Source organism: Microcebus murinus, chromosome 1, assembly GCF_040939455.1.
Source record: "Microcebus murinus isolate Inina chromosome 1, M.murinus_Inina_mat1.0, whole genome shotgun sequence".
NCBI lineage: Eukaryota > Metazoa > Chordata > Mammalia > Primates > Cheirogaleidae > Microcebus > Microcebus murinus.
Genome location: NC_134104.1, coordinates 76,808,752 through 76,952,930, shown reverse-complemented (window position 1 = coordinate 76,952,930; position 144,179 = coordinate 76,808,752). Strand labels below are relative to the sequence as shown.

At 39.7% G+C, this 144,179-nt stretch overlaps 7 protein-coding genes across 12 annotated transcripts in view; all 7 read left to right on the top strand.

Annotated features, from left to right (window-relative positions):
- The window catches only part of FETUB (fetuin B), an 11,797-nt gene extending 5,974 nt beyond the window's left edge, over positions 1-5,823 (top strand). The window contains exons 6-7 of the mRNA XM_012789652.3: positions 4,312-4,392; positions 5,283-5,823. Coding sequence (XP_012645106.2) covers positions 4,312-4,392; positions 5,283-5,660 — 459 coding nt within the window. The 3' untranslated portion in view covers positions 5,661-5,823. The remainder of the gene's footprint in view (positions 1-4,311; positions 4,393-5,282) is intronic.
- A 13,509-nt stretch (positions 5,824-19,332) lies between these two features.
- On the top strand, positions 19,333-29,914 carry HRG (histidine rich glycoprotein). Its single transcript, XM_012789650.2, has 7 exons — positions 19,333-19,588; positions 21,796-21,912; positions 22,848-22,938; positions 24,069-24,235; positions 25,942-26,022; positions 27,774-27,875; positions 29,048-29,914. Exons 1-7 carry the CDS (start codon positions 19,406-19,408, stop codon positions 29,831-29,833), a joined length of 1,527 nt encoding a protein of 508 aa, XP_012645104.2. The 5' UTR covers positions 19,333-19,405; the 3' UTR covers positions 29,834-29,914.
- Positions 29,915-40,381: 10,467 nt separating this feature from the next.
- Positions 40,382-66,196, top strand: LOC142870961 (kininogen-1-like). The gene is made up of 11 exons (XM_076003191.1): positions 40,382-40,776; positions 43,064-43,174; positions 45,122-45,206; positions 50,073-50,245; positions 51,361-51,468; positions 55,468-55,552; positions 56,431-56,603; positions 62,064-62,171; positions 62,296-62,382; positions 63,776-63,853; positions 65,953-66,196. The coding sequence occupies exons 1-11, from the start codon at positions 40,579-40,581 to the stop codon at positions 66,064-66,066; spliced, it is 1,320 nt and encodes a 439-aa protein (XP_075859306.1). The 5' UTR covers positions 40,382-40,578; the 3' UTR covers positions 66,067-66,196.
- A 4,871-nt stretch (positions 66,197-71,067) lies between these two features.
- Positions 71,068-92,645, top strand: LOC105885036 (kininogen-1). Of its 2 annotated transcripts, XM_076003172.1 has the most exons (11): positions 71,070-71,480; positions 73,755-73,865; positions 76,113-76,197; positions 81,078-81,250; positions 82,373-82,480; positions 86,670-86,754; positions 87,974-88,146; positions 88,544-88,648; positions 88,772-88,858; positions 90,245-90,322; positions 92,401-92,645. In XM_076003172.1, exons 1-11 carry the CDS (start codon positions 71,283-71,285, stop codon positions 92,545-92,547), a joined length of 1,350 nt encoding a protein of 449 aa, XP_075859287.1. In that variant the 5' UTR covers positions 71,070-71,282; the 3' UTR covers positions 92,548-92,645. The 2 variants fall into 2 exon arrangements, with proteins under 2 accessions (XP_075859288.1, XP_075859287.1); XM_076003173.1 differs by lacking the exon at positions 90,245-90,322 and having other exon boundaries at positions 71,068-71,480.
- LOC142874338 (kininogen-1-like) lies at positions 90,359-92,305 on the top strand (the record flags this gene model as incomplete). The annotated part of the gene is made up of 1 exon (XM_076009207.1): positions 90,359-92,305. A coding segment is annotated over one exon (786 nt), but the record flags the coding sequence as incomplete, so codon positions are not given.
- Positions 92,646-98,482: 5,837 nt separating the features above from the next.
- LOC142870957 (kininogen-1-like) lies at positions 98,483-117,988 on the top strand. 3 transcript variants are annotated; one of them, XM_076003185.1, is made up of 11 exons: positions 98,483-98,920; positions 101,273-101,383; positions 103,630-103,714; positions 106,430-106,602; positions 107,723-107,830; positions 112,022-112,106; positions 113,326-113,498; positions 113,896-114,000; positions 114,124-114,210; positions 115,596-115,875; positions 115,966-117,656. In XM_076003185.1, exons 1-11 carry the CDS (start codon positions 98,723-98,725, stop codon positions 116,493-116,495), a joined length of 1,935 nt encoding a protein of 644 aa, XP_075859300.1. In that variant the 5' UTR covers positions 98,483-98,722; the 3' UTR covers positions 116,496-117,656. The 3 variants fall into 3 exon arrangements, with proteins under 3 accessions (XP_075859300.1, XP_075859296.1, XP_075859292.1); XM_076003177.1 differs by lacking the exon at positions 115,966-117,656 and adding an exon at positions 117,744-117,988 and having other exon boundaries at positions 98,493-98,920; positions 115,596-115,673; XM_076003181.1 differs by lacking the exons at positions 115,596-115,875; positions 115,966-117,656 and adding an exon at positions 117,744-117,988 and having other exon boundaries at positions 98,490-98,920.
- Positions 117,989-123,927: 5,939 nt separating this feature from the next.
- LOC142870952 (kininogen-1-like) lies at positions 123,928-143,374 on the top strand. 3 transcript variants are annotated; one of them, XM_076003131.1, is made up of 11 exons: positions 123,928-124,326; positions 126,668-126,778; positions 129,024-129,108; positions 131,825-131,997; positions 133,118-133,225; positions 137,412-137,496; positions 138,716-138,888; positions 139,286-139,390; positions 139,514-139,600; positions 140,981-141,260; positions 141,351-143,041. In XM_076003131.1, exons 1-11 carry the CDS (start codon positions 124,129-124,131, stop codon positions 141,878-141,880), a joined length of 1,935 nt encoding a protein of 644 aa, XP_075859246.1. In that variant the 5' UTR covers positions 123,928-124,128; the 3' UTR covers positions 141,881-143,041. The 3 variants fall into 3 exon arrangements, with proteins under 3 accessions (XP_075859246.1, XP_075859242.1, XP_075859241.1); XM_076003126.1 differs by lacking the exon at positions 141,351-143,041 and adding an exon at positions 143,130-143,374 and having other exon boundaries at positions 123,937-124,326; positions 140,981-141,058; XM_076003127.1 differs by lacking the exons at positions 140,981-141,260; positions 141,351-143,041 and adding an exon at positions 143,130-143,374 and having other exon boundaries at positions 123,934-124,326.
- Positions 143,375-144,179: the final 805 nt, after the last annotated feature.

Genomic DNA, 144,179 nt, shown 5'->3' with positions numbered 1-144,179 from the left:
CTATTAGGTGTGCCCAGATACAATAATAAGGGGTTTTGGTTGATTTCAGTGTAATTTTCATTAGCAATTACAAAAAGTGATTATAGGGACTATAAAATATAGACAAATCCTCAAAGGGTGGTGATAGTCCTACTTTGGTCTGAAAAAACTTGGTTATATTTGGAATACAGCATGGTGTTCTATTCCTTGGACCACTCTTTAAGAAGGACAAAGTCAAATAGACCATTGAAAGAATGCATCAAAGATGGGGAAGGTGACTTGAAATCATCTGAAACACACCTGGTGGGAATTTAACTTGGTACAATGTATCACAGCACAGTTGGGCAAAATGCACCAAAAATCTTTTTCATGATATTTATGTATTTATAGTAATAGCTTCATTAAGATATAATTCACACACCATAAAAATCATCCTTGTAAGGGATAAAATACAGTGGTTTTTAATAGTATATTCACAGAGTTGTGCCATCATCACCATTTTCTTATTTTAGAATATTTTCACCAACCCCAAAAGAAACTGCATACCCATTAACAGTCATTCCCCATTGTCACCTCACCCAAGCCCCTGGAATTCACTAATCTACCTTCTGTCTCTATAGCTTTGCCTATTCTGGACATTTCATATAAATGGAATGATACACTGTGTGGCCTTTTGTGTCTGGCTTCTTTCACTTGGCGTGTTTCCAAGGCTTCTCTGTCTTCAAATAGAGATAGGTTTACCTCTTCCTTACCAAATAATATTTTATTGTATGGATATTGTTTATTGTTGGATTGTTTATTGTATGGATATTGTTTATCATCCATCAGTTGATAGACATTTGGGTTGTTTCCAGCTGTGAACAAGTGCACAAGTTTTTGCGTACACATGTTTTCATTCTCTTTAGTCTATACCTCTGAGTGGAATTGGTGGGTCATATGAAAACTCTGTTTAACCCTTTGCACTCGGATGTCAAGTGTGACTCGACACAGTTAGCATCGGTAGTAGCTCGGATGTGGAGCCACACTCCACACGAAGTTTCACCGCAGGGGAAAGGGGGATTTTTGTCTATTTTTCCAGTATCTTTTCTTGTTTTCATTAGCATGAAAGGACAAGTAAAATGTAATTGCAGAGATGGTACACTAACTTCCAGGGGTAGATTATTATCCACTAACTTAAAGCAACGTTTAGATGGAAAGCTCCATATAATCACACCTCACCCTAACAAAAAACACAAAGATTGTGTTGTTTGTTCTAACAGAAAAATCAAAGGAGGAAGAAGAGAGACGATTTATATTTGCAAAACATGTGAATGTAAACCAGGTCTTCATGCGGGTGAATGTTTTAAAAAATATCACACCATGAAAAATTATAGAGATTAAAATTATTCTTTGAATGTATCAATAATTTGAAATATTAAAAAATCCAAATAAATACGTTTGTATGAAAAGAAACTCCAGTTTTTTATTCTACTGCCGAGATTTGTAAAATCTGGGGTATTTAAAAAATTAAATCCCGAGTAGAATAAAGGAATCGAGAAAAAAGCAAGCGAGTGCAAAGGGTTAATCCTTTGAATAACTGCCTTATTATTTTACAAAGTGACTATCAATTTCACAATCCCATCAGCAACGTATGAGGTTTTCAGTTTCTCCACATCTTTGCCACCACCTATTATTATGGAGTATTTTCTTTGGAGAAATGTCTTTGCCCATCCTAAAATTGGGTTACTTATCTTTTTATCGATTAATTTTAAGAGTTATTTACATATTCTTGATATAATGCTGTTATCACATATGTAATTTAAAAATATTTTCCCCCATTCTCTGGGTTGTGTGTTCACTTTCTTGATGATTTTCTTTGATGTATAATAGTTTTAAATTTTGATGGCATTCTATTTATATATTTTTTTCTTATTTTGAATGTGCTTTTGGTGTCATATCTTAGAAACAATTACCTAATCTAAGGTCACTAAGATTTACATGTATGAAAATACAAGGTAGTCAGAATGACAAAACAATCTTGAATAAGAAGAGCAAAATAGGAAGACTCACTCTTTCCAATCTCAAAATTTACTATAGCTACAATATTCAAGAAAGTATAGTACTAATATAAGGATAAATATATAGATCAATAGAATAAAATTGAGAATGAAGAAATAAATCCTTACATATAGGTCTTTGATCCTTTTGAGTTAATTTTTATATGTGGTGTGAAATAGAGATTTGACTTCATTTTTTTGTATGTGAATATCCAATTATCCCAGCACTATTTGTTTAAAAGACTATTCTTTCCCCCATTTAATTTTCTTAGCACACATCTCAAAGATCAATATACCATAGATGTAAGTGTTTATCTTTTTACTCCCAATTTCATTCCATTGATCTATATTTTTAACCTTATACCAGCACCACACTGCCTTGAATGTTGTAGCTTTGTGGTAAGTTTTGAGATTGGGAACTGTGAGTACTCCTATTTTGTTCTTTTTATTCAAGATTGTTTGGGGTATTCAAGATCCTTTGAATTTTCATAATGATTTTGGGACCAGGTTGTCAATTTCTAGTTTTAAGAAAGCAGTTGGAAATTGGATATATTTGATTGCATTGAATCTATAGATCATTATGGGAAGTTCTGTCATCTTAAAAACATTAAGTCTTCAAATCCATGAATATGATGTCTTTCCACTTGTTTAGAACTTAATTTCTGTTAACGTTTTGTAGTTTTCAGTGTACAAGCCTTTCAGTTATTTTGATAAATTTATTTCTTGAATATCTTATTCTCTTTGATGCTAATGCAATGAAATTATCTTTTTAACTTCATCTTTGGATTATTTATTGCAAGTGTATAGAAATCCATTTTTTTATATTAACCAAAAACTATATTTTTTTATCTTGTAACCCTGATGAACTCATCTATTAGTTCTAATAGTTTGCTCATGGATTCCTTAGGATTTTCTATATACAACATCATGTCATCTGAAATAGAGATAGTTTTACTTCTTCCTTTCCAATCTGGATGCCACATATGTCTCCAGACTCTAGGGTTCACATGTTAGGCAACACCAACAAACTCCCTCTTTGTGTTCCCTTCTAGTGTCACCACCAGGTAGGCCTGTGAATTTTGGTGTCTACATAAATACTAGCCAGGGTGGGAGTGGCCAGGTTCTATTTGGTGCTGGTACCAGCAGTCTTTCCAGAAGGTCCTCTTAGAGCCCCTCCCTTTTGTGACTTGGTGATGAAAGGAGAAGGAAAAGGTTGAAGCACCATTCCCCAAACACTTCCCACTTGAGTAGATTTTCCCACTTTAAGGAATTTCTAGCCTTCTCTTCATATGGTCTGGAGATAGTGAATAGAGTCACATTTAGGCAACCTGTTTAAATACATTTCAGTAAATTTTATGTGGATATACTTAAAAGTTCTTCTTTAGAAATTGAGGCAACATTTTATTATAATATTCTATTTATATTTGAAAACTTGTATACTGTATGACATTAAAGTTCCTCTTCTAGGAATTTACCCTAAGGAAGTAATTAGGGAGACATGAAAAGATATAGCTTTAATATTCAAACTAAAAAATTAGAAGTCAATCTGGTTGTCCAACGAAAGAGAACTTATTAAATAATGCAGATGACTATTGGGTAGCTATTGTAAAGAAAATCATATTAGCCTATAGATGTCATAAAAGGATTTTCACAATATATTGTTAAGTGACAAAACAGAGTTATAAAATAATATATGTGATATAATTCTATTTTTGTAGAATAAAAATATATATGCATAGAAAAAAATCAAATCATTGCAGGCAACAAGTACCTTTCAGGCAATTGCAGGTCTTTTTATTTTCTTTTTGTTTATCTCTGTTCTAAATAACTATATATTACATTTTCAGTAAGAAAACAAAGTTACTTTATTTTCAAATAAAGAGAAGTTGGAGGAGTTGAGAGGTTGTCTGAGAAGAGAAAACTCAGGTGAAACATACACAAAGCACTGCTACATGAAAGATGAAAACAAGTTTTCTAATTGACACCAGGGTAGAACCAAGACCAAGAGGTAGAAGTTATATAGACACAGCTTCCTGCTCAATACAAAGAATTTTCCAATAATCAGTGTTTTGTCCCTCAAGAAATACTGAGTTTCTCATGATTGGAGGCAACTTAGCCTAGTTTGGGTGATTTTTTGGTAGAGACCTAGAGAGAACTGGCTCAGAGCCCACCTACTACATGGCAGGAGCATAAAAACGTCCATTGGCTGTGTGTCTACACAAGCAGAAAGCAAGCTGATTTCCCTTTACGATCATTGATAATACTCATGTGACATTGTATTTTCTCTTTCTTTTAGCCCATTGGTCTTTGCACAGGTTCTTTGGCTCAATCAGACCGAACATTTGTCTCTGTGAATTGTGACTTCTTTGAAACACAGGTATTTTTCAATCTAATTGTAAAGAAGAGCAGATTGTCTATATTTAGCTGCCACGACCCCAGCCCCTCCTTTGATTTTCCTGAGATCCATGATCACCACTCTACTCAGGCTGCCCTAAGCCCACACCCACAGGGTACCTGGTCAAAGACCTGTCCGGCTTTGTTTTAGTCACATGTGGTCCTAGAGAACAGGGAAGACACATTCAAAAACAGGGAACCACTGGGTTGGATGGCCCAAGCCTCTGTCTGGAGCATTAAATTCAGTGTCCCGAAGAAACCTTACCCCAAACCACTGGGAGAAGTCATTTCCTAAAAACATTCACTCCCCTTCCAGAAGTACTTATTGAGCTCTTACTATGGGGCATCCTGGTATAGTTGGCAGGGCAGTTGAGACAGGCCACCTGGGGTCCAGTCAGGCTCTGCCACCTGTGAGCTGTGTGACAATAGGCAAGTAGCTACCTGAGTCTTGGTAGACTCATCTTTAAAGTGGGATTGCAATGTCTGCCTCATTCCGAGCCCTGTGAGAAGCCAGTGAAAGGACCTGAATGAAGAGCAAAACACAGGGCCTGGGGCAGAAAAACAACCAGTGAACGGCATCTGCTGCTGCCACTGCTGGGAACAGAAAGACAGCTCATTGAGGACTTTGAGCAAGTCACTTTGAGTCATTGTTCAGCTCTGAAATTGGGAGACTTACAGTCAAGTTTGCATAGGTCTTGGTTCCCCCTGGCTGCCATCTGTTTGCTTTTTAACCCTTTCACCGGAAGTCCAATCCTTCTACCCAGTCTCCCTCTGAAACATTCCAACAAAAAGGTACAGATTAGCTTAGCCTGGTTCCAGGCATGGCAGGGCTCTTCCTATGAAACTCTGCATTTGAAAATGTTCTTATTACAGGCTCCAGCCCCCGGACATGAAAACTCTGCTGTTAAAAAAGAACCTGTGAACCTCCCCAAGGTTCAGGAACCCCAGGGGAAAAACACGTCTCTCGCTGCCTCCCCCTACAAAGCTGGGCCAAAAGGATCTGTCCAATACCTTCCCGACTTGGATGATAAAAACCCCAACAATTCCCAGGAAAAGAACCCTCATGAGGCCTTTCCTGTGCAGCTGGATCTAACCACAAACCCCGGGGGAGAAACCCTGGATGTCTCCTTCCTCTTCCTGGGGCCCGAGAAGCAGACGCTGGTTGTCCTGCCTTTCCCCGGACAGGAACAACGCTCTGCCGAGTGCCCGGGAGCAGCCCAGGAGGCCAGCCCTCTTGTCCTCCCACCGTGAGAGCCACACAGGGTTCCATGGGAGTGTGGTGCTCGCACGAGATGACAGGTGGTGGGGACAGAGACAGTGAGTCCAAATGTAGAGAGTGGCTAATGAGGGACATCTTTTTCACTCTTCTTCCCGGCATGTTGGCTGAGAATGGAAATAAAGAGCCTCAACCCTCCACGTGGTCTGCACTCTGCACTGTGTGCCGCCCTGTCCCAGGGGCTGCGTCCCCTCTAAACTGACCCCGTCTCGTGTCTCATGCCATGGAGAAATGCACCTCTCGTGTCTCCAGCCACTCACTTACACACACTTTTATCCTTTCAGCAGCTCCAATCTTAGTACGAGGCATTCCCATGAAGAAAGATACTTTCTCTAATACCAAGGGCTATGAGACCCTGAGACCCAGCAGGGATCACTGTCTGCATTCCCTGCAGTTACATGCCAGGCCTTAGCTGGGGGTTGCCCACACCAGCACCAGCCCACTGCCCCTGGCATCTGTCTGAACGGCTCTGGGTCTCAGCAGTGGGCAACTCACTTAGAGGTGGGGCACAGGGGAGGGCCGTGTGCCTGTGGCCTGTGCTGGGCACTGTGGGGCACCAGACCACAGCAGTTCTCAGTGCTACATTGATCATTGTCACAATTCTCTCAGGACAGACAGTAGAGGCCCCATTATGACAGTCAATCATAGTCTTCTCTGTAGGACAAATTTCCCCTCAATTAGAAATAGACATGTGTGTGTACACACACACACACACACACACACACACACACACACACACACACACACCAGATAGTACTTTTGACATTTGGACAGAGACTTTGCAAATATAGCTGTTGCCCTCCATCCTGGCACTTGTTCCTAGAAAAGGCCTTGGCGTACTTTGCATAAGAGCAGTGGACAGAACTCACACTCCACCACTCTTACCTGCTTGCTTCCCATGGGAACGGAAAATGATTATGTTGGGGGCGTCCTGTGGGGTCTTACATGGTGTTTCAGTTGGGGTCTGGAAAGAAGCAGAATTGTACTCAGGTGGCTCCACTGAAAAGACTTTGGAGAAGGGAACTTTCCTGAAGCCTTGCGGGCCAGGCCAAGGGAAGGACAAGGGATGTGGAGGCACCTGGACAACAGCGACCGCAGGCAGCCCTCACCAGCCAGGCTGAGCAGGAGGAGGGGGTGGCCTCCCCAGCCCATAGTGAGCTGCCCCTGTGGAGGAGGAACTGCCTGAGGGGTGCTCTAGGGGAGGGGTGCCCTGAGGGAGGGAGGACCCTGCCCTCCCCTCCCCTCCTTCCCTCCTCTCCCCTCCCGCCTCCTTCCAATCTCCTCCTCCCACTGGCTCTTTGTACCCTACAGTAAAGTAGCCAACAAGGCAGCCTGGATTGTTCAACCCCTGGAGTCAGCCTGGGAGACAGGGCCTGGCAGAGAAAGCCCAAGGATGGTCCTGGGCAAAGAGAAAAACCATTGAGAGCCCCAAGTGGGATTTCCCCAAGGGAGGTCTACACTACCCTTCTGTACTGAAAAACGGTAGGGAAAGACCGTGACTTTGTGTCCCTCTCTGTGTGTCCCCTGTTGGATGGACAAGGGCACCATCTGCAGAGACAGAGCATGCAGGAGGAGAAGAGGGCTTAACTGGACAGTTGTTGAGTTGACTTTTGGGTGTGGGGAACTTGAAGTGCCTTTGGACTTCCTGGTGGAGATGGCCGTGCACATGCATGTTACTGAGAAGAGAGAAATCTGGGTTGGGACCTGGTATCTGGGACTGTGACAGCAGAAGAGTTATCAAAAGAGGGCATGGAGTGTGGGAGAGTCTGGTCACTTGCTGTGATTTAGCAAGTCAGAAACAGTCTTAGGTTACCTCTGTCCTTTCATGGCTGAATTCTTGAAAAGCGATTTGTTCCCATGCGTGTCATCTCCTCACCAGCGTTTCATTCCTCAACCCACTGTAATGGGTGTTTAGCTCTTTTCCCATAACTTACCGGTCTGGCGTTTCCTAAGGACCTTCTCATTCTAAATCCAAAGGAAGCATTCCTAACCACACTTACCCTCTTTGAAGGGTCTGACACTGCCGAGCTTCCCTTCCTTGACGCTTTTCCTCCAGTTGTCTCTGCCACTCACTACGGGTTCTCTGGCTACCTGTCAGCCCATTCCCCTTCAGATTTCTTCTCCGTTTTCTCTTCCTCAGTAGCCATCAAGAAAATGCAAATTAAAATCACAATGAGCTATCACTACTACTATTAGAATTGCTAAAATAAAAAATAGTGATAATACTGAATGCTGACAAGGATGCTGAGAAGCTAGAGCACTCATTCATCCATTGCTGGTGGCAGTGCAAAATGGCACAGCCGCTCTGGAAAATAGCTTGGCGGTTTCTTATAAAAAGACATATGCACTTACCATGTGACCCAGCAATAGTGTTCTTGGACATTTATCTCTGACAAATGAAAACTTATGTTTATACAAAAACATGTAAGCAAATGTTCATTGCAGCTTTATTCATAATAGTCTAAAACTGGGAACAACACAGATGCCCTTCAACAGGTGCGTGGTTAAACAAACTGTGGTGCATTATTGCCATACAATACGACTAAGCAATGCAAAGAAATAAATTGTGAAGACATGCAACAGCTATTGACAGAATGGCCACAGCAAGAACTCTATAAATGCTCACTCCCAGGTTCCCACCAGCCCAGGCTCATGTCTCCAGGAAGCCTCCCTCTGCCACAGACAGGCAAGTGACGGTCCCCTCTGGGGCAAGCATTTGGACACACTACAGAGACTGGCCAGGATGAGCAGGAAACTCAGAGACGCATGTTGGGAGGTGCTTTCCAAATTGGAAATCTTGCTGAGAACACTCTGCTCTCATAAAGCAGAGACTTCTTTGTGCGATTTATGGGTTTCTGCTTCCTGTGGGATGTGATGCATTTTTCTACCCCTTTCCACAGGATGGCCTGGGATCTCTGTTCTATCTCACGCTGGATGTGTTAGAGACCAACTGCCATGTGCTCAGCAAGAAGGCATGGAAGGACTGTAGGGTGCGGAGCTTGCATGAATCGGTGAGTGCTTGTTTTCATAAACTGGTAAGGGCTCTAGGGAAAGCGACCAGGCGCCCTCTTTCTGCAGGGTGAAGATTGCTCGAGGTCTGCCATCTTTTACATGTCCCTTTTTATAATGTCCTGGCAGGTGTCTTTATTCTAAGGCTTGTGGACAGAACAAAGTTTACACAACAGATGTGTTTCCAGAAGTATCAGTATGTGGTCAGGGAGACCAGAATTGCAAAGTTACCAAAAATTCTATATTGAATACATACATCTTTTATGCTTCCAAGATCCTCTGTAGGCTTACACCAGTTTTTTAATTGTAAGAAAGGAATCAAAGCTCCAGATGTGTGTTTAAGGTAGACTGTAGAAGCAATGGAGGGAGAGCTTTTTTGGTATGTTTTGTTTTATTTTAGTGAGGCTTGGGAGAATAAATTACAATACAGGAGCTCAAAAGTGTGTCATGTAAAAAGAAATACCTACCTTAAACTATGGAACCTAAAGGGCCTCAGAAATGATCCTTTCAAGATGACTGTAGAAGATGCTTGAAAATCATTTAGTCAGTTTTCATTTGATTTTTGGTTATTCTGGGAATACTTTCATAGGCTAATGTGAAATTTTATGAATCCAGCAGAGTGAACGATATAGGCCGAGTGCAGTGGCTCATACCTGTAATCCCAGCACTTTTGGACATTGAGGCAGGAGGATTGCTTAAGGCAGGAGTTGGAGGCTACAGTGAGCCATGGTTGGGCCACTGCACTCCAGCCTGGTCTACAGAGCAAGATCTGTCTCTAAAATCAATCGATAAATAAAGAAGTTGTCTTGATAGCATGTGACCTTATGACTGAAATGCAGGAGGGGAAGAGACTGACACTCCAAAGTTTGGTCTGATTGGAGGGTTCAGCAGGGGATGCAGTGTGAAGGTGCACCAGGTAAGAAGGATAAGTTCAAGTTCAGACTTAATCTATTGCCCAAGTGTGAAAACGGGAAGAGACTGGTAGAATGTGTAACACTTGACGTTATGTAACTCTAATCAATTTTGAGCCTAAATCAATTTCTGTCTGCAATGTGATACAGTTGCAAAAACGTGGTCATAGGAGGCAGTAAAATAAAGAGAGTATTTACGCAATGCCCTGCTTTGATCTGAACAGATGGGGTTATACCTGCAGTACAGCATGTTGTCCCATTCCATGAGACCCCCTTCGAAGAGGACAAAGTCAAATTGGCATTCATTCATAGGAATGTACCCCAGATGGGGAGAGGACCTGGACACTATCTGGAACATTCTTGGAGGTATAAATTGGCATAAGCTTTTGGCAGACAATTGGACAATACACATGAAAATCCTTACAAAACTGATTTATTGCATATTCTAACCTCATTCTGGGAATCATGAAAAAACAACCTTCAAACCTGTTTTATGGGATCTCCCTTCCCCACTTCATTTTTTTTTTTTTTTTAATGAGACAGGGTCTTGCTCTGTTGCTCCAAGTAGAGTGCAGTGGTGTTATCATAGCTCACTGCAACCTCAAACTTCTGGGCTCAAGCAATCCTCCTGCCTCAGCCTCCCGAATAGCTGGAACTATAGGTGCATTATTTTTAGTTGAGATAAGGTCTTGCTCTTGCTCAGGCTAGTCTTGAACTCCTGACCTCAAGCAATCCTACCACCTTGGCCTCCCACAGTACTAGGATTATAGGTGTGAGCCACCGGGCCCAGACTCTCTTCCCCACTTCTTAATAACCTCTTGGTTATATCTCATAGCTTCCCAGTCACTTTTGTCTATGAGAACAATGTTATTTAAGCAACTGAGATTCATGTTGAGGTATTAAGAAGTTTAGTCAAGTCTAAACCTGAACATCTATGTCACTCACAATTCACAAGTGCTCTCACTTCAGCATGAAGTTGGCCTTTGACTCAGGTCCCACCATGGGGAAAGTGTCAAGGTTTATTTTTTCCTTTTTTCTCCCCTTCCTGCTCTCTAACCAAAATCTCTCTTGCTGTAACTTTGGTTCCTCCAGGTTCACATGGAGGAGATGAGATTAAAAGAAAGGGTCACAAGTCTTTTTTACATAACTGGTCCTTCTGTAGTCATTCTCTCTTGGTCAACACTGGCATCTCATTGATGCCTTCTATATGACAGTCCCCAGTGCTGGCTCTTTAATAGGGCATAGGAGGTGAGTCCTTCAGGAAGTTCTTCCTTAGCCTATTGGCCCACCACCTCTCATCCCCTCAGCTCCTACCCTCAAAAGGCCCTTAAGCGCACCCTGGATTGGCAGGCTGCCCCTTGGACCCAGGACACCCGCCTCACAGAACTCTCACACATCCTTGCTATTCTCAACAGTGAGAACAGACTGCTCCTTCTGCCCTTTCTTCTCATCCTGCCATCCTGGTCACTCACCTTCAGAATTCTCTGAGAAGCAGACAATGCATCAGTTTCCATGTGTGGGGACACACTCCAAACTCACCCACAACCTGTCTCGCTGGCCTAGGTTCTGGTGTCAGTACTGGGTGGACCTGCCAGTTTCAGCAGCTAATAAGCACCATCCATGGAGGGAGTGGCCAGGCCCTACTCTTTGCCCACATCCTGAATTTCTCCAGGAGGATCTCTTAGAGTCCTCCACCCTGACTTGGTGAAGGGATAGAGAGGGGAAAATCTGTAGCACCATTCACCAAGGATTCCCTATTGCAGCGAACCTTCCCACTAGAGGGGGTTCCTAATTTTTTTATATCATCTGGGTAATGGTTGCAGGCCATCTGGCCACTTCCCCTTAAGTTCTCTGGCTAGGAGCTCTACTAAATGTAGAATACTCATCACTTGTTTTTCTCAGCTTTGACGTTTTAGCAAACATTCTAAGGCACTAGGAGCCCTGTTCAACATTCTGTTACACTTGACAATGTATATATGGTTTAATCTAACAAGCCCACTCCTAGGAATTTATTCTGTGGAAATAATCACATATGTAACGAAAGCCTGTCTATTGTAAATTCATTTATAATTATAGAAACAACCTAATGTTCAAAAAAGAAAATTAAGATTGTTTAAAAAAACAATGGTACATTTACATGATGAAATTTTAGGTAGCAGTTTAAAAGATCACAGAATATTTAAAGACATGGAAATATTTTCACAATATATTAAAGGAAACAGTTTTATAAGCCAATATGATACAATATCATTTCTGTAAAAGAAAAGCAAAGACATAGAAAAAAACAAAAAATATAAATAAAAATATTAAGGATAGCTATCATTGAATGGTACAATTTTGGATGATTTCTTTTCTTCCTTGTTGTTTATATTTCTATATTTTCTACATTAAACATTTATTACTTTTAAATTAGTTTATTTTTAAATAAATAAGAATTAAAACACCTGAAAATGGTTCTAACTGGAGAAATTTCAAACTGTCTTCAGAGATATAAAAGGCTGTTATGTAAAAAAATCAATCGATTCTTCTGCTGACACCAAATGTAGAATCAGGAACAAGAGATGAATGTTATATAAGATAGCTTTCAGTGTAATTCAATCAAATCATTTTCTAAACATCAGAGTTCTCCTAACATGGAGCGAATTCTCCATCCTGGGAAGTATTTGTGTCTAGTCTAGATGGTGACTTGGCGGGAGGGTGGGGTATTGTAGAGGGGAGAGCTACAGTGACTGTCCGATGTATTGAAGGAGTGAAAAACATGCCAAGGACAGCGTGTCTACGCACTGCAAAGCAACTTGTTCACCTATCAGGGTGATGGTGAAGCTCAACGATCATGGGAAATTACATTTATTTTAACTTCAGCTTATTGGGTTTTGCCAAGCCTCTGCAAGTACAGGAAGGATGAAGAAGTTTGTTTCAGTGTCTTGCAAAATCTTTGAACTACAGCTATTTTTCAATCATTTGGGTAGGATTCCTGGAAAGAAAAAAATTATTGTCTATCTTTTAGCTGCCCCAGTCCCACTTCCTCTTTTCTTTCCAAGTCCCAGACTCTCCTCCTACCCACACTGCTGCAAGCCAGCTCCACTTGGTGGCTGACAAAAGACCCATAAGGCTGTCATACTTTCTTTGGGCCGAGCACAGTCATGCAAAATAAAGCAAGAGTCCTTTAGGTCGACGCTATGGGCACTAAATTCAGTGTTCCAAAGAAGCTTTAACTGGAACTCTAGGGAGAACTCGTTCCCAGGGAAGCATTCAATTCCTCTCCAGGATGTCAAGCACTGAATAAGCAGCCTGGTACAGTGGAGAGGGCAAGTGGACAGGCCACCTAACTGTCTCGTTATGACATTTGTGAGACCTCCAGTCAAGTTTCCACAGGTCTTGGTTCCCCCTGGCCCTTGTCTGTTTTTTTTTTTTTTTTTTTTTTTTTCAAGAGTTCTAACAACTTCAGTCTGTTTTGTTTTTAACCCTTTCACCAGGACCCCCTCCCTCTTACCTGGTCTCCCTTTGAAACATTCCAACAAAAAGACACAGATCAACTTAGCCTGGTACCAGGGACTGTAGGGCTCTCCCTGTGAAACTCTGTATTTGAAAATATTTCAAATACCGAGGAGGGCCGTGTGCCTGCGGCCTGTGCTGGGCACTGTGGGGCACCAGACCACAGCAGTTCTCAGTGCTACATTGATCATTGTCACAATTCTCTCAGGACAGACAGTAGAGGCCCCATTATGACAGTCAATCATAGTCTTCTCTGTAGGACAAATTTCCCCTCAATTAGAAATAGACATGTGTGTATACACACACACACCCCAGATAGTACTTTTGACATTTGAACAGAGACTTTGCAAATATAGCTGTTGCCCTTTATCCTGGCACTTGTTCCTAGAAAAGGCCTTGGCGTACTTTGCATAAGAGCAGTGGACAGAACTCACACTCCACCACTCTTACCTGCTTGCTTCCCATGGGAACGGAAATTGATCATGTTGGGGGCGTCCTGTGGGGTCTTACATGGTGTTTCAGTTGGGGTCTGGAAAGAAGCAGAATTGTACTCAGCTGGCTCCACTGAAAAGACTTTGGAGAAGGGAACTTTCCTGAAGCCTTGCGGGCCAGGCCAAGGGAAGGACAAGGGATGCGGAGGCACCTGGACAACAGCGACTGCAGGCAGCCCTCACCAGCCAGGCTGAGCAGGAGGAGTGGGTGGCCTCCCCAGCCCATAGTGAGCTGCCCCTGTGGAGGAGGAGCCGCCTGAGGGGTGCTCTAGGGGAGGGGTGCCCTGAGGGAGGGAGGACCCTGCCCTCCCCTCCTTCCCGGCCTCCTTCCAATCTCCTCCTCCCATTGGCTCTTTGAAAGTAGCCAGCAGGGCAGCCTGAATTGTTCAACCCCTGGAGTCAGCCTGGGAGACAGGGCCTGGCAGAGAAGGCCCAAGGATGGACCTGGGCAAAGAGAAAAACCATTGAGAGCCCCAAGTGGGATTTCCCCAAGGGAGGTCTACACCACCCTTCTGTGCTAAAAAACGGTAGGAAAGGACCTTGACTCTGCTTCTTACTACCACCTCCTTTCTCTTATGGCTAACACATGGACTGTCCCCATGCTTGCGACTTCCTCACCACCTATCCATTCCTCCAGTCAGTGCAATGTGAGTTCATCCCTTTTTCCATAACCCACTGACTTGGTGTTCTCTAACAACCTCCTTATTCTGAATTCAAAGGAAGCATTTCTGTTCACATTTACTTACTCTTTCAAGTATCTGGCAATGCTGGCCTTTGCTCGCTCTTCAAACTTTCTCAAGTACACTTTGTTCCACATCCTCCAGGTTTTACTCCTACCATTCTGACCACTCTCCCTCAGACCCCACCTTGGGTTCCTCTGCCTCACTCCTTTGATGCTGTTTCTCTGGCCTCCAGTCCTTGATCTTCTCTTACTCTGCAAACTCCATGAAGGCAAGCTAATCCACATTTTTGTCATTCCTCTCAAAATGTTGCAGTCATTACTGGTTTAAGTCCCTTGTGTTTAAGTAATCAGTGTTAGCAAATTGCCAACACTAATCTGTGCTGAAACTTCTGGAGTTGGACATTTCTAGTTTTATGGTATTAAAGATTAGCTCTGATGAATGTTTAAAAGTGACATTTTCAATGATAGGAAAATGAGCAACCCAATTTAAAAAAATAGGCAAAAGATCTGAACTTCACCAAAAAGATATAGAGATGGCAAATAAACATATAAAAAGACACTGAACTTCTTATGTCATCAAGGTAATGCAAATTGTAACAACAATGCGATACTTCCGCATACCTATTGTTCCAAAATTTGGAACAATAACAACACCAAATGCTGGCAAGGATGTGGAGCAAAAACCCTCTCATTCCTTGTTGATGGGAATGCAAAATGCTACAGCCACTTTGAAAGGCAATTTGGCAGTTCTTACAAAACTCTTACCATATGGTAAACATACTCTTACCATATGATCCAGCGATCACACTCTTTGGAATTTACACAAATGAGTTGAAAACTATGCCTATACAAAAACTCAGGAGTGGGTGTTTACAGCAGATCTACTCATAATTGCCAAAACTTAGAAGCAACAAAGATATCCTTCAGTAGTCGAGTGGATAAACTGTGGTACATCCAGACAATGGCAAAAGAAATGAAACATTAAGCCATGAATATACATGGAGAAAACTTAAATGCATACCACTAAGTGAAAGCAGTTGATCTTTAAAAACCACATACTATATAATTCCAACTATATGACATTTTGGAAAAGGCATAACTAGGAAGGCAGTAAAAAGCTCAGTGGTTTCCAGGGGTTAACAAAGAGAGAGGGATGAATAGGTGGAGTACAGAGGATTTTTAGGGTAGTGAAACCATTCTGTGTAATACTGTAATGGTGGATACGTGTCATTATACATTTGTCAAAACCCATAGAATGTACCTTAAAAGTGAACCCTAGGCCGGGCGCTGTGGCTCACGCCTGTAATCCTAGCTCTTGGGAGGCCGAGGCGGGCGGATTGCTCAAGGTCAGGAGTTCAAAACCAGCCTGAGCAAGAGCGAGACCCCGTCTCTACTATAAATAGAAAGAAATTAATTGGCCAACTGATATATATATATAAAAAATTAGCCGGGCATGGTGGCGCATGCCTGTAGTCCCAGCTACCCGGGAGGCTGAGGCAGAAGGATCACTGGAGCCCAGGAGTTTGAGGTTGCTGTGAGCTAGGCTGACGCCACGGCACTCACTCTAGCCTGGGCAACAAAGTGAGACTCTGTCTCAAAAAAAAAAAAAAAAAAAAAAAAAAAAAGTGAACCCTAATATAAGCTATGGCCTTTGGGTAATAATGCTGTGTCATTATAAGTAGTACATCGACTGTAACAAATATACCACTCTGGTTCAAAAGTTGTAGTGGGCATTCCATGTTGACTGGTGAAGGTAAAAAAAAAAAAAAAAAAAAAAAAAAAAAAAAGTTGTAGTGGGGGATACTGTGGTGTGGGGAGCAGGGGTAGGGGGTATATAGGAACTCTCTGTACTTTCCATTCCATTTTACTGTGAACCTAAAACATAAATATAAATATAAGTGTATGAAGCTCCCAGGTTACCAGAACGGCATCGTTAGCACGGTAGCTGTGTGAAGATTCAGTAAAGCAAAAAGAAGAGGATATATGGCTTCCCCAGGTAGCCCATGGACTCCACAAAATTAATTTATATGTTAATTAATATAAATTTATATTTATATAAATATATAATTAATATAAATATAATGTATATAATATAAAATATAATTCCTATTTTTTTAAATGTAAATTAACAAAATGTATACATCAAGCCTGATAAAAATGGAAACTTCTTTAAAAAGTGACTCCTATTTAAAAAAACTGAATGTTGTAAAAAATTCTTTCAACCAATCTAGTGATTCTCAAAGAAATAATCAGAGACTTACAAGGCTCTGCCCTGCAACATTATGTATAAGAACAAATAATGGGAAGTAACAAACATGGCCAAAAATAGGGGAAAGTTAAATACATTAACACACATTTAACATACAATATCACATAATTTCAAAATAATCTTTCTGAAGACTATTTAATAATCTGAGACAGTCCTCACAGTATAGCCTTATGGGGAAATATAATATTTAAACCATATATAACAAGGAATTATTAAAAGTTCTTCCCTTGGGAAAAGGTTTGGGATGTGAGAGGTGGGAAAAAGAGACTTAATTTTATTTTAGAATATCATGTTTGCTTGTCTTTTTACTTTGTGCAGAGGTTATGTTTATGACTAAAAACCATACAATTAAAATAACCCAAAATTTTAAAATCTTATTTTAAAAACAACATTTATAAAGCTTACATGGTTTTATTAATACTTAAAAAAATGAAGGTTATAGGTACATAAATACTCAACCACAGTGGAGGGAAAAAAACACCTGTCTATGTAGAATAATTCCAATGATGCAAAAGGTATATATTACATATATTCAAATAGAAAAAAGTCTATGAAGAAATTATATTATAATATTTGATTTTTGTCATGATGGTGGAATTATGGGTGAATTTTCTTTATACATTTTATATTTTCTATATTTTTTGCAAAGAGCATATGTTCTATTATGAGTCAAAAAGCTTTAAAGAATAAAAATTCTGTTAGCTGCTTTTTTCTGATCATATGGCCAAGACACCCAGAAAGAACCTGAATGCTGGAATGAGAACGTGAAGTCCACCCACCCCAGTGTGCCCCAGATACCATTTGGGAACAGTCACTGCTCCTATCTCAATTCACATCTGAGGCCATTCACTGGTCACTTCCTAGATCATCAGACTGTTCCTCAGCATACAATATCTCTCCTATTCACCATTATCTGTCTCTTCCCAACCATCAGCATCCCAGCACCTTTAATGTGCTCCCTCAAACATCTCACCTGAAGCTCCCAGGTTACTAGAATGACATTGTTAGCACTGTAGCTGTGTGAAGATTCAGTAAAGCAAAAAGAAGAGGATATATGGCTTCCCCATTTAGCCCATGGTCTCCACAAAACAGCGCTGTAGGAAGAGGATACTCCTGTTCTTGGTGCCTCTTCCCAGCTCAACATTCCCGGCATTTGGTTCACCCAGGGCACCCCATACTGGTTCAGCCAATATAGCAATAATAGAAAGGCTTAATTAAGGAGCTCAACTCATTGAAACACAAAACAGTTTTTGTTTCAATCAATAGCTTTCCCTCTGCCTCATTGAGGCTCTAAACAACACCTTGACCTGAGTTCGTATTGTTCCTGTCATTCTAAGTTACACAGAGTTGTCCCACTTGGGTGTTTAAAAGCCAGTGGTGTTGATATTAAAAGTTCAATTTCAAACATTACTCAAAACTTGTTTCTTCCATTTTTAGCACTTATGAACCCAATCTGTGACTCTTGGAAGTGAGGACTACTTTTCATATACCTCATCCCTTTTCTCTCTGTCTTCAAATTCTTTCCCTCCCTTGAGTTCTGCATAGAGACCCACTAGTTCTCAACCTTGACTGTACACGTTAGAATTTTCTGGAGTTTTAAAACTACCAATACCTGGATCCACCCCCAAAGATTCTGATCAAATTGTGCTGGAGGGAGTCCTAGACATCAAGATTTTTTACAGCTTCTCGGGTGATTCTAATATGAAGACCTGGCCGAGAGCCATTGCTGTAGACCCTCATGGACACCACTTTAGAGAAAGAGCAGGGAGGAAGGGAGATGCTGCCTAAGAGACTGGCTGTTTGTTGGCAGTGGGGAGGGAACCTAGGATGATTCCCTCTGGTCCATTCTCATGCTGCTGGCGTGAAGGTTCCATGTAGATATATTGGTATATATACCTCTGCTCGTGTGAAGGTTCCAGGTAGGTATATTGGTTTCTTCAGAGGGCTGAGGGTAGGGGGTCAGCTGTATCCTAGCCCTGTCTCCCAGTGCTGAGCCCCCCCAGTGGGATGGGCATCCAGTTGTTTGGCTTCTGCTCTCACCACCGTTCTCTTCCACATGAACCAATTCTTTTTGCATGCTTTAAGGGCCACAGAGAACTGGGATGGCATGGCCCCCAACTTATTCCCAGGCACACTAATAATAATAATAAATAACACCATTCATTCAGCACCTATTATGTGCCAAGAATTGTATTGGTTGCTTTATATTGGTTTTGTCTTATGTAATTATCACATGAGCCTGCAAAAAGATATTAATCTCTATCTTATAAATGAGGAAACTAAGAATCAGAGAAGTTTTGTTGCTTACCCAGCATCACACAGTAAGAGAGCCAGGGTTGGAAATTAGAGTCTGATTCCAAAGCAACAGCCTCTTAATCATACTATTTTACCTCCTTTTATAATGTTAATTGTTTAACACGTCACCTCCCTTAGATAACACAGTTGTATCCCACTGAGGAGTTTTAGTGCCAAAATCCCAAGAGAGGACTGGTGGTGGGGATTTCCAGCCGAGGCACATGGGCAGATGGAGGAAAATTGCCCCCAACCGCATCCCCCACACCAACATAGGCAGTTTTTATGGTCAGAGACACACTTTGGATCTGCGACCTGCTAAACATATCCTGATATGTGCAGATCACTGTTTCACCCACTCACCAGCCGTGTTTCTCAACTTTCCGTCCCAAGGATCCACTAATCATTTACAGCCTGTTGACGGATATTTGAACCAGGGGTCAAGGTGAACATTCCCAGTTATACAACGAAAATGTACAAAGACTTTGTTTAATCAATTGTGGTGTGTGTGTTTCAGAGCGTCTATATAAAATTCTATGGAGTAGACCATAGCAAGGGACAGTTTAACAAAATGAAGGCACTCACTGCAGTGCTGCTTTTGATGTCACTGCAGTATTCATGTGCTGTGAGTCCCACGGACTGCAATGCCACTGAGCCAGAGGCTGGGAAAGCTCTAGACTTGATCAATAAATGGCGGCGGGATGGCTACCTTTTCCAGTTGCTGCGCGTTGATGATGCCCACTTGGACAGAGTGGTGAGGAATCATGGATGGCAGAGCTGAGCTGGGTGACCATGCACCAGGGGCAGACGTGACTCTACCCTCTGGGTCTACTGCTTTGCACAGTGAATGGCTTTGCTCAGGGTTTTCTGTTTAGTTTCTGTGGCTGCTCTAGATTGTTCTTTGTTACTTCAGACTAATGTTTATTATTAGTAAGACCTTAACTAAGAATCAATCTGTAAGTACTTACAAGTACTTAGCTGAGCCCAGTGAAATATTAAGTACTGATAGAAAAAAATTAGAATAAACTGTGGGCCTTGCCTTCAAGGAAATAATAGTCTGCTGACACTTAAAGGCAAACTGTGCATGATGGGATAAACTGAGGGTGGGGGGAGAAAGAGTTTTCTCAACATTCCTAGGGTTCCTGAGACTGAAATCAAACTAACAAAGACATATTAATAGGAGAAAACATAAAAACTTATTTAATAAAAGTTTTACTTGACATGAGCGCCTTCAGAAATGAAGATGCACAGATCCGCGGGAAGCTGTCATCTGTATGCTTAAATTCTTGACAAAACAACAGCTGTGTAGAAATGTGACTACACAATAGGATATGATACAATGATGACAGAAGGGAGGAAACCCAGCAAGACCTGTTTTCAGATTATTCTTGGCCTCTCTGTGTGGAATTCGTTTTTCCCAAGCATGGAACAGGACCCTTCTAGAAGGCAGGTCTTATTAACTACTTGCAGACAGGTCAGAGGATTTCTTTTAGACAGCTCCTTCACAGAAATGCCTGGGGGAAAGGGTATAGTCATTTTTCTAGGTTTTATGGCTGCTTTGAGGGAGAGGGATTCTAGTTTCTATGACCCGCTTTGGGGAAGTGGAACTGTAGTTTCTGTGGCTTGCCTTGGGGAGAAAGGGGAGCAGGAGAAAGGAAGGTGAGTGAAGGGCAGACAGATCTTGCTCCAGAGGCCCTTTCAGTTTCTTTCCCTTCACAGCACTCAGCATGCCCCGGCACCAAACTTTGGGGGATCATGTTCTGAGCCCCAATAATATTCAAGAGACCAAATGAGTAGTAAATATACCAAAGCAATGGGATCAAAGAAGATTTATTAAGATCAGATGAGAGAAAGCTTTGGTTTGGTCCTTAATAATGGGTAGGATTTGAATAGCAAGAGGGCCTGGGTAGAGGCCTTCCAGGTGAATTCCAGGCACACCACTCTAGGTGGGGAGGAGTCAGGAAGAAGGTTGTTAGGAGTGATGGAACATGGGCAGCAGAGGTTCCAGCAGTTCTATGTGGGCTCTGGGGCAGCCATCAGGTTGGAAGAGAGACTGTGAGCTTATTTTGAAGCCAAGCAAGCCTACTGTCTTCACTTAGATTATAAGCTTATCTGGACTGGATTTTGAGGTCAGAGTTAAAGACTTCCTCCCCTCCCACAAAAAGACCTACCCCTGCCCTTGGGTGGAACAGCTGAAATCAGGAAGGTCAGACCATGGAGTACTATGGAGGACAAACAGAGTGACTGACCCTCGTTCAGGTACAAGAGAGGGAGGGATTGCAGGTTGCTGAGAACAGGAGCACAGGCATTTGGGATGCAGCCAATAATTCAGTGACTGTCAGTCCCATCCCAGGCTCTTGCCACATGAGCAGGACAGGGGATGCGTCGGCACAGCCCCTCCTCTGAGTGGCAGTATACAGAGTGGGTGGGTGGCATCCTCCACGATTTACATTTTTTAAACCAGAGTCTAAAGCAATAAGTAATTGATTGTGTCACTGATAAAAACAAGCAAAGTTGAGAGAGGTAGCTGGGTTGTAAGAGAAGAAAGTGAATTATCAATTCCAGCAAATGGAAATGGAGGCAGAAATCCAAGTTCAGGAATCAAACTGGGTGCTAGGATGAAACTGCAAGTACATATTGGAGGCCGTGATGTGGCCGTCATCACTTGTAATTCTAGCCCTGTACCTTCAACACCTCCACCCAAATCAGCACTGCCATTTACCAATAGCTTTTCAAAGCTTGTGGATAGAAGAAAAGCATGGCCACTTACTAACAATATTTGGAAATAACTGTTTGAAGCTATTTATTCAAATGGGCAGATCAAATGTCATAAAGGTACATCAGCAAAGATGGGGAGATGGACAGGAACTATGTTTAGGAAATAAAGATACAGCTTTCATTAAGAAAAAACCTCTGGGTTCCCACGTGTTACTCACCTGCTGCTTTCTTGGCATTCCTCAGGGACCTGCAACTGTCTATTATCTAGTCTTGGATGTGAAGGAATCTGACTGCTCAGTCCTCTCCAGGAAGCACTGGAAAGACTGTGAGATGGATGTTTTTAAATTTCCATCTCATATAGTAAGTATGCAGGGTACTATTCTCTCCTCTTACCATTCCTCTTTCCATATACTCTGCTTACTCCAGGTAAGATTGAGCAGCTTTTGCCTTGAGACTCAGGAAGGTTATGTTGACCTTGATTCGTACTCTTGAGAGCCATTCCTAGGAATCCAGTTCAAGATATGTCAGCAGGGCTTGTGGCCCCATGGGATGATAGTGGGATCAGATGCGAGGCCTTACGCCCGTCGCCTAATAGCATCGCTAGACTTCCGTCTTTTCAACTGCAAAATGAGAGGAGGATCTTAGGATCTTTTCCAGCCCTGACAGTCTATGTATCTAAGAATCTGTGAACTTGTAATCGTGTCCTATCAAGACTGGTCCTGTGACAGGAATGCTCAAAGGGATTAGAGGCAGTGAGGAAGGGGTCTTGTTCTGCACATTGCACATGCAGTGAGGAATAGGGTCTTGTTCTGTACATTGCACATGAAGTGAGGAATAGGGTCTTGTTCTGCACATTGCACATGCAGTGAGGAATAGGGTCTTGTTCTGCACATTGTACATGAAGTGAGGAATAGGGTCTTGTTCTATACGTCGGACTGCAACACTATACTCTCTGGTACAGGAGGAGAACACAAAGACAAGTAAGCACGGATATAAGATTTCATTTCCAGAAAACAAGAGGTTTACACAGCTAGGAGTTTTGCCTTCTTTTCCCCTGAAATGTTTGGGATATGGTCATGATTCCTCAAGCAGTTTCTCCCTAGTTATCATGAGGATTTTGGGTGTCAATATTACACAGCACACAGAAACAGACTAAGGAAACTCAGGTTTGAGACAGGGTTTGATGAAGAAAAGCCCAAATACACTTTAAATGGATAGTAGAAATGTGCTGCATCACCTTTTTGTTCTCTTGTGTGCAATGACCCAGCAAGGACTCAAAACCCTCTTTCTTACAGGTGATCGGACAATGCAAGGTAATAGCTACAAGGTATTCGAGTGAATCCGAGGATCTTAGGCTGGTTGACTTTAACTGCACCACAAGTTCTGGTATGGTAATCTGTTTAATTGCTCATTAATTCTAGGTTAATATAGACTTCAATCATACCATGGTATTCCTCATGTAATACTATGATGTACGTGACAGAAAGTTTCTACCCACATGGACTGCATTATATCACTCGCTTTCCTGGAAACAGAAGGGAGAGAGTTTTTCCCAGTTACTGGTACACCTTTCTTTAAAGAACTTCAATGCATAAAAATAGAGATTTTAAAAAAGTAGTATAGCATCATTGTAGAGACATAGGCTCTGAGGTCAGATTTGTTTTAGTTTGAATCCCAGCGTCATCATTTACTAGTTGTATAGTTTTGGGAGCAGACTACTTAACCTCTTCAAGCTTTTCTCATTTGGAAAAATGAGGATAATAAGAACATTAGCTTTTAGGATTCTTGTTAGAATTGAATAAGATGTTTCGTTCATGTAGTACACTTGGCAGAGCATTCCTAGCACTCAATAAATATTGACCTCAACATTTAAAAGCTGTGTATTATTTAACAGTTTTCAAAATGCATATCATCTCATTTAATCTCACAGCAAGGCTACAAAGTAAAGATTAGGATACCACCTATATTAGAGATGAAATAATTGGGATGTTTAAGGACTTGGCCTTGGGACACAATCAGGATGTGGTGAAGATACAACTCAGTTCCGGCAGTGTTGACTCTGAACTCCATGCTCTTTTTATGTACATTTTCAAAATCAATTACACAGAATTCCTTCAAAAAATAGCAAATATTCAACAGCCAAGCAACTTCTGTAGGAGGTTGCCTTAAAGAAAGGTTGAGCTATGTATCTTCTTTCTCTCTGGGCAAACCTTTATCTTCGTGATGCCTCTTCCTCCTTGGCAAAGCCAGAAGATTCACAAAAATGCTGGCACTTTGTGAGGGGTAGTGGTGAGGACATTGTGAAGAGGGGTCACAGCAGAGACTTGGGCATCTGAAGGACCAGAAAGAAGGAGCAGCAGTCTGGCTCTGCTGCGGAGGGGCCGATTGACCGTGAACAAGTCATTTAGCTTCCCCAACACTCCATCTGCCCATCTGTAAAATGAAGTTATTCTTATTCTTGTCACCATTGCCATTTCCCACCCAGTAATCACGACACTCCCATCTTCTTCATCTAGTGTCTTCAGCATTGACCAATAAAAAAGACAGTCCTGTAATCTCAGACTTCTTTGAGGACACTGAGCTCTACAGAAATCAAGCCAACCAAGCCCTTGAGAAGTACAAAGAGGAGAATGGTGACTTCGCCTCTTTCAGAGTGGACAAAGTAGAGAGAGTTGCAAGAGCGGTGAGTCCCCACCACGTCCGCTACGGTCTGAGGGCCCAGGCTCCCACTTGGCGGGCACCAAGTGAACGGCACACCCTCTCTTCCTGCCTCGAATGACCAGCTGCTTCTAAATTGAGGACCCATTGCAGCCTTTGGGGCTGTAATAGACAGGCAGCAGGTCCCAAAGAACTGCTGTCTGCAAGTTTTTTATTTTTAGAGAGTGTATGCATGGGGGTGGGAGTAGATATGTGACAGAGAGGAGGGAACATCCAAAAAGGAAAGAGGAAAAGAAAACAGCATAGTAGGGTTATGTGAGTCATTAAAAATTATCCAGTATTGGCCAGGCGCAGTGGCCCATGCCTGTAACCCTAGCACTTAGGGAGGCTGAGGCAAGAGGATGGCTTGAGGCCAGGAGTTTGAGATCAGCCCGAGCAAGAAGGAGGCTCTGTCTTTACAGAAAATAGAAAATTTAGCCAGGCATAGTGGTGCAGTCCCGTAGTCCCAACTACTTGGGAGGCTGAGACAGGAGGAGCACTTGAGCCCAGGAGTTTGAGGTTGAAGTTAGCTATGAAAACACCACTGTACTCTACCCCAGGCAACAGAGCAAGATCCTGTCTCAAAAAAAAAAAAAAAAAAAATTATCCAATATTGGCATCCTTCTTTTGGGATGGAAAACTGAGGCTCAGAGAAACTACTTCCCCACATCCAGTGGTGTGGCTGAATCTAGAAGGTTCCCTGCCTCCCTGTCCTAAGACTCAGGAGCCTCCCACCCAGAGCTGTCTTGTAGAGCAGCTGGTTGGTGTCTCTCATGCATTTTGAAAATGCAAAGTTAAATAGATTATGGTCCATACAAGCACTGAAATGAATACAATGCAGTTACTAAAAGGAATATTTCAGATCCATGTGTATTGGAAAGAGTTTCAAGACATATTGCTAAAGGAAAAGCAGGTTACAGAACAATATTTAAGAATATGAGCCCATTTATATGAAATACTTAGATGTATGTGTATATGTGCATTGTATCTGGGAAAAGGTTAAAAAGAGAAACACATGAAGTGAATGATGGTGGTACCTCTAAGCAGGAGAAGTTGGGGTGCAGGAAGAGTGAGTTTTCACACTGTACTTGGTTGTGTCTGTATTATCTGAATCTTTTCAATGAAATGGTAGGTAGTCACCTTTTCCCTTCAGTGATCAATTTTTTTTTTTTTTTTTTTTTTTTTTTTTTTTTTTTTTTTTTGAGACAGAGTCTCGCTTTGTTGCCCAGGCTAGAGTGAGTGCCGTGGCGTCAGCCTAGCTCACAGCAACCTCAAACTCCTGGGCTCCAGCGATCCTTCTGCCTCAGCCTCCCGAGTAGCTGGGACTACAGGCATGTGCCACCATGCCCGGCTAATTTTTTTTTTATATATATATATCAGTTGGCCAATTAATTTCTTTCTATTTATAGTAGAGACGGGGTCTCGCTCTAGCTCAGGCTGGTTTTGAACTCCTGACCTTGAGCAATCCGCCCGCCTCGGCCTCCCAGAGAGCTAGGATTACAGGCGTGAGCCACCGCGCCCGGCCCAGTGATCAATTTTTAAAAGACAGAAACCAGAAGAAAAACGGCACATATTGGTGATTTTGAATCCTTATATTGCTTTATTAATACAATTTACTGGATAGTAGGTTATATATTGATTTTTCGCCCTTTTCCTTTGTTCCTGAAACCGTTTTGATCCCATCTGTTCTAGAGAGGAGGGAAAGGAACCAAGTACTTCGTGGAATTCTCTATAAGAAACTGCTCCAAGCCCCATTTCCCCAGACACCATAAGGTGAGTGTAACACACGTCTGTGAAATGCTAGTATCATCTAGAGAGTGCTTACTGCCCTCCAGGTGCTCTGCTAAGTGCTTAATGAGCCCTTACTCTACCATATGAGATAGAGACTATTTTTATCCCAAGTTTGCCGATGGGGAAACCAAGCCACTGAGAAATTACTGAATTGTGAGAATATGATTTTATAATGTGCATGATACATGTATATGCCTAAACTTAAAACTGAGGTTTTTTTTTTTAACCCATTAGAATTAAAGGCTTACCTAAAACTAACAATGAGCTTGTAATAAGACCCACACACCAAGTAGTCCATTCACTCCATCTCATTGACACCCACAGATCCCGTTTGACAAATGAGCAGGTAACTGAAGCTCAGCAAAGGAAGGGTCTTACCCAGGTTCATGTCCAAGCTGAAATTAAAATCCAGTTCTTCCCACACATAGTCCAGTGGGATTTGTCCCCTAATCATTCACAAATTGATTCCCATGTACTTGCAGGAAGATGTTGTTAATAACACCTGACATTTGCATGGTGACATGCAGTTTACAAAACACCTGCACATATATCATTGTCTAGTTGGAACCTTATGACCATCCTGCTGAGAAAGAAAGCAGGTGTCTGCGTCCATTTCTCTGCAACAAGAGGACCTAGAATTGTAACCACTTACTTAAGGGAACTTAGCTAGAAAGTGTTAGGATACAGAATTTTAATTCTAATTTCAAGTCTAGGGTTTTTCTGATTTAACAACGTATATTCCCTGGCCAGAAGGGAAGAAGTATTTGTTAGTTCCTTTTCTGGCTATTCAAATTTTCAACCCTATCTAGTTCTAGAATCCTGCCTACCCCTGTCCCCAACAAACCCTTAACTATCTTTGTGTGGGGAACACAAACAGTGCAGAACCAGGGGAGAGGGGGAGAGCAGGCTCAGTGCTAAGTGTTTTACAGCACCATCTCATTTGATTAAGCCCTCCCACAACCTGTGCGTTCACCGTATTATCCCCATTTTATAAAGACCGAGCTTCAGAAATTTTGTGTAATTTGACTAAATTCATACAACTAGCTTGTGGGGAGCCCAGGATTGACATAGGTCTATCTGATTCCCAAACTGCACTCAGAACCTTAATGCTTAACAACTTCTTCTAGGGAAGAGTCATCCTCTTGTTCTAGTGTATCTTTCACACCTAGATCCTGGCGCCTCTGGAGGAAGGCCAGCCAGCCGCTGCAGCCCTTGTACGTAGGGTGGAGCCAGCAGACACTTCCCTGACAGGGTCCATGCAAATCCATCTGTATATAGGCTCCTCCCTTCCAACACTTCCTTCCAAGGAACCAGTTAAAGTCGTAAAATCCCTCTTTTGCACCATTCCTCATTCCTCTAGGCACAGGCAAGTCAGGTCTTCTGCAGAAGGGCTTGCCTAAAGGCAAGGCAGCAATGACGTGCTGCTCCTTACCACCAGCCATGGGGAAGCCCAGCACTGGGAACTGGTCAGGGAAGAGAACCACAGCAATTTGAAATGAGATCCTTTGGAATCTGCACTGCACTTTCCCCAAAGTGTTGATTGTGAAAGATTATTGAATAACTGGTGGGAATATCTGATAATATTACCTTGATTTTTCTAAAGCTGTTCTTCCTTTCCTGAATATCTGAAAGTTCACAACTCTGGCTGGGCACCTTCCTACCACCTGTTCACATGCCCACGAGCATGCACGCATACACACATACACACCAATAAGCTTCTCTTTCTCTTGTAGGTCTTTGCATTCTGCAGAGCAGTTTCATTCTATGATGTAGAAGACTCTGACTTGGAAACCCCAAAAGAACTTGATGTGAACTGTGAAGTCTTCAACCCTGAGGTTGGTTGCCTAAGTAGACTGTCTTGCAAGCAATGGCAGATTAAGTGATATTACACACATAGCGTATTTGGTTCTTATGGCTGTGTGTGTGTGGTGTGTGGGGTCTGTGAGAGAAAGAGAGAGGGACAGAGACAGAGAGACCTGATCCTTGGGGAAAGAAGTGCAATTGCTGGCATGACACAAAAAGTGTGAAAACTGCACAGAAATTAGGAAGGCTAAAAAAAAAAAAAAGAAAAAAAAAAAAGTGTGAAAACTTTCCAAGAATTAGGGAGGGCTAAGATCTGGCAGAAAAGTAAAATCATGGCCAATTCAATTGGCCTTGAATGAATTTGAATATGGTTCTTCTAAGGACTCTGGTGCTGAGATTTAGTAATTCCTAGCTTTTACTATTAGGCATAGAGCCTAAGGGGAACAAATTAGCCTCAAATTTATTAAACAATGGTATATATAATAAAATGCAAAACAATATTTTACATCTGTTCCACAAATCTTTGTTCTATTTTGTGGGTGAGCACAAAGATTTTATTCATAGAATTTTTTATACATGGAAAAAAACTGAAAATAATCTAACCATCCATGTCTCAAGTCAAAAAAAGAAAGAAAGAAAAAGAAAGAGCAAGTTAGTCGCGATGAACATAGCTCCATAGATTTTTAAAAAATTAGTGTGAACAGGAGGAGAAGGACGAGGCCAAGTGATCACCTTTTAGAAGTAAAGCATGTGGATATCATCTCAGAACTCTTTTGAGAACATCAATTATTATAAGTCACTCATTTTCCAAATGTTGGTCTGCAGATGGGCACCATTTCAAAATATAGTTTCACCACTTTCTGTCAAAATGAGAAAAGTAAGGATAATAAAGTTTTCATATAGAACATTTATTCCACCCAAAGGACTAATCAATACTCTGAGATTATCTTTCTGACTCTTTTTTTTTTTATCAGAATGTTATTTGTGTGTGTGTGAATTGATGGTGGTAGATGATAGTCATTTGTGTTTTAAATGTCAACTTTGATAGATAAAATTTTGAGAACTTTTTTTTTGTTGTTATCCTACTTTTTCTATTGATTTGTGGAATTCAAAGGACTGGGAGCCATTGATCTACATCAAGTTAAAGATCTAACTTCTCCTTTTGTGTTACGTGATGATACTCCTTTTCTATGTCTGTGACTAGGAACACCTGGGCCACCACCCCCCCTTCGGTGGTCATGGGCATGGCAAGCCTCCATTCAAGCCTGATGGAGTCAGAGATCATCATCACCCCCACAAGCCACATGACTGGGGATGCCCACCCCCTCCAGAAGGAAAAGATCACGCAGGCAGACCTCCACTTGATGCAGGTGTACCTCCTCCAGGGTCAAGATGTCATCGCCACCCTTTTGGCATCAATGAGACCCAAAGGCACCCCCATGATCATAATTCCAGTGAACACCATGACCACGAGCACCACCCCCATGGACACGGCCCCCATGGACACGGCCCCCATGGACACGGCCCCCATGGACACGGCCCTCATGGACACGGCCCCCATGGACACGGCCCCCATGGACACGGCCCCCATGGACACGGCCCCCATGGACATGGCCCCCATGGACACGGCCCCCATGACCATGATTTCCATCACTATGGACCCTGTGACCCACCAGTCCATAACGAAGGTCCCCAAGATCACCATCGCCGTGGCCATGGCCCACCACATAGGCACTCAAAAGAAAAAGGTCCAGGTAAAGGACACTTCCCCTTTCACCGGAGACCAATTGGCTATGTTTACCGGCTGCCTCCACTAAATAGAGGTGAAATTCTTCCTCTTCCTGAAGCTAATTTTCCCATCTTCTCATTGCCAAACCACAGTGATTCCCTAAAGCCCTTCCCTCAATCAGCCTCTGAGTTGTGTCCAGGGACGTTCAACAATGAGTTTCTACAAATTTCCAAGTTTTTTGCATATACAGACCCCAAATAAAATGTGACTCCCTCGATGGGGAAAAATGAATAATAATTTGAATTAGAACCATAAATAAAATGTGATCACAAATAAATAAAATTACAGTTCTTTTCACCTTACTTTCATACACAGTATAGGGCAAAATGTGGATGGGGAGGAAATGGCATAAGAAGAGACAGACAAATGCAAAGGAGATGAAAGACCTCAGTGCTACAAATTCATCATGAATTCTGTCACTGGCCACTACAACACTTAAGGCAAATCTGTGATCCTCTGAATTTCTTTCTTTCATGGACTTAAATCCTCTAATTCTAGAGTCTCTCTGACTACTTATGATAGCTAGTCATACCTTTTATTCCTTGAAAGATTATTATTATCATAAAAGTGACCCTAATTCTCTCCTAGTGATTATTTTTAGTCATCTAAATTTCCTTTGGTAGCAAAGTAGGTGAAAACAGAGTATGCTTGAGATCTGTCAGAATAAGAGCCCCCAGCCTCACACGGCAGATGAGGAAGGTGTGGGGACTCACATGAAGAACCAGAAAGAGAACGGAGTAAGGGGAAATTCAGACTTTATGTGTTTGAGATCAAGAAAGGTTAAAATCCAGCCTAGAGTAAACACTTTGGAGAATGAATCTGAGCAGAGAGTAGCCCGGGGTGTCAAGAGATGTGCAGAAAATTCAGAGGGTAAAGACATTGTGTGCATTAGGAAAATAAGAACCAGAAGTCATTGGGTCAAGGAAAGCATTTAGCCGAGAAATTTTAAGTGGGAAAAATTTAATATAGTTTTGTGATAAGCTCTAGTGTAATTATTGCCATCAATTTAAAAGTGACTTCTGAAAGTGATGCTATCAGTCTAAGGGAGGTAAACAGACTATTGTGGGTCTCAATGGGCTCCAAAACCCCCACAGGGAGCTTGTGAAGTGGGTATCTCAGGCTCCTGAAGTGAGAAAAATTGAACACTGGGGCCGTGGGGGAGTATTTTAGGCCAAGGTTTGCCCTCAACGTTGCAAACTAAAGCCCTGCAGGGTGTCACCTCCCACAGTCATCTATCTCAGCCTTAACTACAGCCCTGGCCACCCTGTGTGCCATTGCTGATGTGTTTACCTGTGTTTTCCTTCAAACCGTGAAAGGCAGGAATCTCTATCCTTGTTCTGTCCCAACACTGAACAGGTGTTCAGCAAACATTTATGAATGGATGAGTGAATAGGTTAATGAAACTCACAAGACCTGCCTTTACAGTGGATGGGAACCGGGGGGTGGGCATTTGGTCCCTGCACAAAGGCTATCCGACACCTGCAGAGGATAGTCCAATCCTTGGTGTCCTTGTCCCTTGAGAGAATAAAATTGAGAGTTGAGGGGGAAAAAAAGTAAATTCTAAATTCGATTATGAAGCAAAAAAAGCTGTGGCTATAAATTGTAAAGAAAGTTACAAGCACGAATCATAACCATAAATTCAGGTGCACAAGAAATAGTTACAATAGTTATTTTCAGAACAAATTAAATTCTATTTCAGGTTGCCATCCTACTGGGCTAATAGGAAAATTAATCCCCTGCTTTCTTGGAGTCCTACTCCTTCCCCACACCCTGCTACTCCCCTACAAAGTCATGCCACAGTTCTAGAATCTCACACAGTGCTAAGGTGCCTGGATGGCGGGCATGAGGAGGACGTCTGACTCTTACTGGTCCCCCAGTCCCCCTGCTGAAGGATACTCACTACCCTGTTCACATCGCTCTTTGAGTGTAGTTTCTCTGCTACTTCTGTATCAAACTGAGTTTGTAGGAGTCTCTTATGAGAATACCAATGGACACAGCTGCTAAGATACACCAAGCAGATCTCTTCTGTCCGCAGGATGCTGTGGCCTTCCTGGCTGCATCCCCAGAAAACAGGGTGGAGGTCTCCACAGCTTCACAACCCCCAGACCCTGCTGTTCTTCCCATCTCTTCTCCCCTAGCCAGGGATTCTCTTTCTAGTCTCAGACAAGTTCACTTTATTTATTTTTAGTGCCAGATGACTTTCCACACTGTAATCCTCTTTCTTTTTCTCCTCTCCAATCGGGGCTCAGGCATTTAGAAACAGGCTAATAAGACTTCAGATTCTACCAGTTTGTGGTGGCTCGTCCCCGTAATCGTAGCTCTCTGAGAGGCCAAGGTGGGAGGATCGCTTGCGGCCAGCAGTTCGAGACCAGCCTAACCAAGAGTGAGACCCCATCTCTAGAAAAAATAGAAAAGTTAGCCAGGTGTGGTGCCCCAGGTGGGAGGATCGCTTGCGGCCAGCAGTTCGAGACCAGCCTAACCAAGAGTGAGACCCCATCTCTAGAAAAAATAGAAAAGTTAGCCAGGTGTGGTGCCCCATGCCTATAGTTCCAGCTACTCAGGGAGCCTGAGGCAGGAGGATCTCTTGAACCCAGGATTTGAGGTTGCAGTCGACTGATGAGACCATTGCACTCTAGCTGGGGTGACAGAGCAAGACTCTGTCTCAAAAAAAAAAAAGACTTCAGATTCTCTCTATCTTCCAACTACAGTGTTGATACTCAAAGAATTTAATAACCAATATGACACAAGCACTGACCAATCAGACCATCAGACCAGATACAACAATCAATCAGAACAGCTGCCATCTAAACAACCAGGATGGCCATCCTGGCAGGCACCAGCTAAATGTCACCCTGCAGAATCACGCTATTCCATGGGGGAATAAACACAAAGTCAGCTGTTTGAATGGGGAGTAAAGAAAGGTGAAACCCAGGGAGGCCAAAATAAATGTACAGGTTAACACCTCCAAGTGTTATGCTTCCACAGAAGCATTTTGGGTAGTGTTTTATCATTTATAAAGTACTTTTTTTAATTTTTTTATTTCGGCATATTATGGGGGTACAAATTTTAAGGTTTCAAAAAGTGCCCCTCCCCCTTCCCCCACAAGTCTGAGCTTCCAGCGTGACCATCTTCCTGATGGTGCACATCTCACTCATTATGTATGTATATACCCGCCCCCCTCCCCCCTCCCACCTGCTCGATACCCTATTACTGTAGTTCCTATGTGTCCATTTAGGTGCTGCTCAGTTAATACCAGTTTGCTGGTGAGTATATGTGGTGTTTGTTTTTCCATTCTTGGGATACTTCACTTAGTAGTATGGTTTCCAGCTCAAACCAGGAAAATATAAGATTTGCTATATCACCGTTGTTTCTTAGAGCTGAATAGTACTCCATGGTATACATATACCACATTTTATTAATCCATTCTTGGATTGATGGGCATTGGGGCTGTTTCCACAGCCTTGCAATTATGAATTGTGCTGCTATAAACATTCGGATGCAGGTGTCTTTTTTGTAGAGTGTCATTGGGTCTTTTGGGTAGATGCCCAGCAATGGGATTGCTGGATCAAATGGTAGATCCACTTGTATCACCTTAAGTTATCTCCATATTGCTTTCCACAGAGGTTGAACTAGTTTGCAGTCCCACCAGCAGTGTAGGAGTGTTCCTCTCTCTCGGCATCCACGCCAACATTTATTGTTTGGAGACTTTTTGACAAAGGCCATTCTCACTGGAGTTAAGTGATATCTCATTGTGGTTTTGATTTGCATTTCCCTGATGATTAAAGATGTTGAGCATTTTTTCATGTTTGTTGGTCATTCTTCTGTCTTCTTTAGAAAAGTTTCTGTTCAAGTCTTCTGCCCACTTTTCAATAGGGTTATTTGATTTTTTTCTTGCTGATTTTCGTGAGTTCTAAGTAGATTCTAGTTATCACCCCTTTATCAGATGTGTAGGATGCGAAAATTTTCTCCCATTCTGTAGGTTGTCTGTTTACTTTCATGACTATTTCTTTGGCTGTGCAGAAGCTTTGTAGTTTGATCATGTCCCATTTATTTATTTTTGTTGCTGCTGTGATTACCTTTGGGGACTTCTTCATAAACTCTTTGCCTAGGCCTATGTCTAGGAGAGTTTTTCCTCTAGAGTTCTAATAGTTTCATACCTTAGGTTTAAGTCTGTTATCCAGCGTGAGTTGATTTTTGTGAAAGGTGAAAGGTGTGGGTCCTGCTTCAGCCTTCTACAAGTGGCTATCCAGTTTTCCCAGCACCATTTATTGAAAAGGTATTATTTTCCCCAGCATATGTTTTTGTCTGCTTTGTCAAAGATTAGATGGCTATATGAGGATGGTTTTATATCAGGATGCTCAGATCTGTTCCATTGGTCAATATTCCTATTTTTGTGCCAATACCAGAGTGTTTTAATTACTGCAGCTTTGTAGTATAGTTTGATATCTGGCATATTAATGCCTCCCATTTTGTTTTTGTTGCATAGGATTGCTTTTGATATTCGGGGTCTTCTCTGATTCCATACGAAGCATAAAATTATTTTTTCTATATCTGTGAAGAATGATGATGGAATTTTAATAGGTATTGCATTGAATCTGTAGATCAGTTTGGGTAGTATAGACATTTTAATGATGTTGAGTCTGCCAACCCACGAGCATGGTATGGATCTCCATCTGTTTACATCCTCTGCTATTTCCTTCTTCAGTGTTTCATAGTTCTCCCTGTAGAGGTCTTTTACCTCCTTGGTCAAGTATATTCCTAGGTACTTTAATTTCTTTGTTGCTATTGTGAAGGGAATTGAGTCTTTGATTTGGTTCTCAATTTGATTGTTGTTAGCATATGTGAATGCCTCTGATTTCTGTGTATTGATTTTGTATCCTGAAACTTTACTAAATTCATTGATCAGTTCCAGGAGTTTCTTGGTTGAATCTTTGGGGTTTTCTAAATATAATATCATATCATCAGCAAACAGTGAAAGTTTGATATCTTCTACCCCTATTTGGATACCTTTAATTCCACTTTCCTGTCTGATTGCTGTAGCCAGGACTTCCAGCACTATGTTGAATAGAAGTGGAGATAGTGGGCAGCCTTGTCTGGTTCCAGTTCTAAGTGGGAATGCTTTCAATTTTTCCCCATTCAGTATGATGTTGGCTATGGGTCTGTCATATATGGCTTGAATAAAGTACTTTTACAAACATTGTCTGAGTTAATGAAAATCCTACCTGGAAAACAGAGGAGTTGAAACTCTCGATTCATTTCAATTACATGCATTCATTATATGCAAACACAGGTTGCTGCAGGTGAATAATGGGGTAAGAAACCATTCCTACCCTGAGGAGCTTATATTCTACTAGAGGTTTTAGAAAATTATCCATTAATCATTGCTGTTCTAGATTTTTTATGTCATGATGGCTAAAAAGTATGTGAATATTTGTTTGCAAATATTCCATAAATTTTCAAAGGTTATGTTAACAGAGGCAATATAATATTGCTTTCTCAAATGTCTAAAGCCCAAACTCCTCACTCTTCTGCAGAAAATTTCTTGCACTTCCTAACACGCTTTCTGTCTGTGGCGCTACCGTGCTTCAAGTCCTATATGCCAGAAATGTGTATTTATTCTTCCTCTTCTTTATCCCCAATAAACTCAGTGACAGTACAGACTTTGTCTGTTTTCATTAAAGTGCCTAGGACATACTAGGTGTTCAAGAAATGTTTGTTTAATGGTTCATATATTAAGCATTTTTTATGAGTTGGAAGATTTTTATATGTTTTATAATTTAACTTTTACCAACAACTGTCTCTTATACAGGTAATGCCATTGTGTTAGAATAGGCCAGCTGCTGCAATAAACAAACTCAGTGACTTAATGATAGAGAATTCAATTTCTGTCTCATGAAACAGTTCAAGACTAGTTATCAGCAGGTGCCCATCCACATGGTGATGCAGGGTTCCAGGTTCCTTTTATCTTGTGCCTCTGCCCTTCCCTTGAGCCTCAGTATTTTCTCCTGGCTCCTCTGCATCCAGGTCACATGCAGGAGAAGATGGAGGACCATGAAGGTGGTTTTTGTGGGCCAGGCCAGGCCTGGAAGCAGCATGCAAAATTTATGGCTACATTTCATCGGCTAGAACTCAGTCATCTAGCCACACCTAATGCAAAGAAGATTGGGAAATAAAGTCAAGCTGTACTCTAAGGAGGAAAGGGAAGTGGCTTTGGAAAATGGGCTGCATAATCACCATTTTTTAGAGAAGGAAGATGAAGCCCAAAGAGGTTTAATTAACTGCTTAGGATCTCACCGTCAGTAAATTATAGAACTGGGATTAGAACTCTGATTGGCCTCCCCCAAAGCTACATTCTTTCCACTGTATTACACTGCCTGTGTACCCTGCCAAGTCCCGTCGTTTCTGGGTCTTCGTTGGACACACCCATGATGATCAGCCCTGACTATTCCTTTCCAACTCATTTCCTCTTCCTCCCAGCTTTCGGCCTCTCCATCGCTGCTGCCTCCTCCTTCCTCTCAGCCTAAGAACTTACCAGGTCCCTTTCACCCTTCATTTTTTTCTTACATCCTCCTTTAGACTCTATCTTCTGCCAACACCACTAACGAAACTACTTCAGTAAGTCACAGAACCTTAACCACCTTTCTCTAATATGAGACATAATTTATAAGAATGTATTGCCAGGCTCTGCACATCTATTACCTCACTCCTCAAAAAAGTCATGTTAGGTTATTGTGATTTCCCATATTTTACAGGTGAAGAAACTGAGGCTCAGAAAGTTTACATGACACTGACTGACCTGCTTGGGGTCACACAGCGGCTAAGCAGCAGAGCTGGACTGGAATCCACGTGGGATTACTGCCATGCTCTTGTTCCTGCCGCACTGCTGCAAGGCCACCACACTGCCCCCAATGGCCCCTCTTTTCCAGGGCCTCTCAAGGAGATTTACTTGCCAAGTTAGAGATCCCACCAACAACAACAAAAAAATCAACCTGGTTTTTTTGGGGGGAGAGATAAGACTTGAGGACAAACATCTGCTAGGGGCTAACCCTTGTCTTTAACCTACCTTACACCTTCTCTCTGAATCATCTAACTGTGCCAAACAGGTTGTTTAGACTTGGTAAATGAAAGACACCGGGGTGACAAGGTGGCAAAAAAGGTGTGATGTTTCCCCACCCATCATAAGGGTCACAGCCAACACTCCTGTGACAAACGACAGTCCAACAAGAGCAAGCAAACAAACAAACAAAAAATGTAGCATATTTATTTAACCAAAGTTTCGATGACCTGGAAACCTTCAGAAGGAAGATCCAAAGACCCAAGGCACAACTGTCTGTCTTTCTGCATACATTCAATGAAGAGTGGACAACAATGTAGACATGTGATCAGACAAAAAGAGAATGACCTAATAGTAATAGACTAAGTGGGGAAGCCCAGCAAGACCTGTCTTCAGATTATTCTTGGCCTCTCTGTGTGGAATTCATTTTTCTAAAGCAAGAGACAGGACCCTTCTAGAAGGCAGGTCTTATTAACTACTTGCAGACAGGTCAGAGGATTTCTTTTTGACAGCTCCTTCACAGAAATGCCTGGGGGAAAGGGTACAGTCATTTTTCTAGGTTTTATGGCTGCTTTGAGGGAGAGGGATTCTATTTCTATGACCCGCTTTGGGGAAGTGGAACTGTAGTTTCTATGGCTTGCCTTGGGGAGACAGGGGAGCAGGAGAAAGGAGGGTGAGTAAAAGGCAGACAGATCTTGCTCTGGAGGTTCTTTCAGTTTCCTTCACTTCACAGCACTCAGCATGTCCAGGCCTCATACTTTGGGGGATCATGTTCTGAGCCCCAATAATATTCAAGAGACCAAATGAGTAGCAAAGACACCAAAGCAATGGAATCAAAGATTTATTAAGATCAGATAGGAGAAAGCTTTGGTTTGGTCCTTAATGATGAGTATTATTTGAATAGCAAGAGGGCCTGGGTAGAGGCCTTCCAGGTGAATTCCAGGCACACCACTCTAGGTGGGGAGGAGTCAGGAAGAAGGCTGTTAGGAGTGATGGAACATGGGCAGCAGGGGTTCCAGCAGTTCTATGTGGGCTCTGGGGCAGCCATCAGGTTGGAAGAGAGACTGTGAGCTTATTTTGAAGCCAAGCAAGCCTACTGTCTTCACTTAGATTATAAGCTTATCTGGACTGGATTTTGAGGTCAGAGTTAAAGCCTTCCTCCCCTCCCACAAAAAGACCTACCCCTGCCCTTGGGTGGAATAGCTGAAATCAGGGGGGCCAGACTATGGAGTACTATGGAGGACAAACAGAGCGACTGACCCTCATTCAGGTACAAGAGAGGGAGGCATTGCAGGTTGCAGAGAACAGGAGCACAGGCCTTTGGGATGCAGCCAATAATTCAGTGACCATCAGTCCCATCCCAGGCTCTTGCTACATTATCAGGACACAGGATATGTCAGCCCAGTGCCTCCTCTGAGTGGTAACATAGAGTGAGTAGGTGGCACATGACAAGGTATGTCTGGGGAAGTGGAGGCAGGTGACAGGAATATGAACTAGAGGCCCCTTTATGTATTCAGGATGAGTAAATGAGGACCAGACCCAGGCCACGGGAATTAATACTAGGATAATGAGGAAGAGGCGTGAGAAAGGTGTCAAAGGAAGCCCATTCAGGGCCTGTTCACTGGATAGCAAAAGCAAGGAAAAGGAAGAAACAACGCTGTTTACATATTTTAAGCCAGACTCTAAGGCAATAAGTAATTAATGGTGCCACAGCAAGAGACAAAGGAAGTGAGAGAGGTAGCTGGTTTGTGAGAGAAGAAAGTGGACCATCAGTTTTAGCAAATTGAAATGGAGGCAGAAATCCAAGTTCAGGAATCAAACTGGTGCTAGGATGAAACTGCAAGTACATATTGGAGGCTGTGATGTGGCCGTCATCACTTGTAATTCTAGCCCCGTACCTTCAACACCTCCACCAAAATCATCACTACCATTTACTGATAGCTTTTCAAAGCTTGTGGATAGAAGAAACAATATGGCCACTTACAAACATTGGAAATAACTGGAGCTATTTATTGAAATGGACAGATCAAATGTCATAAAGGTAGGACAATGGCAAAGATGTGGTGAGGAGCAGAAACTCTGTTTAAGAAATAAGGATATAGCTTTTTTTTTTTTTTTTTTGAGACAGAGACGCACTTTGTTGCACTGGCTAGAGTGCCATGGCATCAGCCTAGCTCACAGCAACCTCCAATTCCTGAGCTCAAGTAATCCTTCTCCGGAGGAATTGAGCCTCCCGAGTAGATGGGACTACAGGCATGCGCCACCATGCCCCGCTAATTTTTTCTATATATTTTTAGTTGACCACTTAATTTGTTTCTATTTTTAGTAGAGATGGGATATCACTCTTGCTCAGGCTGGTTTCAAACTCCTGACCTTGAGTGATCCTCCCTCCTTCGCCTCCCAGAGTGCTAGGATTATAGGCGTGAGCCACCTCGCCTGGCCAGGATATGGCTTTTATTAAGAAAGAAACCTCTGGGCTCCCACATGCTAATCACCTGCTGCTTTCTTGGCATTCCTCAGGGATCTGCAACTGTCTATTATTTAATCTTAGATGTGAAAGAATTTGACTGTCTGATCGCATCCAGGAAACACTGGAATGGCTGCGAGCCAGCTGTTTCTAGACTTTCATGCCATACTTTGACTATCATTTCCTGAACCCCAATGCTACCAAACCAGAAATGAGAAACAAGCATAGGGAATGCAGCGCTTCACTCAACCCATCTCTGCTTTTGCTTGTCCTCTGTCTCCTCCACGCTGGTGAGCGTTCTCCTTTGTACAACTACTGCAATTGAGCGGGAGAGGCTGGCTTGGCCAGAGGCCTGATAGGGCGTCCACCTTTTATTTTTAGCCGTGCAATGTCCTAGGTGGGATTTCCAGAACAACCATGTTTCCCCAAAAATAAGACCTACCCATAAAATAAGCCCTAGCAGGATTTCTAAGCATTTGCGCAATATAAGCCTTACCCCGAAAATAAGCCCTATTGATGGGAGTGGCTACGCAGCACATCTGCACAACTCATGCACTTCGTCTCGGAGTGGTAAAGAAGAGGAGCAGCCCTTCTCATCTGCCCCAGGAGAGCTCTATTGCTCGACATGAGAGATTGGGGCCAATGGTTCTAAAGGAAATGGAGTCGCAGGAAATTCAGGATGGAATTCAGGGTTTCGAGAATTATGATGATGTTCCAGAAGAAGACGACTTAACTATACTTGAATAAATGTAGATTGTTGTACGTACTTAAAAAAAATAACACATCCTCTGCCAGTAAGCCCTAGGGTGTCTTCTTGAGGGAAAATATATATAAGACCTTGTCTTATTGTCAGGGAAACACAGTACCTGATGCCCCTGTGCAGGAGCTTCCCAGGCATGCATTATAATTGATAGCATCCTGCTTCTATGTGGATAGACACCCCACAAAGAAATGTTATGTGAAAAGTATCTGCACATTGTACTCCTTGTTGCAATGTTTACACATGTGGTGACCTTTGTAAATGGCTTCCTGAAAGTCACAAGGGAATAATCAAATTAGGTGGTGATTTTGTTCTTCTCCTTTGTTAGATTCTGCCCTGATTCACTATACAAAGTGGTGCAATCACATGGAAATGTGCTCTGTGCTCCTGTGTGCTTTTTAAATGCAAATGAGCAGGTTAACAACCCCAGTGTTGCAATGTTCTGACTTTAAATGTGCTTGGATATCCCAGCAGCAACATTTGTCCTTTCGGAATAGGGCAAATAGTGTAGGGTAGCAGGAATCCAGCCAGGGCCTGAGCTCTAAGACAGAGAGAGAACAGGACACAGGAAACAACAGGCTGGAGATTGTTAAAACCAGCATCCAAGTTGGCTCCTGATTCCTGGTGAAGCCATCCCTCAGCTTTGAGAGGGAGTCTGTGAAATCATGAAACTAATTGCCATCCTTTTCCTCTGCTCCAGGTTGCTACCAAGTTTAACCCAAGAACAGTCCTTTGAGGAAATCGACTGCAATGACCAGGAAGTATTTAAGGCTGTGGATGCTGCTCTGAAGAAATATAACAGTAGAGGCCGAGTTAACAACAAGCAGTTTGTACTGTACCGCATAACTGAGGTCAATAAGACGGTGAGTGAGCTGTGTTTAACCTTGAAGTCACTTGGGATCTGTGCTATCACTAGGAAGCCAGGCCTCACACACATGCACACACACGCACACACACACACACACACACACACACACACACCACCAAAGAACTGATAATCAAGTGTAGAAGCTTACAGCTCTTGGAAAAGACCAACAGCACTCTCTGGCCTGTAGGTGGAAGGCAGAGTATGACTAGATCTTGGGCCTCCCTGGTTGGCTTCCTGGGTAATCAGAGGAGCACTATCCTAGGTGAAAGGAAACAAAGGTAGATGGAGAAATTGACAGAGACTAAGCACAGGGGGGAGAATCTAGGAACTCAGGCAGAATGCAGCAGAGGATTCACAGGGTCCCTGGCACTAACTGAAATATGAAGACTACCCCAATTAAGTGGGAGAAGGTACTTGGTGGGGTATGTCTAAGAAGAGTCAGGAATGAGATTAGCAGTATTCTACAGTACTGGACAAAAATATCTCCCATGAAGACTTTATGGCTGAATGCATCAAATTTAACAGAAATGTTTCCATTGGTTTTTACTGGTTTTTTATGACTGCATTGATGCACTCTGCTAGTAGACAAATCCTGGCAGGATGCATGATTCTAAGAAATACTAATCTTTTGAGAGTATGTTTAAATTCATTTCATTACAAATATCTCTATCTCTGGAACAGTTTAGCAATTGGTAACTTCACTGGAAAAAAACCCACAAAAACCTAACCATCTAATATCATAGGGCTAAAGAAACAAAAGCACGGTGGACACGTTTCTTTTCCTGAAAGTAAAACTGAGCCATTTTGTTTCACAGTCTAGCATAGTCATGTGAGAAATTCTGCTCCCTGGTGCTCTGAAGTAATGGCTTTTGGTGGTATGTTCACTGGTTAACCTGTGGAAAATGTGGCTTTTATCCTAAAATGTCCCTAGTTATCTTTTTTATCTTTACTTTGCCATGTAAAAGTAAAAGTGGAACAGCTTCTACCACCTCCTGCTTCATAGGCCCACGTTATCAAAACAGAAGGAAGCCTAGAGTCTATGTTGTTTGACTCCATCATCTCCCAGATACAAATACTGCGACCCACGCAGGCTCTGAGAGCGCACTGCCCTGGGCATCAGGGGACCAGGGATCTGGGGCTGGCTCTGCCTCCCTGAGATCCTGAGGCTGCCTAAGCCATGCCCTGCCCTCTCAGGCCTCCCTGCTCGCAGCTGCAAAGGACGGGGCTGGACAGCATCACCTCCCAGGTCCCTCTGGCTCTGACATGTCAGGATTGTGCATCGTTGAGGTGGGCTTTCAGCTCATCTAACTCAGCGCCTTTTCACGTTAAGTCTTATGATAGTGTGACATCTTAGAAAAATTAGGTCAGCCATAAAAAGGAATAAAGTACTGATACATCTTACAACATGGCTAAACCTTGAAAACTTCATGCAAAGTGAAAGAAGCTAGACACAGAGACCACAGGTATAAACCCAGTGATATGAAATGCCTAGGCAAATACAGAGAGAAAGTAGATTGCTGGTTGCCAGGGGCTGAATGCAAGGAAGAATGGGTACAAACTGGTAGTGGGCACAGGGTTTCTTTTGGGGGTAATAAAATAATCAAAATATATTGTGGGCATGATTGTAAATATACTAAGAAACATTGAACTGTACCCTTTAAGTGGGTGAATTGTATGGTGTGTGCATTATATCTCAAGAAAACTGTTTAGAACAGAGAAAAGAAATAAAAATTAGGAAAGGAAACAAAGCAAATAAAAATACTAAAATCACCCATAATGAATTCCACCATACAGAGATAACTGATAGCATTTTTTGGTTTTTGGGTTTTTTAAAATAAAATTCTCCTCTTTGCTTTTTCTAGTTATAAAAATAATACTATGTTCATTAGGGGGAAAAAGTGAGACCATTTAGAAACGTTTATTTAAAGAAGAAAGGACGAGATTATTATAATCCCACCACTGAGAGCCATTTTAACAGCTTGCTGCATAACTTTTCTGACTTTTCCAAGCAAGACATGTACATATAAATCAGTTTTTATACAAATAAGCTAATACTATTGATACTGCTTTGTAACTTTTAAAAAACACATTGTAAGTAATTATGAACGTTCTTTAAAGTAAATGTTTATAATACTTATAAAAATGTAAGTATATTTCGAATGAGTGCTTTGTTCTGATTAAATCAAATCAAGATCAGGACTCATAACTGTACCAGAACCTACTCAAATTATTTGCTGTTGGATCAGTGGATGAACTGTAATATCTCCGGTTGCTTTTTTCAGGTTAACCCAGACATATTTTATTCCTTTAAGTACCAAATCAAGGAGGGTGATTGTCCTGTTCAAAGCGGCAAAACCTGGCAGGATTGTGACTACAAAGACGCTGCAAAAGCTGTAAGTGTGTTAACAGTTTTCGAGCCTCCAGTTTTCTCTGTCAAGGCTGCCCTAGCCTTTGGCATGTGCAGGGATGAGTAATATTAGTGATCCTGTTTATGAGGGATGCCCACAAACCCTGAAATGAGTAGAAAAGTCAGATGCTTCATAGCCATGTTCTTGTGTAGACAGAAAAATGATGGAGAAGCCAGCAGTTAAATGTGGAGAAAGCCCTCCCGTGAGAAGAGGGCTCCAGTGACAACTGGGAAGCGTGGGCCAGGTCCCATAGAGACAAGAGAGCAACACCTGGGCCAGGCTGAAGGGCTGGTGAGGGCAGAGGGTGGGTGCTTCAGTTGCACAGGCCTGAGTGCAAATCTTCACCCTGCTTCCAATTACCTGTGTGATGGTGGGCATGATGCTTGACCTCTCTGAGCTGATGTTGTCCCCTATAGAAGGGAGATTGGAGAATGAAATGAGGAAAACTATGTAAATTACCTTAACAATGGCTATTTTAACCAAACTTCTAACATACATCCCTGGCATACCACAGCTGGTTGTTTTGCCTTAATTTAGGAAGATTGCAAATGGTATCTGCCTCAGAAGCAAGCCTCTCTTGTAACAGATGAGCCCTAGTCGTCTGCACTTGCTAAAGAGCACTGGACTCCGAGTCAGGAGACCAGGACTGTTAAGTGCCGGTTCTGCTTCTCAGTGGTCTCATCTGAAAGGTGGGGATGATTAGCTGCTGTGCCCCATACTGCCTGCCTCTGTAGGCCGTGGGGATGAAGAGAAATGTGCTGTATCCTGATAGAATAGTGTCTGTCACTTAGGAGAAGTCTAGTAGATAAGGTTGAAGAATGCCAAGACCAAACAAAACAAAGAAACACCTCTCTCCATCACGTGAGGCTATGGTAAGAAGGTAGTTGTCTGAAAGCCAGGCAGAGGGCCCTCACCAAGAACTGAATCTGTTGGCATTTTGATCTTGGGCCTCCTACTCTGCAGAATGGTGCTGTCACCATCCACAGAATGCTGGAACTGGAAGGAAGCTTTGAAATCATCATGAGGAGGCCCAACTTTTCTTTTCTTTCTTTTTCGTTTTTTTTTCCTTTCTTTTTTCTTTTTCTTTCTCTTCCCTTCCCTTCCCTTCCCTCCCCTCCCCTCCCCTTCCCTCCCCTCCCCTCCCCTTCCCTCCCCTCCCCTCCCCTCCCCTCCCCTTCCCCTCCCTTCCTTTCCTCTCTCCTTCCCTCCCTTCCTCCTCCACATTTTTAATTACGAAGGACATTTTTGCCTCTTCATAAAGCCCATATTTTGAAAATAGAAATCCTACTTCAGGAAGTATAATTTTAAAAAAACACTGTAGTTAAACAGCTGCCTATTAAGTGCCTACCATGCGGTGAGCCTCTATTAAGCGATTTATGTATGTTTGCACATTTACTCTTTATGACAGCCGTATGAGATAGATGTGGCATGCCTCCTGTACGATAGGTAAACTGAGACTCTGAGATGCAAAGGGACGTGATAGAGGTAGCAGCTAGCAAGTGGCAGAGCTGGAACTCGAAGACACTTTCACACCAAGATCCTTGCTCTTTCTAACAAGTTAAACTGAGTTTATGTGAATAGTATTGATCCACTGAAATTGAGAGTACATCAAGAGGAGCGTAGAGCAGGCTGATTCTGAGGCACTGCGTACATCGTGGGGAAAAAGAAGTATCTCTAGGGCTTGAATCAAAGACTCAAGCTTATAAACCACCATTAATACTAGCATTCCTCTGATGTCTCACAGATATCAGTGGCTTATAAAAAATAATCATCAGGCTACAAAAACATTCATTCTCATGTCTGAAATCTCTTTTCAATAGAATTTTCACAAGTTTTGTTACTTTTCAAAGGAAAGTCATGTTTAGCAACAGTACTAGGTGGACTCTTCCATCTGAAAGATTAGGATAAATGGTCTCTTTCTTTTCTTTTTAGGCCACAGGAAAATGCACAGCGACTGTAGGGAAGAGAAGAAATGGAAAATTTTTCGTGGCTACCCAGATTTGCCAGATTACTCCAGGTAGCTGATACAGGGGTGGCACTGCCCTGGGGAGGAATTAACAACTTCTGTGTGCCAAGAACACAACCTGGCCCAGGCTGCTGCCCTCTCCCAGAGGCTCCTAATGCCATTCTTAGGGTCAGGGGGAGTGGCAGGGGCCTGATCTTGTTCCAGGCTTGTGACAATCTCTCCCTCGGGACTATCCAACTCTTCCTCATGTGCCTCCAGGGCTCTGCAAAAGGATGTGGAGACACACACCTGCCTTCAACTGTAGGCAGCATCCTAGAGAGAGAAAAGCACAGGCTTTGAGGTCAGACCTGGCCTGGAGTCGTTCAGAGCTCCTCACCTTCTTGGCTTTCCTTTTCCTTGTCTCAAATATGGAGATAACAGTACTTCCCACTTAACAGGATTGTTGTGAGACTGAAATGAAATGATACACCTAAAGCAATGATGCCTAGCAGTGATAACAACGCATTAATGGCAATCAGGATAAAAATATTAATAATAGCTTGCATTTATTGATTGCTTATGTCCCAGCCATGGGTCTAAGTACTTTACATATACTAACTTCTTTTTTTTCTTTTATTGATACACAATATTTTAAATATTGATGGGGTACATATATAGAAGGTGTAATGATCAAGTCAGGGTATTTGAGGTATCCATCATCATTTCTATGTGTTGAAAACATTTCAAGTTCTCTCTTCTAGATACTTTGCAAGATAAATTATATTGTTGCTAACTAAAGTCACCCTAGCCTGCTATTGAACATGAGAACTTACTTCTTCTATTTAACTGTAAGTTTGCACTCCTTCACCAACCTCTCTTCATTTCCCTCTCCTGCACTCTGGGATCTATCACTCTATTCATCTTCATGTGATTAAGTTTTTTAACTCCATGCATATGAATGAAAACATACAAACTTTTTTTTCTTTGCCTGGGTTATTTTACGTAATGTAATATGACCTCCAGTTCCATCTATCTTGCTACAAATGACATAGTTTCATCTTTTTATGATTGAATAGTATCCCATTGTGTATGCATATCACTTTTTTTTTTTTTATCTATTCTTCCATCTCTGGGAACTTAGGTTGATTCCATATCTTTGCTATTGTGAATAATGCTATATGATAAACATATGAGTGCATGTATCCCTTTGATAGATTTCTTACCTAGTAGTGGGATTACTGGGTTGTAGGTAGTTCTAGTTTTAGTTTTCTGAGAACTCTCTATACTGTTTTCCATACTGGTTTTACTAATTTATATTCTCACCAATGGCACATAAGTGTTTCCTTTTCTCCACATCCTCACCAGCATCTGTCATATTTTTCTTTTTAATAATAGCCATTCTAACTGGAGTAAGATGATATCTCATTGTGATTTTTGTTTACATTTCCCTGATGCTTAGTGATGTGGAACATTTTTTCATACACCTTTGTTCATTTGTATGTTTTCTTTTGAGAAATGTCTACTTAGATCCTTTATTCATTGTTTAATGGGATTATTTGCATTTTTTTATTGTTGAGTTGTTTCAGTTCCTTGTATATTTTGGACATTGGTCCCTCATCAGATGAATAGTTTGCAGATATTTACTCTCATGAAATTGGTCATCTCTTCATGTGTTATTTTCTTTTCTGTGTAGAAGCTTTTTAGTTTTATATAGCTCTATTTATCTATTTTTGTTTTAGTTGTCTGTACTTTTAAGGTCCTAGCCATAAAATCGTTGTCTACAACCAATGTCCTGAAGTGTTTCCCCTAAGTTTTCTTCTAGTAGTTTTATAGTTTTGGATCTTAAGTCTTTAATCCCTCTTGAGTTGATTTGTGTTTATGGTAAGAGACAGGAGTGCAATTTCATTCCTTTGCATATGCATATCCAATTTTCATAGCACCATTTATTAAAGATGATGTCCTCTCCCCAGAATACGTTCTTGGCCCCTTTTGCTGAAAATCAGTTGGTTGTAAATATGTGAATTTATTTTTGGGTGCCCTATTCTGTTCCATTGGTCTATGTGTCTATTCTTACACCAATACCATGCTATTCTCATTACTATAACCCTGTAATATATTTGAAGTCAGGTAGTGTGCTGCCTCCAGCTTTGTTCTTTTTGTTCAGCATTTCTTTGGCTATTCTGGCTCTTACTGGGGGGGAGGGATGCCATGTAAACTTTTGGATTTTTTTCTATTTCTGTGGAAAATGATATTATATTTTGATGGGGATTACATTGAATCTGTATATATCTTTGGGCAGTCATTTTAGTGATATTGATTCTTCCAATCCATGAACATGGGATGCCTTTCCATTTCCATTTTGATTTGTGTCCTCTTCAATTTATTTCATCAGCATTTGTAGCTTTCACAATTCGATGAGGTAGGTATTAATATCCCCATTTTATAGACAAGGAAACTGAAGCCCACAGCAGTTAAGTACCTTGCTCAAAATGCCACAGCTGATAGAGTTGGTAGAATAGACCCTAAATAAATTAAATTCCTTAAGAATATAATTATGGAGCAACTTATCAACAGATAAAGCCTCTATTAGCTTCTTCCCTAATGTGCCAGAGATGCCAAGTACAGAGAAATGGACACATCTAGGTGATGTGACCGACAAAAGCTTTCCTGGAGTTGCCTTCTGCAAAGTGGAGCTTTAGCATATGAGGGCTATGGGACAGCATCTTCAGTTTCACTATTGTACATCACCATTGGTGGGAACTGTTCTGTATACCAACCTCAGTCATCCACATGGAACCCACAAAAATTATATCCCTGGGGTTCTGGTTCTTGTAAGAAGTTGTGTTCAAAGAAAAACAGTTCCAAATGGAAAAGAAATCACAAGTAATTAAAAATCTTTATTTTATTTTTAAAGACATCTCTGTACAAAAGGTCAGGGTTGGCTGAAAAATCATTGTCACTCAGAAAAACTGAGGGTACATCTTCTTGACTCCTTTCACCTTCAAAAAGCTGGCCTTCTCTTTCTTACCCCTAGTCAATCTTCTGAATAAAAGCTGGCCCTTGAGACTAGGCAAAACAGCCTCTGGTCCTTTCCCCATCTCCCTTTTACCTTCTGTATCCATCCTTCCTGTTCAGTCATCATCAGTAATTCTCCCACTTCCCACATGGAATTCCCCTCCAGTTTTTTAACTCCGCCCATGATGCTCATTCAACATAACTTCTGGAAAGAGAGGAAAGGGAAAAGCTAGGCATAGTCACTCAATATATGTTTTCCTGACATGCGTATTTATGGAGAGAAATCCAAGAAATGGTTGCCAGTTTTGTTGACTTGTGAAGAACAGAGCCACAGCCCTGTCCAACACTGGTGGCCTCCTGATTGTCGTTGGCACTCACAGAGGCAGGCAGCGAGAGCTCACTAGGAGAAGAAGCCAGGTGGGCTCATAGTGCACCTGCTCATAGCCCAGCTCCAAGGTGGGCTCCTCCAGGTGCACCTCTCACTCTCTTGGTGACTTTCCCTTTTTATGGCATTTGCCTCTATTGTCCAGTAGGTTAGGGCTAGCAGTTATGAACATTACCTTGGAATTTAATATTAATACAAACTCCTTTTTAAATATTTCACATTGCTTTATTAGAAACTCTTCAGTGGTTCCCCATTCTTCCACCAGACCATTCTTAATTCACTTCAGAGGGTCTATGAATACCCTGAGATTACGTGAAGAATGTTATGAGTGTGTAAAATTCCCTGAGGAGGGGGCCATAGGTCATCAGATTCACCAAGGAGCCCATGACCCTTTGAATACAGTTAGTAACCGTGGGCCTAGAGAGTGAGGTGTAGGCCCAACAGCACGAGATTCTGTCTACCGATTGTTCACACCTCAATTCTCCCCTCCCTGTGTCCCGCCACATCCCACACCACTGGGCCTTCACTCATCCTGCTTTCTCAGGAGCCCTCCACCCTTCTCCCCACGCCCTCAAACCTCCTGTTGCTGGGCTAACAGCTCTTCATCCTTCTTCACTCAGACATCTCAGCTTTTCCTTAGAAAAGTTTGCCCGGACCTCAACTCTGGGCTCCTGCCTTTCTAAGTTCTTGCTGAATCATATTGGAATGATCCATCTACAGTTCTCTCTCTCCCATGGACAGTCACTTCCTTCAGACAGTGACCATCACTAACATGTTAAAGCATCCATGTAGTCTTGCTCAGTGCCCGGCATATTACAGTAGAAGCAAAATATATATATTTGTTAGATTGAATCAACAAAAAATACATGAATCCCCAAGTTGGCCTTCATGGAGTCTGTTCATTAGGAGACGTGGACAGAGTCTCACTCTGTCACTCAAGCTGGAGTGCAGTGGCCTGATCATAATTTACAGCAGCATCAAATTCCTGGGCTTCAGTGATCCTCCTGCCTTAACTTCTCGTGTAGCTAACATGCCACCATGCCTGGCTAATGTTTTTAATCTTTTTTTTTATTTTTTGTGGAGATGGGGTTTCACTATGTTGCCCAGGCTGGTCTCCAACTCCTGGCCTCAAGCAATCTTTCCACCTTCGCCTCCCAAAGTGCTGGGATTGCAGGCTTGAGGCACCGCACCTGGCCTAGGAGTTCTCATTAGCATTGAAAAATAAATAATAACACATCTAAAATTTTTTAATTTTTTATGAAAGGATGAATTCATATATTACTTCTATAATTTAAAATTACTTTAAAATAAATTTAAAATAATTATGTAGGGTACTATGAATATAAAATATTCCTGAGTGAATGATAGGTTTTTTTCTCTCTGACTAAAAAACAGTTTTGTGTACTCTTTTTTTCTATGCCTACTAGGATTTACTAGAAAGTTTATCAGGGCCTTTCTAAATTATCTTTGCTTGGGGCAATGTATCTCAATGCTGATTTTGATCATTAATGTTGCCTTTTTTTCTGCTCTTTCTTAAGCCGAGGGCCTTCAGTTGGGAGTCCCCGATAACTGCTTTGGTTGTGTATATCCCATATCAACGGACCACCCGGACTTGGAGCCCGTCCTAAGACATGGCATTCAACATTTTAATAACAACACTGATCGTTCCTACCTCTTTACTCTTGGTGAAGTAAGATGGGCCGAAACGCAGGTTTGTTCTTTAAGTTTTCATGTCACGCAGCATTGTTAAAAATATTAGATCTTTACGTTTAGGGTTTCATTACCTAACAGAAGCCATCGGCCAAAGGAAAATGTATGATCGCATGGTGGATGGTGGGTTCTTTTGTGTGTTCACGTGACCAGCGCAGGCTGCAAAGGGCTTTCTCTTTATTGCAGTAAGTACGATAGTGCCATATGTAAAGTGGGAAAAGGTGGCTATCAGACCCCTTTGCTTTAAAGTTTGTTTTTAACAAATGAGTAGTCATCATTACATGTTCTTCCCAGAGATGCTAAAATGGAAAAGTCATACTGGCCTTATAAGGTTTTGAGAAAACTATATCATCACCTAGCTCTCATGAGTTTAACAGAGCTCCAGGACACTTGAGTCTAGAATAGTTGGCATGGCTTTCTGGGTATTCCCCTAAGTTGTAGTTTCCATATCATCAGGGCAAAAAAAGTAAATACCTATAAATCTGGTCTTTTTATTGATTCATTTTGACAAGCCTTTTCTGATAGTTGATGGGGTCCCTTGTAATTCAGCCTCAGATTATGAGTGATTCACTTTGGTCAGTAACATTCCCTGCATTTAATAGACTTTACAACTTGCCTTCATATGAGTAAGATGCATGTTTTACTCAATTGTGTCCACATACAGCAATTGGGGTAGAACCAACCCAGAATAAAGCAGGAGAAATCATACCACCTGGTTATCTGGGACCTGAGGACCCACCAGCAAAGGCCACTCCTCTCCAAAGTTTTCTTTATCCATCTAGAAGAGCATTATTATTATGAAATTCAGCAAAATGCTTTCTCTCTGCAGCCTGACAGAGGAAATATTATTAGGTCTTCAGGAAATACAGTAACTTCATCTATATATTGCTTTTTATTTTCAGATAGATGAAGGGGTGTGTGAGTGTGTGTGTGTTGTGTGAGAGTCTCAAGGTGTGCAGTATTTATTCAGTAATATTTTTGCCTACTAATAATAATAGTTTATATATCTTGGGCACTTACATGCCCTGCAGTGTTCTAAACTCCTCATAGCATTTATATATCACTGTGAAGAATGTTTAAACTGCCCTTTAAATACTCAATCCCAAATCATTGCAGGTGGTGGCTGGATCCAACTTTAAAGTTACCTACTCAATTGTGCAAACTAATTGTTCCAAGGAGAATTTTCTGTTCTTAACTCCAGAATGCAAGTCCCTTTTGAATGGTGTAAGTAGGCAAAAAATTAATTATAAACTTCTTAGCATTTTGTTTATAGTTTTTGCAGGCATAGAAACTATCAAGCTGTTTTTTAGACTGTCACTTAAATTTTAGATGATATTCAGCAATCACATTCACATTACCTGGGAAACCTAATGCTGACTTCACTGGTGAAGCTGCCTTACTTACCTAGTCAAAGAGTCTGCATCTCTAGCAGTAAGCATTTACAGAGTATAACCAGGGACTAGGAACAGCCTGGGACAAAATGGTAAAATTATCAAGTTTATTTTTGTTATATCTTCACACTTTCCTATCTCCTTTTCTTCCCCATGTGCTCAGTGCCATGCAGCATTCCCTGGCTCTACCCTGGACAATTCCTCACCTCAGACTTTACTCTGCTTGTTTTCTCACCTTCCCTCCCCTACCTTCATCTTTAATAAACACAACCTGAGTCTCTATCCCTTAGTGGTGCTTCCTCAGGTGCTATCTTGTTATTGAACCAAAATTATGCTAAGATGGCGTATATCAAGGTGGCAGTGGCTAGTGAACATAAAATGGGTAAGACAGAACACCTTCCCAGGGATATTTGCATTTGAGCAGGAGATGTTGCTTTAGCCAAGGAATTCCTGCAAGTCCTTTAATCTGGTAATTCTGCTTCTCACTCTAGTATATGAGAAGTCCAGACCACACCATGTCAATTTCAGTGTTGTTTTTTTAATAGGAAAACATTGTAAATAAATTATTTATGCAACATTAGGAAATGGTTAAATAAATTATGGTATATTCATACAGTAGAATATGATGCTATTATCAGAAATCTTTATAGAGCTTTTAGTGACATAGTAAAATAGTTACAATATGCTAAGTAAAAAAAAAAGTAGGAGACAAAACTATACATAAGATTCATTCAAATATATAAAGTAAATATGAATATAAAAAGTGATGGAAAACAAGTGTGCTAAAATATAGACTATATTTAACTTTCAGTTGAAATTACAGATGCTTTTTCCGATTCTTTATATTTTTTGGACCGTTTTAATACTTTCCAAGTTTTCTAATTGAGTATGCATAACTGTAGAAAACATAAAAAAGACACTGTCAAGAAATTGAAAACTTGGCCGGGTGTGGTGGCTCACGCTTGTAATCCTAGCCCTCTGGGAGGCCAAGGCGGGAGGATCACTTGAGCTCAGGAGTTCGAGACCAGCCTGAGCAGAGCGAGACCCCCATCTCTGCTATAAATAGAAATAAATTAATTGAACAACTAAAAATATATAGAAAAAATTAGCCGGGCATGGTGGCACATGCCTGTAGTCCCAGCTACTCGGGAGGCTGAGGCAGGAGGATTGCTTGAGCCCAGGAGTTTGAGGTTGCTGGGAGCTAGGCTGACGCCATGGCACTCACTCTAGCCTGGGCAACAAAGTGAGACTCTGTCTCAAAAAAAAATAAAAAAATAAAAAATAAAAAATAAAAGAAACAAAAAACTCTTTCAAGAGCATTTGGAATGTAAGGATGCTTCCTTAACATGCTAAAGAGTGTCTATGTGAAACCCACAGCAAATAGTAGACATAATACATAGACATAATATACACACTAGAGAGGAATGCCAAATTTTTGACTAAAAAGGCTAACTATAGTACATATATCGATTCTCCTCATACTAATTTAAAAGTATAATGTAATTCCAATCAATTTGATAATGTAAGTTTTTCGTACAAATTTATTCTAAGGTTGGTTTTGAAGATATAAATGATAGAATAATAAATCATATATTTAAACTTAATATGCAGCTACAGCTGTTAAAATATGGTAGAGTTGGTACAAAAATAAAGAACAGATCTTTCTTTTTTTTTTTTTTGAGACAGAGTCTCGCTTTGTTGCCCAGGCTAGAGTAAATGCCATGGGTGGCGTCAGCCTAGCTTCCAGCAACCTCAAACTCCTGGGCTCAAGCAATCCTGCTGCCTCCGCCTCCCGAGTAGCTGGGACTATAGGCATGTGCCACCATGCCCGGCTAATTTTTTTTCTTTTATATATTAGTTGGCCAATTAATTTCTTTCTATTTATAGTAGAGATGGGGTCTCACTCTTGCTCAGGCTGGTTTCGAGCTCCTGACCTCGAGCAATCTGCCCACCTCGGCCTCCTAGAGTGCTAGGATTGTAGGCGTGAGTCACTGTGCCCGGCCTAAGAACAGATCTTTTTAAGAAACTATTATGGGAAAAAGTTTGTCACAAATTTATGCAGAAGGGAAGAATGTTAAGATATCTGATTATTCTCTTGAAAAAAATCAAATTAGACATATCACAAGATATATCAAAATTAATTCCAGATAGGTTTAAAAGCTATATTTTAAAATATTGACCATAGACAAATTAGGAAAAAAGAAATAAAGTGACTTCTGAGCAAATACTGAAGAATTCAAAAGGAAAACACTGGTTGATTTGGTCACCTATAAACAAAAGCTATTTGTAAGTCAAACATACCATAATAAAAACTGAAAGGTAAGAACTGAGAAAACATGACAAATCGCTGATTTTTTTAATATATAAATGCTATTTTCCAAGTCATTAAAATATGTCCCAAAGACAAAGGGGCAAAGGTTGTAGAAGACAATTTATAAATTCAACCCATAAATTTCTAACAAATGTATGACAACGCAATGGTTAAATAAATGCATGTTCACTGCACTGTTGATTGAGAAAAATAAAATTAAATATATTTTTATCTATTAAATTAATTAAATTTTTAAAAAATACTAAATTTCATCAAGGGTACATATTGCTGATAGAATGTAAATAGATGCATTTTAGCAAATAAATAGCCTATATATCAAGAGTCTTGGCTTTTGTATAATTTTGTGCCATGTGTATAAAACTATTTCTAAAAGTTTTCATCACTCCAAACAGAAATATTGTACCCACTATGCAATAAATCCCCATTCTTCTTGCTCCCAGCCCCTCATAAATTCTAATGTATTTTCTCTATGAATTTGCCTATTTTAGATATTTCATATAAGTGAAACAATATAATATTTGTACTTTTGTGTCTGGCTTATTTCATTTAGCATAATATTTTCAAGGTCTATCCATATTGCAGACTGCTTCAGAATTTCATTTCTTTTTTTATTTTATTTTCTTTCGTTTTACATGGGGCACCTATGAGAACAGAATTTCTTTTTAAGGCTGAATAATATTTCATTGTATATATATATATATATATATGCCACATTTTGTTAATCAATTCACCTACTTTGGTTGTTTCCACCTTTTGGCTATTATGAATAGTGCTGCTATGAACATTCATGTATTACATTAATATAAGTATCTGTTTTAATATCTATTTTCAATTCTTTTGAGCATATACCTAGGAGTACAATTGCTGGTTCATATAGTAATTTTCCCACTATGGATATTTCCATCCATTTCTATTCATATATGCAATGTTTTCTGCTTTATGTATTTTTATTCCATGCCTTCTAGTCTATACCTTTAAAAAATAAAATTATCTTTTTTACTATTTTTATGAGGTTTTTTTGTTACTTTGAATTTTAATTTGTCTAATATTATTAGTACATAGTTCCTTTTTTGTTTATATTTATCTCATATAGCTTCGCTTATCCCTTATTTTTAAGTTTTATTTTTTATTATGATTCTTGAAATTATAATAACCTGATTTTGTTTTAACTTAATCTGAAAGTCTTTGCCTTTTTAAAAGAAAATTTTACTCATTTATACCTATATGGTTCTCATTTCTATACTAGAAATACTATACTTCTTGTCATCTTATTTCATGTTTTCTGTGTTCATGTATGTGTATGTGTTTATTGCTGTTTTGATACTATTGCCTAACTGTATCTTATTTTCTCTTTTGCAGCAAGACTAAGTTTTGTTTCATTTTTATTGCATGCATGCCATGTTTTGGAAAGTAGACATCTTATTTTTCAATTTTGCTAGTTGTTCAAAGATTCTAAAAAATGTTTTTAATGTATGCACTTATATGCTTTTTAAAAACCAGGATATCGGTGAATGTACAGATGACACATACATAGATATTCAGCAAAGAATTGCTAACTACTCACAGGAGTGTGACATTTATCCAGGTGAGGGATAACACACGTTGGCACCCAGTAGTGAAATAGTGGTTCCAGACAATTGGCTGGGTCTTTTCATATAAATTATGGTTTCGTTCCCATGAAATACCAGAAAGTCTGTGTAGCCTACTGACCTTGATGACAACATTGTACTCATTCTCAGCCCAGCTGTGCGGCAGCAGGTGCAGCTGATGCTGCTCTGCAAGTGGCCAGAAGTAGTTATGATGACAGAAGGGAAAATGTATGTTCCCTGGGCAAAGCTGCCCTTTGAGTACAATGCCAGCTGGCCTTCCTTATGTACAAGTTGTCCGTAAGTTGAGTGTTTTAAGTTGGAGAGACCTGTACTTCATTTTTAACCACTCAGAATAAAATTCTTTGAAATAAAGTTTTTTTCTGTATGGTTTAATGGGGGAGGAATGAAGATAGTGTGAGTTTATGGTCAAGTTATTATACTATTTCTTATAACAAGAGTTGACTTTTCTCATACTTGGAAAATTGTTGTATACATTCCACAATGAGAAGCATTACTGAAGCTACCTGTTCACCAGAGCCATGGGACTTAAAATTTTCCCATATGAGAGTCATTCCTTTAAATTAAGCATTGCTTTTTAAAGTTTCCATCAAAAATGCAAAAATGCAGGAAAGGTGTAGCATATTGAGTCACTAACATCTTTGAATACGTTTCCCTAAATATACTGGGCTTTGAGGAGGAATAAAGAAGAAAGGCAGGAAGTGAGGGTCAGAGAGATAACCTTCACTCACTCGCTAGTAGGCCTGGGCTACTGCGTGCCCCTCTATAAACGTGAGTGCTGGGTCTTGAGCAGGAGACGTGCTAGGCAAGGCTGTTCCTTCAGCGTACATGCTAACTTAAAATCTGCTTCTTTTAGGGGAAGATTTTGTACAACCACCTATCGAGGGTTGTTTTGGCTGCCCCGCAGATATACCTGTCGACAGCCCAGAGCTGAAGGAGGCACTGACTCATTCTGTTGCAAAGCTTAATGCAGAGAATAATGAAACTTTCTATTTCAAGATTGACACAGTGAAAAGAGCGCAAGTACAGGTCTGTAAATGATGCTACAAAAATACTGATACTAGTCTGTGTGCAAATTGCTTACTAATTTTGCCGTAGTTCTTGGATCTGGATTGAGAAACAGTATACTTGGTAACAGGATTTGGCAGACTTGAATTCCAAGTGCCAACCTTGTTGCATACTTGATGTGTGATCCTGGACAAGCCTCTTAGGACATTCTCTCTGTTTTCTATCTGTAAAGGACTGAAGTGAGGGTCAAATAAGGTAATGTGTGTCAAGTCACTCTCCAAACTCTAAAAAGCTACATAAATACTAGCAAATAGTATATAATTAATAAAATTCAGGGCTAGGGACAGGAAGACTTATTCTATGCCTTTCTAGACTCATTTCTCACTGTAGCATCGCTTAATGCCTTGGGCCCAGCCATATCAGTCAATCCATTGCCCATACTCCATATTCTCTTATCTCCATGTTGCTTCTCTCACTGTTCCCTCCAGCTGGGACACTCTTTTCTCTCACAATGTCACTCTAGGGAGTTATCTGTGCTTTCATGCCCTGTCAATAGATGATAAGGATTGACCTCACCTGGGAGTCAGGAGACTCAGTTCAACTACAGCATCCACCACTCAATCCTGGGTGACTCTGGGTGGTCATTCAAACTTTCTAAGCCTCTGTGCCCCCATCTGTAATAGCTGGATTAGAAAACCCCAAATTGCTACCAATTCCAGCCTATGACCGATGTATTGATGGGCAGATTCCTATCCTAGAGACTCAAAACTGGCTTCCCTAAATACAAGTTAAAGAAAAATAATCAAAATAGAATCAAATTGTTACAGCAAGCAACATAATCTTCAAATTCTGGTGAGAAAATTCTCACTAAAAGTTCATACTTTGAGCTCAGTAGTTGAATTTCTAGGAATCTAAAACAGGAATCTTTATATAAAATGATGCCACTGCAGTTTTATTTTTAAGAGAAAAAGATGGTGAACTGTCAAAATGATCAATAATATGGGGTCAATAATGATCTAATATGATTAGATAATGCCTGGCATATCCTTACAATGGCATGTTTAACAGCAATTTAAAAGTGTCTTTGTGAGGAGTGCTTGATGTGGAAAATGTCCTGTGTTAAAATATTCAATGTAAAAAAGGGACATAAAATTGAATATGCATTATGTTCTCAAGTATGTTATAAAAAAGTCTGTACTTTTCAGCAAAACTGAAAAGAAACAAATGCCTCAGACTACTCACCATGGTGGTTTTTAGGTGATGGCACAACGGGATATCCATTTTCATCTTTCTAATTTCCTACATTAGTTTTGTAACTGAAAAAAAAGTAAACAAAGTATATTAAAATAGATCAAAACTGATAATTTCATCTCTCTGCTACTGGGGCACTCACTCAGTTCTATCCTGGAGCCACTACCCTTTTGCCTGATTTCATTGCCACATGACCCACATTAGGCTTCCTTGAAGGGGTTTCTGATCTATGCTACTCTTGCTTCACTTTCCACTTTGCATTTTTACTTTCTTGTGAAATTCTCCTATTCTTTTTTTAAAGAGATGGTGGTCTCACTATGTTGCCCAGGCTAGACTAGAACTCCTGGGCTCAAGCAGTCCTCCCGCTTCAGCCTCCCAAGTAGCTGAGACTACAGGCACGTGCCACTGCACCCGGCTTCTTTATTCTTAATGATGTAGGGTAGTCCACCATATAGTGCATGTCAGAGGTTTTCTGTCAAGGAAAGAATCATTCATTCTTCAACATGAATATATACCTTTCTTAGTAGTTACAGTTCTCTGTGTGAATTAACTAGTCCACTAGTCCCATATGTGTGTGTGTTTATGTTAAGCATGCCAGGGGAACACCAAGAAGTATCCCTTCAGTTAGTTGCAAACTCAATCTGAATATTGTGAAAATTTCAAACTTACTTTAGAGAGATGAATCTTTATCGATGGTTGCATTTAAAATTAGCAACTCAGCTGCTTAGACATGGTCACTTAAGGAAGCCTTGGTGGCAGCAGCCAATTTACTAGAACTCAGTTAAACATATGATGTTGATAAAAGCCAACCTCCAAATGACCAATTTACCATATTGCTAAAGCTTTATTTTATTGTTTTCTTCCTCCCTTGGCTTTACATAGTTTGTTTAGTTTAGTCCTGTTTGGATGCATGTCAATTCCAAGTTGGATTCATATTTCAGATAACAAATGCTTCTTGAATCTTCCATTTTCATGTGCTACTGACTGTGATTTCTGTCATATGCGGTTGATTTTTCCCTGCCCCCATGCTGCTGTCCCCAAGGCTGACGATGTTTCTGCCTGCCTCTGCTCAGATGAATATACTTGGGAGATCTGTGTGTGCACATTCAGGAATGCTCCCTTTGACAAAGTCCTAGAAATGTCAAGGAATATGTATGTATAGCTAAGACTTTTGATGCAAATTGCCAAATTGCCAAACTATTTGCAAGTATGCTAATTTATGTTCTGGCCAACCAAGTGTAAGATATTGGTTGAGGATCTTTTTCTTATTTTTTTTTAATTGTTATAAAAATGTTTTGCAATCCTCCTGCCTTGGCCTCCCAGAGTGCTAGGATTACAGGTGTGAGCTGCCACGCCTGGCCATGGTTGAGGATCTTAATATGAGTTCTATTCCTACCGCAACAATTGAAGTTGCATGTTTCCCTTGGAAACATGGCCAATACTAGGTATTATTAATGTTTTTTATCTTTACCATCATGGAAAATTAAAAATGATGTTGCACTGCTTTTTTAATGTGCATATCTTTGGTTATTAATGAAGTTCAACTTTTTTTCAGGCCAAATAACCATTTTAAATTTTTCTCTGGAATATCTGCTCATGTCCTTTGTCCATTTTTCAGTGTTGGGATTTATATGTTTAAGAATATTGATCCTACATCATAGTTTTCCCAGTTTGTCTTTTTACTTTGCTGATTGCGAATCAGTTTTCATTTTTGTCTAGTTAAATTTAAACATCTTCCCCTTCTTTTAGATTTCCTTCCTCTGCTTTCCACCTAAGAAAGCCCATCCTCATCCTGAGTTCTGATAAATATTTATGTATACTTTTCGAGTTTTTATGTCTTTAACTTAAAATGTAAAGTGCAGGCTGGGTGTGGTAGTTCACGCCTGTAATCCTAGCACTCTTGGAGGCCGAGGCAGGAGGATCGCTCAAGGTCAGGAGTTCGAGATCAGCCTGAGCAAGACCCCATCTCTACTAAAAATAGAAAGAAATTAATTGGCCAACTAAAAATATATAGAAAAAATTAGCCAGGCATGGTGGCACATGCCTGTAGTCCCAGCTACTCGGGAGTCTGAGGCAGAAGGATTGCTTGATGAGCCCAGGAGTTTGAGGTTGCTGTGAGCTAGGCTGACTCCATGGATGGCACTCTAGCCTGGCAACAGAGTGAGACTCTTGTCTCAAAAAAAAAAAAAAAAAAAAATGTAAAGCGCATTTGAAATTTATATTGTTATATGGTATTCTCTACTTTGAAAAGAAACCTTGGGCAGGTTGAGTTTAAGCAGGGAAGACTTTAGATAAGAATGACCTGTATGATGGTGGCAACATGGATGTGATCTTGAAGCCCTTGAATGGAAGGTGTTAGTAAGTCTATTTAATTTCTCACCTCTCCAACCCTGAATAGGGTTGAGGCATCAGCTGTGGTTCGCATCACAGGTTGTCAGCTTTCTTAGACAGCACTACATTGATCAACTTTAATATAGAAAAAAAAACAAATAGTTGACTTGAGGTACATTCTGAAGTGAGCAAGAGAACTCATGAGCACAGAGTATAGACTCTAAATCATTCTGGGAACCTCCCTCAACTTCCACACACACCTGGATTTTTCAAAAATGTAACCATACTTAGCCCTCAAAACATTGACAGAAAAGGTAGTGAAGAAGTTTAGTTCTTCCTGTGAATTTTCTCTGCCCATCCATCTCCCATCCATGCTTTTAAAAAACAGAAAGCAAGAGATAGGGAAGGCTGTTGTAATTTGCTTTCACAGGCCAGGTGCGGTGGCTCACGCCTGTAATCCTAGCACTCTGGGAGGCCGAGTATGGATTGCTTGAGGACAGGAGTTGGAGACCAGCCTGGGCAAGAGTGAGACCCTGTCTCTACTTAAAAAAAAAAAAAAAAAAAAATTGCTTTCACAGAAATGGGATTACATTATCACCCTATAACTTCCTTTTTTCAGTAATGGCTGTCCCTCTAGGTCAGTAGATACAGATTTCATGCGTTCTTTTTAATAGCTACATCATATTACAAATAAACACACATACTTAAACACTGTAATTAAATACTAAATAACTGGGCCACACATGCTTAATGAAAACAGCGTTGGGTAGTGATTAAAACTGTTGCTAGAGATTAAAATCATTTCTTTTTATTTATTTATTTATTTTTATTTTGGCATATTATGGGGGTACAGATTTTAAGGTTTCAATAAATGCCCATTTCCCCCCTCCCCCCAAAAGTCTGAGTCTCCATCATGACCATCCCCCAGATGGTGCACATCTCACTCATTATGTATGTATATACCCACCCCCCTCCCCCCTCCCCCCTCCCCTCTCCCACCTGCCCAATACCCTATTACTGTAGTACCTATGTGTCCACTTAGGTGCTAGTCAGTTAATACCAGTTTTCTGGAGAATATATCTGGTGCTTGTTTTTCCATTCTTGGGATACTTCACTTAGTAGTATGGGTTCCAGCTCTAACCAGGAAAATATAAGATGTGCTATATCACCATTGTTTTATACCACATTTTATTAATCCATTCTTGGATTGATGGGCACTTGGGCTGTTTCCACAGCCTTGCAATTATGAATTGTGCTGCTATAAACATTCGAGTGCAGGTGTCTTTTTTGTAGAGAATGGCCTTTATCAAAAAATCTCCAAACAATAAATGCTGGCGTGGTTGCGGAGAGAGAGGAACACTCCTACACTGCTGGTGGGACTGAAAACTAGTTCAAAATCATTTCTTAATGTTAAAAAAAAGTAAAAGAAGTGATAGAAAATGCAAATAATTTTTCTAACTGCATAATTTAATCCACATGATTTCTATAGTGGCACAAACTCAGTATTTCACTGATTCAAGATTTGGCGGGAAAACAGGGAAGAAAATGTTTGAGTTTTTCTTCCTACTACTCTTAGATTCTGTCACAACTGGAGCCCTTGAATTACTAGTGAATTTTGCAGCTTTTCAACAATAAAACTCAGAAAAAACAAAAATAAAAATTATAGCCTACTTTTCTTTCCCCATTTAGATAAGGAAATGGGACCAACCAACAGCCAAATATTTTAAATATACATACAAAATTTTATTGTCAAATATTTGTACTTTTTCATGTGTAACTCTCTAAGTTAGTCAGCATATAATTAAAATTTCAAGATTCTCCCTTAAAATTCCTTAAGGAGATATGATTTATTATACAAATATTTGTTAAACACTTACTTTGTGCTAATTAATTTTTCAGGTGGTGGCTGGATTTATATATTTTATTGATTTCATAGCCAGAGAAACCATATGTTCCAAGGAAAGTAATGAAAAGTTGAATGAAAGCTGTGAGATCAAAACACCTGGCGTAAGTAGATTAATGCACCTGTCTACTTTTTCACTGGAAACCTATTTGATGTTTTAAGAATCACTTGTGTAAGTATCTCATGAATAACACTGGTCTCTCCTTTCGTTTGTGTTTTAATGGATAGCAAAGTCTAGACTGCACTGCTGAAGTTTATATGAGACTTTGGGAGCAAAAAATTTACCCTACTGTCAACTGTAAACCAGGAGGAATGGTATGGTTCTAACTACAGTCAGCTTGGGGTCTGTTCTGCTCATTCTGAAGAGCCATATTTGGGGGGTTGAAAATGAACCATTACTGAAATGAATTGGGGAACTATCTTTTAAAAATGGGGGGAAACCTCACATTTCTGTGCTGATCTCTCTTTTTTAATGGCTAAAAAGGAGAGCAACAATCCTCTTGATCACTTCTCATGCGTTGCCAGTGTCCCATGGAAGCTTATACAGGCTCTTCCTTAGTGAAGTGCATGCAGTCCTCGTGGTGAGGGAGCTAACCCTGGCGAGGCCAGGTGTGCCTGCGGGGAGACACAGCTCCACTGCACTCGCTCACATCCAAGGACCTTGTGAGAGATGCAGATTCCACTCCACATCTACTGACTCAGAATCTGCATTTTAACAAGATCCTCAGGAATTCATATACAGGGTTCAAGTTTAAAAAGCATTACATGACATCATCTGTTTTAAGTCTTAAAAGAAGCCAAGGAGGCAGTAATACTTTTCCCATTGTCAAGGATGAGGCACTTAAAAATAAGAAAGTCCCAGAGTGCACAGTAACATTACCAAGTGCTTCCTCTGTCCCAGACACTGTAGTGAGGACTTCACATACATTTTCCCTTAGTCCTCCTTACAGCTTTATAAGGCAAGTGCTGTTATGATTCCTATTTTACAGAAGAGAAAAGTGAAGCTAGTGGCTCTCAGATTCAAATTGAGATCAAATCAGAGCCCACACTTTTCATCATGATGCTAATTGCTAGCAGAATCTGGCTTGACTTCAAAAGCCACATTCTTTGGACCACTGAATGCAAGCTTCAGTGCAGGTTGCTTCTTCTCCCTCTTTTCTGACTTAGGTTACTGTCATGTGTGGGTGTGCATATAGTCTAACACATACATTACACAAAGTCTGCATTTCAAGCTTATGAATATGTCCTAATGTGCTTCAGCCCAACAAAGTGATCATGGATATGTGCCACCTATATATTCAGTTCATAAAGCCACTTAGGGCCTTTTAGGATAAAAGCAGTAATAGTGGTAATAGAAATAGTACATCAATAATTAAATAATGTCCTATGGACTTACATAATTGTAGGTTTAGAAGATATCCTAGAGATTATGTAGTTCAACCATTCAATTTGTCCAAATGCAGAAAAAACTCTCCAACTTATTTTATAGTATTACTAAGAACAACAATCAATGTTTACAAATTTTAAGATCAATCAAAAGAGGAAAAAGCATTATTCATCCTTTCTAGAACACTAATATAGTATTGAAAATCTTGCAAAGACCTGCCCCATTGTAAACCAAGACAGCGTGCCAGATCTCAGTCTCTTCTTTCTTCACTGATAGTGTGGTTTTTGCATTAATACATTTGTCTTAATGTTTCCTGTTTAGATGACATTGATGGAAAGACCTCCAGGTTTCTCACCTTTCCGATCAGTACAAGTAGAGGAAATAAGAGGAATAACAACTGTAAGTCCACCCCACACTTCCATGGTTCTTGTACAACATTAAGAGCAGGATCCAAGAAAATAACAAAAACCCACTCATAGGCATGGCTGGGGCCATGAAAAGCAAATAAAACATGACCTTGGCCATGGCCATAAACATGAGCATGACCAAGGGCATGGGCACCGAAGGGGCCTTGGCCTTGGCCAAGGATATCAAAAACAACATGGCCCTGGCCATGAACACTAACAGCAACATGGCCTTGGGCATGGACATCAACTCAAATTTCACTATGATCTTGAACCCCAAGGGGGCCATGGACTCGACCATGAACATAAACCTAAGCATGGTCATGGCCATGGAAAACGTAAAAATAAAGGCAAAAACAATGGAAACCTCAATAGTTGGAAAGCAGGGCATTTGGCAAGCTCTTCTGAAGATAGTACCATACCTTCTGCACAGACACAAGAGAAGACAGAAGGGCCAACACCCATCCCTTCCTTAGCCCGGCCGGATGTAGCAGTTACCGATTTTGACTTTCAGGACTCAGATCTCATCGCAACTATGATGCCTAATACATCACCAACTCCCACAGAAAATGATGATGATTGGATCCCTGACATCCAGATAGAACCAAATAGCCTTTCATTTACCCAGATATTAGATTTTCCAGAAACAACCTCCCCCAAATGTCCCGGACGCCCCTGGAAGCCAGTTAATGAAATGAATCCAAACATGGAAATGAAAGAATCCCATGATTTCAATCTATCTGATGCTCTTTATTAATTTATGCAGCCAGAGATATTCCTTGAACACTTCATCATCTCCTCTCCCCATTGTCCAAAAACATAATCCTGATATAATACACCAAAAACTATGGAGTTTCAGAACAGCCTAGAGAGAATCGGTGAAACTCCCAATGGGGACATTGTCAGTCTCTGTGGACCACATAAAATTGTGTGCCAGAATTCTAAATCCTTTCTGAGTTTTCTAAAGTAGCACAGAAAATGGACAAACTAATGTGTCTTATGGCCTATTGCAATTTGCTTCTCTGATAACAAACATGTTAGTTTGTACATTTTTATTAAAATGTATGCCATCAATTTTCATAAAAAGATCCTCAAATTTCTAGATAAACTGTGGTCCCTGGTCCCTGAATGCATATGAAAATAAGGGACGTCAGGAGACTGGATGCTGAACTTATTGAGTATCAATAATAATAACCATAATAAAAAATTCTAGATGTCAAAAAGGGATAATAAGAAGGAAAGAAAGTTGGCCAAAGGGAGGAAAGGGGAAAGTAAATTAATTGACTTTGTATTTCCAGAATGGGCTGGTTATATCAAATAGCTACTCCCACTTGACAAAGCTATTCTGATAATTCCCCTTCTGGGTGAAAGTGTTTCTTTTATGTCAATAATTTCTGTTTACTCAGTAGTCACTCTTTGCAACAAGGCTTTCAAATAGGATTTTTTTGTTTCTTTTTTGCCAAGGCTATTTTGCATAATCCTTAGTTTTCAGAATAAGCATTACTGCCTTGAGAGGAAGTAATATAGAAGCAGGCTTTCTAAAGAAACTTTTTTATTGAAAAAGGAATATTATGGGATGTGATGCAAACTTTGTTCAGATATTTTATGAGGATATTCCTCTCTAGCCTCATTTTCTGATCACATCATCTTTTTGCCATGAGATTAAACACCATTGACTTTTGCAAAAGAGAATAGATTGTCTTTCATTGCCTTATAGTGCAAGGAAGCTATATATTTTATAACCTGTGCTTTACTTTTGCCTAGAGAAACAAGATATGGCTTTAAACAGCTACACTTATCTGTGGATGCATGTGTCACTGCTACTTCAATGTATTGGATGCTTTTGAGCCTATGAGTTTTTATTTGATTTTACATATTATCTATACTTTTAAATAAAGAACCAGTGATAGGACAAAAGAGTGAGGTGGGAAAAAAAAGAAACAGATAAATTATAAAATAAGACTAATAAAAATTGTAAAAAAAATATAGAAAAAAATGTCAAGAAAATGTCTCACCTTGTTAACTGCTTGCTTCCCTTTTTTAAAAAAAATTAAATGCTAACAGCAGATTAATGGAGTTTTGCTATACTTACAGAAGCGCCTAAGGTCCTGTGAGTACAAGGGCCGACCCCCAAAGGCAGAGGCAGAGCCAACATCTAAGAGTGAGGTCTCTTCACCAGAGGGCAGAATCTTCACCCCTGCACAGTAGCCCCAACCACCTCTGCCAGCAACCTGGAGTAGAAGGACAAGAAGAAAGATGGAATAGAATTTAAATAGAGAAAAATGCCATCTTATCCCTCTGTTTCTGGGTGAAATAAAATTCAGTCTTGATGTTCTCATTCCTGGTTAATTCACAATGGTCTCCTTTCAGCCACACCCATCTTGCAGCAAATTCCAGCTGGTCAGAGAGCCAGTTCTATGGCTCTACCACGTAGATGTAACCCAGCTCTGGGACACTCTGTCTAACCAAGGCAGAAACCCCTTAGGCGGGACTGCCTTACCACCAAGACCTCACATGAGTGCTAAGTGAAGGCTTAGTGGGTCATTCTTCTGCCAGTAATCTGAGGGCTCTCTCTCCACCATCCCTCCTTCACCTTTCTCCTCATCCCCAGGCATAAGCTAAGAGTAATTTGGCTTGTTTACTATTTTTTTATGATCCAGATAATTACCAAAAAAAAAAATCTTGTTTGTTAATATGATGTCTACCAACTTCTCATGATCAGAAAATATCTAACTTCCAAAAACTTTAAAGAAAATTTGAAATTCTCTTTCTGGTCCAGGTAAAAGAGAAAATAGAAAGCTGATAAAATAAAAGGCAATAGATATTTTAAATTTTCTGTAATATAAACATTTATCAAATGCCTATTATAGCCATTTAGGGTGGGAGACAATTTACTTTTGGTGTATAACTTAATCCTCACAACCACTCTCAGGTTCCCATGATCTTTCTTTTACAACGAGGAAACTGCAGCTCACAACACTGCCCAGGGTCACACAGTTAATAAATGACAGAGCTGGCATTGAAACCCAGACCTTTTAAACTCCCTTACACCATGTCATCTTGAGGCTCTATTATTATGTTGTCATTACAAAATCACATAATCCTCTCTGACTTTGAGAGGATTATTATCTTAATCCAAAAAATCCTTGACAAATCTCTCATTGTGGCTGGTGCTCTTCTGAGTCCTGTTCAAGGCAAACTATAACTGAGTCAAGCAGCAGGCATTGACTATTTACCATATGCTTAGCAGCAGGTCCTGAAAAGAAGAGAAATAAATTCTAAAAGATATAAATCCTTTCCCTCAAAGACTTTACAATCCCACTGGGAAGTCGAAAGCATATGGAACAAAGAGGTAATCCAAGCTTGATCTTTTATGGAAGAGTGAGTAGATATGACCAACGTGACACAATGTTGAAGAGGTTGAGGGACCAACTTGGAAGGTAGACTGAAGCCCAGTTGGGAGTTTAGGCTGAAATAGGCAATAGAATCCTTTCTACAGTTCTTGACATGTTCAAATGTTTAAGACAGATTATTCTGAAGGTCCTGTGCAGTGTGGATCAGAATGAGAAGAGAATGGGGTCAGGGTGGTGTTCCCAGTATCCCCAAACTATCATGTTTTAACAGAAGAATGACCACTCAGGATTGCTATATAAAGCCTACAGTCTCACTTCACTCAACAACATGAAGTATTTCCACTTCAGGTCCTTGTTAGACAATATACACATGAGTTTCCTATGACTCAGAAACTACCCTTGTCACTTTTTAAATATCTGCACCCAACTCCCCTCCTGAGTTAGAGGCAAACCCAGGTGTTGACCTTGGCTCTGGAACCACACAGCTTCCTCTTTCTATGCTTCTCTCCCATGCAGGAATTTCCTCTAGTCCAGCCCACATTCCGCACATTGTCCAAGTCTAGCTCCTCAAGCTGGAGGCCCCTATTGGCTTGTGTTTATTTGTTGTTTTGTTTTTTGAGACGGGATCTTGCTCTGTCCCTGAGGTTGGAGTATAGTGGTATGATCACAGCTCACTGCAGCCTCTAACTCCTGAGCTCAAGCAATCCTCCCACTTCAGCCTCCCACAGTGCTGGGATTACAGGGGTGAGACACCACTCCTGCCCCTTTTACCTCACCCTCCAATTCCTGCTCCTAGGCCTGGTTCTAACAGACTTAACTCACAAGAGGACACGTTTGTTACCTTGTCTCGGCCTGTCCTGCTGTCCTACACCGGTGCTCCCCCTCTGATGCTGGCCTGTACCTTCAATTTGTGGAAGAACCCAGATCCTCCCCAGAGAAGACTGGAGAGGATGCAGTAGATGTGTAAAAAGCTACTCTTCCAGAAGTCCTAATGTCTCTTTCCATAGTAAGTTACAATCTAAGTTGTTAGATGACCAAAAAGCAAAATATCCTCTCAACATCTTGCAAAAATGCTTACATTAAATTATTTAAGATTATAGCTTCAGCCCGTATGTTATAAGAATCTCCATTTGAACATTATTCTCTCTTTTGCAAAACTTTATTTGGAGGTATTACCCAGTATATTTCAGAGGCAGGATAGTGAGGTGGTTAAGAACCAGGGTTCTGAAGCTACAAACCCTAAGTCCAAAAGCTGCCAATTTATTTCTTTTCTCAAAGCCCCAGTTTCCTCATCAGCAATATGAGATTAATAATATACTCACCTTATAAGTGTGTTTTGAGAATTAAAAGAGATAAATTCCTGCAATTAGTGTAATGCTTAGCACAGGGTAAGCATGCAGCAAAGGGCAGCTGTTATTACACTGTTAGGACCTTGGCTGCACGTTACCGTAATCTAGGGAGCTCCCGATCATTTGAACCCAAATCTCTGGGAGTAGTCCTGCACGTCAGTAGTTTTCACACATTCTCTATTGAGTCTAAGGTATCCAAAGGTAAAAACAATTGAATAGGCCCTCTCTGTTGTCTTTTTAATCTTACTTAACCAGTTTTACATTGTTCCACTTGATGAACACTTCCAAATCTTTTTGAAAATAGATTTCTCATGAGAGATGGATGGAACCATGAATGATTATAAGTATTGTATGCACTAGAGTTGTTGCAATAAGAATAGAGATTGTGGCCAGGAGTGGTGGCTCATGCCTGTAATACCAGGATTTGGGGAGGCCAAGGCAGGAGGATCACTGGAGGCCAAGGAGTTCAAAGCCAGCCTGGGCAACATAGTGAGACCCCTGTCTGTACAAAAGTTAAAAAAATATAGCATGGTGGCTTGCACCTGTAGTCACAGGTACTGGGGAGGCCGAGGTGGGAGAGTTTGGGATTATAGTGAGGTATGATTGCACCATTGCACTTCAGTCTGGGTAATGGAGCAAGACCATGTCTCAAAAAAAAAAAAAAAAAAAGAAAGAAAGAAAAAAAAAAGAAAAGAAAAGAAAAAAGAGAACAGAGATAACAAGATGGGTATAAATGATATTTCAAAGACATTACTTACTGAGTATGAAGAATAAATGACAGGAATAAATCAAAGATGACAAAAAGTTTTCCATCTAGGTCCTAAGAGAACGATGATGCCGTTGACACAAGCAAGGAAACTGGGAGCTGGTCTATTCCTTCACTTAGCTCATAAAGAAACAGACTGACCTGAAACACACAGAATTTAAAACATTTCAATAGCTGAATAACCATGAAATCAATGTACAAATGGAGTATAAAACACTACTACATGTCAGTTCAAATTGATCAGAGCCATTTCATTTACTCTGCTATCTGTGGCACTTGCCATACACACAGGGTGGTGTCCTTAGATACTCATGAGCTAGGCTGGAAAACACGTGGGGAATTGCAATTACAAGACTCCTTACCATATCAAAAAGAACAGAAAGTAATTATTCTCTGAAAGCAATCTGTACTTACCTTTTTTTCTTCTTCTTTTTACTTTTAGGAGTATCTTCTGTAGGCTATCTGAAAATAATCTTGACTTCTATTTCTACTACTGAATTAGAAATGGGACTCTAGCAAAAGACCTTGGTTATAACAGCTTTTCTGTCCTTTATCGTCTCTGTATGGCAAATAGAGATGGTACCACACTGAATGTGTGGAAATAACACTACTCAATACATTCATTAAAAGTGGGTGAAAGCTGGGCATGGTGGTATAGGCCTGTAGTCCAAGCTATTTGGGAGGGTGAGGCAGAAAGATCACCTGAGTCCAGGAGTTTGAGGCTGCAGAGAGTTAAAATCATACACTGCACTCTAGCTTGGGGGACAGAGCAGGACTTCAACTCTAAAAAATTTTTTAAAAAATTAAACATTAAAAAAATGGAAGATATAGTAACTTGTGAAAATACATATATATACATATATGTGTGTGTGTGTGTGTGTGTGTGTGTGTGCGTGTGTGTACCAGTTTGGGATAAGCAGTTTTTGTTTCAAGACGTCCCTTTCCTACAGATTAGAGTTCTAGGTTATAGACATCCAAAGGAGAAATATGTGTGAGATTTGGAAGATGGAAGAAAGCAGCAGCCACTACTCTCTGAAGAATCTGGTAAAGGTAGGACAATGGCAAAGACGTGGGGAGGAGCAGAAACTCTGTTTAAAAAATAAGGATATGGCTTTTTTTTTTTTGAGACTGAGTCTCACTTTGTTGCCCAGGCTAGAGTGAGTGCCCTGGCATCAGCCTAGCTCACAGCAACCTCAAACTCCAGGGCTCAAGTAATACCTGTGTCTCAGCCTCCCGAGTAGCTGGGACTATAGGCATGCGACACAATGCCCGGCTAATTTGTTCTATATATTTTTAGTTGGCCAATTAATTTGTTTCTATTTTTAGTATAGATGGGGGTCTCGCTCTTGCTCAGGCTGGTTTCAAACTCCTGACCTTGAGTGATCCTCCCTCCTTGGACTCCCAGAGTGCTAGGATTACAGGCGTGAGCCACCACACCCGGCCAGGATATGGCTTTTATTAAGAATGAAACCTCTGGGCTCCCACATGCTAATCACCTGCTGATTTCTTGGCATTCCTCAGGGATCTGCAACTGTCTATTATTTAATCTTAGATGTGAAAGAATTTGACTGTCCTATCTTATCCAGCCACTGGAATGGCGGCGAGCCAGCTGTTTCTAGACTTTCATGCCATCGCTGTACAAAATGGTGCAATCACGTGAAAATGTGCTCTGTGCTCCTGTGGGCTTTTTAAATGCAAATGAGCAGGTTAACACCCCCAGTGTTGCAATGCTCTGACTTTAAATGTGCTTGGATAACCCAGCAGCCACATTTGTCCTTTCGGAATAGGGCAAATAGTGTAGGGCAGCAGAAGTCCAACCAGGACCCTGAGCTGTAAGGCAGAGAGAGAACAGGACACAGGAAACAACAGGCTGGAGATTGTTAAAACCAGCATCCAAGTTGGCTCCTGATTCCTGGTGAAGCCATCCCTCAGCTTTGAGAGGGAGTCTGTGAAATCATGAAACTAATTGCCATCCTTTTCCTCTGCTCCAGGCTGCTACCAAGTTTAACCCAAGAACAGTCCTTTGAGGAAATCGACTGCAATGACCAGGAAGTATTTAAGGCTGTGGATGCTGCTCTGAAGAAATATAACAGTAAAAATCGAATTGACAACAACCAGTTTGTACTGTACCGCATAACTGAGGTCAATAAGACGGTGAGTGAGCTCTGTTTAACCTTGAAGTTATCTGTGCTATCACTAGGAAGCCAGGCCTTACACACATGCACACACACACACACACACACACACACACACACACACCACCAAAGAACTGATAATCAAGTGTAGAAGCTTACAGCTCTTGGAAAAGACTAACAGCACTCTCTGGCCTGTAGGTGGAAGACAGGGTATGACTAGATCTTGGGCCTCCCTGGTTGGCTTCCTGGGTAATCAGAGGAGCAGTATCCTAGGTGAAAGGAAACAAAGGTAGATGGAGAAATTAAAAGAGACTAAGCACAGGGGGAGAATCTAGGAACTCAGGCAGAATGCAGCAGAGGATTCACAGGGTCCCTGGCACTAACTGAAATATGAAGACCTCCCAAATTAAGTGGGAGGGGGTACTTGGTGGGGTATGTCTAAGAAGAGTCAGGAATGAGCTTAGCAGGATTCTACTGTACTAGACAAAAATATCTACCAGGAAGACTTTATGGCTGAATGCATCAAATTTAACAGAAATATTTCAGTTGATATTTACTGTTTTTGTTATGACTGCATTGATGCACTCAGCTAGCAACAAATCCTGGCAGGATGCATGATTCTAAGAAATACTAATCTTTTGAGAGTATGTTTAAATTCATTTCATTACAAATGTCTCTATCTCTGGAACAGTTCAGCAATTGGTTACTTCAATGGAAAAAAAAACACAAAAACCTAACCATCTAATATCATAGGGCTAAAGAAACAAAAGCACGGTGGACACGTTTCTTTTCCTGAAAGTAAAATTGAGCCATTTTGTTTCACAATCTAGCATAGTCATGTGAGAAATTCTGCTCCCTGGTGCTCTGAAGTAATGGCTTTTGGTGGTATGTTCACTGGTTAACCTGTGGAAAATGTGGCTTTTGCTCTAAAATATCCCTAGTTATCTTTTTTATCTTTACTTTGCCATGTAAAAGTAAAAGTGGAACAGCTTCTACCACCTCCTGCTTCATAGGCCCACGTTATCAAAACAGAAGGAAGCCTAGAGTCTATGTTGTTTGACTCCATCATCTCCCAGATACAAATACTGCGACCCACGCAGGCTCTGAGAGCCCACTGCCCTGGGCATCAGGGGACCAGGGATCTGGGGCTGGCTCTGCCTCCCTGAGATCGTGAGGCTGCCTAAGCCATGCCCTGCCCTCTCAGGCCTCCCTGCTCGCAGCTGCAAAGGACGGGGCTGGACAGCATCACCTCCCAGGTCCCTCTGGCTCTGACATGTCAGGATTGTGCATCGTTGAGGTGGGCTTTCAGCTCATCTAACTCAGCGCCTTTTCACGTTAAGTCTTATGATAGTGTGACATCTTAGAAAAATTAGGTCAGCCATAAAAAGAAATAAAGTACTGATACATCTTACAACATGGCTAAACCTTGAAAACTTCATGCAAAGTGAAAGAAGCTAGACACAGAGACCACAGGTATAAACCCAGTGATATGAAATGCCTAGGCAAATACAGAGAGAAAGTAGATTGCTGGTTGCCAGGGGCTGAATGCAAGGAAGAATGGGTACAAACTGGTAGTGGGCACAGGGTTTTTTTGTGGGTTAATAAAAAAATCAAAATATATTGTGGGCATGGTTGTAAATATACTAAAAAACATTGAACTGTACCCTTTAAGTGGGTGAATTGTATGGCATGTGAATTATATCTCAAGAAAACTGTTTAAAACAGAGAAAAGAAATAAAAATTAGGAAACAAAACAAAGCAAATAAAAATACTAAAATTACCCATAATGAATTCCACCATACAGAGGTAACTGTTAGCATTTTTTTGGTTTTGGGGTTTTTAAAAATAAAATTCTCCTGTTTGCTTTTACTAGTTATAAAAGTAATATTATGTTCATTCGGGAAAAAAAGTAAGACCATTTAGAAACATTTATTTAAGGAAGAAAGGACAAGATTATTATAATCCCACCACTGAGAGCCATTTTAACAGCTTGCTGCATAACTTTTCTGACTTTTCCAAGCAAGACATGTACATATAAATCAGTTTTTATACAAATAAGCTAATACTATTGATACTGCTTTGTAACTTTTAAAAAACACATTGTAAGTAATTATGAACGTTCTTTAAAGTAAATGTTTATAATACTTATAAAAATGTAAGTATATTTCGAATGAGTGCTTTGTTCTGATTAAATCAAATCAAGATCAGGACTCATAACTGTACCAGAACCTACTCAAATTATTTGCTGTTGGATCAGTGGATGAACTGTAATATCTCCGGTTGCTTTTTTCAGGTTAACCCAGACATATTTTATTCCTTTAAGTACCAAATCAAGGAGGGTGACTGTCCTGTTCAAAGCGGCAAAACCTGGCAGGATTGTGACTACAAGGACGCTGCAAAAGCTGTGAGTGTGTTAACAGTTTTCGAGCCTCCAGTTTTCTCTGTCAAGGCTGCCCTACCCTTTGGCATGTGCAGGGATGACTAATATTAGTGATCCTGTTTATGAGGGATGCCCACAAACCCTGAAAGGAGTAGAAAAGTCAGATGCTTCATAGCCATGTTCTTATGTAGACAGAAAAATGATGGAGAAGCCAGCAGTTAAATGTGGAGAAAGCCCTCCCGTGAGAAGAGGGCTCCAGTGACAACTGGGAAGCGTGGGCCAGGTCCCATAGAGACAAGAGAGCAACACCTGGGCCAGGCTGAAGGGCTGGTGAGGGGAGAGGGTGGGTGCTTCAGTTGCACAGGCCTGAGTGCAAATCTTCACCCTGCCTCCAATGACCTGTGTGATGGTGGGCATGATGCTTGACCTCTTAACTGGGGCTGTCCCCTGTAGAAGGGAGATTAGAGAATGAAATGAGGAAAATTATGTAAATTAATTTAACAATGGCTATTTTAACCAAACTCCTAACATACATCCCTGGCATACCACAGCTGGTTGTTTTGCCTTAATTTAGGAAGATTGCAAATGGTATCTGCCTCAGAAGCAAGCCTCTCTTGTAAAAGATGAGCCCTAGTTGTCTGCACTTGCTAAAGAGCACTGGACTCCAAGTCAGGAGACCAGGATCGTAAGTGCTGGTTCTGCTTCTCAGTGGTCTCATCTGTAAGGTGGGGATGATTAGCTGCTGTGCCCCATACTGCCTGCCTCTGTAGGCCGTGGGGATGAAGAGAAATGTGCTGTATCCTGATAGAATAGTGCCTGTCACTTAGGAGATGTCTAGTAGATAAGGCCAAAGAATGACAAGACCAAACAAAACAAAGAAACACCTCTCTCCATCACGTGAGGATATGGTAAGAAGGTAGTTGTCTGAAAGCCAGGCAGAGGGCCCTCACCAAGAACTGAATCGGTTGGCATTTTGATCTTGGGCCTCCTACTCTGCAGAATGATGCGCCTTCAAACCACAGGATGCTGGAACTGGAAGGAAGCTTTGAAATCATCATGAGGAGGCCCAACTTTTCTTTTCTTTCTTTTTCTTTTTTTTTTCCTTTTCCTTTTCTTATTCTTTCTCTTCCTTTCTCTCCCCTTCCCTCCCCTTCCCTCCCTTTACCTTCCTATCTCCCTCCCTTACCTTCCTCCTCTCCATTTTTAATTACGAAGGACATTTCCCCCTCTTCATTAAGCCCATATTTTGAAACTAGAAATACCTAATATAGGAAATATAATTTTTTAAAAAAACAACACTTGGGCAGGGCGCGGTGCCTCACTCCTGTAATCCTAGCACTCTGGGAGGCCGAGGCGGGCAGATGGCTCAATGTCAGGAGTTCGAAACCAGCCTGAGCAAGAGCGAGACCCTATCTCTACTATAAATAGAAAGAAATTAATCGGCCAACTAATATATATAGAAAAAATTAGCCAGGCATAGTGGCGCATGCCTGTAGTCCCACCTACTTGGGAGGCTGAGGCAGAAGGATTGCTTGAGCCCAGGAGTTTGAGGTTGCTGTGAGCTAGGCTGATGCCATGGCACTCACTCTAGCCTGGGCAACAAAGGGAGACTCTGTCTCAAAAAAAACAAAAAAACAACAACACTTCAACAATAACAGTTAAACGGCTGCCTATTAAGTGCCTACCATGAGGTGGACCTCTATTAAGCACTTTATGTATGTTTGTGCATTACTCTTCACAACAGCCGTATGAGATAGATGTGGCACGCCTCCTGTACCATAGGTAAACTGAGACTCTGAGATGCAAAGGGACGTGATAGAGGTAGCAGCTAGCAAGTGGCAGAGCTGGAACTCGAAGACACTTTCACACCAAGATCCTTGCTCTTTCTAACAAGTTAAACTGAGTTTATGTGAATAGTATTGATCCACTGAAATTGAGAGTACATCAAGAGGAGCGTAGAGCAGGCTGATTCTGAGGCACTGCGTACATCGTGGGGAAAAAGAAGTATCTTCAGGGATTGAATCAAAGACTCAAGCTTATAAACCACCATTAATACTAGCATTCCTCTGATGTCTCACAGATATCAGTGGCTTATAAAAAATAATCATTAGGCTACAAAAACATTCATTCTCATGTCTGAAATCTCTTTTCAATAGAATCTTCACAAGTTTTGTTACTTTTCAAAGGAAAGTCATGTTTAGCAACAGTACTAGGTGGACTCCTAATCCATCTGAAAGATTAGGATAAATGGTCTTTTTCTTTTCTTTTTAGGCCACAGGAGAATGCACAGCGACTGTTGGGAAGAGGGGAAATGGAAAATTTTCCGTGGCTACCCAGATCTGCCAGATTACTCCAGGTAGCTGATACAGGGGTGGCACTGCCCTGGGGAGGAATTAACAACTTCTGTGTGCCAAGAACACAACCTGGCCCAGGCTGCTGCCCTCTCCCAGAGGCTCCTAATGCCATTCTTAGGGTCGGGGGGAGCGGCAGGGGCCTGACCTTGTGCCAGGCTTGTGACAATCTCTCCCTCGGGACTATCCAACTCTTCCTCATGTGCCTCCAGGGCTCTGCACAAGGATGTGGAGACACACACCTGCCTTCAACTGTAGGCAGCATCCTAGAGAGAGAAAAGCACAGGCTTTGAGGTCAGACCTGGCCTGGAGTCGTTCAGAGCTCCTCACCTTCTTGGCTTTCCTTTTCCTTGTCTCAAATATGGAGATAACAGTACTTCCCACTTAACAGGATTGTTGTGAGACTGAAATGAAATGATACACCTAAAGCAATGATGCCTAGCAGTGATAACAACGCATTAATGGCAATCAGGATAAAAATATTAATAATAGCTAGCATTTATTGATTGCTTATGTCCCAGCCATGGGTCTAAGTACTTTACATATAGTAACTTCTTTTTTTTCTTTTATTGATACACAATATTTTAAATATTGATGGGGTACATATATAGAAGGTGTAATGATCAAGTCAGGGTATTTGAGGTATCCATCATCATTTCTATGTGTTGAAAACATTTCAAGTTCTCTCTTCTAGATACGTTGCAAGATAAATTATATTGTTACTAACTATAGTCACCCTAGCCTGCTATTGAACATGAGAACTTACTTCTTCTATTTAACTGTAAGTTTGCACTCCTTCACCAACCTCTCTTCATTTCCCTCTCCTGCACTCTGGGATCTATCACTCTATTCATCTTCATGTGATTAAGTTTTTTAAATCCATGCATATGAATGAAAACATACAAACTTTTTCTTTTCTTTGCCTGGGTTATTTTACGTAATGTAATATGACCTCCAGTTCCATCTATCTTGCTACAAATGACATAATCTCATCTTTTTATGATTGAATAGTATCCTATTGTGTATGCATATCACCTTTTTTTTTATCTATTCTTCCATCTCTAGGAACTTAGGTTGATTCCATATCTTTGCTATTGTGACTAATGCTATATGATAAACATATGAGTGCATGTATCCCTTTGATAGATTTCTTACCTAGTAGTGGGATTACTGGGTTATAGGTAGTTCTAGTTTTAGTTTTCTGAGAACTCTCTATACTGTTTTCCATACTGGTTTTACTAATTTATATTCTCACCAACAGATCATAAGTGTTTCGTTTTCTCCACATCCTCACCAGCATCTGTCATTTTTTTCTTTTTAATAATAGCCATGCTAACTAGAGTAAGATGATACCTCATTGTGATTTTTGTTTACATTTCCCTGATGCTTAGTGAGGTGGAACATTTTTTCCTACACTTGTTGCCCATTTGTATGTTTTCTTTTGAGAAATGTCTACTGAGATCGTTTGTCCATTGTTTAATGGGATTATTTGCGTTTTTTTTTTTATTATTATTGAGTTGTTTGAGTTTGAGTTCCTTGTATAATCTGGATATTGGTCCCTCATCAGATGAATAGTTTGCAAATATTTACTCTCATGAAATTGGTCGTCTCTTCATGTGTTATTTCCTTTGCTGTGTAGAAGCTTTTTAGTTTCATATAGCTCTATTTATCTATTTTTGTTTTAGTTGTCTGTACTTTTAAGGTCCTAGCCATAAAACCTTTGTCCACAACCAATGTCCTGAAGTGTTTCCCCTAAGTTTTCTTCTAGTAGTTTTATAGCTTTGGATCTTAAGTCTTTAATCCCTCTTGAGTTGATTTTTGTATGTGGTAAGAGACAGGAGTTTAATTTCATTCATTTGCATATTCATATCCAATTTTCACAGCAGCATTAATTAAAGATGATATTCTTTCCTCAACATATGTTCTTGGCCCCTTTTGCTGAAAATCAGTTGGTTGTAAATATGTGAATTTATTTCTGAGTGCCCTATTCTGTTCCATTGGTCTGTGTGTCTATTCTTACACCAATACCATGCTATTCTCACTACTATAACCCTGTAATATATTTGAAGTCAGGTAGTGTGCTGCCTCCAGCTTTTTTCTTTTTGTTCAGCATTTCTTTGGCTATTCTGGCTCTTATGGGGGGGGGATGCCATGTAAACTTTTGGATTTTTTGTCTATTTCTGTGGAAAATGATATTATAAATTGATGGGGATTACATGGAATCTGTATATTTCTTTGGGCAGTAAAGTCATTTTAGTGATATTGATTCTTCCAATCCATGAACATGGGATGCCTTTCCATTTCCATTTTGATTTGTGTCCTCTTCAATTTATTTCATCAGTATTTGTAGCTTTCACAACTCGATGAGGTAGGTATTAATATCCCCATTTTATAGACAAGGAAACTGAAGCCCACAGCAGTTAAGTACCTTGCTCAAAATGCCACAGCTGATAGAGTTGGTAGAATAGACCCTAAATAAATTAAATTCCTTAAGAATATAATTATGGAGCAACTTATCAACAGATAAAACCTCTATTAGCTTCTTCCCTAATGTGCCAGAGATGCCAAGTACAGAGAAATGGACACATCCAGGTAATGTGAATGACAAAAGCTTTCCTAGAGTGGCCTTCTGCAAAGTGGAGCTTTAGCATATGAGGGCTGTGGGACAGCATCTTCAGCTTCACTATTGTACATCACCATTGGTGGGAACTGTTCTGTATACCAACCTCAGTCATCCACATGGAACCCACAAAAATTATTTCCCTGGGGTTCTGGTTCTTGTAAGAAGTTGTGTTCAGAGAAAAACAGTTCCAAATAGAAAAGAAATCACAAGTAATTAAAAATCTTTATTTTATTTTTAAAGACATCTCTGTAGAAATGTCAGGGTTGGCTAAAAATCATTGTCACTCAGAAAAAGAGAGGGTACATCTTTCTTGACTCCTTTCACCTTCAAAAAGCTGGCCTTCTCTTTCTTACCCCTAGTCAATCTTCTGAATAAAAGCTGGCCCTTGAGACTAGGCAAAACAGCCGCTGGTCCTTTCCCCATCTCCCTTTTACCTTCTGTACCCATCCTTCCTGTTCAGTCATCATCAGTAATTCTCCCACTTCCCACATGGAATTCCCCTCCAGTTTTTTAACTCCGCCCATGATGCTGATTCAACATAACTTCTGCAAAGAGAGGAAAGGGAAAAGCTAGGCATAGTCACCCAATATATGCTTTCCTGACATGCGTATTTATGGAGAGAAATCCAAGAAATGGTTGCCAGTTTTGTTGACTTGTGAAGAACAGAGCCACAGCCCTGTCCAACACTGGTGGCCTCCTGATTGTCGTTGGCACTCACAGAGGCAGGCAGCGAGAGCTCACTAGGAAAAGAAGCCAGGTGGGCTCATAGTGCACCTGCTCATAGCCCAGCTCCAAGGTGGGCTCCTCCAGGTGCACCTCTCACTCTCTTGGTGACTTTCCCTTTTTATGGCATTTGCCTCTATTGACCAGTAGGTTAGGGCTAGCAGTTATGAACATTACCTTGGAATTTAATATTAATACAAACTCCTTTTTAAATATTTCACATTGCTTTATTAGAAACTCTTCAGTGGTTCCCCATTTTTCCACCAGACCATTCTTAATTCACTTCAGAGGGTCTATGAATACCGTGAAATTACGTGAAGAATGTTATGAGTGTGTACAGTTCCCTGAGGAGGGGGCCATAGGTCATCAGATTCACCAAGGAGCCCATGACCCTTTGAATACAGTTAGTAACCGTGGGCCTAGAGAGTGAGGTGTAGGCCAAACAGCACGAGATTCTGTCTACCAATTGTTCACACCTCAATTCTCCCCTCCCTGTGTCCCGCCACATCCCACACCACTGGGCCTTCACTCATCCTGCTTTCTCAGGAGCCCTCCACCCTTCTCCCCACGCCCTCAAACCTCCTGTTGCTGGGCTAACAGCTCTTCATCCTTCTTCACTCAGACATCTCAGCTTTTCCTTAGAAAAGTTTGCCCGGACCTCAACTCTGGGCTCCTGCCTTTCTAAGTTCTTGCTGAATCATATTGGAATGATCCATCTACAGTTCTCTCTCTCCCAAGGACAGTCACTTCCTTCAGACAGTGACCATCACTAACATGTTAAAGCATCCATGTAGTCTTGCTCAGTGCCCGGCATATTACAGCAGAAGCAAAATATATATATTTGTTAGATTGAATCAACAAAAAATATATGAATCCCCAAGTTGGCCTTCATGGAGTCTGTTTGTTCATTAGGAGACGTGGACAGAGTCTCACTCTGTCACTCAAGCTGGAGTGCAGTGGCCTGATCATAATTTACAACAGCATCAAATTCCTGGGCTTCAGTGATCCTCCTGCCTTAACTTCTCGTGTAGCTAACATGCCACCATGCCTGGCTAATGTTTTTAATCTTTTTTTTATTTTTTGTGGAGATGGGGTCTCACTATGTTGCCCAGGCTGGTCTCCAACTCCTCAACAATCTTCCCACCTTCGCCTCCCAAAGTGCTGGGATTGCAGGCTTGAGGCACCACACCTGGCCTAGGAGTTCTCATTAGCATTGAAAAATAAATAATAGCACATCTAAAATGTTTTAATTTTTTATGAAAGGATGAATTCATATATTACTTCTATCATTTAAAATTACTTTAAAATAAATTTAAAATAATTATGTAGGGTACTATGAATATAAAATATTCCTGAGTGAATGATAGGTTTTTTTTCTCTCTGACTAAAAAGCAGTTTTGTACACTCTTTTTTTCTATGCCTACTAGGATTTACTAGAAAGTTTATCCCCAACTCAAAATTATCTCCTTTCCTTGGGGCAATGCATCTGAATGCTAATATTGATCATTAACGTTGCCTTTTTTTCTGCTCTTTCTTAAGCCGAGGGCCCTGTGGTGACAGCCCACTATGACTGCCTTGGTTGTGTACATCCCATATCAACGGACCACCCGGACTTGGAGCCCGTCCTGAGACATGGCATTCAACATTTTAATAACAACACTGATCGTCCCTACCTCTTTACTCTTAGTGAAGTAAAACGGGCCCAAAGACAGGTTTGTTCTTTAAGTTTTCATGTCACGCAGCATTGTTAAAAATATTAGATCTTTACGTTTAGGATTTCATTACCTAACAGAAGCCATCGGCCAAAGGAAAATGTATGATCGCATGGCGGGTGGTGGGTTCTTTTGTGTGTTCACGTGACCAGCGCAGGCTGCAAAGGGCTTTCTCTTTGTTGCAGTGAGTATGATAGTGCCATATTTGTAAAGTGGGAAAAGGTGGCTATCAGACCCCTTTGCTTTAAAGTTTGTTTTTAACAAATGAGTAGTCATCATTACATGTTCTTCCCAGAGATGCTAAAATGGAAAAGTCATACTGGCCTTATAAGGTTTTGAGAAAACTATATCATCACCTAGCTCTCATGAGTTTAACAGAGCTCCAAGACACTTGAGTCTAGAATAGTTGGCATGGCTTTCTGGGTATTCCCCTAAGTTGTAGTTTCCATATCATCAGGGCAAAAAAAGTAAATACCTATAAATCTGGTCTTTTTATTGATTCATTTTGACAAGCCTTTTCTGATAGTTGATGGGGTCCCTTGTAATTCAGCCTCAGATTATGAGTGATTCACTTTGGTCAGTAACATTCCCTACATTTAATAGACTTTACAACTTGCCTTCATATGAGTAAGATGCATGTTTTACTCAATTGTGTCCATATACAGCAATTGGGGTAGAACCAACCCAGAATAAAGCAGGAGAAATCATATCACCTGGTTATCTGGGACCTGAGGACCCACCAGCAAAGGCCACTCCTCTCCAAAGTTTTCTTTATCCATCTAGAAGAGCATTATTATTATGAAATTCAGCAAAATGCTTTCTCTCTGCACCTTGGCAGAGGAAATTTTATTAGGTCTTCAGGAAATACAGTAACTTCATCTATTTATTGCTTTTTATTTTCAGATAGATGAAGGGAAGCGGTGTGTGAGTGTGTGTGTGTTGTGTGAGAGTCTCAAGGTGTGCAGTATTTATTCAGTAATATTTTTGCCTAGTAATAATAGTAGTTTATATATCTTGGGCACTTACATGCCCTGCAGTGTTCTAAACTCCTCATAGCATTTATATATCACTGTGAAGATTGTTTTAACTGCCCTTTAAATACTCAATCCCAAATCATTGCAGGTGGTGGCTGGATCCAACTTTAAAGTCACCTACTCAATTGTGCAAACTAATTGTTCCAAGGAGAATTTTCTGTTCTTAACTCCAGAATGCAAATCCCTTTTGGATGGTGTAAGTAGGCAAAAAATTAATTATAAACTTCTTAGCATTTTGTTTATAGTTTTTGCAGGCATAGAAACTATCACACTGTTTTTTAGACTGTCACTTAAATTTTAGATGATATTCAGCAATCACATTCACATTACCTGGGAAACCTAATGCTGACTTCACTGGTGAAGCTGCCTTACTTACCTAGTCAAAGAGTCTGCATATCTAGCAGTAAGCATTTACAGAGTATAACCAGGGACTAGGAACAGCCTGGGACAAAATGGTAAAATTATCAAGTTTATTTTTGTTATATCTTCACATTTTCCTATCTCCTTTTCTTCCCCATGTGCTCAGTGCCATGCAGCATTCCCTGGCTCTACCCTGGACAATTCCTCACCTCAGACTTTACTCTGCTTGTTTTCTCACCTTCCCTCCCCTACCTTCATCTTTAATAAACACAACCTGAGTCTCTATCCCTTAGTGGTGCTTCCTCAGGTGCTATCTTGTTATTGAACCAAAATTATGCTAAGATGGCGTATATCAAGGTGGCAGTGGCTAGTGAACATAAAATGGGTAAGACAGAACACCTTCCCAGGGATATTTGCATTTGAGCAGGAGATGTTGCTTTAACCAAGGAATTCCTGCAAGTCCTTTAATCTGGTAATTCTGCTTCTCACTCTAGTATATGAGAAGTCCAGACCACACCATGTCAATTTCAGTGTTGTTTTTTTAATAGGAAAACATTGTAAATAAATTATTTATGCAACAATAGGAAATGGTTAAATAAATTATGGTATATTCATACAGTAGAATATGATGCTATTATCAGAAATCTTTATAGAGCTTTTAGTGACATAGTAAAATAGTTACAATATGCTAAGTAAAAAACAAAAAAGTAGGAGACAAAACTATACATAAGATTCATTCAAATATATAAAGTAAATATAAATATAAAAAGTGATGGAAAACAAGTGTGCTAAAATATAGACTATATTTAACTTTCAGTTGGAATTACAGATGCTTTTTCTGATTCTTTATATTTTTTTGAACTTTTTAATACTTTCCAAGTTTTCTAATTGAGTATGCACTTATTTTCGTAAGTAGAGAAAAGGTAAAAAAGACGCTATCAAGAAAGTGAAAACACAACCCATAGAATGACAGAGAATATTTGTAAATCGTATATCTCATAAGGATTTCATACATAGAATATATAAAAAGCCCCTTTTGTCTGCTAAATAACAAGTATTAGGGAGTATGTGGAGGAATTGGAACTTGAATATATTGCTGGGGGAATGTAAAATGGTGCAGCCATTATAGAACACAATTTGGCAATTCCTGAAAACCTTAGAGTTTTTCTTGGATAAGAAAAAATAAAAAACAGAACAACAAAAAATGAGAGTTCTATATAATGTTGCCAGAACATTCAGAGTTATAAGTCATAGCTTTACATGATTTCATAATTTAAAAACAGAGGCAAACAAACAAACAACAAAACCCCATATCTAGGTCTCAAGAAATTTGGGGGGATAAAAAGAACAATAAAGAAGGAAAGCAAGGAGAGAAGAGAAAATAATAAAGATAAAAGCTAATTTATTGATAAAATAGAATAAGAGCACCAGTGTTCATAAAAACATCCAAATGATTCTTCTTGGAGTCAGAAAAAAATCAAATGCATAAAAAAGCAACATAGTAAAGCATACAGAGCAGTATAAAAATATAAGAGAATATTATGAATAAATGTATGCTAATTTCATTTAGAAGTATAGATGTAGAATCTTAAACTAGTAATAGAATACAATCCATACGTGAAAAGTAATTAACACACATAGAGTTGAGTCTAGGAATCTAGAGATTGCTATTAGAAAAGTTGTCAAAACAACAAACAGATTGGGAAAATATAATATGATATTTTAATATACGAGGGCTGTCTGGAAAGTTCTAGCCATGTAACTGTTCTCATTATATTAACAATGGCTGGATAATTTCCGGACAGCCCTCATATAGTCTAAAGCATTTGCTAAGTTCAATACCCATTCCTTATTTAAAAGAAACAAAAAACTCTTTCAAGAGCGTTTGGAATGTAAGGATGCTTCCTTAACATGCTAAAGAATGTCTATGTGAAACCCACAGCAAATAGTAGACATAATACATAGACATAATATACACACTAGAGAGGCATGCCAAATTTTTGACTAAAAAGGCTAACTATAGTACATATATCGATTCTCCTCATACTAATTTAAAAGTATAATGTAATTCCAATCAATTTGATAATGTAAGTTTTTCGTACAAATTTATTCTAAGGTTGGTTTTGAAGATATAAATGTTAGAATAATAAATCATATATTTAAACTTAATATGCAGCTACAGCTGTTAAAATAGGGTAGAGTTGGTACAAAAATAAAGAACAGATCTTTTTAAGAAACCATTTGATAGTGTTTGTCGCAAATTTATATAGAAGAGAAAAATGTTAAGATATCTGGTTATTCTCTTGAAAAAAATCAAATTAGATATATCACAACATATATCAAGATTAATTCCAGATAGGTTTAAAAGCTATATTTTAAAATATTGACCATAGACAAATTAGGAAAAAGAAATAAAGTGACTTCTGAGCAAATACTGAAGAATTCAAAAGGAAAACACTGGTTGATTTGGTCACCTATAAACAAAAGCTATTTGTAAGTCAAACATACCATAATAAAAACTGAAAGGTAAAAACTGAGAAAACATGGCAAAGCACTGATTTCTGTAATATATAAATGCTACTTTCCAATTCATTAAAATATGTCCCAAAGACAAAGGGGCAAAGGTTGTAGAAGACAATTTATAAATCCAACCCATAAATTTCTAACAAATGTATGAAAATGCAGTGGTTAAATAAATGCATGTTCACTGCACTATTGATTGAGAAAAAGAAAATTAAAAATATTTTTATCTATTAAATTAATTAAATTTTTAAAAAATACTAAATTCTATCAAGGGTATATATTGCTGATAGAATGAAAATAGGTGCATTTTAGCAAACAGCCTATATATCAAGAGTCTTGGCTTTTGTACAATTTTGTGCCATGTGTATAAAACTATTTCTAAAAGTTTTCATCACTCCAAACAGAAATGTTGTACCCACTACGCAATAAATCCCCATTCTTCTTGCTGTCAGCCACTCATAAAGTGTTAATCTATTTTCTGTCTCTTTGAATTTGCGTATTTTAGATATTTCATATAAGTGAAACAATATAATATTTGTACTTTTGTGTCTGGCTTATTTCATTTAGCATAATATTTTCAAGGTCTATCCATATTGCAGACTGTTTCAGAATTTCATTTCCTTTTTTATTTTATTTTCTTTCGTTTTACATGGGGCACCTATGAGAACAGAATTTCATTTCTTTTTAAGGCTGAATAATACTTCATTGTATATATATATGCCACAATTTGTTTATCCATTCACCTACTTTGGTTGTTTCCACCTTTTGGCTATTATGAATAGTGCTGCTATGAACATTCATGTATTATATTAATATAAGTATCTGTTTTAATATCTATTTTCAATTCTTTTGAGCATATACCTAGGAGTACAATTGCTGGTTCATATAGTAATTTTCCCACTATGGATATTTCCATCCATTTCTATTGATATATGTAATGTTTTCTGCTGTATGTATTTTTATTCCATGCCTTCTAGTCTACACCTTTAAAAAATAAAATTATCTTTTGTAGTATTTTTATGAGTTATTTTGTTACTTTGAATTTTAATTTGTCCAATATTACTAATACACAGTTCCTTTTTTGTTTATATTTATCTCATATAGCTTTGCTTATCCCTTATTTTTAAGTTTTATTTTTTATTATGATTCTTAAAATTATAATAACCTGATTTTATTTTAACTTAACCTGAAAGTTCTTGCCTTTTTAAAAGAAAATTTTACCCATTTACACCTATATGGTTCTTATTTCTATACTAGAAATACTATACTTCTTGTCATCTTATTTCGTGTTTTCTGTGTTCATGTATGTGTATGTATTTATTGCTGTTATTTATAGTCTTGCCGAAGTTATTTTCTCTTTTGCAGTAAGACTATGTTTTGTTTCATTTTTATTGCATGCCATATTTTAGAAAGTAGACATCTTATTTTTCAATTTTACTAGTTGTTCAAAGATTCTAAAAAATATTGTTAATCTATGCACTTATATGCTTTTTAAAAACCAGGATATCGGTGAATGTACAGATAATGCATACATGGATATTCAGCAAAGAATTGCTGACTACTCACAGGAGTGTGACATTTATCCAGGTGAGGGATAACACATGTTGGCACCCAGTAGTGAAATAGTGGTTCCAGACAATTGGCTGGATCTTTTCATATTAAATTATGCTTTCGTTCCCATGAAATACCAGAAAGTCTGTGTAGCCTACTGACCTTGATGACAACATTGTACCCCTTCCCTGCCCAGCTGTGCTGCAGCAGGTGCAGCTGATGCTGCTCTGCAAGTGGCCAGAAGGAGTTATGATGACGGAAGGGAAAATGTATGTTCCCTGGGCAAAGTTGACCTTTGGGTACAATGCCAGCTGGTCTTTCTTATGTACAAGTTATCCTTAAGTTGAGTGTTTTAGGCCGGGCGTGGTGGCTCATGCCTGTAATCCTAGCCAAGACAGATGGATTGCTCAAGGTCAGGAGTTCGGTACCAGCCTAAAAGAGCCAGGCTTCGTCTCTACTAAAAACTAGAAAGTTATTAATTGGCCAACTAAAAATATATAGAGAAAAAAATTAGCCAGGCATGGTGGCGCGTGCCTGTAGTCCCAGCTACTCAGGAAGCTGAGGCAGACAGCTCGCTTGAATGAGCCCAGGAATTTGACATTGCTGTGTGCTAGGTTAATGCCACAGCACTCTAGCCAGGGCAACAGAGTTGAGTGTGTAAAGTTGGAGAGACCTGTGCTTCATTTTTAACAACTCAGAATAAAACTCTTTCAAGTAAAGTTTTTTTCTGCACGGTTTAATGGGGGAGAAATGAAGATAGTGTGAGTTTATGGTCAAGTTATTATACTATTTCTTATAACAAGAGTTGACTTTTCTCATACTTGGAAAACTGCTGTATACATTCCACAATGAGAAGCATTACTGAAGTTATCTGTTCACCAGAGCCACGCGACTTAAAATTTTCCCATATGAGAGTCATTCCTTTAAATTAAGCATTGCTTTTTAAAGTTTCCATCAAAAATGCAAAAATGCAGGAAAGGTGTAGCAACTACACTCAACAAAGGTGTAGTTGAGTCACTAACATGTTTGAAAACGTTTGAATGAATACGTTTCCCTAAATATACTGGGCTTTGAGGAGGAATAAAGAAGAAAGGCAGGAAGTGAGGGTCAGAGAGATAACCTTCACTCACTCGCTAGTAGGCCTGGGCTACTGCGTGCCCCTCTATAAACGTGAGTGCTGGGTCTTGAGCAGGAGACGTGCTACGCAAGGCTGTTCCTTCAGCGTACATGCTAACTTAAAATCTGCTTTTTTTAGGGGAAGATTTTGTACAACCGCATATCAAGGGTTGTCCTGGCTGCCCTGCAGATATACCTGTCGACAGCCCAGAGCTGGAGGAGGCACTGACTCATTCTGTTGCAAAGCTTAATGCAGAGAATAATGAAACTTTCTATTTCAAGATTGACACAGTGAAAAGAGCGCAAGTACAGGTCTGTAAATGATGCTACAAAAATACTGATACTAGTCTGTGTGCAAATTGCTTACTAATTTTGCCGTTGATCTTGGATCTGGATTGAGAAACAATATACTTGGTAACAGGATTTGGCAGACTTGAATTCCAAGTGCCAACCTTGCTGCATACTTGATGTGTGATCCTGGACGAGCCTCTTAGGACATTCTCTCTGTTTTCTATCTGTAAAGGACTGAAGTGAGGGTCAAATAAGGTAATGTGTGTCAAGTCACTCTCCAAACTCTAAAATTCTAACTCTCCAAGTTGGCCAGCATATAATTAAAATTTCAAGATTCTCCCTTAAAATTCCTTAAAGAGATATGATTTATTATATAAATATTTGTTAAACAATTACTTTGTGCTAATTAATTTTTTAGGTGGTGGCTGGAAAGAAATACTTTCTTGAGTTCATAGCCAGAGAAACCACATGTTCCAAGGAAAGTAATGAAAAGTTGAATGAAAACTGTGAGATCAAACCTGGCGTAAGTAGATTAATGCACCTGTCTACTTTTTCACTGGAAATCTATTTGATGTTTAAGAATCACTTGTGTAAGGATCTCATGAATAACGCTGGTCTCTCCTTTCACTTCTATTTTAATGGATAGCAAAGTCTAGACTGCACTGCTGAAGTTTATGTGATACCGTGGGAGGAAAAAATTTACCCTACTGTCAACTGTAAACCAGGAGGAATGGTATGGTTCTAACTACAGTCAGCTTGGGGTCTGTTCTGCTCATTCTGAAAACCCATATATGGGGGGTTGAAAATGAACCATTACTGAAATGAATTGGGGAACTATCTTTTAAACATGGGGGAAATCTCACATTTCTGTGCTGATCTCTCTTTTTTAATGGCTAAAAAGGAGAGCAACAATCCTCTTGATCACTTCTCACCCGTTGCCAGTGTCCCATGGAAGCTTATACAGGCTCTTCCTTAGTGAAGTGCATGCAGTCCCCGTGGTGAGGGAGCTAACCCTGGCGAGGCCAGGTGTGCCTGCGGGGAGACACAGCTCCACTGCACTCGCTCACATCCAAGGACCTTGTGAGAGATGCAGATTCCACTCCACATCTACTGAATCAGAATCTGCATTTTAACAAGATCCTCAGGGATTCATATGCAGGGTTCAAGTTTAAGAAGCATTACATGACATCTTCTTTTTTAAGTCTTAAAAGAAGCCAAGGAGGCAGTAATACTTAAATAAGAAAGTCCCAGAATGCACAGTGACATTACCAAGTGCTTCCTCTGTCCTAGACACTGTAGTGAGGACTTCACATACATTTTCCCTTAATCCTCTTTATAACATGTAAGGCAGGTGCTGTTATGATTCCTATTTTACAGAAGGGAAAAGTGAAGCTAGTGGTACTCAGAATCAAATCTAGATCAAATCAGAGCCCACACTTTTCATCATGATGCTAATTACTAGCTTGATCTGGCTTGACTTCAAAACCCATGTTCTTTGCACCACCAAATGCAATCTTCAGTGCAGGTTGCCTCTTCTCCCTCTTTTCTGACTTAGGTTTTTGTCATGTGTGTATGCATATAGTATAACACAGACATTATACAAACGCTGCATTTCAAAAGTGTGAATATGTCCTAATGTGCTTCAGCCCAACAAAATGATCATGGATATGTGCCACCTATATATTCAGTCCATAAAGCCACTTATGGCCTTTAGGATAAAAGCAGTAATAGTGGTAATAGAAATAGTACAATTAATAGTACAATAATTAAATAATGTGCTTTGAACTTACATAATGTACTTTAGATTTACGTAATCATAGGTTTAGAAGATACCCTAGAGATTATGTAGTTCAACCACTCAATTTGTCCAGATGCAGAAAAAACTCTCCAACTTATTTTATAGTATTACTAAGAACAACAATGTTTACAAATTTTAAGATCAATCAAAAGAGGAAAAAGCATTATTCATCCTTTCTAGAACACTAATATAGTATTGAAAATCTTGCAAAGACCTGCCCCATTGTAAACCAAGACAGCACTGCCAGATCTCAGTCTCTTCTTTCTTCACTGATAGTGTGGTTTTTGCAATAATTCATTTGTCTTAATGTTTCCTGTTTAGACGACATTGATGAAAAGGCCTCCAGGTTTCTCACCTTTCCGATCAGTACAAGTAGAGGAAATAAGAGAAGTAACAACTGTAAGTCCACCCCATGCTTCCATGGTTCCTGTATAAGATGAAGATCAGGATCCAAGAAAAGAACAAGGACCCACTCATGAGCATGGCTGGGGCCATGAAGAGCAAATAAAACATGACCTTGGCCATGGCCATAAACATGAGCATGACCAAGGGCATGGGCACCGAAGGGGCCTTGGCCTTGGCCATGGACATCAAAAACAACATGGCCTTGGCCATGGACACCAACAGCAACATGGCCTTGGCCAAGGATATCAAAAACAACATGGCCCTGGCCATGAACACCAATGGCAACATGGCCTTGGGCATGGACATCAACTCAAATTTCACTATGATCTTGAACCCCAAGGGGGCCATGGCCTCGACCATGAACATAAACCTAAGCATGGTCATGGCCATGGAAAACATAAAAATAAAGGCAAAAACAATGGAAACCTCAATAGTTGGAAAGCAGGGCATTTGGCAAGCTCTTCTGAAGATAGTACCATACCTTCTGCACAGACACAAGAGAAGACAGAAGGGCCAACACCCATCCCTTCCTTAGCCCGGCCAGATGTAGCAGTTACCGATTTTGACTTTCAGGACTCAGATCTCATCGCAACTATGATGCCTAATACATCACCAACTCCCACAGAAAATGATGATGATTGGATCCCTGACATCCAGATAGAACCAAATAGCCTTTCATTTACCCAGATATCAGATTTTCCAGAAACAACCTCCCCCAAATGTCCCGGACGCCCCTGGAAGCCAGTTAATGAAATGAATCCAAACATGGAAATGAAAGAATCCCATGATTTCAATCTATCGGATGCTCTTTATTAATTTATGCAGCAGGAGATATTCCTTTAACACTTCATCATTTCCTCTCCCCATTGTCCAAAAACATAATCCTGATATAATACACCAAAAACTATGAAGTTTCAGAACAGCCTAGAGAGAATCGGTGAAACTCCCAATGGGGACATTGTCAGTCTCTGTGGACCACATAAAATTGTGTGCCAGAATTCTAAATCCTTTCTGAGTTTTCTAAAGTAGCACAGAAAATGGACAAACTAATGTGTCTTATGGCCTATTGCAATTTGCTTCTCTGATAACAAACATGTTAGTTTGTACATTTTTATTAAAATGTATGCCATCAATTTTCATAAAAAGACCCTCAAATTTCTAGATAAACTGTGGTACCTGGTCCCTGAATGCATATGAAAATAAGGGACGTCAGGAGACTGGATGCTGAACTTATTGAGTATCAATAATAATAACCATAATAAAAAATTCTAGATGTCAAAAAGGGATAATAAGAAGGAAAGAAAGTTGGCCAAAGGGAGGAAAGGGGAAAGTAAATTAATTGACTTTCTATTTCCAGAATGGGCTGGTTATATCAAATAGCTACTCCCACTTGACAAAGCTATTCTGATAATTCCCTTTCTGGGTGAAGGTGTTTCTTTTATGTCAATAATTTCTGTTTACTCAGTAGTCACTCTTTGCAACAAGGCTTTCAAATAGGATTTTTTTGTTTCTTTTTTGCCAAGGCTATTTTGCATAATCCTTAGTTTTCAGAACAAGCATTACTGCTTTGAGAGGAAGTACTATAGAAGCAGGCTTTCTAAAGAAACTTTTTTATTGAAAAAGGAATATTATGGGATGTGATGCAAACTTTGTACAGATATTTTATGAGGATATTCCTCTCTAGCCTCATTTTCTGATCACATCATCTTTTCGCCATGATATTAAAGACCATTGACTTTTGCACCAGAGAATAGATTGTCTTTTATTGCCTTGTAGTGCAAGGAAGATACATATTTTATAACCTGTGCTATACTTTTGCCTAGAGAAACAACTTATGGGTTTAAGCAGCTACAGTCATCTGTGAATGCATGTGTCACTGCTACTTCAATTTATTGGATGCTTTTGAGCCTCTCAGTTTTTATTTGATTTTACATATTGTCTGTACTTTTAAATAAAGAACAAATGATGTCAGGAAAATGTCTCACCTTGTTAACTGCTTGCTTAAAAAAAATTTTTGTTTTTAAAAAATTAAATGCTAACAGCAGATTAATGGAGTTTTGCTATACTTACAGAAGCGCCTAAGGTCCTGTGAGTACAAGGGCCGACCCCCAAAGGCAGAGGCAGAGCCAACATCTAAGAGTGAGGTCTCTTCACCAAAGGGCAGAATCTTCGCACCTGGCACAGTAGCCCCAACCACCTCTGCCAGCAACCTGGAGTAGAAGGACAAGAAGAAAGATGGAATAGAATTTAAATAGAGAAAAATGCCATTTTATCCCTCTGTTTCTGGGTGAAATAAAATTCAGTCTTGATGTTCTCATTCCTGGTTAATTCACAATGGTCTCCTTTCAGCCACACCCATCTTGCAGCAAATTCCAGCTGGTCAGAGAGCCAGTTCTATGGCTCTACCACGTAGATGTAACCCAGCTCTGGGACACTCTGTCTAACCAAGGCAGAAACCCCTTAGGCGGGACTGCCTTACCACCAAGACCTCACATGAGTGCTAAGTGAAGGCTTAGTGGGTCATTCTTCTGCCAGTAATCTGAGGGCTCTCTCTCCACCATCCTTCCTTCACCTTTCTCCTCATCCCCAGGCATAAGCTAAGAGTAATTTGGCTTGTTTACTAGTTTTTTTATGATCCAGATAATTACCAAAAAAAAAAAAAATCTTGTTTGTTAATATGATGTCTACCAACATCTCATGACCAGAAAATATCTAACCTCCAAAAAGTTTAAAGAAAATCTGAAATTATCTTTCTGGTCCAGGTAAAAGAGAAAATAGAAAGCTGATAAAATAAAAGGCAATAGATATTTTAAATTTTCTATAATATAAACATTTATCAAGTGCTTATTATAGCCATTTACTGTGCGAGACAATTTACTTTTGGTGTATAACTTAATCCTCACAACCACTCTCCGGTTCCCATGATCTTTCTTTTACAGTGAGGAAATTGCAGCTCACAACACTGCCCAGGGTCACACAGTTAATAAATGACAGAGCTGGCAGTAAAACCCAGACCTTTTAAACTCCCTTACACCATGTCATCTTGAGGCTCTATTATTAATGTTGTCATTACAAAATCACATAATCCTCTCTGATTTTGAGAGGATTATTATCTTAAACCAAAAAATCCTTGACAAATCTCTCATTGTGGCTGGTGCTCTTCTGAGTCTTGTTCAAGGCAAACTATAACTGAGTCAAGCAGCAGGCATTGACTATTTACCATATGCTTAGCAGCAGGTCCTGAAAAGAAGAGAAATACATTTTAAAAGACATAAATTATTTCCCTCAAAGACTTTACAATCCCACTGGGAAGTCGAAAGCATATGGAACAAAGAGGTAATCCAAGGAAGAGTGAGTAGAAATGACCAGTGTGACACAATGTCGAAGAAGTGGAAGGACAAACTTGGTCTTGAACTCCTGACCTTGAGCAATCTGCCCGCCTAGGCCTCCAAGAGTGCTAGGATTACAGGCGTGCCACCACTCCCGGCCAGAAGGTCCAACTTGGAAGGTAGACTGAAGCCCAGTTGGGAGTTTAGGCCAAAGTAGGCAATAGCATCCTTTCTACAGTTCTTGACATGTTCAAATGTTTAAGACAGATTATTCTGAAGGTCCTGTGCAGTGTGGATCAGAATGAGAAGAGAATGGGGTCAGGGTGGTGTTCCCGGTATCCCCAAACTATCATGTTTTAACAGAAGAATGACCACTCAGGATTGCTATATAAAGCCTACAGTCTCTCTTTACTCAACAACATGAAGTATTTCCACTTCAGGTCCTTGTTAGACAATATACACATGAGTTTCCTATGACTCAGAATCTACCCCTGTCACTTTTTAAACATCTGCACCCAACTCCCCTCCTGAGTTAGAGGCAAACCGAGGTGTTGACCTTGGCTCTGGAACCACACAGCTTCCTCTTTCTATGCTTCTCTCCCATGCAGGAATTTCCTCTAGTCCAGCCCACATTCCGCACATTGTCCAAGTCTAGCTCCTCAAGCTGGAGGCCCCTATTGGCTTGTGTTTATTTGTTGTTTTGTTTTTTGAGACGGGATCTTGCTCTGTCCCTGAGGTTGGAGTATAGTGGTGTGGTCACAGCTCACTGCAGCCTCTAACTCCTGAGCTCAAGCAATCCTCCCACAGTGCTGGGATTACAGGGGTGAGACACCACTCCTGCCCCTTTTACCTCACCCTCCAATTCCTGCTCCTAGGCCTGGTTCTAACAGACTTAACTCACAAGAGGACACGTTTGTTACCTTGTCTCGGCCTGTCCTGCTGTCCTACACCGGTGCTCCCACTCTGATGCTGGCCTGTACCTTCACTTTGTGGAAGAACCCAGATCCTCCCCAGAGAAGACTGGAGAGGATGCAGTAGATGTGTAAAAAGCTACTCTTCCAGAAGTCCTAATGTCTCTTTCCATAGTAAGTTACAATCTAAGTTGTTAGATGACCAAAAAGCAAAATATCCTCTCAACATCTTGCAAAAATGCTTACATTAAATTATTTAAGATTATAGCTTCAGCCCGTATGTTATAAGAATCTCCATTTGAACATTATTCTCTCTTTTGCAAAACTTTATTTGGAGGTATTACCCAGTATATTTTAGAGGCAGGATAGTGAGGTGGTTAAGAACCAGGGTTCTGAAGCTACAAACCCTAAGTCCAAAAGCTGCCAATTTATTTCTTTTCTCAAAGCCCCAGTTTCCTCATCAGCAATATGAGATTAATAATATACTCACCTTATAAGTGTGTTTTGAGAATTAAAAGAGATAAATTCCTGCAATTAGTGTAATGCTTAGCACAGGGTAAGCATGCAGTAAAGGGCAGCTGTTATTACACTGTTAGGACCTTGGCTGCACGTTACCGTAACCTAGGGAGCTCCCGATCATTTGAACCCAAATCTCTGGGAGTAGTCCTGCACGTCAGTAGTTTTCATACATTCTCTATTGAGTCTAAGGTATCCAAAGGTAAAAACAATTGAATAGGCCCTCTCTGTTGTCTTTTTAATCTTACTTAACCAGTTTTACATTGTTCCACTTGATGAACACTTCCAAATCTTTTTGAAAATAGATTTCTCATGAGAGATGGATGGAACCATGAATGATTATAAGTATTGTATGCACTAGAGTTGTTGCAATAAGAATAGAGATTGTGGCCAGGAGTGGTGACTCATGCCTGTAATACCAGGATTTGGGGAGGCCAAGGCAGGAGGATCACTGGAGGCCACGGAGTTCAAAGCCAGCCTAGGCAACATAGTGAGACCCCTATCTGTACAAAAGTTAAAAAAATATAGCATGGTGGCTTGCACCTATAGTCACAGGTACTCGGGAGGCCGAGGTGGGAGAGTTTGGGATTATAGTGAGGTATGATTGCACCATTGCACTTCAGTCTGGGTAATGGAGCAAGACCATGTCTCAAAAAAAAAAAAAAAAAGAAAAGAAAAAAGAGAACAGAGATAGCAAGATGGGTATAAATGATATTTCAAAGACATTACTTACTGAGTATGAAGAATAAATGACAGGAATAAATCAAAGATGACTAAAAGTTTTCCATCTAGGTCCTAAGAGAACGATGATGCCATTGACACAAGCAAGGAAACTGGGAGCTGGTCTATTCCTTCACTTAGCTCATAAAGAAACAGACTGACCTGAAACACACATAATTTAAAACATTTCAATAGCTGAATAACCATGAAATCAATGTACAAATGGAGTATAAAACACTACTACATTTCAGCTCAAATTGATCAGAGCCATTTCATTTACTCTGCTATCTGTGGCACTTGCCATACACACAGGGTGGTGTCCTTAGATACTCATGAGCTAGGCTGGAAAACACGTGGGGAATTGCAATTACAAGACTCCTTACCGTATCAAAAAGAACAGAAAGTAATTATTCTCTGAAAGCAATCTTTACTTACCTTTTTTTCTTCTTCTTTTTACTTTTAGGAGTATCTTCTGTAGGCTATCTGAAAATAATCTTGACTTCTATTTCTACTACTGAATTAGAAATGGGACTCTAGCAAAAGACCTTGGTTATAACAGCTTTTCTGTCCTTTATCGTCTCTGTATGGCAAATAGAGATGGTACCACACTGAATGTGTGGAAATAACACTACTCAATACATTCATTAAAAGTGGGTGAAAGCTGGGCATGGTGGTATAGGCCTGTAGTCCAAGCTATTTGGGAGGGTGAGGCAGAAAGATCACCTGAGTCCAGGAGTTTGAGGCTGCAGAGAGTTAAAATCATACACTGCACTCTAGCTTGGGGGACAGAGCAGGACTTCAACTCTAAAAAATTTTTTAAAAAATTAAACATTAAAAAAATGGAACATATAGTAACTTGTGAAAATACATATATATACATATATATGTGTGTGTGTGTGTGTGTGTGTGTGTGTGTGTGTGCGTGTGTGTACCAGTTTGGGATAAGCAGTTTTTGTTTCAAGACGTCCCTTTCCTACAGATTAGAGTTCTAGGTTATAGTCATCCAAAGGAGAAATATGTGTGAGATTTGGAAGATGGAAGAAAGCAGCAGCCACTACTTTCTGAAGAATCTGGTAAAGGTAGGACAATGGCAAAGACGTGGGGAGGAGCAGAAACTCTGTTTAAAAAATAAGGATAGGGTTTTTTTTTTTTTTTGAGACTGAGTCTCACTTTGTTGCCCAGGCTAGAGTGAGTGCCGTGGCATCAGCCTAGCTCACAGCAACCTCAAACTCCAGGGCTCAAGTAATACCTGTGTCTCAGCCTCCCGAGTAGATGGGACTATAGGCATGCGACACAATGCCCGGCTAATTTGTTCTATATATTTTTAGTTGGCCAATTAATTTGTTTCTATTTTAGTAGAGATGGGGGTCTCGCTCTTGCTCAGGCTGGTTTCAAACTCCTGACCTTGAGTGATCCTCCCTCCTTGGACTCTCAGAGTGTTAGGATTACAGGCGTGAGCCACCACACCCAGCCAGGATATGGCTTTTATTAAGAATGAAACCTCTGGGCTCCCACATGCTAATCACCTGCTGCTTTCTTGGCATTCCTCAGGGATCTGCAACTGTCTATTATTTAATCTTAGATGTGAAAGAATTTGACTGTCCTATCTTATCCAGCCACTGGAATGGCGGCGAGCCAGCTGTTTCTAGACTTTCATGCCATACTTTGACTATCATTTTCTGAACCCCAATGCTACCAAACCAGAAATGAGAAGCAAGCATAGGGAATGCAGCGCTTCACTCAACCCATCTCTGCTTTTGCTTGTCCTCTGTCTCCTCCACGCTGGTGAGCGATCTCCTTTGTACAACTACTACAATTGAGCGGGAGAGGCTAGCTTGGCCAGAGGCCATATAGGGCGTCCACCTTTTATTTTTAGCCGTGCAGTGTCCTAGGTGGGATTTCCAGAACTACCATGTTTCCCCCAAAATAAGACCTACCCATAAAATAAGCCCTAGCAGGATTTCTGAGCATTTGCGCAATATAAGCCCTACCCCGAAAATCAGCCCTATTGATGGGAGTGGCTACGCAGCATATCTGCACAACTCATGCACTTCGTCTCGGAGTGGTAAAGTAGAGGAAAAGCCCTTCTCACTGCCCCATGAAAGCTCTTTTGCTCGACATGAGAGATTGGGGCCAATGGTTCTAAAGGAAATGGAGTCACAGGAAATTCAGGATGGAATTCAGGGTTTTGAGAATTATGATGATGTTCCAGAAGAAGACGACTTAACTATACTTGAATAAATGTAGATTGTTGTACGTACTTAAAAAAAATAACACATCCCCTGCAAGTAAGCCCTAGGGTGTCTTCTTAAGGGAAATAAATATAAGACCTTGTCTTATTGTCAGGGAAACACAGTACCTGATGCCCCTGTGCAGGAGCTTCCCAGGCATGCATTATAATTGATAGCATCCTGCTTCTATGTGGATAGACACCCCACAAAGAAAGGTTATGTGAAAAGTATCTGCACATTGTACTCCTTGTTGCAATGTTTACACATGTGGTGACCTTTGTAAATGGCTTCGTGAAAGTCACAAGGGAATAATCAAATTAGGTGGTGATTTTTTTCTTCTCCTTTATTAGATTCTGCCCTGATTCGCTGTACAAAATGGTGCAATCACATGAAAATGTGCTCTGTGCTCCCGTGGGCTTTTTAAATGCAAATGAGCAGGTTAACATTCCCAGTGTTGCAATGTTCTGACTTTAAATGTGCTTGGATAACCCAGCAGCGACATTTGTCCTTTCGGAATAGGGCAAATAGTGTAGGGCAGCAGAAGTCCAACCAGGACCCTGAGCTGTAAGGCAGAGAGAGAACAGGACAAAGGAAACAACAGGCTGGAGATTGTTAAAACCAGCATCCAAGTTGGCTCCTGATTCCTGGTGAAGCCATCCCTCAGTTTGAGAGGGAGTCTGTGAAATCATGAAACTAATTGCCATCCTTTTCCTCTGCTCCAGGCTGCTACCAAGTTTAACCCAAGAACAGTCCTTTGAGGAAATCGACTGCAATGACCAGGAAGTATTTAAGGCTGTGGATGCTGCTCTGAAGAAATATAACAGTAGAGGCCGAGTTGACAACAACCAGTTTGTACTGTACCGCATAACTGAGGTCAATAAGACGGTGAGTGAGCTGTGTTTAACCTTGAAGTCACTTGGGATCTGTGCTATCACTAGGAAGCCAGGCCTTACACACATGCACACACACACACACACACACACACACACACACACACACCACCAAAGAACTGATAATCAAGTGTAGAAGCTTACAGCTCTTGGAAAAGACCAACAGCACTCTCTGGCCTGTAGGTGGAAGACAGGGTATGACTAGATCTTGGGCCTCCCTGGTTGGCTTCCTGGGTAATCAGAGGAGCACTATCCTAGGTGAAAGGAAACAAAGGTAGATGGAGAAATTAAAAGAGACTAAGCACAGGGGGGAGAATCTAGGAACTCAGGCAGAATGCAGCAGAGGAAACACAGGGTCCCTGGCACTAGACTGAAATATGAAGACCTCCCAAATTAAGTGGGAGGGGGTACTTGGTGGGGTATGTCTAAGAAGAGTCAGGAATGAGCTTAGCAGGATTCTACTGTACTAGACAAAAATATCTACCAGTGGGGTATGTCTAAGAAGAGTCAAGAATGATATTAGCATGATTCAACTGTACTAGACAAAAATATCTACCAGGAAGACTTTATGGCTGAATGCATCAAATTTAACAGAAATATTTCAGTTGATATTTACTGTTTTTGTTATGACTGCATTGATGCACTCAGCTAGCAACAAATCCTGGCAGGATGCATGATTCTAAGAAATACTAATCTTTTGAGAGTATGTATAAATTCATTTCATTACGAATGTCTCTATCTCTGGAACAGTTCAGCAATTGGTTACTTCAATGGAAAAAAACCCACAAAAACCTAACCATCTAATATCATAGGGCTAAAGAAACAAAAGCACGGTGGACACGTTTCTTTTCCTGAAAGTAAAACTGAGCCATTTTGTTTCACAGTCTAGCATAGTCATGTGAGAAATTCTGCTCCCTGGTGCTCTGAAGTAATGGCTTTTGGTGGTATGTTCACTGGTTAACCTGTGAAAAATGTGGCTTTTGCTCTAAAATATCCCTAGTTATCTTTTTTATCTTTACTTTGCCATGTAAAAGTAAAAGTGGAACAGCTTCTACCACCTCCTGCTTCATAGGCCCACGTTATCAAAACAGAAGGAAGCCTAGAGTCTATGTTGTTTGACTCCATCATCTCCCAGATACAAATACTGCGACCCACGCAGGCTCTGAGAGCCCACTGCCCTGGGCATCAGGGGACCAGGGATCTGGGGCTGGCTCTGCCTCCCTGAGATCGTGAGGCTGCCTAAGCCATGCCCTGCCCTCTCAGGCCTCCCTGCTCGCAGCTGCAAAGGACGGGGCTGGACAGCATCACCTCCCAGATCCCTCTGGCTCTGACATGCCAGGATTGTGCATCGTTGAGGTGGGCTTTCAGCTCATCTAACTCAGCGCCTTTTCACGTTAAGTCTTATGATAGTGTGACATCTTAGAAAAATTAGGTCAGCCATAAAAAGAAATAAGGTACTGATACATCTTACAACATGGCTACACCTTGAAAACTTCATGCAAAGTGAAAGAAGCTAGACACAGAGACCACAGGTATAAACCCAGTGATATGAAATGCCTAGGCAAATACAGAGAGAAAGTAGATTGCTGGTTGCCAGGGGCTGAATGCAAGGAAGAATGGATACAAACTGGTAGTGGGCACAGGGTTTTTTTGTGGGTTAATAAAATAATCAAAATATATTGTGGGCATGGTTGTAAATATACTAAAAAACATTGAACTGTACCCTTTAAGTGGGTGAATTGTATGGCATGTGAATTATATCTCAAGAAAACTGTTTAAAACAGAGAAAAGAAATAAAAATTAGGAAACAAAACAAAGCAAATAAAAATACTAAAATTACCCATAATGAATTCAACCATACAGAGGTAACTGTTAGCATTTTTTGGTTTGGGGGTTTTTAAAAATAAAATTCTCCTGTTTGCTTTTACTAGTTATAAAAGTAATATTATGTTCATTCGGGAAAAAAAGTAAGACCATTTAGAAACATTTATTTAAGGAAGAAAGGACAAGATTATTATAATCCCACCACTGAGAGCCATTTTAACAGCTTGCTGCATAACTTTTCTGACTTTTCCAAGACATGTACATATAAATCAGTTTTTATACAAATAAGCTAATACTATTGATACTGCTTTGTAACTTTTAAAAAACACATTGTAAGTAATTATGAACATTCTTTAAAGTAAATGTTTATAATACTCATAAAAATGTAAGTATATTTCTAATGAGTGCTTTGTTCTGATTAAATCAAATCAAGATCAGGACTCATAACTGTACCAGAACCTACTCAAATTATTTGCTGTTGGATCAGTGGATGAACTGCAATATCTCCGGTTGCTTTTTTCAGGTTAACCCAGACATATTTTATTCCTTTAAGTACCAAATCAAGGAGGGTGATTGTCCTGTTCAAAGCGGCAAAACCTGGCAGGATTGTGACTACAAAGACGCTGCAAAAGCTGTAAGTGTGTTAACAGTTTTCGAGCCTCCAGTTTTCTCTGTCAAGGCTGCCCTACCTTTTGGCATGTGCAGGGATGACTAATATTAGTGATCATGTTTATGAGGGATGCCCACAAACCCTGAAATGAGTAGAAAAGTCAGATGCTTCATAGCCATGTTCTTGTGTAGACAGAAAAATGATGGAGAAGCCAGCAGTTAAATGTGGAGAAAGCCCTCCCGTGAGAAGAGGGCTCCAGTGACAACTGGGAAGCGTGGGCCAGGTCCCATAGAGACAAGAGAGCAACACCTGGGCCAGGCTGAAGGGCTGGTGAGGGCAGAGGGTGGGTGCTTCACTTGCACAGGCCTGAGTGCAAATCTTCACCCTGCTTCCAATGACCTGTGTGATGGTGGGCATGATGCTTGACCTCTTAACTGGGGCTGTCCCCTGTAGAAGGGAGATTAGAGAATGAAATGAGGAAAATTATGTAAATTAATTTAACAATGGCTATTTTAACCAAACTCCTAACATACATCCCTGGCATACCACAGCTGGTTGTTTTGCCTTAATTTAGGAAGATTGCAAATGGTATCTGCCTCAGAAGCAAGCCTCTCTTGTAAAAGATGAGCCCTAGTTGTCTGCACTTGCTAAAGAGCACTGGACTCCAAGTCAGGAGACCAGGATCGTAAGTGCTGGTTCTGCTTCTCAGTGGTCTCATCTGTAAGGTGGGGATGATTAGCTGCTGTGCCCCATACTGCCTGCCTCTGTAGGCCGTGGGGATGAAGAGAAATGTGCTGTATCCTGATAGAATAGTGCCTGTCACTTAGGAGATGTCTAGTAGATAAGGCCAAAGAATGACAAGACCAAACAAAACAAAGAAACACCTCTCTCCATCACGTGAGGATATGGTAAGAAGGTAGTTGTCTGAAAGCCAGGCAGAGGGCCCTCACCAAGAACTGAATCTGTTGGCATTTTGATCTTGGGCTTCCTAGATCTGCAGAATGATGCGCCTTCAAACCACAGGATGCTGGAACTGGAAGGAAGCTTTGAAATCATCATGAGGAGGCCCAACTTTTCTTTTCTTTCTTTTTCTTTTTTTTTTCCTTTTCCTTTTCCTTTTCTTATTCTTTCTCTTCCTTTTCTTCCCCTTCCCTCCCCTTCCCTCCCTTTACCTTCCTATCTCCCTCCCTTACCTTCCTCCTCTCCATTTTTAATTACGAAGGACATTTCCCCCTCTTCATAAAGCCCATATTTTGAAACTAGAAATACCTAATATAGGAAATATAATTTAAAAAAAAACAACACTTGGGCAGGGTGCGGTGCCTCACTCCTGTAATCCTAGCACTCTGGGAGGCTGAGGCGGGCGGATAGCTCAATGTCAGGAGTTCAAAACCAGCCTGAGCAAGAGCAAGACCCCCGTCTCTACTATAAATAGAAAGAAATTAATCGGCCAACTAATATATATAGAAAAAATTAGCCAGGCATGGTGGCGCATGCCTGTAGTCCCACCTACTTGGGAGGCTGAGACAGAAGGATTGCTTGAGCGCAGAAGTTTGAGGTTGCTGTGAGCTAGGCTGACGCCATGGCACTAACTCTAGCCTGGGCAACAAAGGGAGACTCTGTCTCAAAAAAAAAAAAAAAAAACACTTCAACAATAACAGTTAAACGGCTGCCTATTAAGTGCCTACCATGAGGTGGACCTCTATTAAGCACTTTATGTATGTTTGTGCATTACTCTTCACAACAGCCGTATGAGATAGATGTGGCATGCCTCCTGTACCATAGGTAAACTGAGACTCTGAGATGCAAAGGGATGTGATAGAGGTAGCAGCTAGCAAGTGGCAGAGCTGGAACTCGAAGACACTTTCACACCAAGATCCTTGCTCTTTCTAACAAGTTAAACTGAGTTTATGTGAATAGTATTGATCCACTGAAATTGAGAGTACATCAAGAGGAGCGTAGAGCGGGCTGATTCTGAGGCACTGCGTACATCGTGGGGAAAAAGAAATATCTCTAGGGCTTGAATCAAAGACTCAAGCTTATAACCACCATTAATACTAGCATTCCTCTGATGTCTCACAGATATCAGTGGCTTATAAAAAATAATCATTAGGCTACAAAAACATTCATTCTCATGTCTGAAATCTCTTTTCGATAGAATCTTCACAAGTTTTGTTACTTTTCAAAGGAAAGTCATGTTTAGCAACAGTACTAGGTGGACTCTTCCATCTGAAAGATTAGGATAAATGGTCTTTTTCTTTTCTTTTTAGGCCACAGGAGAATGCACAGCGACTGTAGGGAAGAGGGGAAATGGAAAATTTTCCGTGGCTACCCAGATCTGCCAGATTACTCCAGGTAGCTGATACAGGGGTGGCACTGCCCTGGGGAGGAATTAACAACTTCTGTGTGCCAAGAACACAACCTGGCCCAGGCTGCTGCCTCTCCCAGAGGCTCCTAATGCCATTCTTAGGGTCGGGGGGAGCGGCAGGGGCCTGACCTTGTGCCAGGCTTGTGACAATCTCTCCCTCGGGACTATCCAACTCTTCCTCATGTGCCTCCAGGGCTCTGCAAAAGGATGTGGAGACACACACCTGCCTTCAACTGTAGGCAGCATCCTAGAGAGAGAAAAGCACAGGCTTTGAGGTCAGACCTGGCCTGGAGTCGTTCAGAGCTCCTCACCTTCTTGGCTTTCCTTTTCCTTGTCTCAAATATGGAGATAACAGTATTTCCCACTTAACAGGATTGTTGTGAGACTGAAATGAAATGATACACCTAAAGCAATGATGCCTAGCAGTGATAACAACGCATTAATGGCAATCAGGATAAAAATATTAATAATAGCTAACATTTATTGATTGCTTATGTCCCAGCCATGGGTCTAAGTACTTTACATATACTAACTTCTTTTTTTCTTTTATTGATACACAATATTTTAAATATTGATGGGGTACATACATAGAATGTGTAATGATCAAGTCAGGGTATTTGAGGTATCCATCATCATTTCTATGTGTTGAAAACATTTCAAGTTCTCTCTTCTAGATACTTTGCAAGATAAATTATATTGTTACTAACTATAGTCACCCTAGCCTGCTATTGAACATGAGAACTTACTTCTTCTATTTAACTGTAAGTTTGCACTCCTTCACCAACCTCTCTTCATTTCCCTCTCCTGCACTCTGGGATCTATCACTCTATTCATCTTCATGTGATTAAGTTTTTTAACTCCATGCATATGAATGAAAACATACAAACTTTTTCTTTTCTTTGCCTGGGTTATTTCACTCAATATAATATGACCTCCAGTTCCATCTATGTTGCTACAAATGACATAATCTCATCTTTTTATGATTGAATGGTACCCTATTGTGTATGCATATCACCTTTTTTTTTTTTATCTATTCTTCCATCTCTGGGAACTTAGGTTGATTCCATATCTTTGCTATTGTGAATAATGCTATATGATAAACATATGAGTGCATGTATCCCTTTGATAGATTTCTTACCCAGTAGTCAGATTACTGGGTTGTAGGTAGTTCTAGTTTTAGTTTTCTGAGAACTCTCAATACTGTTTTCCATACTGGTTTTACTAATTTATATTCTCACCAACGGAACATAAGTGTTTCCTTTTCTCCACATCCTCACCAGTATCTGTCATTTTTTTCTTTTTAATAATAGCCATTCTAACTAGAGTAAGATGATACCTCATTTTGATTTTTGTTTACATTTCCCTGATGCTTAGCGATGTGGAACATTTTTTCATACACTTGTTGCCCATTTGTATGTTTTCTTTTGAGAAATGTCTACTCAGATCCATTTGTCCATTGTTTAATGGGATTATTTGTGTGTTTTTTTTTTTTATTATTGAGTTGTTTGAGTTCCTTGTATATTCTGGATATTGGTCCCTCATCAGATGAATAGTTTGCAAATATTTACTCTCATGAAATTGGTCGTCTCTTCATGTGTTATTTTCTTGGCTGTGTAGAAGCTTTTTACTTTCATATAACTCTATTTATCTATTTTTGTTTTAGTTGTCTGTACTTTTAAGGTCCTAGCCATAAAACCTTTGTCCACAACCAATGTCCTGAAGTGTTTCCCCTAAGTTTTCTTCTAGTAGTTTTATAGCTTTGGATCTTAAGTCTTTAATCCCTCTTGAGTTGATTTTTGTATGTGGTAAGAGACAGAAGTTCAATTTCATTCATTTGCATATGCATATCCAATTTTCACAGCACCATTTATTAAAGATGATATTCTTTCCCCAACGTATGTTCTTGGCCCCTTTTGCTGAAAATCAGTTGGTTGTAAATATGTGAATTTATTTCTGAGTGCCCTATTCTGTTCCATTGGTCTATGTGTCTATTCTTACACCAATACCATGCTATTCTCATTACTATAACCCTGTAATATATTTGAAGTCAGGTAGTGTGCTGCCTCCAGCTTTGTTCTTTTTGTTCAGCATTTCTTTGGCTATTCTGGCTCTTATTGGGGGGGGGGGGTGCCATGTAAACTATTGGATTTTTTTCTATTTCTGTGGAAAATGACATTATATTTTGATGGGGATTACATTGAATCTGTATATTTCTTTGGGCAGTAAAGTCATTTTAGTGATATTGATTCTTCCAATCCATGAACATGGGATGCCTTTCCATTTCCATTTTGATTTGTGTCCTCTTCAATTTATTTCATCAGTATTTGTAGCTTTCACAACTCGATGAGGTAGGTATTAATATCCCCATTTTATAGACAAGGAAACTGAAGCCCACAGCAGTTAAGTACCTTGCTCAAAATTCCACAGGTAGAGTTGGTAGAATAGACCCTAAATAAATTAAATTCCTTAAGAATATAATTATGGAGCAACTTATCAACAGATAAAACCTCTATTAGCTTCTTCCCTAATGTGCCAGAGATGCCAAGTACAGAGAAATGGACACATCTAGGTGATGTGAATGACAAAAGCTTTCCTAGAGTGGCCTTCTGCAAAGTGGAGCTTTAGCATATGAGGGCTATGGGACAGCATCTGAATGCTGATTTTGATCATTAACGTTGCCTTTTTGTCTGCTCTTTCTTAAGCCGAGGGCCCTGTGGTGACAGCCCACTATGACTGCCTTGGTTGTGTACATCCCATATCAACGGACCACCCGGACCTAGAGCCCGTCCTGAGACATGGCATTCAACATTTTAATAACAACACTGATCGTCCCTACCTCTTTACTCTTGGTGAAGTAAAACGGGCCCAAAGACAGGTTTGTTCTTTAAGTTTTCATGTCACGCAGCATTGTTAAAAATATTAGATCTTTACGTTTAGGGTTTCATTACCTAACAGAAGCCATCGGCCAAAGGAAAATGTATGATCGCATGGCGGGTGGTGGGTTCTTTTGTGTCTTCACGTGACCAGCGCAGGCTGCAAAGGGCTTTCTCTTTATTGCAGTGAGTACGATAGTGCCATATGTAAAGTGGGAAAAGGTGGCTATCAGACCCCTTTGCTTTAAAGTTTGTTTTTAACAAATGAGTAGTCATCATTACATGTTCTTCCCAGAGATGCTAAAATGGAAAAGTCATACTGGCCTTATAAGGTTTTGAGAAAACTATATCATCACCTAGCTCTCATGAGTTTAACAGAGCTCCAAGATACTTGAGTCTAGAATAGTTGGCATGGCTTTCTGGGTATTCCCCTAAGTTGTAGTTTCCATATCATCAGGGCAAAAAAAGTAAATACCTATAAATCTGGTCTTTTTATTGATTCATTTTGACAAGCCTTTTCTGATAGTTGATGGGGTCCCTTGTAATTCAGCCTCAGATTATGAGTGATTCACTTTGGTCAGTAACATTCCCTGCATTTAATAGACTTTACAACTTGCCTTCATATGAGTAAGATGCATGTTTTACTCAATTGTGTCCACATACAGCAATTGGGGTAGAACCAACCCAGAATAAAGCAGGAGAAATCATATCACCTGGTTATCTGGGACCTGAGGACCCACCAGCAAAGGCCACTCCTCTCCAAAGTTTTCTTTATCCATCTAGAAGAGCATTATTATTATGAAATTCAGCAAAATGCTTTCTCTCTGCACCTTGGCAGAGGAAATATTATTAGGTCTTCAGGAAATACAGTAACTTCATCTATATATTGCTTTTTATTTTCAGATGGATGAAGGGAAGCGGTGTGTGAGTGTGTGTGTGTTGTGTGAGAGTCTCAAGGTGTGTAGTATTTATTCAGTAATATTTTTGCCTAGTAATAATAGTAGTTTATATATCTTGGGCACTTACATGCCCTGCAGTGTTCTAAACTCTTCATAGCATTTATATATCACTGTGAAGATTGTTTAAACTGCCCTTTAAATACTCAATCCCAAATCATTGCAGGTGGTGGCTGGATGGAACTTTAAAGTCACCTACTCAATTGTGCAAACTAATTGTTCCAAGGAGAATTTTCTGTTCTTAATTCCAGAATGCAAATCCCTTTTGGATGGTGTAAGTAGGCAAAAAATTAATTATAAACTTCTTAGGATTTTGTTTATAGTTTTTGCAGGCATAGAAACTATCAAGCTGTTTTTTAGACTGTCACTTAAATTTTAGATGATATTCAGCAATCACATTCACATTACCTGGGAAACCTAATGCTGACTTCACTGGTGAAGCTGCCTTACTTACCTAGTCAAAGAGTCTGCATATCTAGCAGGAAGCATTTACAGAGTATAACCAGGGACTAGGAACAGCCTGGGACAAAATGGTAAAATTATCAAGTTTATTTTTGTTATATCTTCACACTTTCCTATCTCCTTTTCTTCCCCATGTGCTCAGTGCCATGCAGCATTCCCTGGCTCTACCCTGGACAATTCCTCACCTCAGACTTTACTCTGCTTGTTTTCTCACCTTCCCTCCCCTACCTTCATCTTTAATAAACACAACCTGAGTCTCTATCCCTTAGTGGTGCTTCCTCAGGTGCTATCTTGTTATTGAACCAAAATTATGCTAAAATGGCGTATATCAAGGTGGCAGTGGCTAGTGAACATAAAATGGGTAAGACAGAACACCTTCCCAGGGATATTTGCATTTGAGCAGGAGATGTTGCTTTAACCAAGGAATTCCTGCAAGTCCTTTAATCTGGTAATTCTGCTTCTCACTGTAGTATATGAGAAGTCCAGACCACACCATGTCAATTTCAGTGTTGTGTTTTTAATAGGAAAACATTGTAAATAAATTATTTATGCAACAATAGGAAATGGTTAAATAAATTATGGTATATTCATACAGTAGAATATGATGCTATTATCAGAAATCTTTATAGAGCTTTTAGTGACATAGTAAAATAGTTACACTATGCTAAGTAAAAAACAAAAAAGTAGGAGACAAAACTATACATAAGATTCATTCAAATATATAAAGTAAATATAAATATAAAAAGTGATGGAAAACAAGTGTGCTAAAATATAGACTATATTTAACTTTCAGTTGGAATTACAGATGCTTTTTCTGATTCTTTATATTTTTTTGAACTTTTTAATACTTTCCAAGTTTTCTAATTGAGTATGCACTTATTTTCGTAAGTAGAGAAAAGGTAAAAAAGACACTATCAAGAAAGTGAAAACACAACCCATAGAATGACAGAGAATATTTGTAAATCGTATATCTCATAAGGATTTCATACATAGAATATATAAAAAGCCCCTTTTGTCTGCTAAATAACAAGTATTAGGGAGTATGTGGAGGAATTGGAACTTGAATATATTGCTGGGGGAATGTAAAATGGTGCAGCCATTATAGAACACAATTTGGCAATTCCTGAAAACCTTAGAGTTTTTCTTGGATAAGAAAAAATAAGAAACAGAACAACAAGAAATGAGAGTTCTATATAATGTTGCCAGAACATTCAGAGTTATAAGTCATAGCTTTACATGATTTCATAATTTAAAAACAGAGGCAAACAAACAAACAACAAAACCCCATATCTAGGTCTCAAGAAATTTGGGGGGATAAAAAGAACAATAAAGAAGGAAAGCAAGGAGAGAAGAGAAAATAATAAAGATAAAAGCTAATTTATTGATAAAATAGAATAAGAGCACCAGTGTTCATAAAAACATCCAAATGATTCTTCTTGGAGTCAGAAAAAAATCAAATGCATAAAAAAGCAACATAGTAAAGCATACAGAGCAGTATAAAAATATAAGAGAATATTATGAATAAATGTATGCTAATTTCATTTAGAAGTATAGATGTAGAATCTTAAACTAGTAATAGAATACAATCCATACGTAAAAAGTAATTAACACACATAGAGTTGAGTCTAGGAATCTAGAGATTGCTATTAGAAAAGTTGTCAAACCAACAAACAGATTGGGAAAATATAATATGATATTTTAATATACGAGGGCTGTCTGGAAAGTTCTAGCCATGTAACTGTTCTCATTATATTAACAATGGCTGGATAATTTCCGGACAGCCCTCATATAGTCTAAAGCATTTGCTAAGTTCAATACCCATTCCTTATTTAAAAGAAACAAAAAACTCTTTCAAGAGCGTTTGGAATGTAAGGATGCTTCCTTAACATGCTAAAGAATGTCTATGTGAAACCCACAGCAAATAGTAGACATAATACATAGACATAATATACACACTAGAGAGGCATGCCAAATTTTTGACTAAAAAGGCTAACTATAGTACATATATCGATTCTCCTCATACTAATTTAAAAGTATAATGTAATTCCAATCAATTTGATAATGTAAGTTTTTCGTACAAATTTATTCTAAGGTTGGTTTTGAAGATATAAATGTTAGAATAATAAATCATATATTTAAACTTAATATGCAGCTACAGCTGTTAAAATATGGTAGAGTTGGTACAAAAATAAAGAACAGATCTTTTTAAGAAACCATTTGATAGTGTTTGTCGCAAATTTATATAGAAGAGAAAAATGTTAAGATATCTGGTTATTCTCTTAAAAAAATAAAATTAGATATATCACAACATATATCAAGATTAATTCCAGATAGGTTTAAAAGCTATATTTTAAAATATTGACCATAGACAAATTAGGAAAAAGAAATAAAGTGACTTCTGAGCAAATACTGAAGAATTCAAAAGGAAAACACTGGTTGATTTGGTCACCTATAAACAAAAGCTATTTGTAAGTCAAACATACCATAATAAAAACTGAAAGGTAAAAACTGAGAAAACATGACAAAGCACTGATTTCTGTAATATATAAATGCTACTTTCCAATTCATTAAAATATGTCCCAAAGACAAAGGGGCAAAGGTTGTAGAAGACAATTTATAAATCCAACCCATAAATTTCTAACAAATGTATGAAAATGCAGTGGTTAAATAAATGCATGTTCACTGCACTGTTGATTGAGAAAAAGAAAATTAAAAATATTTTTATCTATTAAATTAATTAAATTTTTAAAAAATACTAAATTCTATCAAGGGTATATATTGCTGATAGAATGAAAATAGGTGCATTTTAGCAAACAGCCTATATATCAAGAGTCTTGGCTTTTGTATAATTTTGTGCCATGTGTATAAAACTATTTCTAAAAGTTTTCATCACTCCAAACAGAAATGTTGTACCCACTACGCAATAAATCCCCATTCTTCTTGCTGTCAGCCACTCATAAGTGTTAATCTATTTTCTGTCTCTATGAATTTGCCTATTTTAGATATTTCATATAAGTGAAACAATATAATATTTGTACGTTTGTGTCTCGCTTATTTCATTTAGCATAATATTTTCAAGGTCTATCCATATTGCAGACTGTTTCAGAATTTCATTTCCTTTTTTATTTTATTTTCTTTCGTTTTACATGGGGCACCTATGAGAACAGAATTTCATTTCTTTTTAAGGCTGAATAATATTTCATTGTATATATATATATATGCCACAATTTGTTTATCCATTCACCTACTTTGGTTGTTTCCACCTTTTGGCTATTATGAATAGTGCTGCTATGAACATTCATGTATTATATTAATATAAGTATCTGTTTTAATATCTATTTTCAATTCTTTTGAGCATATACCTAGGAGTACAATTGCTGGTTCATATAGTAATTTTCCCACTATGGATATTTCCATCCATTTCTATTCATATATGCAATGTTTTCTGCTGTATGTATTTTTATTCCATGCCTTCTAGTCTACACCTTTAAAAAATAAAATTATCTTTTGTAGTATTTTTATGAGTTATTTTGTTACTTTGAATTTTAATTTGTCCAATATTACTAATACACAGTTCCTTTTTTGTTTATATTTATCTCATATAGCTTTGCTTATCCCTTATTTTTAAGTTTTATTTTTTATTATGATTCTTGAAATTATAATAACCTGATTTTGTTTTAACTTAACCTGAAAGTTCTTGCCTTTTTAAAAGAAAATTTTACCCATTTACACCTATATGGTTCTTATTTCTATACTAGAAATACTATACTTCTTGTCATCTTATTTCGTGTTTTCTGTGTTCATGTATGTGTATGTATTTATTGCTGTTATTTATAGTCTTGCCGAAGTTATTTTCTCTTTTGCAGTAAGACTATGTTTTGTTTCATTTTTATTGCATGCCATATTTTAGAAAGTAGACATCTTATTTTTCAATTTTACTAGTTGTTCAAAGATTCTAAAAAATATTGTTAATCTATGCACTTATATGCTTTTTAAAAACCAGGATATCGGTGAATGTACAGATAATGCATACATGGATATTCAGCAAAGAATTGCTGACTACTCACAGGAGTGTGACATTTATCCAGGTGAGGGATAACACATGTTGGCACCCAGTAGTGAAATAGTGGTTCCAGACAATTGGCTGGATCTTTTCATATTAAATTATGCTTTCGTTCCCATGAAATACCAGAAAGTCTGTGTAGCCTACTGACCTTGATGACAACATTGTACCCCTTCCCTGCCCAGCTGTGCTGCAGCAGGTGCAGCTGATGCTGCTCTGCAAGTGGCCAGAAGGAGTTATGATGACAGAAGGGAAAATGTATGTTCCCTGGGCAAAGTTGACCTTTGGGTACAATGCCAGCTGGTCTTTCTTATGTACAAGTTATCCTTAAGTTGAGTGTTTTAGGCCGGGCGTGGTGGCTCATGCCTGTAATCCTAGCCAAGACAGATGGATTGCTCAAGGTCAGGAGTTCGGTACCAGCCTAAAAGAGCCAGGCTTCGTCTCTACTAAAAACTAGAAAGTTATTAATTAGCCAACTAAAAATATATAGAGAAAAAAATTAGCCAGGCATGGTGGCGCGTGCCTGTAGTCCCAGCTACTCAGGAAGCTGAGGCAGACAGCTCGCTTGAATGAGCCCAGGAATTTGACATTGCTGTGTGCTAGGTTAATGCCACAGCACTCTAGCCAGGGCAACAGAGTTGAGTGTGTAAAGTTGGAGAGACCTGTGCTTCATTTTTAACAACTCAGAATAAAACTCTTTCAAGTAAAGTTTTTTTCTGCACGGTTTAATGGGGGAGAAATGAAGATAGTGTGAGTTTATGGTCAAGTTATTATACTATTTCTTATAACAAGAGTTGACTTTTCTCATACTTGGAAAACTGCTGTATACATTCCACAATGAGAAGCATTACTGAAGTTATCTGTTCACCAGAGCCACGTGACTTAAAATTTTCCTATATGAGAGTCATTCCTTTAAATTAAGCATTGCTTTTTAAAGTTTCCATCAAAAATGCAAAAATGCAGGAAAGGTGTAGCAACTACACTCAACAAAGGTGTAGTTGAGTCACTAACATGTTTGAAAACGTTTGAATGAATACATTTCCCTAAATATACTGGGCTTTGAGGAGGAATAAAGAAGAAAGGCAGGAAGTGAGGGTCAGAGAGATAACCTTCACTCACTCGCTAGTAGGCCTGGGCTACTGCGTGCCCCTCTATAAACGTGAGTGCTGGGTCTTGAGCAGGAGACGTGCTACGCAAGGCTGTTCCTTCAGCGTACATGCTAACTTAAAATCTGCTTTTTTTAGGGGAAGATTTTGTACAACCGCATATCAAGGGTTGTCCTGGCTGCCCTGCAGATATACCTGTCGACAGCCCAGAGCTGGAGGAGGCACTGACTCATTCTGTTGCAAAGCTTAATGCAGAGAATAATGAAACTTTCTATTTCAAGATTGACACAGTGAAAAGAGCGCAAGTACAGGTCTGTAAATGATGCTACAAAAATACTGATACTAGTCTGTGTGCAAATTGCTTACTAATTTTGCCGTAGTTCTTGGATCTGGATTGAGAAACAGTATACTTGGTAACAGGATTTGGCAGACTTGAATTCCAAGTGCCAACCTTGCTGCATACTTGATGTGTGATCCTGGACAAGCCTCTTAGGACATTCTCTCTGTTTTCTATCTGTAAAGGACTGAAGTGAGGGTCAAATAAGGTAATGTGTGTCATATCACTTTCCAAACTCTAAAATTCTAACTCTCCAAGTTGGCCAGCATATAATTAAAATTTCAAGATTCTCCCTTAAAATTCCTTAAAGAGATATGATTTATTATATAAATATTTGTTAAACAATTACTTTGTGCTAATTAATTTTTCAGGTAGTGGCTGGAAAGAAATACTTTCTTGAGTTCATAGCCAGAGAAACCACATGTTCCAAGGAAAGTAATGAAAAGTTGAATGAAAACTGTGAGATCAAACCTGGCGTAAGTAGATTAATGCACCTGTCTACTTTTTCACTGGAAATCTATTTGATGTTTAAGAATCACTTGTGTAAGGATCTCATGAATAACGCTGGTCTCTCCTTTCACTTCTATTTTAATGGATAGCAAAGTCTAGACTGCACTGCTGAAGTTTATGTGATACCGTGGGAGGAAAAAATTTACCCTACTGTCAACTGTAAACCAGGAGGAATGGTATGGTTCTAACTACAGTCAGCTTGGGGTCTGTTCTGCTCATTCTGAAAACCCATATATGGGGGGTTGAAAATGAACCATTACTGAAATGAATTGGGGAACTATCTTTTAAACATGGGGGGAAATCTCACATTTCTGTGCTGATCTCTTTTTTAATGGCTAAAAAGGAGAGCAACAATCCTCTTGATCACTTCTCACCCGTTGCCAGTGTCCCATGGAAGCTTATACAGGCTCTTCCTTAGTGAAGTGCATGCAGTCCTCGTGGTGAGGGAGCTAACCCTGGCGAGGCCAGGTGTGCCTGCGGGGAGACACAGCTCCACTGCACTCGCTCACATCCAAGGACCTTGTGAGAGATGCAGATTCCACTCCACATCTACTGACTCAGAATCTGCATTTTAACAAGATCCTCAGGGATTCATATGCAGGGTTCAAGTTTAAGAAGCATTACATGACATCTTCTTTTTTAAGTCTTAAAAGAAGCCAAGGAGGCAGTAATACTTAAATAAGAAAGTCCCAGAATGCACAGTGACATTACCAAGTGCTTCCTCTGTCCTAGACACTGTAGTGAGGACTTCACATACATTTTCCCTTAATCCTCTTTATAACATGTAAGGCAGGTGCTGTTATGATTCCTATTTTACAGAAGGGAAAAGTGAAGCTAGTGGTACTCAGAATCAAATCTAGATCAAATCAGAGCCCACACTTTTCATCATGATGCTAATTACTAGCTTGATCTGGCTTGACTTCAAAACCCATGTTCTTTGCACCACCAAATGCAATCTTCAGTGCAGGTTGCCTCTTCTCCCTCTTTTCTGACTTAGGTTTTTGTCATGTGTGTATGCATATAGTATAACACAGACATTATACAAATGCTGCATTTCAAAAGTGTGAATATGTCCTAATGTGCTTCAGCCCAACAAAGTGATCATGGATATGTGCCACCTATATATTCAGTCCATAAAGCCACTTATGGCCTTTAGGATAAAAGCAGTAATAGTGGTAATAGAAATAGTACAATTAATAGTACAATAATTAAATAATGTGCTTTGAACTTACATAATGTACTTTAGATTTACGTAATCATAGGTTTGGAAGATACCCTAGAGATTATGTAGTTCAACCACTCAATTTGTCCAGATGCAGAAACAACTCTCCAACTTATTTTATAGTATTACTAAGAACAACAATGTTTACAAATTTTAAGATCAATCAAAAGAGGAAAAAGCATTATTCATCCTTTCTAGAACACTAATATAGTATTGAAAATCTTGCAAAGACCTGCCCCATTGTAAACCAAGACAGCACTGCCAGATCTCAGTCTCTTCTTTCTTCACTGATAGTGTGGTTTTTGCAATAATTCATTTGTCTTAATGTTTCCTGTTTAGACGACATTGATGAAAAGGCCTCCAGGTTTCTCACCTTTCCGATCAGTACAAGTAGAGGAAATAAGAGAAGTAACAACTGTAAGTCCACCCCATGCTTCCATGGTTCCTGTACAAGATGAAGATCAGGATCCAAGAAAAGAACAAGGACCCACTCATGAGCATGGCTGGGGCCATGAAAAGCAAATAAAACATGACCTTGGCCATGGCCATAAACATGAGCATGACCAAGGGCATGGGCACCGAAGGGGCCTTGGCCTTGGCCATGGACATCAAAAACAACATGGCCTTGGCCATGGACACCAACAGCAACATGGCCTTGGCCAAGGATATCAAAAACAACATGGCCCTGGCCATGAACACCAATGGCAACATGGCCTTGGGCATGGACATCAACTCAAATTTCACTATGATCTTGAACCCCAAGGGGGCCATGGCCTCGACCATGAACATAAACCTAAGCATGGTCATGGCCATGGAAAACATAAAAATAAAGGCAAAAACAATGGAAACCTCAATAGTTGGAAAGCAGGGCATTTGGCAAGCTCTTCTGAAGATAGTACCCTACCTTCTGCACAGACACAAGAGAAGACAGAAGGGCCAACACCCATCCCTGCCTTAGCCCGGCCAGATGTAGCAGTTACCGATTTTGACTTTCAGGACTCAGATCTCATCGCAACTATGATGCCTAATACATCACCAACTCCCACAGAATATGATGATGATTGGATCCCTGACATCCAGATAGAACCAAATAGCCTTTCATTTACCCAGATATCAGATTTTCCAGAAACAACCTCCCCCAAATGTCCCGGACGCCCCTGGAAGCCAGTTAATGAAATGAATCCAAACATGGAAATGAAAGAATCCCATGATTTCAATCTATCGGATGCTCTTTATTAATTTATGCAACCAGAGATATTCCTTTAACACTTCATCATCTCCTCTCCCCATTGTCCAAAAACATAATCTTGATATAATACACCAAAAACTATGAAGTTTCAGAACAGCCTAGAGAGAATCGGTGAAACTCCCAATGGGGACACTGTCAGTCTCTGTGGACCACATAAAATTGTGTGCCAGGATTCTAAATCCTTTCTGAGTTTTCTAAAGTAGCACAGAAAATGGACAAACTAATGTGTCTTATGGCCTATTGCAATTTGCTTCTCTGATAACAAACATGTGGGTTTGTACATTTTTATTAAAATGTATGCCATCAATTTTCATAAAAAGACCCTCAAATTTCTAGATAAATTGTGGTACCTGGTCCCTGAATGCATATGAAAATAAGGGACGTCAGGAGACTGGATGCTGAACTTATTGAGTATCAATAATAATAACCATAATAAAAAATTCTAGATGTCAAAAAGGGATAATAAGAAGGAAAGAAAGTTGGCCAAAGGGAGGAAAGGGGAAAGTAAATTAATTGACTTTGTATTTCCAGAATGGGCTGGTTATATCAAATAGCTACTCCCACTTGACAAAGCTATTCTGATAATTCCCTTTCTGGGTGAAAGTGTTTCTTTTATGTCAATAATTTCTGTTTACTCAGTAGTCACTCTTTGTAATAAGGCTTTCAAATAGGATTTTTTTGTTTCTTTTTTGCCAAGGCTATTTTGCATAATCCTTAGTTTTCAGAACAAGCATTACTGCTTTGAGAGGAAGTAATATAGAAGCAGGCTTTCTAAAGAAACTTTTTTATTGAAAAAGGAATATTATGGGATGTGATGCAAACTTTGTACAGATATTTTATGAGGATATTCCTCTCTAGCCTCATTTTCTGATCACATCATCTTTTCGCCATGATATTAAAGACCATTGACTTTTGCACGAGAGAATAGATTGTCTTTTATTGCCTTGTAGTGCAAGGAAGATACATATTTTATAACCTGTGCTATACTTTTGCCTAGAGAAACAACTTATGGGTTTAAGCAGCTACAGTCATCTATGAATGCATGTGTCACTGCTACTTCAATTTATTGGATGCTTTAGAGCCTCTCAGTTTTTATTTGATTTTACATATTGTCTGTACTTTTAAATAAAGAACAAATGATGTCAGGAAAATGTCTCACCTTGTTAACTGCTTGCTTCCCTTTTTTAAAAAAAATTAAATGCTAACAGCAGATTAATAGAGTTTTGCTATACTTACAGAAGCGCCTAAGGTCCTGTGAGTACAAGGGCCGACCCCCAAAGGCAGAGGCAGAGCCAACATCTAAGAGTGAGGTCTCTTCACCAGAGGGCAGAATCTTCGCACCTGGCACAGTAGCCCCAACCACCTCTGCCAGCAACCTTGAGTAGAAGGACAAGAAGAAAGATGGAATAGAATTTAAATAGAGAAAAATGCCATTTTATCCCTCTGTTTCTGGGTGAAATAAAATTCAGTCTTGATGTTCTCATTCCTGGTTAATTCACAATGGTCTCCTTTCAGCCACACCCATCTTGCAGCAAATTCCAGCTGGTCAGAGAGCCAGTTCTATGGCTCTACCACGTAGATGTAACCCAGCTCTGGGACACTCTGTCTAAGCAAGGCAGAAACCCCTTAGGCGGGACTGCCTTACCACCAAGACCTCACATGAGTGCTAAGTGAAGGCTTAGTGGGTCATTCTTCTGCCAGTAATCTGAGGGCTCTCTCTCCACCATCCCTCCTTCACATTTCTCCTCATCCCCAGGCATAAGCTAAGAGTAATTTGGCTTGTTTACTAGTTTTTTTTATGATCCAGATAATTACCAAAAAAAAAAAAAAATCTTGTTTGTTAATATGATGTCTACCAACTTCTCATGATCAGAAAATATCTAACCTCCAAAAAGTTTAAAGAAAATCTGTTCCAAGGACTAACGGCAAGAAAAAAAAAAAAAAAAGAAAATCTGAAATTATCTTTCTGGTCCAGGTAAAAGAGAAAATAGAAAGCTGATAAAATAAAAGGCAATAGATATTTTAAATTTTCTATAATATAAACATTTATCAAGTGCTTATTATAGCCATTTACTGTGGGAGACAATTTACTTTTGGTGTATAACTTAATCCTCACAACCACTCTCAGGTTCCCATGATCTTTCTTTTACAGTGAGGAAACTGCAGCTCACAACACTCTGCCCAGGGTCACACAGTTAATAAATGACAGAGCTGGCACTAAAACCCAGACCTTTTAAACTCCCTTACACCATGTCATCTTGAGGCTCTATTATTAATGTTGTCATTATAAAATCACATAATCCTCTCTGATTTTGAGAGGATTGTTATCTTAAACCAAAAAATCCTTGACAAATCTCTCATTGTGGCTGGTGCTCTTCTGAGTCTTGTTCAAGGCAAACTATAACTGAGTCAAGCAGCAGGCATTGACTATTTACCATATGCTTAGCAGCAGGTCCTGAAAAGAAGAGAAATACATTTTAAAAGACATAAATTATTTCCCTCAAAGACTTTACAATCCCACTGGGAAGTCGAAAGCATATGGAACAAAGAGGTAATCCAAGGAAGAGTGAGTAGAAATGACCAGTGTGACACAATGTCGAAGAAGTGGAAGGACAAACTTGGTCTTGAACTCCTGACCTTGAGCAATCCGCCCGCCTAGGACTCCCAGAGTGCTAGAATTACAGGCGTGCCACCACTCCCGGCCAGAAGGTCCAACTTGGAGGGTAGACTGAAGCCCAGTTGGGAGCTTAGGCCGAAGTAGGCAATAGCATCCTTTCTACAGTTCTTGACATGTTCAAATGTTTAAGACAGATTATTCTGAAGGTCCTGTGCAGTGTGGATCAGAATGAGAAGAGAATGGGGTCAGGGTGGTGTTCCCAGTATCCCCAAACTATCATGTTTTAACAGAAGAATGACCACTCAGGATTGCTATATAAAGCCTACAGTCTCACTTCACTCAACAACATGAAGTATTTCCACTTCAGGTCTTTGTTAGACAATATACACATGAGTTTCCTATGACTCAGAATCTACCCCTGTCACTTTTTAAACATCTGACCCCAACTCCCCTCCTGAGCTAGAGACAAACCGAGGTGTTGACCTTGGCTCTGGAACCACACAGCTTCCTCTTTCTATGCTTCTCTCCCATGCAGGAATTTCCTCTAGTCCAGCCCACGTTCCGCACATTGTCCAAGTCTAGCTCCTCAAGCTGGAGGCCCCTATTGGCTTGTGTTTATTTGTTGTTTTGTTTTTTGAGACGGGATCTTGCTCTGTCCCTGAGGTTGGAGTATAGTGGTGTGGTCACAGCTCACTGCAGCCTCTAACTCCTGAGCTCAAGCAATCCTCCCACCTCAGCCTCCCACAGTGCTGGGATTACAGGGGTGAGACACCCCTCCTGCCCCTTTTACCTCACCCTCCAATTCCTGCTCCTAGGCCTGGTTCTAACAGACTTAACTCACAGGAGGACACGTTTGTTAGCCTTGTCTCGGCCTGTCCTGCTGTCCTACACCGGTGCTCCCCCTCTGATGCTGGCCTGTACCTTCACTTTGTGGAAGAACCCAGATCCTCCCCAGAGAAGACTGGAGAGGATGCAGTAGATGTGTAAAAAGCTACTCTTCCAGAAGTCCTAATGTCTCTTTCCATAGTAAGTTACAGTCTAAGTTGTTAGATGACCAAAAAGCAAAAATCCTCTCAACATCTTGCAAAAATGCTTACATTAAATTATTTAAGATTATAGCTTCAGCCCATATGTTATAAGAATCTCCATTTGAACATTATTCTCTCTTTTGCAAAACTTTATTTGGAGGTATTACCCAGTATATTTTAGAGGCAGGATAGTGATGTGGTTAAGAACCAGGGTTCTGAAGCTACAAACCCTAAGTCCAAAAGCTGCCAATTTATTTCTTTTCTCAAAGCCCCAGTTTCATCATCAGCCATATTAGATTAATAATATACTCACCTTATAAGTGTGTTTTGAGAATTAAAAGAGATAAATTCCTGCAATTAGTGTAATGCTTAGCACAGGGTAAGCATGCAGCAAAGGGCAGCTATTATTACACTGTTAGGACCTTGGCTGCACGTTACAATAACCTAGGGAGCTCCCGATCATTTGAACCCAAATCTCTGGGAGTAGTCCTGCACGTCAGTAGTTTTCACACATTCTCTATTGAGTCTAAGGCATCCAAAGGTAAAAACAATTGAATAGGCCCTCTCTGTTGTCTTTTTAATCTTACTTAACCAGTTTTACATTGTTCCACTTGATGAACACTTCCAAATCTTTTTGAAAATAGATTTCTCATGAGAGATGGATGGAACCATGAATGATTATAAGTATTGTATGCACTAGAGTTGTTGCAATAAGAATAGAGATTGTGGCCAGGAGTGGTGGCTCATGCCTGTAATACCAGGATTTGGGGAGGCCAAGGCAGGAGGATCACTGGAGGCCAAGGAGTTCAAAGCCAGCCTGGGCAACATAGTGAGACCCCTGTCTGTACAAAAGTTAAAAAAATATAGCATGGTGGCTTGCACCTGTAGTCACAGGTACTGGGGAGGCCGAGGTGGGAGAGTTTGGGATTATAGTGAGGTATGATTGCACCATTGCACTTCAGTCTGGGTAATGGAGCAAGACCATGTCTCAAAAAAAAAAAAAAAAAAAAAGAAAAAGAAAAAAGAAAGAAAAGAAAAAAGAGAACAGAGATAACAAGATGGGTATAAATGATATTTCAAAGACATTACTTACTGAGTATGAAGAATAAATGACAGGAATAAATCAAAGATGACAAAAAGTTTTCCATCTAGGTCCTAAGAGAACGATGATGCCATTGACACAAGCAAGGAAACTGGGAGCTGGTCTAATCCTTCACTTAGCTCATAAAGAAACAGACTGACCTGAAACACACATAATTTAAAACATTTCAATAGCTGAATAACCATGAAATCAATGTACAAATGGAGTATAAAACACTACTACATTTCAGCTCAAATTGATCAGAGCCATTTCATTTACTCTGCTATCTGTGCCATACAGGCAGGGTGGTATCCTTAGATACTCATGAGCTAGGCTGGAATACATGTGGGGAATTGCAATTACAAGACTCCTTACCATATCAAAAAGAACAGAAAGTAATTATTCTCTGAAAGCAATCTTTACTTACCTTTTTTTCTTCTTCTTTTTACTTTTAGGAGTATCTTCTGTAGGCTATCTGAAAATAATCTTAACTTCTATTTCTACTACTGAATTAGAAATGGGACTCTAGCAAAAGACCTTGGTTATAACAGCTTTTCTGTCCTTTATCGTCTCTGTATGGCAAATAGAGATGGTACCACACTGAATGTGTGGAAATAACACTACTCAATACATACATTAAAAGTGGGTGAAAGCTGGGCATGGTGGTATAGGCCTATAGTCCAAGCTATTTGGGAGGCTGAGGCAGAAAGATCACCTGAGTCCAGGAGTTTGAGGCTGCAGAGAGTTAAAATCATACACTGCACTCTAGCTTGGGGGACAGAGCAGGACTTCAACTCTAAAAAATTTTTTAAAAAATTAAACATTAAAAAAATGGAAGATATAGTAACTTGTGAAAATACATATATATACATATATGTGTGTGTGTGTGTGTGTGTGTGTGCGTGTGCCAGTTTGGGATAAGCAGTTTTTGTTTCAAGACGTCCCTTTCCTACAGACTAGAGTTCTAGGTTATAGTCATCCAAAGGAGAAATATGTGTGAGATTTGGAAGATGGAAGAAAGCAGCAGCCACTACTTTCTGAAGAATCTGGTAAAGGTAGGACAATGGCAAAGACGTGGGGAAGAGCAGAAACTCTGTTTAAAAAATAAGGATATGGCTTTTTTTTTTTTTTTTGAGACTGAGTCTCACTTTGTTGCCCAGGCTAGAGTGAGTGCCGTGGCATCAGCCTAGCTCAGAGCAACCTCAAACTCCAGGGCTCAAGTAATACCTGTGTCTCAGCCTCCCGAGTAGATGGGACTATAGGCATGCGACACAATGCCCGGCTAATTTGTTCTATATATTTTTAGTTGGCCAATTAATTTGTTTCTATTTTTAGTAGACATGGGGGTCTCGCTCTTTCTCAGGCTGGTTTCAAACTCCTGACCTTGAGTGATCCTCCCTCCTTGGACTCCCAGACTGCTAGGATTCCAGGCGTGAGCCACCACACCGGGCAGGATATGGCTTTTATTAAGAAAGAAACCTCTGGGCTCCCACATGCTAATCACCTGCTGCTTTCTTGGCATTCCTCAGGGATCTGCAACTGTCTATTATTTAATCTTAGATGTGAAAGAATTTGACTGTCCTCTCTTATCCAGCCACTGGAATGGCTGCGAGCCAGCTGTTTCTAGACTTTCATGCCATACTTTGACTATCATTTTCTGAACCCCAATGCTACCAAACCAGAAATGAGAAGCAAGCATAGGGAATGCAGCGCTTCACTCAACCCATCTCTGCTTTTGCTTGTCCTCTGTCTCCTCCACGCTGGTGAGCGATCTCCTTTGTACAACTACTGCAATTGAGCGGGAGAGGCTGGCTTGGCCAGAGGCCTGATAGGGCGTCCACCTTTTATTTTTAGCTCTGCAATGTCCTAGGTGGGATTTCCAGAACTACCATGTTTCCCCCAAAATAAGACCTACCCATAAAATAAGCCCTAGCAGGATTTCTAAGCATTTGCGCAATATAAGCCTTACCCCGAAAATAAGCCCTATTGATGGGAGTGGCTACGCAGCATATCTGCACAACTCATGCACTTCATCTCGGAGTGGTAAAGAAGAGGAAAAGCCCTTCTCACCTGCCCCATGAAAGCTCTTTTGCTCGACATGAGAGATTGGGGCCAATGGTTCTAAAGGAAATGGAGTCACAGGAAATTCAGGATGGAATTCAGGGTTTCGAGAATTATGATGATGTTCCAGAAGAAGACGACTTAACTATACTTGAATAAATGTAGATTGTTGTACGTACTTAAAAAAAATAACACATCCCCTGCAAGTAAGCCCTAGGGTGTCTTCTTAAGGGAAATAAATATAAGACCTTGTCTTATTGTCAGGGAAACACAGTACCTGATGCCCCTGTGCAGGAGCTTCCCAGGCATGCATTATAATTGATAGCATCCTGCTTCTATGTGGATAGACACCCCACAAAGAAATGTTATGTGAAAAGTATCTGCACATTGTACTCCTTGTTGCAATGTTTACACATGTGGTGACCTTTGTAAATGGGTTCGTGAAAGTCACAAGGGAATAATCAAATTAGGTGGTGATTTTTTTCTTCTCCTTTATTAGATTCTGCCCTGATTCGCTGTACAAAATGGTGAAATCACATGAAAATGTGCTCTGTGCTCCCGTGGGCTTTTTAAATGCAAATGAGCAGGTTAACAACCCCAGTGTTGCAATGTTCTGACTTTAAATGTGCTTGGATAAACCAGCAGCGACATTTGTCCTTTCGGAATAGGGCAAATAGTGTAGGGCAGCAGAAGTCCAACCAGGACCCTGAGCTGTAAGGCAGAGAGAGAACAGGACAAAGGAAACAACAGGCTGGAGATTGTTAAAACCAGCATCCAAGTTGGCTCCTGATTCCTGGTGAAGCCATCCCTCAGTTTGAGAGGGAGTCTGTGAAATCATGAAACTAATTGCCATCCTTTTCCTCTGCTCCAGGCTGCTACCAAGTTTAACCCAAGAACAGTCCTTTGAGGAAATCGACTGCAATGACCAGGAAGTATTTAAGGCTGTGGATGCTGCTCTGAAGAAATATAACAGTAGAGGCCGAGTTGACAACAACCAGTTTGTACTGTACCGCATAACTGAGGTCAATAAGACGGTGAGTGAGCTCTGTTTAACCTTGAAGTCACTTGGGATCTGTGCTATCACTAGGAAGCCAGGCCTCACACACATGCACACACATGTGCGCACACACACACACACCACCAAAGAACTGATAATCAAGTGTAGAAGCTTACAGCTCTTGGAAAAGACCAACAGCACTCTCTGGCCTGTAGGTGGAAGGCAGGGTATGACTAGATCTTGGGCCTCCCTGGTTGGCTTCCTGGGTAATCAGAGGAGCAGTATCCTAGGTGAAAGGAAACAAAGGTAGATGGAGAAATTGAAAGAGACTAAGCACAGGGGGAGAATCTAGGAACTCAGGCAGAATGCAGCAGAGGATTCACAGGGTCCCTGGCACTAGACTGAAATATGAAGACCTCCCAAATTAAGTGGGAGGGGGTACTTGGTGGGGTATGTCTAAGAAGAGTCAGGAATGAGCTTAGCAGGATTCTACTGTACTAGACAAAAATATCTACCAGTGGGGTATGTCTAAGAAGAGTCAAGAATGATATTAGCATGATTCAACTGTACTAGACAAAAATATCCACCACGAAGACTTTATGGCTGAATGCATCAAATTTAACAGAAATATTTCAGTTGATATTTACTGTTTTTGTTATGACTGCATTGATGCACTCAGCTAGCAACAAATCCTGGCAGGATGCATGATTCTAAGAAATACTAATCTTTTGAGAGTATGTATAAATTCATTTCATTACCAATGTCTCTATCTCTGGAACAGTTCAGCAATTGGTTACTTCAATGGAAAAAAAAACACAAAAACCTAACCATCTAATATCATAGGGCTAAAGAAACAAAAGCACGGTGGACACGTTTCTTTTCCTGAAAGTAAAACTGAGCCATTTTGTTTCACAATCTAGCATAGTCATGTGAGAAATTCTGCTCCCTGGTGCTCTGAAGTAATGGCTTTTGGTGGTATGTTCACTGGTTAACCTGTGAAAAATGTGGCTTTTGCTCTAAAATATCCCTAGTTATCTTTTTTATCTTTACTTTGCCATGTAAAAGTAAAAGTGGAACAGCTTCTACCACCTCCTGCTTCATAGGCCCACGTTATCAAAACAGAAGGAAGCCTAGAGTCTATGTTGTTTGACTCCATCATCTCCCAGATACAAATACTGCGACCCACGCAGGCTCTGAGAGCGCACTGCTCTGGGCATCAGGGGACCAGGGATCTGGGGCTGGCTCTGCCTCCCTGAGATCGTGAGGCTGCCTAAGCCATGCCCTGCCCTCTCAGGCCTCCCTGCTCGCAGCTGCAAAGGACGGGGCTGGACAGCATCACCTCCCAGGTCCCTCTGGCTCTGACATGCCAGGATTGTGCATCGTTGAGGTGGGCTTTCAGCTCATCTAACTCAGCGCCTTTTCACGTTAAGTCTTATGATAGTGTGACATCTTAGAAAAATTAGGTCAGCCATAAAAAGAAATAAAGTACTGATACATCTTACAACATGGCTAAACCTTGAAAACTTCATGCAAAGTGAAAGAAGCTAGACACAGAGACCACAGGTATAAACCCAGTGATATGAAATGCCTAGGCAAATACAGAGAGAAAGTAGATTGCTGGTTGCCAGGGGCTGAATGCAAGGAAGAATGGGTACAAACTGGTAGTGGGCACAGGGTTTTTTTGTGGGTTAATAAAAAAATCAAAATATATTGTGGGCATGGTTGTAAATATACTAAAAAACATTGAACTGTACCCTTTAAGTGGGTGAATTGTATGGCATGTGAATTATATCTCAAGAAAACTGTTTAAAACAGAGAAAAGAAATAAAAATTAGGAAACAAAACAAAGCAAATAAAAATACTAAAATTACCCATAATGAATTCCACCATACAGAGGTAACTGTTAGCATTTTTTGGTTTTGGGGTTTTTAAAAATAAAATTCTCCTGTTTGCTTTTACTAGTTATAAAAGTAATATTATGTTCATTCGGGAAAAAAAGTAAGACCATTTAGAAACATTTATTTAAGGAAGAAAGGACAAGATTATTATAATCCCACCACTGAGAGCCATTTTAACAGCTTGCTGCATAACTTTTCTGACTTTTCCAAGACATGTACATATAAATCAGTTTTTATACAAATAAGCTAATACTATTGATACTGCTTTGTAACTTTTAAAAAACACATTGTAAGTAATTATGAACATTCTTTAAAGTAAATGTTTATAATACTTATAAAAATGTAAGTATATTTCTAATGAGTGCTTTGTTCTGATTAAATCAAATCGATATCAGGACTCATAACTGTACCAGAACCTACTCAAATTATTTGCTGTTGGATCAGTGGATGAACTGCAATATCTCCGGTTGCTTTTTTCAGGTTAACCCAGACATATTTTATTCCTTTAAGTACCAAATCAAGGAGGGTGATTGTCCTGTTCAAAGCGGCAAAACCTGGCAGGATTGTGACTACAAGGACGCTGCAAAAGCTGTAAGTGTGTTAACAGTTTTCGAGCCTCCAGTTTTCTCTGTCAAGGCTGCCCTACCTTTTGGCATGTGCAGGGATGACTAATATTAGTGATCCTGTTTATGAGGGATGCCCACAAACTCTGAAATGAGTAGAAAAGTCAGATGCTTCATAGCCATGTTCTTGTGTAGACAGAAAAATGATGGAGAAGCCAGCAGTTAAATGTGGAGAAAGCCCTCCCGTGAGAAGAGGGCTCCAGTGACAACTGGGAAGCGTGGGCCAGGTCCCATAGAGACAAGAGAGCAACACCTGGGCCAGGCTGAAGGGCTGGTGAGGGGAGAGGGTGGGTGCTTCAGTTGCACAGGCCTGAGTGCAAATCTTCACCCTGCCTCCAATGACCTGTGTGATGGTGGGCATGATGCTTGACCTCTTAACTGGGGCTGTCCCCTATAGAAGGGAGATTAGAGAATGAAATGAGGGAAATAATGTAAATTAATTTAACAATGGCTATTTTAACCAAACTCCTAACATACATCCCTGGCATACCACAGCTGGTTGTTTTGCCTTAATTTAGGAAGATTGCAAATGGTATCTGCCTCAGAAGCAAGCCTCTCTTGTAAAAGATGAGCCCTAGTCGTCTGCACTTACTAAAGAGCACTGGACTCCGAGTCAGGAGACCAGGATCGTAAGTGCTGGTTCTGCTTCTCAGTGGTCTCATCTGAAAGGTGGGGATGATTAGCTGCTGTGCCCCATACTGCCTGCCTCTGTAGGCCGTGGGGATGAAGAGAAATGTGCTGTATCCTGATAGAATAGTGTCTGTCACTTAGGAGATGTCTAGTAGATAAGGCCAAAGAATGACAAGACCAAACAAAACAAAGAAACACCTCTCTCCATCACGTGAGGTATGGTAAGAAGGTAGTTGTCTGAAAGCCAGGCAGAGGGCCCTCACCAAGAACTGAATCTGTTGGCATTTTGATCTTGGGCTTCCTACTCTGCAGAATGATGCGCCTTCAAACCACAGGATGCTGGAACTGGAAGGAAGCTTTGAAATCATCATGAGGAGGCCCAACTTTTCTTTTCTTTCTTTTTCTTTTTTTTTCCCTTTTCCTTTTCCTTTTCTTATTCTTTCCCTTCCTTTCTCTCCCCTTCCCTCCCCTTCCCTCCCTTTACCTTCCTATCTCCCTCCCTTACCTTCCTCCTCTCCATTTTTAATTACGAAGGACATTTCCCCCTCTTCATAAAGCCCATATTTTGAAACTAGAAATACCTAATATAGGAAATATAATTTTAAAAAAAAACAACACTTGGGCAGGGCGTGGTGCCTCACTCCTGTAATCCTAGCACTCTGGGAGGCCGAGGCGGGCGGATGGCTCAATGTCAGGAGTTCGAAACCAGACTGAGCAAGAGCGAGACCCCGTCTCTACTATAAATAGAAAGAAATTAATCGGCCAACTAATATATATAGAAAAAATTAGCCAGGTATGGTGGCGCATGCCTGTAGTCCCACCTACTTGAGAGGCTGAGGCAGAAGGATTGCTTGAGCCCAGGAGTTTGAGGTTGCTGTGAGCTAGGCTGACGCCATGGCACTAACTCTAGCCTGGGCAACAAAGGGAGACTGTCTCAAAAAAAAAAAAAAACCCACTTCAACAATAACAGTTAAACGGCTGCCTATTAAGTGCCTACCATGAGGTGGACCTCTATTAAGCACTTTATGTATGTTTGTGCATTACTATTCACAACAGCCCTATGAGATAGATGTGGCATGCCTCCTGTACGATAGGCAAACTGAGACTCGGAGATGCAAAGGGACGTGATAGAGGTAGCAGCTAGCAAGTGGCAGAGCTGGAACTCGATGACACTTTCACACCAAGATCCTTGCTCTTTCTAACAAGTTAAACTGAGTTTATGTGAATAGTATTGATCCACTGAAATTGAGAGTACATCAAGAGGAGCGTAGAGCGGGCTGATTCTGAGGCACTGCGTACATCGTGGGGAAAAAGAAGTATCTTCAGGGCTTGAATCAAAGACTCAAGCTTATAAACCACCATTAATACTAGCATTCCTCTGATGTCTCACAGATATCAGTGGCTTATAAAAAATAATCATTAGGCTACAAAAACATTCATTCTCATGTCTGAAATCTCTTTTCAATAGAATCTTCACAAGTTTTGTTACTTTTCAAAGGAAAGTCATGTTTAGCAACAGTACTAGGTGGACTCCTAATCCATCTGTAAGATTAGGATAAATGGTCTTTTTCTTTTCTTTTTAGGCCACAGGAGAATGCACAGCGACTGTAGGGAAGAGGGGAAATGGAAAATTTTCCGTGGCTACCCAGATCTGCCAGATTACTCCAGGTAGCTGATACAGGGGTGGCACTGCCCTGGGGAGGAATTAACAACTTCTGTGTGCCAAGAACACAACCTGGCCCAGGCTGCTGCCCTCTCCCAGAGGCTCCTAATGCCATTCTTAGGGTCATTGGGAGTGGCAGGGGCCTGATCTTGTGCCAGGCTTGTGACAATCTCTCCCTCGGGACTATCCAACTCTTCCTCATGTGCCTCCAGGGCTCTGCAAAAGGATGTGGAGACACACACCTGCCTTCAACTGTAGGCAGCATCCTAGAGAGAGAAAAGCACAGGCTTTGAGGTCAGACCTGGCCTGGAGTCGTTCAGAGCGCCTCACCTTCTTGGCTTTCCTTTTCCTTGTCTCAAATATGGAGATAACAGTACTTCCCACTTAACAGGATTGTTGTGAGACTGAAATGAAATGATACACCTAAAGCAATGATGCCTAGCAGTGATAACAACGCATTAATGGCAATCAGGATAAAAATATTAATAATAGCTAGCATTTATTGATTGCTTATGTCCCAGCCATGGGTCTAAGTACTTTACATATACTAACTTCTTTTTTTCTTTTATTGATACACAATATTTTAAATATTGATGGGGTACATACATAGAATGTGTAATGATCAAGTCAGGGTATTTGAGGTATCCATCATCATTTCTATGTGTTGAAAACATTTCAAGTTCTCTCTTCTAGATACGTTGCAAGATAAATTATATTGTTACTAACTATAGTCACCCTAGCCTGCTATTGAACATGAGAACTTACTTCTTCTATTTAACTGTAACTTTGCACTCCTTCACCAACCTCTCTTCATTTCCCTCTCCTGCACTCTGGGATCTATCACTCTATTCATCTTCATGTGATTAAGTTTTTTAACTCCATGCATATGAATGAAAACATACAAACTTTTTCTTTTCTTTGCCTGGGTTATTTCACTCAATATAATATGACCTCCAGTTCCATCTATGTTGCTACAAATGACATAATCTCATCTTTTTATGATTGAATGGTACCCTATTGTGTATGCATATCACCTTTTTTTTTTTATCGATTCTTCCATCTCTGGGAACTTAGGTTGATTCCATATCTTTGCTATTGTGAATAATGCTATATGATAAACATATGAGTGCATGTATCCCTTTGATAGATTTCTTACCCAGTAGTCAGATTACTGGGTTGTAGGTAGTTCTAGTTTTAGTTTTCTAAGAACTCTCAATACTGTTTTCCATACTGGTTTTACTAATTTATATTCTCACCAACGGAACATAAGTGTTTCCTTTTCTCCACATCCTCACCAGTATCTGTCATTTTTTTCTTTTTAATAATAGCCATTCTAACTAGAGTAAGATGATACCTCATTGTGATTTTTGTTTACATTTCCCTGATGCTTAGCGATGTGGAACATTTTTTCATACACTTGTTGCCCATTTGTATGTTTTCTTTTGAGAAATGTCTACTCAGATCCATTTGTCCATTGTTTAATGGGATTATTTGTGTTTTGTTTTTTTTTTATTATTGAGTTGTTTGAGTTCCTTGTATATTCTGGATATTGGTCCCTCATCAGATGAATAGTTTGCAAATATTTACTCTCATGAAATTGGTCGTCTCTTCATGTGTTATTTTCTTGGCTGTGTAGAAGCTTTTTAGTTTCATATAACTCTATTTATCAATTTTTGTTTTAGTTGTCTGTACTTTTAAGGTCCTAGCCATAAAACCTTTATCCACAACCAATGTCCTGAAGTGTTTCCCCTAAGTTTTCTTCTAGTAGTTTTATAGCTTTGGATCTTAAGTCTTTAATCCCTCTTGAGTGGATTTTTGTATGTGGTAAGAGACATGAGTTCAATTTCATTCATTTGCATATGCATATCCAATTTTCACAGCACCATTTATTAAAGATGATATTCTTTCCCCAACGTATGTTCTTGGCCCCTTTTGCTGAAAATCAGTTGGTTGTAAATATGTGAATTTATTTCTGAGTGCCCTATTCTGTTCCATTGGTCTATGTGTCTATTCTTACACCAATACCATGCTATTCTCATTACTATAACCCTGTAATATATTTGAAGTCAGGTAGTGTGCTGCCTCCAGCTTTGTTCGTTTTGTTCAGCATTTCTTTGGCTATTCTGGCTCTTATTGGGGGGGGGGGTGCCATGTAAACTATTGGATTTTTTTTCTATTTCTGTGGAAAATGACATTATATTTTGATGGGGATTACATTGAATCTGTATATTTCTTTGGGCAGTAAAGTCATTTTAGTGATATTGATTCTTCCAATCCATGAACATGGGATGCCTTTCCATTTCCATTTTGATTTGTGTCCTCTTCAATTTATTTCGTCAGTATTTTTAGCATTCACAACTCGAAGAGGTAGGTATTAATATCCGAATTTTATAGACAAGGAAACTGAAGCCCACAGCAGTTAAGTACCTTGCTCAAAATTCCACAGGTAGAGTTGGTAGAATAGACCCTAAATAAATTAAATTCCTTAAGAATATAATTATGGAGCAACTTATCAACAGATAAAACCTCTATTAGCTTCTTCCCTAATGTGCCAGAGATGCTAAGTACAGAGAAATGGACACATCTAGGTGATGTGAATGACAAAAGCTTTCCTAGAGTGGCCTTCTGCAAAGTGGAGCTTTAGCATATGAGGGCTATGGGACAGCATCTGAATGCTGATTTTGATCATTAACGTTGCCTTTTTTTCTGCACTTTCTTAAGCCGAGGGCCCTGTGGTGACAGCCCACTATGACTGCCTTGGTTGTGTACATCCCATATCAACAGACCACCCGGACCTAGAGCCCATCCTGAGACATGGCATTCAACATTTTAATAACAACACTGATCGTCCCTACCTCTTTACTCTTGGTGAAGTAAAACGGGCCCAAAGACAGGTTTGTTCTTTAAGTTTTCATGTCACGCAGCATTGTTAAAAATATTAGATCTTTACGTTTAGAGTTTCATTACCTAACAGAAGCCATCGGCCAAAGGAAAATGTATGATCGCATGGCGGGTGGTGGGTTCTTTTGTGTCTTCACGTGACCAGCGCAGGCTGCAAAGGGCTTTCTCTTTATGGCAGTGAGTACGATAGTGCCATATGTAAAGTGGGAAAAGGTGGCTATCAGACCCCTTTGCTTTAAAGTTTGTTTTTAACAAATGAGTAGTCATCATTACATGTTCTTCCCAGAGATGCTAAAATGGAAAAGTCATACTGGCCTTATAAGGTTTTCAGAAAACTATATCATCACCTAGCTCTCATGAGTTTAACATAGCTCCAAGACACTTGAGTCTAGAATAGTTGGCATGGCTTTCTGGGTATTCCCCTAAGTTGTAGTTTCCATAACATCAGGGCAAAAAAAGTAAATACCTATAAATCTGGTCTTTTTATTGATTCATTTTGACAAGCCTTTTCTGATAGTTGATGGGGTCCCTTGTAATTCAGCCTCAGATTATGAGTGATTCACTTTGGTCAGTAACATTCCCTGCATTTAATAGACTTTACAACTTGCCTTCATATGAGTAAGATGCATGTTTTACTCAATTGTGTCCACATACAGCAATTGGGGTAGAACCAACCCAGAATAAAGCAGGAGAAATCATATCACCTGGTTATCTGGGACCTGAGGACCCACCAGCAAAGGCCACTCCTCTCCAAAGTTTTCTTTATCCATCTAGAAGAGCATTATTATTATGAAATTCAGCAAAATGCTTTCTCTCTGCACCTTGGCAGAGGAAATATTATTAGGTCTTCAGGAAATACAGTAACTTCATCTATTTATTGCTTTTTATTTTCAGATGGATGAAGGGAAGCGGTGTGTGAGTGTGTGTGTGTTGTGTGAGAGTCTCAAGGTGTGCAGTATTTATTCAGTAATATTTTTGCCTAGTAATAATAGTAGTTTATATATCTTGGGCACTTACATGCCCTGCAATGTTCTAAACTCCTCATAGCATTTATATATCACTGTGAAGATTGTTTTAACTGCCCTTTAAATACTGAATCCCAAATCATTGCAGGTGGTGGCTGGATGGAACTTTAAAGTCACCTACTCAATTGTGCAAACTAATTGTTCCAAGGAGAATTTTCTGTTCTTAATTCCAGAATGCAAATCCCTTTTGGATGGTGTAAGTAGGCAAAAAATTAATTATAAACTTCTTAGCATTTTGTTTATAGTTTTTGCAGGCATAGAAACTATCACACTGTTTTTTAGACTGTCACTTAAATTTTAGATGATATTCAGCAATCACATTCACATTACCTGGGAAACCTAATGCTCACTTCACTGGTGAAGCTGCCTTACTTACCTAGTCAAAGAGTCTGCATATCTAGCGATAAGCATTTACAGAGTATAACCAGGGACTAGGAACAGCCTGGGACAAAATGGTAAAATTATCAAGTTTATTCTTGTTATATCTTCACATTTTCCTATCTCCTTTTCTTCCCCATGTGCTCAGTGCCATGCAGCATTCCCTGGCTCTACCCTGGACAATTCCTCACCTCAGACTTTACTCTGCTTGTTTTCTCACCTTCCCTCCCCTACCTTCATCTTTAATAAACACAACCTGAGTCTCTATCCCTTAGTGGTGCTTCCTCAGGTGCTATCTTGTTATTGAACCAAAATTATGCTAAGATGGCGTATATCAAGGTGGCAGTGGCTAGTGAACATAAAATGGGTAAGACAGAACACCTTCCCAGGGATATTTGCATTTGAGCAGGAGATGTTGCTTTAACCAAGGAATTCCTGCAAGTCCTTTAATCTGGTAATTCTGCTTCTCACTCTAGTATATGAGAAGTCCAGACCACACCATGTCAATTTCAGTGTTGTGTTTTTAATAGGAAAACATTGTAAATAAATTATTTATGCAACAATAGGAAATGGTTAAATAAATTATGGTATATTCATACAGTAGAATATGATGCTATTATCAGAAATCTTTATAGAGCTTTTAGTGACATAGTAAAATAGTTACAATATGCTAAGTAAAAAACAAAAAAGTAGGAGACAAAACTATACATAAGATTCATTCAAATATATAAAGTAAATATAAATATAAAAAGTGATGGAAAACAAGTGTTCTAAAATATAGACTATATTTAACTTTCAGTTGGAATTACAGATGCTTTGTCTGATTCTTTATATTTTTTTGAACTTTTTAATACTTTCCAAGTTTTCTAATTGAGTATGCACTTATTTTCGTAAGTAGAGAAAAGGTAAAAAAGACACTATCAAGAAAGTGAAAACACAACCCATAGAATGACAGAGAATATTTGTAAATCGTATATCTCATAAGGATTTCATACATAGAATATATAAAAAGCCCCTTTTGTCTGCTAAATAACAAGTATTAGGGAGTATGTGGAGGAATTGGAACTTGAATATATTGCTGGGGGAATGTAAAATGGTGCAGCCATTATAGAACACAATTTGGCAATTCCTGAAAACCTTAGAGTTTTTCTTGGATAAGAAAAAATAAAAAACAGAACAACAAAAAATGAGAGTTCTATATAATGTTGCCAGAACATTCAGAGTTATAAGTCATAGCTTTACATGATTTCATAATTTAAAAACAGAGGCAAACAAACAAACAACAAAACCCCATATCTAGGTCTCAAGAAATTTGGGGGGATAAAAAGAACAATAAAGAAGGAAAGCAAGGAGAGAAGAGAAAATAATAAAGATAAAAGCTAATTTATTGATAAAATAGAAAAGAGCACCAGTGTTCATAAAAACATCCAAATGATTCTTCTTGGAGTCAGAAAAAAATCAAATGCATAAAAAAGCAACATAGTAAAGCATACAGAGCAGTATAAAAATATAAGAGAATATTATGAATAAATGTATGCTAATTTCATTTAGAAGTATAGATGTAGAATCTTAAACTAGTAATAGAATACAATCCATACGTAAAAAGTAATTAACACACATAGAGTTGAGTCTAGGAATCTAGAGATTGCTATTAGAAAAGTTGTCAAAACAACAAACAGATTGGGAAAATATAATATGATATTTTAATATACGAGGGCTGTCTGGAAAGTTCTAGCCATGTAACTGTTCTCATTACATTAACAATGGCTGGATAATTTCCGGACAGCCCTCATATAGTCTAAAGTATTTGCTAAGTTCAATACCCATTCCTTATTTAAAAGAAACAAAAAACTCTTTCAAGAGCGTTTGGAATGTAAGGATGCTTCCTTAACATGCTAAAGAATGTCTATGTGAAACCCACAGCAAATAGTAGACATAATACATAGACATAATATACACACTAGAGAGGCATGCCAAATTTTTGACTAAAAAGGCTAACTATAGTACATATATCGATTCTCCTCATACTAATTTAAAAGTATAATGTAATTCCAATCAATTTGATAATGTAAGTTTTTCGTACAAATTTATTCTAAGGTTGGTTTTGAAGATATAAATGTTAGAATAATAAATCATATATTTAAACTTAATATCCAGCTACAGCTGTTAAAATATGGTAGAGTTGGTACAAAAATAAAGAACAGATCTTTTTAAGAAACCATTTGATAGTGTTTGTCGCAAATTTATATAGAAGAGAAAAATGTTAAGATATCTGGTTATTCTCTTAAAAAAATCAAATTAGATATATCACGACATATATCAAGATTAATTCCAGATAGGTTTAAAAGCTATATTTTAAAATATTGACCATAGACAAATTAGGAAAAAGAAATAAAGTGACTTCGGAGCAAATACTGAAGAATTCAAAAGGAAAACACTGGTTGATTTGGTCACCTATAAACAAAAGCTATTTGTAAGTCAAACATACCATAATAAAAACTGAAAGGTAAAAACTGAGAAAACATGACAAAGCACTGATTTCTGTAATATATAAATGCTACTTTCCAATTCATTAAAATATGTCCCAAAGACAAAGGGGCAAAGGTTGTAGAAGACAATTTATAAATCCAACCCATAAATTTCTAACAAATGTATGAAAATGCAGTGGTTAAATAAATGCATGTTCACTGCACTGTTGATTGAGAAAAAGAAAATTAAAAATATTTTTATCTATTAAATTAATTAAATTTTTAAAAAATACTAAATTCTATCAAGGGTATATATTGCTGATAGAATGAAAATAGGTGCATTTTAGCAAACAGCCTATATATCAAGAGTCTTGGCTTTTGTATAATTTTGTGCCATGTGTGTAAAACTATTTCTAAAAGTTTTCATCACTCCAAACAGAAATGTTGTACCCACTACGCAATAAATCCCCATTCTTCTTGCTGTCAGCCACTCATAAGTGTTAATCTATTTTCTGTCTCTATGAATTTGCGTATTTTAGATATTTCATATAAGTGAAACAATATAATATTTGTACGTTTGTGTCTGGCTTATTTCATTTAGCATAATATTTTCAAGGTCTATCCATATTGCAGACTGTTTCAGAATTTCATTTCCTTTTTTATTTTATTTTCTTTCGTTTTACATGGGGCACCTATGAGAACAGAATTTCATTTCTTTTTAAGGCTGAATAATATTTCATTGTAAATATATATGCCACAATTTGTTTATCCATTCACCTACTTTGGTTGTTTCCACCTTTTGGCTATTATGAATAGTGCTGCTATGAACATTCATGTATTATATTAATATAAGTATCTGTTTTAATATCTATTTTCAATTCTTTTGAGCATATACCTAGGAGTACAATTGCTGGTTCATATAGTAATTTTCCCACTATGGATATTTCCATCCATTTCTATTCATATATGCAATGTTTTCTGCTGTATGTATTTTTATTCCATGCCTTCTAGTCTACACCTTTAAAAAATAAAATTATCTTTTTTAGTATTTTTATGAGTTATTTTGTTACTTTGAATTTTAATTTGTCCAATATTACTAATACACAGTTCCTTTTTTGTTCATATTTATCTCATATAGCTTTGCTTATCCCTTATTTTTAAGTTTTATTTTTTATTATGATTCTTGAAATTATAATAACCTGATTTTATTTTAACTTAACCTGAAAGTTCTTGCCTTTTTAAAAGAAAATTTTACCCATTTACACCTATATGGTTCTTATTTCTATACTAGAAATACTATACTTCTTGTCATCTTATTTCGTGTTTTCTGTGTTCATGTATGTGTATGTATTTATTGCTGTTATTTATAGTCTTGCCGAAGTTATTTTCTCTTTTGCAGTAAGACTATGTTTTGTTTCATTTTTATTGCATGCCATATTTTAGAAAGTAGACATCTTATTTTTCAATTTTACTAGTTGTTCAAAGATTCTAAAAAATATTGTTAATCTATGCACTTATATGCTTTTTAAAAACCAGGATATCGGTGAATGTACAGATAATGCATACATGGATATTCAGCAAAGAATTGCTGACTACTCACAGGAGTGTGACATTTATCCAGGTGAGGGATAACACATGTTGGCACTCAGTAGTGAAATAGTGGTTCCAGACAATTGGCTGGATCTTTTCATATTAAATTACGCTTTCGTTCCCATGAAATACCAGAAAGTCTGTGTAGCCTACTGACCTTGATGACAACACTGTACCCCTTCCCTGCCCAGCTGTGCTGCAGCAGGTGCAGCTGATGCTGCTCTGCAAGTGGCCAGAAGGAATTATGATGACGGAAGGGAAAATGTATGTTCCCTGGGCAAAGTTGACCTTTGGGTACAATGCCAGCTGGTCTTTCTTATGTACAAGTTATCCTTAAGTTGAGTGTTTTAGGCCGGGCGTGGTGGCTCATGCCTGTAATCCTAGCCAAGACAGATGGATTGCTCAAGGTCAGGAGTTCGGTACCAGCCTAAAAGAGCCAGGCTTCGTCTCTACTAAAAACTAGAAAGTTATTAATTAGCCAACTAAAAATATATAGAGAAAAAAATTAGCCAGGCATGGTGGCGCGTGCCTGTAGTCCCAGCTACTCAGGAAGCTGAGGCAGACAGCTCGCTTGAATGAGCCCAGGAATTTGACATTGCTGTGTGCTAGGTTAATGCCACAGCACTCTAGCCAGGGCAACAGAGTTGAGTGTGTAAAGTTGGAGAGACCTGTGCTTCATTTTTAACAACTCAGAATAAAACTCTTTCAAGTAAAGTTTTTTTCTGCACGGTTTAATGGGGGAGAAATGAAGATAGTGTGAGTTTATGGTCAAGTTATTATACTATTTCTTATAACAAGAGTTGACTTTTCTCATACTTGGAAAACTGCTGTATACATTCCACAATGAGAAGCATTACTGAAGTTATCTGTTCACCAGAGCCATGGGACTTAAAATTTTCCCATATGAGAGTCATTCCTTTAAATTAAGCATTGCTTTTTAAAGTTTCCATCAAAAATGCAAAAATGCAGGAAAGGTGTAGCAACTACACTCAACAAAGGTGTAGTTGAGTCACTAACATGTTTGAAAACGTTTGAATGAATACATTTCCCTAAATATACTGGGCTTTGAGGAGGAATAAAGAAGAAAGGCAGGAAGTGAGGGTCAGAGAGATAACCTTCACTCACTCGCTAGTAGGCCTGGGCTACTGCGTGCCCCTCTATAAACGTGAGTGCTGGGTCTTGAGCAGGAGACGTGCTACGCAAGGCTGTTCCTTCAGCGTACATGCTAACTTAAAATCTGCTTTTTTTAGGGGAAGATTTTGTACAACCGCATATCAAGGGTTGTCCTGGCTGCCCTGCAGATATACCTGTCGACAGCCCAGAGCTGGAGGAGGCACTGACTCATTGTGTTGCAAAGCTTAATGCAGAGAATAATGAAACTTTCTATTTCAAGATTGACACAGTGAAAAGAGCGCAAGTACAGGTCTGTAAATGATGCTACAAAAATACTGATACTAGTCTGTGTGCAAATTGCTTACTAATTTTGCCGTTGATCTTGGATCTGGATTGAGAAACAATATACTTGGTAACAGGATTTGGCAGACTTGAATTCCAAGTGCCAACCTTGCTGCATACTTGATGTGTGATCCTGGACAAGCCTCTTAGGACATTCTCTCTGTTTTCTATCTGTAAAGGACTGAAGTGAGGGTCAAATGAGGTAATGTGTGTCATATCACTTTCCAAACTCTAAAATTCTAACTCTCCAAGTTGGCCAGCATATAATTAAAATTTCAAGATTCTCCCTTAAAATTCCTTAAAGAGATATGATTTATTATATAAATATTTGTTAAACACTTACTTTGTGCTAATTAATTTTTCAGGTGGTGGCTGGAAAGAAATACTTTCTTGAGTTCATAGCCAGAGAAACCACATGTTCCAAGGAAAGTAATGAAAAGTTGAATGAAAACTGTGAGATCAAACCTGGCGTAAGTAGATTAATGCACCTGTCTACTTTTTCACTGGAAATCTATTTGATGTTTAAGAATCACTTGTGTAAGGATCTCACGAATAACACTGGTCTCTCCTTTCACTTCTATTTTAATGGATAGCAAAGTCTAGACTGCACTGCTGAAGTTTATGTGATACCGTGGGAGGAAAAAATTTACCCTACTGTCAACTGTAAACCAGGAGGAATGGTATGGTTCTAACTACAGTCAGCTTGGGGTCTGTTCTGCTCATTCTGAAAAGCCATATATGGGGGGTTGAAAATGAACCATTACTGAAATGAATTGGGGAACTATCTTTTAAACATGGGGGGAAATCTCACATTTCTGTGCTGATCTCTCTTTTTTAATGGCTAAAAAGGAGAGCAACAATCCTCTTGATCACTTCTCACCCGTTGCCAGTGTCCCATGGAAGCTTATACAGGCTCTTCCTTAGTGAAGTGCATGCAGTCCTCGTGGTGAGGGAGCTAACCCTGGCGAGGCCAGGTGTGCCTGCGGGGAGACACAGCTCCACTGCACTCGCTCACATCCAAGGACCTTGTGAGAGATGCAGATTCCACTCCACATCTACTGACTCAGAATCTGCATTTTAACAAGATCCTCAGGGATTCATATGCAGGGTTCAAGATTAAGAAGCATTACTTGACATCTTCTTTTTTAAGTCTTAAAAGAAGCCAAGGAGGCAGTAATACTTAAATAAGAAAGTCCCAGAATGCACACTGACATTACTAAGTGCTTCCTCTGTCCTAGACACAGGACTTCACATACATTTTCCCTTAATCCTCTTTATAACATGTAAGGCAGGTGCTGTTATGATTCCTATTTTACAGAAGAGAAAAGTGAAGCTAGTGGTACTCAGATTCAAATCTAGATCAAATCAGAGCCCACACTTTTCATCATGATGCTAATTACTAGCTTGATCTGGCTTGACTTCAAAACCCATGTTCTTTGCACCACCAAATGCAATCTTCAGTGCAGGTTGCCTCTTCTCCCTCTTTTCTGACTTAGGTTTTTGTCATGTGTGTATGCATATAGTATAACACAGACATTATACAAATGCTGCATTTCAAAAGTGTGAATATGTCCTAATGTGCTTCAGCCCAACAAAGTGATCATGGATATGTGCCACCTATATATTCATTCCATAAAGCCACTTATGGCCTTTAGGATAAAAGCAGTAATAGTGGTAATAGAAATAGTACAATTAATAGTACAATAATTAAATAATGTGCTTTGAACTTACATAATGTACTTTAGATTTACGTAATCATAGGTTTAGAAGATACCCTAGAGATTATGTAGTTCAACCACTCAATTTGTCCAGATGCAGAAAAAACTCTCCAACTTATTTTATAGTATTACTAAGAATAACAATGTTTACAAATTTTAAGATCAATCAAAAGAGGAAAAAGCATTATTCATCCTTTCTAGAACACTAATATAGTATTGAAAATCTTGCAAAGACCTGCCCCATTGTAAACCAAGACAGCACTGCCAGATCTCAGTCTCTTCTTTCTTCACTGATAGTGTGGTTTTTGCAATAATTCATTTGTCTTAATGTTTCCTGTTTAGACGACATTGATGAAAAGGCCTCCAGGTTTCTCACCTTTCCGATCAGTACAAGTAGAGGAAATAAGAGAAGTAACAACTGTAAGTCCACCCCATGCTTCCATGGTTCCTGTACAAGATGAAGATCAGGATCCAAGAAAAGAACAAGGACCCACTCATGAGCATGGCTGGGGCCATGAAAAGCAAATAAAACATGACCTTGGGCATGGCCATAAACATGAGCATGACCAAGGGCATGGGCACCGAAGGGGCCTTGGCCTTGGACATGGACATCAAAAACAACATGGCCTTGGCCATGGACACCAACAGCAACATGGCCTTGGCCAAGGATATCAAAAACAACATGGCCCTGGCCATGAACACCAATGGCAACATGGCCTTGGGCATGGACATCAACTCAAATTTCACTATGATCTTGAACCCCAAGGGGGCCATGGCCTCGACCATGAACATAAACCTAAGCATGGTCATGGCCATGGAAAACATAAAAATAAAGGCAAAAACAATGGAAACCTCAATAGTTGGAAAGCAGGGCATTTGGCAAGCTCTTCTGAAGATAGTACCCTACCTTCTGCACAGACACAAGAGAAGACAGAAGGGCCAACACCCATCCCTGCCTTAGCCCGGCCAGATGTAGCAGTTACCGATTTTGACTTTCAGGACTCAGATCTCATCCCAACTATGATGCCTAATACATCACCAACTCCCACAGAATATGATGATGATTGGATCCCTGACATCCAGATAGAACCAAATAGCCTTTCATTTACCCAGATATCAGATTTTCCAGAAACAACCTCCCCCAAATGTCCCGGACGCCCCTGGAAGCCAGTTAATGAAATGAATCCAAACATGGAAATGAAAGAATCCCATGATTTCAATCTATCGGATGCTCTTTATTAATTTATGCAACCATAGATATTCCTTGAACACTTCATCATCTCCTCTCCCCATTGTCCAAAAACATAATCCTGATATAATACACCAAAAACTATGAAGTTTCAGAACAGCCTAGAGAGAATCGGTGAAACTCCCAATGGGGACATTGTCAGTCTCTGTGGACGACATAAAATTGTGTGCCAGGATTCTAAATCCTTTCTGAGTTTTCTAAAGTAGCACAGAAAATGGACAAACTAATGTGTCTTATGGCCTATTGCAATTTGCTTCTCTGATAACAAACATGTGGGTTTGTACATTTTTATTAAAATGTATGCCATCAATTTTCCTAAAAAGACCCTCAAATTTCTAGATAAACTGTGGTACCTGGTCCCTGAATGCATATGAAAATAAGGGACGTCAGGAGACTGGATGCTGAACTTATTGAGTATCAATAATAATAACCATAATAAAAAATTCTAGATGTCAAAAAGGGATAATAAGAAGGAAAGAAAGTTGGCCAAAGGGAGGAAAGGGGAAAGTAAATTAATTGACTTTGTATTTCCAGAATGGGCTGGTTATATCAAATAGCTACTCCCACTTGACAAAGCTATTCTGATAATTCCCTTTCTGGGTGAAAGTGTTTCTTTTATGTCAATAATTTCTGTTTACTCAGTAGTCACTCTTTGCAACAAGGCTTTCAAATAGGATTTTTTTGTTTCTTTTTTGCCAAGGCTATTTTGCATAATCCTTAGTTTTCAGAACAAGCATTACTGCTTTGAGAGGAAGTAATATAGAAGCAGGCTTTCTAAAGAAACTTTTTTATTGAAAAAGGAATATTATGGGATGTGATGCAAACTTTGTACAGATATTTTATGAGGATATTCCTCTCTAGCCTCATTTTCTGATCACATCATCTTTTCGCCATGATATTAAAGACCATTGACTTTTGCACGAGAGAATAGATTGTCTTTTATTGCCTTGTAGTGCAAGGAAGATACATATTTTATAACCTGTGCTATACTTTTGCCTAGAGAAACAACTTATGGGTTTAAGCAGCTACAGTCATCTGTGAATGCATGTGTCACTGCTACTTCAATTTATTGGATGCTTTAGAGCCTCTCAGTTTTTATTTGATTTTACATATTGTCTGTACTTTTAAATAAAGAACAAATGATGTCAGGAAAATGTCTCACCATGTTAACTGCTTGCTTCCCTTTTTTTAAAAAAAATTAAATGCTAACAGCAGATTAATGGAGTTTTGCTATACTTACAGAAGCGCCTAAGGTCCTGTGAGTACAAGGGCCGACCCCCAAAGGCAGAGGCAGAGCCAACATCTAAGAGTGAGGTCTCTTCACCAGAGGGCAGAATCTTCGCACCTGGCACAGTAGCCCCAACCACCTCTGCCAGCAACCTGGAGTAGAAGGACAAGAAGAAAGATGGAATAGAATTTAAATAGAGAAAAATGCCATCTTATCCCTCTGTTTCTGGGTGAAATAAAATTCAGTCTTGATGTTCTCATTCCTGGTTAATTCACAATGGTCTCCTTTCAGCCACACCCATCTTGCAGCAAATTCCAGCTGGTCAGAGAGCCAGTTCTATGGCTCTACCACGTAGATGTAACCCAGCTCTGGGACACTCTGTCTAACCAAGGCAGAAACCCCTTAGGCGGGACTGCCTTACCACCAAGACCTCACATGAGTGCTAAGTGAAGGCTTAGTGGGTCATTCTTCTGCCAGTAATCTGAGGGCTCTCTCTCCACCATCCCTCCTTCACCTTTCTCCTCATCCCCAGGCATAAGCTAAGAGTAATTTGGCTTGTTTACTAGTTTTTTTTATGATCCAGATAATTACAAAAAAAAAAAAAAAAAATCTTGTTGTTAATATGATGTCTACCAACTTCTCATGATCAGAAAATATCTAACCTCCAAAAAGTTTAAAGAAAATCTGAAATTCTCTTTCTGGTCCAGGTAAAAGAGAAAATAGAAAGCTGATAAAATAAAAGGCAATAGATATTTTAAATTTTCTATAATATAAACATTTATCAAGTGCTTATTATAGCCATTTACTGTGCGAGACAATTTACTTTTGGTGTATAACTTAATCCTCACAACCACTCCCAGGTTCCCATGGTCTTTCTTTTACAATGAGGAAACTGCAGCTCACAACACTCTGCCCAAGGTCACACAGTTAATAAATGACTGAGCTGGCATTGAAACCCAGACCTTTTCTGGGTTTGCACCATTGCACTTCAGTCTGGGTAATGGAGCAAGACCATGTCTCAAAAAAAAAAAAAAAAAAGAAAGAAAAGAAAAAAGAGAACAGAG

Coding starts and splice junctions, on each gene's coding strand:
- LOC105885036 (XM_076003172.1), top strand. CDS start 71,283: ATGAAACTAATTGCCATCCTTTTCCTCTGCTCCAGGCTGCTACCAAGT. Junction 82,481..86,669: donor GCAAATCCCTTTTGGATGGT/GTAAGTAGGCAA, acceptor TTTAAAAACCAG/GATATCGGTGAATGTACAGA. Junction 88,859..90,244: donor ACTGTAAACCAGGAGGAATG/GTATGGTTCTAA, acceptor TTTCCTGTTTAG/ACGACATTGATGAAAAGGCC.
- LOC142870957 (XM_076003185.1), top strand. CDS start 98,723: ATGAAACTAATTGCCATCCTTTTCCTCTGCTCCAGGCTGCTACCAAGT. Junction 98,921..101,272: donor TAACTGAGGTCAATAAGACG/GTGAGTGAGCTG, acceptor TGCTTTTTTCAG/GTTAACCCAGACATATTTTA. Junction 114,001..114,123: donor ACTGTGAGATCAAACCTGGC/GTAAGTAGATTA, acceptor TTTAATGGATAG/CAAAGTCTAGACTGCACTGC.
- LOC142870952 (XM_076003131.1), top strand. CDS start 124,129: ATGAAACTAATTGCCATCCTTTTCCTCTGCTCCAGGCTGCTACCAAGT. Junction 131,998..133,117: donor TAAAACGGGCCCAAAGACAG/GTTTGTTCTTTA, acceptor AAATCATTGCAG/GTGGTGGCTGGATGGAACTT. Junction 138,889..139,285: donor TGAAAAGAGCGCAAGTACAG/GTCTGTAAATGA, acceptor TTAATTTTTCAG/GTGGTGGCTGGAAAGAAATA.
- LOC142870961 (XM_076003191.1), top strand. CDS start 40,579: ATGAAACTAATTGCCATCCTTTTCCTCTGCTCCAGGTTGCTACCAAGT. Junction 45,207..50,072: donor GATTTGCCAGATTACTCCAG/GTAGCTGATACA, acceptor CTCTTTCTTAAG/CCGAGGGCCTTCAGTTGGGA. Junction 51,469..55,467: donor GCAAGTCCCTTTTGAATGGT/GTAAGTAGGCAA, acceptor TTTAAAAACCAG/GATATCGGTGAATGTACAGA.
- HRG (XM_012789650.2), top strand. CDS start 19,406: ATGAAGGCACTCACTGCAGTGCTGCTTTTGATGTCACTGCAGTATTCA. Junction 26,023..27,773: donor ATTTCCCCAGACACCATAAG/GTGAGTGTAACA, acceptor TTTCTCTTGTAG/GTCTTTGCATTCTGCAGAGC. Junction 27,876..29,047: donor GTGAAGTCTTCAACCCTGAG/GTTGGTTGCCTA, acceptor GTCTGTGACTAG/GAACACCTGGGCCACCACCC.